Source organism: Drosophila santomea, chromosome 2L (assembly GCF_016746245.2).
Source record: "Drosophila santomea strain STO CAGO 1482 chromosome 2L, Prin_Dsan_1.1, whole genome shotgun sequence".
NCBI classification, from domain to species: Eukaryota; Metazoa; Arthropoda; class Insecta; order Diptera; family Drosophilidae; genus Drosophila; species Drosophila santomea.
Window position 1 is genome coordinate 10,336,964 of NC_053016.2, and position 131,738 is coordinate 10,468,701.

The following is a 131,738-nucleotide window of genomic DNA, read 5'->3' on the forward strand; positions in this document are numbered from 1 at the left end:
GGAAAGTTAGCCAAATATCAAAATTAGTCATCACTTAATGGCTGTGGGAGAGTTACACCGGCACTTGGGCTCTTCTTGTTTTATTGAGATCTCAAATACAATTTATGGATATTAAATAAATATAATCTAATTGAAAAAAATATAGAGAAATATTGCTATAAGATTTTTCTCTCATACAAAGTTGAGCTTGGGGTATTTAAATGATATAGTTTTAATAATACATATATTTCGTTATTATCCATGATGGAGAGAAATATTGCTATTAGATTTTTCTCTCACACAAAGTTGAGCTTGGGGTATTTAAATGATGTAGTTTTAATAATACATATATTTCGTTAATATCCATGATGGATTTTAAATAACGCCATTCATTGCTTTGGTAATGACTTAATTTAAATAATTTTCACGTCATTCTACGCAAACTATTTAAGCACACTTTGGCCGTTCATTATTGTTTGCATTTCATTTGCAATCTCCGGCCGCTTTGCGCCAATTAAAAATTCCGACAAACCGCAAATTCCAAACGGCAAAGACAGAAGTCACTTGGAATTGCATAAATTCCTCAAATAGCCAATGCTCATGGCACTCCATATAATCCAAGCCCTATCCACTATCCACTCGAACAGCTGTCGCCACGGAAATCGGAAACTTTGCCCCAGAACTTTGGATGGAGTATGGGAGGGCAGTATTTTTCCAGGGGGCAGACGAGAGCTGACACAAATGTCAATAATTCAAACCAAAAGCTGACCACACAAGTGCTCCGCCTGACCCATTGCTCATTTGTGCGGCTCATTGAACTCAGGGCGCTTTTCATTTCACCCACCGCTCTACCGCTCTGTTTTGAGTTTCCAGTTTCTTAAAAAACTTTTTGCGAAAATTGCCTGTCACGCGTTTTACTCGCACCCCCAAAAGACGCCAACGAAAATTAAGACATTTAACGCTTTTTTCATTTCATCTCCAGTTTTGGCTGCTTGCCTCGCAATTTGCGGTTTGCGTGTCCTTTTGACGAGAAGACAGCGGCAAAAGTTTTTCGGGAATTGCTATGTTGCAAGACCATTAGAAATGGCTCCATGAAATTGGCTAGAAGTTTGCGACGCCTCGAGGAATCTTTGTAAGTATTCTTTTAATTGTTTGTTAACAGCAAGTTTATTTTTAAATGCTGCGAAAGAAGAAACTGAGCAGTAAACGGATCCATTTACTGAATAAGAACTTCACACGATGTATATTTATTAACTGTGATGTAAAAAATGTATAAAATTTGGGAAAACTTAAGAAATGTTTTATAATATATTCATGCTAGCACTTATATACAGTATCTTTATTTTAGTAATATATATAGTAATATATAGTAATATATAAGTATAAGTAATATATATGGTATATTTCTACATTGGTAAGTAGTCTTTGGATTACTTCCAATGCTTCGAGGGTATTAAAAAATCGCCTTTGGCCTTTTCTTCTTATTTTCCAATGTTTATTTGGTCAGGAAACTGGCGACGACACACGATGCGTAATCGTCAGAAGCTTTTGTTGTTTGTTTTGTGGCAACAGGGAGACATCATCTCAGAAAACCACCCCCTGCCCAGGAAATTCCACCCCTCGGTGAGATTTGATAAACTGCTTTTCGACTTTATTGCTGGTTTGGCCGAAAAAATTAATTTTTTGTATTTTTGGCAATGCCCAATATTTTCATCATCTCCACTTCGGGTTGTCCACTTTCAGTTCGTTAGATATTTTGTATTCTTCTTGTTTTTATTGCGATTTTATTTACTTTTATGTGTTTATTATATGGTCTGCTTTTTGAGTTTTGTCGAGCGCAAAATTGAGACATTTTATGGGTTGGCCTGGATGCCTTTGATAGGTTGTAAGCGTTGTCCACTTGGTAACAGCACGCAACTTCTTATGACACTCCATGCTGGGAATTGCTTTTTAATTTGGTTTGTTCTTTGATTGTTTTTATTATTCTTTGACTTTGAGTGAATTGTTTTCGAATTGACGCAGTGGGAATATTAGGGGAGTTAAAGGTGGTATTAAAGTGAAACAGGACTCCTGTTTTTTGGCTTAAACTTGAAACCATTTAGAAAAAATTATTATTAACTTAATGGGGCCAATACAGTACTCTCAGTTAAAAAGAAAACGAGCCTTTCATATATTTTAATATATTTTCCAGCAATATTATAAAACTAGTTTTACTATAAAAGTTGTATCTTAATTGCAAAACTTTTCTATCTACATTTCCGAGTATCTGCCCAAAATGCTCCAAAACTAAAAACGTTCTTCCGTGAATCTTGCAAACTTTTCTACATGAAATCGACTGAAAATAAGGCTCTGCTCGTATCAACGTTTTTTGCCCTTCGCCCCAGACTTTGCACACCACGCCAACACTTAAAATGCACGCATTACTGCAGACACGCCCCCCTGGCCCGCCCCCTCCTGCTGCATCTAATTATGCGAATGCATTTAAGCGCACAATTTTGAATTTTTTTCTACGCTGCAAAATTAGGTCAGATTTAACATATTCATTAGAACTTGAGCAGCTGCAGTTCGGCGATTAGAGGGGCGATTTGGCGGGAAGCTGTCCTGGGTTGCATAAGTAAATATGTGTGGGTGGTGCAGGGTGGTGGTGTGAGTGGTACAGGGTGGTGCAGAGTGGTGCAGGGTGGTGCTGAGTGGTGCATGGTGGTTCAGGGGGCAGCAGCTAGAGCTCAAAGGAAGCGAGCAGAAAGTTTCAAGCGCGTTTAATGGTGATTACAAGTGCACACATATATGGCAAAAAAAAAACAACGCAAAATGAAAAAAAGCGAAATTATTAGAAAATTGCACTCTACAGCAGCAACAACGACGGCCTCGTTTTGGCTTTGCTTTTGCCCTCACGATAAGCATTCGTTACAAGAGCGCAGAAAAATGGGCGGAAAAGAGGTTAAAAGGGGGCGAAAGGCGTGAAAAACTGAAGCAGCCGACAGAAATACCCTAATTTGTTAGAGTCTTAGCGACTACTGTACACTATTGTAAAAAGTATTCATCATAGACGTCTTGTTACTGTGTATGAAAAATTTCTTGCTTGCCAAGAAAAAAACAAAGAAAAAAATTAAATATTATTAATATTGTATATTAAAATATTCTGTATACAAATATTTAGGTATTTCCCAGATAGTTTTATATTCATTCATAAAAATGACTAATGTTAAGTGAGAATTTTAATGTTTTTTGAGAATTTATGAATTAATTAATAAATATTTCAGATGAAAGCCTTAGCTAAACACTGTAAATACCTAATTATACCATTAGCTTTAATGAAATGTACATATATATATAAGGGATAAAGCACAAATAAATAAAAAAAAAAAAATAAATAGAATTTATGAATCATTTATAAAAGGGAATCATTTTCACGGTGCGTTCCAGTGGCAGACATTCCCTCGTTCTTGAAGGAATTTCGAGCAACAGATAAGAGCGAGCCAGCAGCAACATATACGGCGGCAACATCAGCAGTAGCAGCAGTAGCAGCAGCAGCAGTCGCATCAGCAGCAGTCGCATCAGCAGCAACATCGATGGCGTCGAATGTCTCAATACGAGGAGCAGAGCGAACACTTGAGCACGCATATGTGTGTGTGTGCTGAATGGGGCGTGGCTCTGTCATTGAGCTGCTCTTTTTCGACCGATGTCTCAGCTTTTTAGACACTATTCAGGCACCTCCAGATCCACTTCCTCCCTCCCCCCTTTCGACCAAGATTTATAGTTCCAAATCTTTACTCCAGCACTACGTACTAGGTATGCTGATGCTTTGTCCCATTGCCGATGACCTGTTTTCACTGTGAAGATTCTCTAAGCTTTCTACAGCCGATGCTAAAGTTAGGTGTATAGTTAAAGACGTACTTTTTTAATAAATATATGAAAAAAAAAGACTCCTAATCATGATATTGTAAGACTACCTCGCATTCAGTGGCAAGATAAGTAGCAGTTCGCTATACTGTAGCTTGACTGTAGTGCTTCCTCTGCGTTGCTGCTTCCTCTTTCATTTTCACGAGCACTTCAATTACAAAAGCACGCAAGTCGCCATCATTTAATGGAATTAGTACAATGACAATTGTGGCCAAAGACCAAGGAGATGTTAAAGAAGACGACTTGGCTCAACCCAACTCAACTCAACTCAACTCAACGCAACTCGGCACGAAACTCGACACGAAAACTGGCGATATGAGTGCGGCGGCAATAGAAATAAATTGAATAAATGCGAAGCCAGTCGCAGCAGCAGAAGAACCAAATAAAAGAAAAGAAGACGCGCGGCGAGGTCACTCAGTCGACGACTGATAATTTTCGGCAGATAGGCAATTGCCATGGAATGGAGATCATCAGCAGTAGGAACTTCAACAACAGCAGAAGAGAAAAAAATGGAAAGAAATATTAGTTGGCTGCATATTTTAAAACTCACCTAGTGAGAAAATGATTCCAACACAGCACCAAAACTGGGCTATTGCATATCCCAATAGGATATGGATATACGTTTTACATAGTAATGCATAGGGAATTTGTTTCTCGATCGCTATTTCTTGCAGTGCATCGGCCACAGCAGCAGAAGCACCCGGTGGCCCATCCCCAATTTCCAACCATTCATTTCAGTCAGCTGCAGAACAACAAAGACCCGTGTCGATGACAATTAGCGATTGGACGGGATGGGATGGGATGGGATGGGATGGCATCGAACCGCGTGGAATGGGCGCATGATGTTTGTCTCTGACCCAAACATTTTCGGTTTCGGTGGGGTGGCACACCTTTAACCAACTGGTAGCCGGAATATCGGAATATGTAGAGCATGGAGCGTTTGTGTTGCGCCATAAATTAAATCTAACACCAGGCACACAGAAAGACAGGAAAGCCAGCGAGATCGGTTGGCGGCGATAGATCACTCTACAAACTCACCCTACAAACTCATTTCAAATGGCAAGTGAAACAATGCGAAAAATTACACGCTTCAATGGGCTGTCAAACAATTTATCAAGCCTGAATTTCAACTTACATAAGCTGGGCGCTTTTGGCGAACCTTAAATTGAAAGCTAGCTGAATTTCAATGCAGCTCCAAGTTATCCATCAGTCCAAGGAAACTCCAAACTCCAAAGTGGCCCCTCGAGTGCCATTTCATACGGTATCGGTTAGTCTGCTATCGTGTAGTACCAAACGACTTTAAATAAGCCAATAAAATGGAACATAAAACACCAGCTAGTGGCAATCGCAGAATTACAAGTGCTCTTTCAGTCATTATGAAAACTAAGTTTTGGAACATATAAAATAGAGGTTTCAAATTTTATTTGAAATGACTTAATTATGCATCGTAATAGTTTAATAATGTGCAATGCTTGTTCAACAAACAACATGTGTTTTTCAAATAAAGTGATTAATGAAAATGAATTGTTGATAAGCAAATTAAAGCCATTTCTAATAAGCATCATAATAAAATTCCCTCTTCGAATATCAGCATCATTTGCAGATCCATGGAGCATTAAAACCCCCGCATTACTCGCTTAACACTCTCAACTCCATCCACACACACACACACATACTTGTACATGACTGTTTACTTTTGATAACATCACAGTCGTGGTCAATCGTCGTCGTCATCGGTAATGTATCGCATCGAGGTTTGAACGACGCGTATCATTGGCAATTAAATTAAAATTTACACAACCATAAATACTTATAAATAAAAGTACGGCTACAGCGAAACTGGAAGCAGAAGTTCGCGTAGACAAACATGTGTGTGCTTAGTCGGACATACAAACATTTTGCAATGCCAGATACAAATGTATCTGTATCTGTATCTGTATCTATGGGTTCGTGCGAGCGGAGGAGCGACTGCAGTTGCTTGTGATTTTTCGCCAGTGACATTTTAATTGCTGTTATGTTTTATTGATATACAAAAACTACTAAAGCTAATTGTTTTATTGTTAAATGCGCTTTATTTGCTCTCTGAGTGGCAGCTTAATAATCAACTTTAAATATCATACAATTAGCGCTATTATGGGAAGTTTATACTTATCTGCTTTGCCCCCTCTCCATTTCCAAGCGATCTCTACTGTTTCTTCAGTTTGCTCGCATTGAATCTTTCGATTTGATGGATTGCAGCCAAGTCTCGCGTTGACATTGCGAATGTTTTCAGCGCGTTAATTGCGCTGGTGGAAGTGAATTATTGAATTGCCTTTATCTGTTCTTGAGTGCTCCGAGATTTGGCATTGAGTGAACTGTTAGTACGTATTTTGCTCATTAAATATTCGATATATTCAAATATTATCATTCCATCGGAATACAACCTTTACAACCTTTTGTTTTGTTATTAAATAACTAAGTTTGCTCTCTATATGGCTACTACCTACTTGTTACTCTTTATCATCAAAAGTCCGTCGCTTTAATTACATAATTTCATTAACTCTTCGTACTCGTATCTCAAAATTTGTTTGCATTAGTTACTGCTGCTGCTGCTGCTGCTTCTTCCACCTCCATTGTTCTGCTTCTGGAAAAACACTTGAACTGCTAACTAACTGGTGGGTGACTGTGCTCCTCCTCATGGATTTTGTTCTCTTCGTACTTTTGCACTATGGAAAGTTCGTATGTGTAATGGTTGGAACTCGCAACGATGGAACGTGCACAACAAGAGCTCGTGGATGGACGTAGTTCGTCATCGTCTTCATCATCATCATCATCATCCATATCATTACCACCATCCATACCGTCATCGAATCGAATGGCTCAAATGACATTTCCGCACCTGACGCCCCGTAGCCCCGCCTCCTTGAGAGCAAACCGCCCAAGTCATTCATCAGCAAGCAGCTATAAAATAGCCTGTGCCTTGTCTATATCTCTTTGATACCCTTTTCCAAATGGGGTACAGTAGGTTAAATGTCATTTTGAGGAATGCCTAAATATATACAAAAAAAAAACATATATGAATTCCAAGAAAATGTTGTGAGAGTATATTAATCATAATTACATTCATTATGATTATGATACATGGTTTTAACCGTCAACGAAAACAGTTCAAGTTATTTGTAAATTTCCGGACTTTTTTGTAAATTTCCGGAGTTATTTGTAAATAATGTAACTATCTTACGGATGTCTCAGAAGATGTCTCACCAGAAGAGTATCCGAAGTTGGGCCGCTGTCCGTCCGCGCTGTCCGTCCGTTTGGCACTCCGTCCGTCTCTTTTGCGTCTGAAGTGCGTGCTTGAGTGTTGTGCCTTTGCCTTCCATCCTCTTCTTGTTCTGCTTGTGCTTGTGCTTCTGCTTTGGATTCTTTTAGCTCTTGCTATTGCTTTTTTGGTATCTTGCGTTTGCATTGCGTTCTTTTCATTTGGCTCTTGTGCAATCCCCACACTCACACACACACACCCACCCACCCACAGACAATCGCAATTTCTATGGCACTTGTCCATGCCGCCACTTGTCTTCCACTTTATGCGGCCGCCGCTGGCGGTAACTAACCACACCGAGCCACAGCAGAACCACCGAGCCACCGAGCCACCAAGAGCACCACCAAACCACCCCCCCACCTCCCATTAACGCCCCGAAAAAATAAAACCCAAGACAGACACTCCAATTGATTATTGGCGCTGGCTTTTTTGTTGGTGCTGCTGGCTTGTCTTCACATTTTGCACACGATGATATACATTTTGCTGTGCTACCCTGTACAAGTGGAGGGTTCTGTAAGGGTTCTTAAAATTGCAGAATATTTTTATTTATAAGTAAATCTACTAACAATACCTTATCAACCAATTTTGGTTTATAAGAACTGTCGGATGTATTTGAGCGAAAAACGTGTTTAAAGAAACGATCTTCAGTTGTTCAAATAAACTGAATTTCGAACAAAAGCTGTCTTAAGTTGCTACCTTTAAAATCCAAACTGTTTATTTATTATACCCGTTACTCGTAGAGTAAAAGGGTATACTAGATTCGTTGAAAAGTATGTAACAGGCAGAAGGAAGCGTTTCCGACCATATAAAGTATATATATTCTTGATCAGGATCAATAGCCGAGTCGATTTGGCCATGTCCGTCTGTCCGTCCGTCTGTCCGTCTGTCCGTCTGTCCGTCTGTCCGTCCGTCCGTCTGTCCGTCTGTCCGTCTGTCCGTCTGTCTGTCCGTATGAACGTCGAGATCTCAGGAACTACAAAAGCTAGAAAGTTGAGACTAGGCATACAGACTCCAGGGACATAGACGCAGCGCAAGTTTGTCGAATCATGCTGCCACGCCCACTCTAACGCCCACAAACCGCACAAAACTGCCACGCCCACACTTTTGAAAAATGTTTAAATATTTTTTCATTTCTGTATTGGTCTTGTAAATTTCTATCGATTTGTTAAAAAACTTTTTGCCACGCCCACTCTAACGCCCACAAACCGCCCAAAGCTGCCACGCCCACAGTTTTGAAAAATGTTTTGATATTTTTTCATTTTTGTATCAGTTTTGTAAATTTCTATCGACTTGCAAGAAAACTTTTTGCCACGCCCACTCTAACGCCCACAATCCGCCAAAAACTGTCAGTGTTGAAGACTCTCCTTCGCACTTTCACTAGCTGAGTAACGGGTATCAGATAGTCGAGGAACTCGACTATAGCGTTCTTTCTTGTTTGTCTTCTATTGTTTTGTTAAAAAAAAACTTTAACTTTTATATTCTTCCTTATGTAACTGAAAACCAATCATTGCTATTTACCAAGCAAAATGGTGGAGTGCTGGTCTGAAAAAAGGAAATGTCAGAACTGGAGTATATTTCAGTCGAATCCTATCCAATCAACATTCGCCATATGCTAATCAATAAGTATCGTCCAGTGCCACCTCGAAAATGATTTTCTCCGCTGTTTCCTCTGCGCCGTGGTATTGTACTTGTATCTGAGTTTTTTTTGCTGGCTCTCATTAACCAGCCGCCTGCCCTTCCCTCTGTGCTTCAATCTTCTTCAGACTCGGCCTGCCCGTAAACCTGAGTCCCCCCATTCCTGCCTTTTGTTGTCATTTGCACTTTTGATTTCATTTGAAGTCCGAATACGAGTCTGGTTCTGAATCCGAGTCCGAGTTCGAGCTCGAGCTCGAGTCCGAGATACTCGCAGACATTTCGCTGTCTGATGTTCCTTTGTTGGGTGCTCAACTTTTTGTTTGACTTGTCGCTTCTTTCGTTTCGTTTCGTTTGGTTATGCTTCGTTTTGTTTTGGGTCGTTTTATTATCATATTTTTTGGCATACAAATTAAGTTGCATTCTTTTGGCTGTCGCGTCGTTTATTAGTATATATATGCGCACTTTTGTTGTTTTGTCATAAGTCAAAAGAAGGTGGCATCTAATAAGCTCGGTACCTTTTGTGGTAAGCCCACACAATGATGAGTTCAGCTGAGTTGAGCTGAGCTGAGATCTTGATTTTGATGTTGATGTTGATTTTGATGTTAATGCTGATGATGATGATCAGCGAGCCATAATCGCTGGGACTATTCAAAGCACGTCAAAAACCGCAGATAGATTAATTACGGAACGGACTTGTTCGCCGCCGGAGGTAGTTTTTTTTTTCTAGTACGAGTATATAGTATTCGTTTTATATTTTTCTTCTTCTTTTTTTGTGTGTGTAGCCATGAAGTGCATTTCATTTATTCTATAAATTATCGCCACGAATTGTTCATGTGAAACGGGCGTCGAGCTTTTCCATGCCACGCCCCCTCCCACGATGCCGCCCACAATTTGAGCAGAGGTTCGCCATCTTTTCGCTTCCGCCGTTTGCCTCGTGCATCTTAATTACTAGTTTTTTCCCTCTTCTCTCACTCTGAAAATTTCCACAACGAAACGAAATTCAATGAAAAATACTTATTCAAATAGCAGCCAACTATTGAGGCTGTAAAGCCACCAGCAGTAGCAGATACTTTTCCCTATCTGTAGTTGTATCTCTATCTGCGTCTGTGTTTGTCTCTCAGTATCTGTGTATCTGTGTTTCGTTTCGTTTTTTTTTTTGTCGAACGCTTCGCTGGCTGCTTTGCACTTGAGATTCTTATCGCCGGTTGGGGCCACAGCGTTGATTTCCAGATCTTTACAATGCACATTCCCACTACTATATCTCCCTCGATCCGCACTTCTGCTTTCTGTCACCCGCCTGGGAAATGCTTTATGTCTTAGGTAATATTCTGTAGAGAGGAGGCTTTCTAGAGGAGTAGCGCTGGCACACCTAAAATCATTCGGTTACATAAATTGTCCACAATGTGACGTTTTCCTGGGCCAAGCCAACAAGCCAAGGGCCACAATCAGAAGTAAAGCGGTACAAGAAACTATTAGTTCTTGATTAGGTACTTGTAATACCCTTGAATGAAGAATGATAAGCCCTAATAAAACTAATCTTTCTATAGTTCTCTAGAGAAAGAACTAAATTAATTTTATAGGTTTTGAATGAGTTGCTCTTTTTAATAATCATTTTTGTCAACACAATTTCCACCTTTTCCTATTTTAGTGGAAATAAGGAATTTAATTAAAATTTGTAATAACAAATTTATTGAATGGACCAACCGAAGAATGCAAAGATATTAGGTTAATTAATATGAACGGAGTATAGGAAGTCTAATTCCCTTTATAAAAGGTGCATTCCACCAATTTTTAACACAGTACAAATCTATTAGTATTATTTACTTACCTTAGCTTGTCAATTTAACGAAAGTGCCTTCTTGGATAAACGAGAAAGCTTAAGCAGATTTTAAGGTATATTTATCTACAAAGAATAGCCTTATACGTAGGGTATTAAGAATGGAGAGGAGAGTGCCCCCTGAACTCGAGAACTCGAGAATCCGAGAGAGATGTCCAACTAAGTTGGGCACTGAAGTGCTCTGCGCTTATGTCTCATTAGAGATACTTTGCCGGCGAATCATCGTCGTTGTCGTGGATGCTTTGCTACTTTGCTACTTTGCTACTTGTGCTGCTGCTGGTGTCTTCTTCTGGGGCCTGACCTCGCAGTGGCGTGGCTTTATAAAAAGACACAGATTAGTAATGCTCTCAAGTGTGGTCCCATTCCAGCCCCCTCCGCCACATCTGTATGTGGGGGCACACAACGCACAACACACAGCACACAAGTGCGAGTGTAATGTGTGTGTAAGTAGCAGCGCAAAGTGTCAGCTTTGGAGGCAGACTTAAGCATAAGAAAGCTTTGCGCCAAGAGGGAAAATGAAAGAAAAACCAACGTTAAATTAGTGGCAATTGTGCGCGACATGTGTAGAGTGCCCGTGGCCCCCGCCGATCCCCGAAATCCCCGCACTTGCTCGTAACTATTTATTTAGTCGACTTTCGCAGCTTCAGATACATATGTATCTTCTGAGGCTCAAGACCAAATGGCCAGCGATTTGTCGGATGTTTCTAAACTGGCGCTGCCCGTAAATATCGCAGATTTCAGAAACTCTATTTATGGCTCTGGTAGCCACTGATGAAGGCACTTCTTCTAAGGTCGAGCCATAAATTGCCAACGGATTTGAGGTTGCCTTCTTGTTACTCCAGTAAACTTATTTTGGAACTTTATATGCTTTCTAACCTCTTGGTTAAAAAAAATATATATTTGAGAAAAGAGTAATTGATTATAGGAGTGATAACTAGTAAGGGTAAGTTCCAAATAAAATAGAAAAGATGATTAATAGCCAAAAACTACATTAGCGATAATTGAATGACTTTGTGAGTACGATTCTTATGTAAATGAGCAATCGCCTGACTGTAGTTGCATACATTTGTCATCATCTTTGCTTAGCAATATTTTTTAGAACTAGATAAGCAGCGGGATTAGCGGATCTAACTAAATCTTAGCCTAGTGCACACATTGTCTTGGGTTGATTGGCCTACTCTTTCCGCTTATCATGGCACTCGGACCTCTCGTGATGTGGGCCCTTATTGTGGGCTCTTTTCTTTTGGATATTTTTTTGTGGCTCTCGTCGAGCTATCTAAACATACATTTGGTGGCCGGGACTTGTCGCTAAATTCGCTGATTTGCTTATCGCTTGACGTGTGCAGATACACTTGGCAAATAATCACTCACCGGCCAGCGCAGACTTAAAATGTTTACGGGCCATTTCGCCGCCCTCCCTTTTCTATGGGCAGAGGTCTGAGCATTCAGCATTAAGCAGAAGCGAAGAAATAAATTCTATATTTTTTTTCGCAAAACTGAAAAACTGAAAAGCTGAAAACTGACCCAAAAAGCGACGGGGAAATAAAGGAAAATCCCAAGGCAGACAGATTAAACAAACATTGGGCCGACAGCAGCAGCAGCAGCAGCAGTCGAGCTGAGTCAGTCAGCGCCTTGAAGTGGCTTCTATTTTTGTGGTCACCAGCGGACGAACTGCATAAATTTCAGATTGTGATTCTGTTTCTGCTTCTGCTTCTGTTTCTGTTTCAGTTTCGCCTTCTGTAAATCTCGAGGCAAGTCGGAATGTTCGCTCTGCGTGTGCAATTTGTGCCAAAGTTCTTGTTTAAAGACCGCGCCAAAAGGAGGCCAAACTAATAAAGATGAAATGGAAATTCATTGCGAGAAAACGAGAACAGACGAACTACTATGTGCGATCAGTGGACTGAAGGCGGTGAGGGTTCAAGGCTGTTGGCGCGAGGGAAATGTGGGAAAATATGCCGAGTTGGGTGGGGAAATTGAAAGCTTAAGTGGGCAGGGAATTGTGTGGAGCTGCTGGATACAAATAATCGAGTTAAAAGCATTTACACTCCGTTTCATAGTTCATTACATACACTAATATACTTCTTAACGGCATTTTAAATATTTTGCTTCCATTAAAATATAATTTTAAAACATTATGAGTAGAGTAGAAATTTACTTCATAACGACTTCTTTCAAGTGCCGTCTAAATTACGTGCCATACTTACACATATAATAAATAGGCACACATTTACATTTGATCTGATATCGCATTACCTATTCCCTCAAAATCAATTAGAATAATCCAATTGAAATCACCTGTAAACCACACCAGACTAAGCCCCACAATCATTTCGGTAATTGTCGAATTATAAGCCAAATAAGCAGCAATGTTGATCCTTGGATCATTGACGGCCTTCCCCAATTAATCTTACAGAGCTGGGTAAACCGTTTCTAGGGGCAAATCCCCCGAATTAAATTCTAGGAAAAATCCTTTAAAGCGTGCGGCACAGCAACAACATGTTGCACGACCCACCACCCCTGGGCAGCAACCGTTTTGTCACAAGTCCTGCCGCAAAGCCCCACTAAAGAGGAGCGCAGGCTGCCACTTTCAGGTTCTGCCGCCCGCAAATAAAAACATTAAATGCTTTGTTGGCCATGTTTGCCCCGTTCTCTCCCCTATTAAGCCACGCCCCCTACCCACCGCCCACCGCGTGGCAACGTGTTGGCCATTCATTCAGTCATTAAGTGGCAGCTGACGCCACAGGGGGTGGCCACCGACCCCCGACAAGGGGGGGAATGGGATCTGGATCTGGATCTGGGGCACAGCAACTGCCGCAATTTGTGGCCAGCTAAATAATTTTTATTACAATTCGGTTTCGGCTTAATGCTGTTTTAGTCAATTTATTATTAATATCCTCGCTTCGCACTGGCGTCACTATGCGCTTTCGAAATTTTGTGGTTGGATGGTTAGGTCACAGATGGATTTCTATACAAGCTTATTTTGGGATCGATGCAAGTTTGGGGCAGACTTGTGTCATATGTGTTATAAATCAATAAAAATCATATATATTTTCATTTAAAATCACTGAGCTATATGCATGTGTAAATGGTACACTTTTGAATCTCTGTGATTAAATACCTTTATATTTTGCTAAATTATTATAACTTTTACAAAGTGTTTGTCGTTTATATAATTAGTAATAAGCTAAATTAAATCGTTAAATGCAACAATAAATGCTGATATCTTTTAATGGATGCATATATTGTACAAAACATCCCCTAGAATCGCAGCCTTCGATGCCGGGGACTTTTTGCCATCGGCAATTAAAAACTTTTCCATTCTGTACTTGAGCTCGCTTAGCCGTCAACTAAGTCAACTAAGCACATAAACTACATCCAATGTTGCGGAACCAAGTGAACGATTGAACTTTGCAGTTGGTCCAAGCACACACAAATCAAGCCGAAAACCGCTGTAAAGTTTGGCACTTCTTCAAAGCGCTTTGGAGGCGGCACATCAAATTAACCTTGAAATGTGAATAACATTTCGTCGAAGACTCGCAGCGCATTTTAATTGAATTTAATTAACATTTTACTACGCCCGATACTTTGGATATGGGAAAAGCGACGACGACGACGGCGAAACTGAAACCGGCGGACAAACAAATGGACGGACGTGCGGACGGATGGCAATTGGCGGACAAGCCAAAAAGCCAAGTTGACAATGAAGCTGGCGACGCATGCGCGCAGACTAATTGTCTGGCAAAAGGTTAGCGGTTAGCGGCAGGGGGGGTGGATTTGGCCCTGAGGGTGGCCAATAAAAAAAGGTAGCAACAACTATATGGGCAACGTGACCCAGACAACAACAAAGCTCATGGTGGGAAACAAACGAACGCTTGTGGGTGGTTCGCCGGCGGAGGAGGCGGTGGCCAGACATTGCACTTGAAATTCAAGACAATGGAAAATTTGTAATGATGGATGTTGTCGGCGATTGGATTGCAAGGTGAGGGACAGCGAAGATGCAGCGGAAATAGCAGTAGAATTTAAATAGATCCTAATGATTAAGTATATATTCGTTGTACTTTAGAGGGTTGGAAAAGCCAGCCGCCTTCCACCTGTCACATTATAAGCCATTTTGCCCTGCGATTTACTGGTATACAAATACTGTAAAGCAGGTAATCGAAGATTGGTGCAATAAAATTGTAAAAGGTGTACTTCAGTGCAAGATCTCATCTTACCAACAGCTTTGCTGCAATCTGTAAATGCGGAAAAAAATGTTTGTGCAGGGCGTTGAATGTCCAACTGAAAACGGACAGAAAAACTCACAGATTCAAATGCAGCCAGAGCTGCAGGCACATTTACAAGAGGCAGGAGTCGTTTGTTGGAGGTACGATTATATATGTATGTGTTGGAGTCTCGCTGGGATCATATTAAACGCTTAGCTGGACTTAACCACCACCCCCTCCGGAGGCACTTTTGGGACAGAGCTCGTCTGTCAACGGGAATCCAAGAGGGAGCAAGTCAAATGTGTGCATTAAATGTCAATAACCATAACTTAATTCGTTTGGACTTTCATTTGGTTTTCGGTTTTGGGTTTTGGGTTTTGGGTTATGTGCTTTCGGTTTGTCTTTCACATCGTTCATTGTCATTGTTTGCTTTTGAAACAAAGGTCAACTTACGCCCGTCACCCATCACCCTCCCCACCTTAAATCCCACAATTCGGAGCTGGAGCTCTGAAATCGAATAGGTCTGCTCACTGCAGAAATATTGACTCAACTGCAGCATTTTTGCAGGGGGCGGAGTAGGTGCACCATAAATCACAATGATGGCCAGACTTGGTCAGTGGCCAATATTGATTTAGGTCGCCCGGGGAACAGTTTAAGCTAATTGTCAGCCAGAAGAGTTCCAGTGAGATGCTTGACCCGTAAGTAGGTATATATGGAAGAAAGGAAGCCAACTGTTGAATCGAATATATGGTAGGTTATGTTCAAGAAGAATAATCTTTATGAAATAAAAATATCTCTTAAGTGCATGAATAGGTTATCTTTATATAAATTAAATACTATATATAATACGTTTTTGTCCTAGGCTTTAAAATTTTTAAAGTCATAACGACCCTTAAGAAAATTTTCCATTCAACTGTAACTAAGATTCCCAGCCTGGCCATCAGCCAAATGGAAATGGAATACGTCTCAAATCGAAATTCCTTGGGGATTTGGCATCAGCTCAGCTCCAAAACTATCTGCCAGACCAATAAAAACGGGAGCATTCAGCACGGAAAAAGTGAGATACTCAGGTGACTTACGCATGGCCCAAACACACGAACACACGAAGCTATAATTTACATATTTTTTGGCCAAAAGAAGAGTGGAAATAAAAAGGAGCAGAAAGCAACCCAAAAGTAAACAGGAGTTTTTTTCGGTCCAGCGGAAGGGGAAAGCCCATTTTTTTGGTGTGCGGCCCAGGAAGGTTGGTTGAAATTGAAAACGGCGTTGATTATAATGTCAATACTCATAAAAACAACAGAAATGCTCGTACAACAAAAAGCCGTTTGCAAAAAAAAAGATATGAATAACTCCAAACTTGTGACACACAGAAAAGTGCGATATATATATACATATATAGCCTAGGGCGGGGGGATGCGCCGTAGCGAGGGGGCGTGGCTGATTGGTCCGCTTCTGCTGATGGGTGCGGTCCAAAACATTTGGCTCGCTTTACCCCTTTTTATTATCGTTGGGCTCTTATTTATTTTGCGGTCAGTGCTTTTGCTTTTGCCTTTTTGCGTTTGGCTTTTTTTTCTGTTTTATCGCCGTGTCTTTTTGGAGTTAAAAAATCAAAATGTATGTTTCATGTTCTCCATTGGCACTTTCATGGGCATTCCTAATACTCGGCGGATATACGGGGTATTTAAGTTTTGCAACTTAAGATGAATACAATAAATATATATATAGACAAATAAAAATGGTTTACATCTAAAAATATTTTATTAAAAAAAATAATGTTCAAAAAAAATCAGATATCTATGACTATGCTTGACTATGCTTCCTTTTACAAAAAATGTGTTTACTTTAGAGAGTATCCCGCTCCTCGAGACCCTCTAATGCTCAATTGATATCTTGTTGCTGGCTTGTCCTTTGGCTACCTGCCTGATCCGCTCACCCCCCCGCCCCGAGGAATCCCCCTCGCCACCACAGCTCCTCGATGTCATTGTCACCCCTCGACTTTAATGCGCTTTGGCATGCTTTTAGGCAATAATTCATGGATTAACGCCATTTGGCTTAAGCTCGTTTCTTTGGCTGCTTTTAGCGCAGAGTTTTTGATATTTGGAGCCTCGCCTTCACCTTTTGCGGCGGTGCCATCGCCATCGCCATCGCCACTCGGGATTTGGGACTCGCATTCCTTGGAAGTGACTAATAAACCTTTGTCCCCATCCCCATCATCCGACTTTATTGCAAACAGAGTTTCGTGTGTAGCGATTTGTTGACCACAACAAATTGCATTCGCCCATAGTCCCATAAATAACATTTGCAAAGGTCCCCGTCTACATATATGTATGTACATATGTGTCCTTGTGCCTGGTCAAAGTGAGTGACTGACTCCCAGGACTGACTGAGAGCACGTGCTAAGTGCCGAGGCAGTCATTTGTCAAATTGGAAGGAGCGGGACGTATTAGACCGCCTTGATTTATGCCTTGGAATATTGTTTTTGATTTTTAGAATTCCTTCGATTGCAGTCCGTTCCTGCTGATTCCCTGCCACATTTCGTGTGGCATCTTGTATCCTTTATCCTTGCGCCTGCTACGAAAGCATTTCGCATGAAATTCAATCGGGCCGGAGAGCATCCTCTTCTGTGTCCTGTCCTCCACTTGTCTTAGCCATTTCAATTCCCAGGCGGCAGAACATTTTGCGCTCGCTTTGTTTCTGCCAAGGCATGCAAAATTTTCGGATGGCGGATGAGTTCGAGGAAAACTCGAGGGAGGAATGGTACAGCGAGCAAAAAGATACTTGAAACGGGTTGAGTCTGGATATAGAGCGAACGGATGTGAAAGCAAAAACGAAAGACTAGCCGGAAAGAAAGGCGAATGAAAGTTTTAAGAAGGGACGCATATTTAAGGACCAACTTCTTTTTTTCACAATATTATCAACACAGTGCCTAATAATATAATTTAAGCTAGCTGTATAATACGCATTGCTGTCTTATATTATTAGTATGTCTTGTTTTTATTTCTATGGTTATGGATTGTAAAACTTGCAGTAAATTAAGTTGTTAGGCATAACAAATAGGATTTCCCTTAAAACTACAAAGTTTTAAGCTGGCAATTCGAAACAAATGGAGCAGGAAGAGAGTCTGCATAAGGAAACCTCATTGAGTAGCAGCTGGCCATCATTGTTTGGGGAGAAGGGGCAAAGCACCGAGGGGGTGGCGACTGGAAGCTGTCTTGCGGGTGACTGAAGCTCCCAAGTGGCATTGGCAGCATCCCCATCTTGCGCAACTTCTTCTTCTTTTCTTCAACTTCCGTTGCATGAATTTCCGGCCATGGCATTTTCATTGTTTTTACCGCTACTTTGCCCGCGTCCTCGACTGGCACTTTCCATTTAGCTGAAAGTTGATTCGCATTCAGGGCATTTAATAAGCGCTTATTGTGCTTAAGCCTCATTGTTGTCCGTTCATAGTTATTTGTGTTGTTCGGTTAATACTTTCAGTGACTTTAATGACCGGGAAGAAACAATCGAGCCCAAGCAAATGGCAAACTTTGCCAGGATTTGGTAAGACCAAGACCAACAGTACTTATCCGTAAATTAGACTTGGAGAACAACCGAGTTTTGATTGCACGGTGGGAAGCTTTCTTTAATAAGTATCAATCCTCTTCGTCCTGCTTAAGTGCCATAAAAACATAATATTTTGACTGGAATATGTTTGGTTAAACGTAAAATACTGTCCGTAATGTTAAAAACAAGTTACTATTGCTAATAACGGAAAAAACATTGTTAAGGGAGTCCTTACACAATAAAGGTATACAATTTCTGCTTAGACTTGACGTTAGTTACCATCTTGGAAATCGAAAAATCGAAATAAGTCTTATTGAAAAATGCAAGTACTGAAAGAAATAGGCCAATTTGGCGAGTATGCAGTGCTGTTTCATCCCCGATAAAGGGCTAAGTGGGTGGCCTGTGAGATGCCATTCTGTGGCTTCTTTGGGCAATTAGATTGGGCATTTAGCCATGAAATTTGCGAACATATGGCTTCTATCAGCCAAAAACAACAAACGGCCGGTGCTAACAGAGCGGCTAACAGTGGGCGGTTAGCAGAGCGGTGAGCTGTTCGATGTGTGGTTCGGTGGGTGGAGGGGGTGTTTGGAAACTGCACTGTGGGGCTTGGCTTGGCGCTCTTTCGTGCGCCCTCGCTCGCTTGCTCTCGCGCTCTCGGGCTGACTCTTTCGCATGCCCCCCACCAACCAGTTGTTCGTGTGACTTCGGCTGGCGTTCGGCATTCGCTTCGGCAGTGTTACAGCAGAGCATCTGCGTTCTTCAACATTCTTCAACACAACAGCACCAGCAGCAGCACCGCGGATGCTCCTGCTCCCCTTCGCTTCTTCTTCGCTCTCTTAAGCGTGGAGCTCTCTTGTGCCGTTCAGTTCCGTTCCGCTCCGCTCGGCTCTCTGGTTCGGTTCTTTTGGTTTGTGCCACCGACTGGTTGGCGTTGGCTGGTTGGTTGGCTGTCGCTCTGCAGCTGCGTTCGTGCGCTTTTTGAAAATAGTTACAAGATGTTCATCGAAGTGAGTGGAACGCCGCAGCGGTTAAACGTGGACTCTTGAGCAGCCGAAGAAGCTCGCTTCCGAAATCGCCAAACAACTGAAGCACAATCGCGTTCTTCGAGTGGAAACGCCAGCACAAATAGGAAACAGCTCCAATCAAAGTCAAATCAAAACAACGCCAATTCATCTCTGCGTCTGGAAACTGGAAATCAATTCCAATTCTTCGAGCCAAAAAAATAAAAAACAAAACGCCAGTGAAACAAGAAGTGCATTCAGTTTTCCTGCTCGTGGAGCTATTGTTATTTTTAAATCTCTGACCGCAGAATATTTCTACTGCTTAAAATAGACGGCAACACACAAAAAAGTGATGCCGCCGAAACAGAAATAAACCGAAAACCAAAAGGGTAGAAACTCGAAAGTGCCAAAAAAAAAATGTAAAAAACAAGAATTTCACTTCGAAAAAGTGCGTGTTCTAAAAATAAAGCAACAAATACAAAACCGCAACACAGAAGAAGCAATTGGGATTATTTTGCTGCCCATCTCAACACAAAACTGCATTTTGTTGAATTGTATATTCAATCTGGAAAAGCAAAGTGTCAAAGTGTAGTGCAAAAATATTTATAAATCTCTGCCAAAACATAAACAACCAACGAAACGAGAGAAGCGAAGAGAATTCTACTCACATTTCGTGCATTTTATAAAGATTTTCGTTTTTTATTTGGAATACAAACTAAACACAAGTACAAGAGTCGGAATCCATTAGTTCCGCATTAAAGTGTTAAAATAAATTAAGTCTTGGATACTCCGTAAACTTTGCATTTTGGAATACTTCAGCAGCATTTTGGATATCCGTGCTAGTGAATTTTATATATATAATATATATACACATTCGTATAATACGTTGCCAATCGAACTGGAGGGCAGAAGGAAATAATTTCACAAAAGGTTGGTACACAACGAATGTTTGTGATCTCTGTGATTGTTGAGTAATAGATTGTAACTGACATAAAGAAATCCGTTTATTGCCGTCGCAAAATATTTATATTATGCACACGTCATTAAGCATACGACAGGTTGGCCAATGTAAGAATCTGCTTGTGAACAAGCAAAAGGCCATGGGAAAGTGTAAACAAGAAATATTGGCGTTTGTTTCTTTACACAATATTAAAATTAAAATATTGAACAGAAATTAAAACTGTGAAATTGAATATTTAAAGTGGCTGCAGGCAGATGTGTAATGTTCAAAATGATCAAAAATGATTATTCAAAAAAACAATTTTTTTAAATTTAAGTGTGCGTATAGTTAAAAAATTAATTAAATTTACGAGTTTTGCTGCTAGTCATACATAAAATCATGAAAAAGTTCAGACAAGCAAATATATAAAAGTTACAGAATTATTTGTAAGTCAACTGGAATAAAAGCCAAAAGGGTTTAAGATCAGACGTGTTTAATAAATTCGACCAACTGATTTTAATTGGAATAAGCATGGCCAGCTGGTGGTTAGGTAATTGAAAAAGCCTGACAGACTTTCTCGGGAAAACGAATCCATTGCGAACAGAGCCCAAACACCTGGCCACAGCCCAGTGCGAGATCTTTACAAAGAATAATACTTGAGCCCCTTTACACACAAATAAGACGAAGCGCTGTAAACAAAAGTCACCGAGTGCATATCTCATTACCAGACCAAGGATCATCGTGAAAACAAAAGAAAGAATTGCAAGAAAGAACAACAAGTGTAGGCAGAACAAAAAGACGAAACTTTTCTCATTATCAACGCAAGTGTTTTCTGCACTCCCACATTTTTTCTTTATTTTTTTTCAATTTCCCTATAAGTGAAAGTGTCAGTCAGGGCCATGAATATGGCCACCGGCAGCTGGTCAGTCTCAGTTCTCTAGTTCTCGAGTTCTCGGATGGCAAATCGCACTTCTGCCACCGGAATCAACGTCATACATGAAACCGTGCAAGGAAAGATATTATAGAACGAGGGACATTTTTTACATCTGTCATAAATTTTGCTGCACACGGGCATAAATCTATTTTCTGCATTTTATTTGTTTATTTAAAAATTCTTGTGCACAACGAGAAGAGAAGAAAAGAAAAGAAAGACGAGAGCCATAATTTGCAGCCTGATTGATGTGACAATTCCTTAATTAATTTTTGTTGGAATTACGCCTTATATATGGCTGCCATTTAATTAGCAAATCTGTTTTTGGGAGAGGTAATACATCAGGGCAAATGATGTGATGCGAGTGCAGCAGAGAAATGAGTTTATTCACATCGCCGAATCTATTATCTGGCTCGTTTACCTTCCCGTTGCCAGGTAATTGAACCCCGGTCTTGTCCTGCGATGCCCTTCCTCCTTAGATACACATCTCAGTATCGTTCCCACGACTTGTCAATCATTCAGCATTCACTTTAACCATCGTGTTTTGGCAATTATTTTAGAGACAGCGCCCCGAAAATATTGGGTAAAGTAAATAATACGCGCTCTTGATAAGAACCGTGGGTTGTGTGCTTCTGTGGAGATCGAGTTCAGTGACTTAACTTATCACTGCTTGCTGAAACTTTTTGGCTCAACATTCTTCGGTCTTCGTTCTTCGGGCTTCTTGTTTCTTTTCTGCTGATAAGAATTGCTGAGGCTGAGACGCCGAAGAAACCGAAGCCGCTGCTAATGTGATTGCATTGCATTTTCAGTTGTCCAGCAACACGAGAGATTTCTAGATTCAATGGTGACGAATGCATGGTTCGTATAAGAAATTCTTTCAGGTTTATTTTACATCAAACATTTGAATACATTAAATCGTGGCACACAATATTTCCGAGCCTTAAACAACACCAAATCAATATACCAATTATTTATATTTAATTGGTAAAGTTAGCGGATTTAGTGGCGAAAATTACGGACTGAAGGACTGCTTTGAAGGACTGCCTCTCCATGTCAGCAATACGAGTAGCGAACAAATATTTTCCATCCATAAACATTGTTAAGAATGCAGAATGCATTATACTCAGGCAGCGCGCCACCCCCTCAATGGCCACCCAATTAGCTTTGGCTACTTGTGCAGTAAATAAGCCAGAAAAAAATATACAAGATGCTGCTGCTGCTGCTGCAAATAAAAAAAAATGCAAAATGAAAAGCTGGCAATAGAGGAAAATATTTTCTGCGCCATATTTTGCAGCCAACGCACATAAATAAGCTCTAGACCAAGAAGCCAAAAAGGCAACAGAATGGGCGTAGCAAAACTTGGTCGCATTGTTGCTGCTGCCACTGCCGCTCTGTTATGGTTGGCAATTGGCCAAAAAGACATGGCCAAATGTGCGCCAGTTCTCGCTGCCCAGCCCATCGTCCAAAATTCAGCCTCCCAATCAACTCATCCCTTCTCTCGGCCAATTTCTGTTGTCGGCTGGCTAATAAATAATTTTAATTGTATTTCTTTTAGCCTTACTCTTCTATTTGGCTGGCCCACTTCTTTGGTAATAAAAAGATTTCCATTGTTGCACTAGTTGGTCTGCGGGAAATGGCTAAAAAGGAACGTGATCAACAGCAAATTGAGTTCGCCTTTATGACTTGGCCAATTTGCACAGTACGAGTATGTGTGTCTTATCAGGCTGCAGCGACAGCATTGAGGTTGGCCAGGTTTTCACTTATTTTCCATCTTTTTTTTTTATATTTTTTGTTTGCACTTTTTCTGTGCCGTCTACTGCTGGCTGGTGGTGCCTCCTCCAATCTTTGGTCGACAAATATGTCGAGTGCTTGGCTTGGGCAAACTTTGTCACTGATAAGACTGTTGAACACCCCTGATCAACCGTCCTTGTGCTCGTGTTCGAAACTCTTCAGTTTTATGCTCGCCACACGGAAAAAAGATTCACGAGCTTTAAAATGTTTGAAAACTGTATGACCAACTTCTAAATGCAATATATTAGTCCCCTTTAAATGAGTTATGTATAAACTTATTACGTAATTCTCCATGTCTTCTTCAAATATATAATTTCCAAGCCAAAGATGGCCAAACTGTATGCCAGTTGCTCGCAGTGTAATAAACAGAACCATAATAACCATACGCCACGTTGCACTGAAACTTAAATGAAATGAAACGAAAGTTGACTTGGTTGTGTTTTTTTTGGCGACTTGGTCACGTCTTCAATGCACTTTGCTACGTGGATTGGGGAAGGGGAAAGCGGGGTATTTCGATGGTGTGCAACGACATTTATTCTGACTGGTTATTGGTGTTGTTGCTGCCGCAGAAGCAGAGTCAGAATCAGAATCAGTTGGTTCCTGCACGAGTATCTGTATCTGCTATATGCACGGATATAGTAACATATATAGTATCGCATAAGACACACCCACACACAGGGGCGATGAGTTTTATAGGCGCTTTCAATACTGGGCCAAGGTAGTTTTTATCTTTTTACTTTGCCATTTCATTGTTGATGTGATGGCTGTTGTTGTTGTTGTTGTTGGGTCGTCTGGCGGCTTTAGCTGATTTTTGTTGCTGCCTTTTGTAATTGCAATTTGCATTCCTTGAACAATTTGTTTTTTTTCTCTTTTCTTTGCCCATTTGCTCTCATTGCCGGCTGTCTCTTTTATTTTGCATTACTCATCTGCTTAATTTTATTTATTTATTTTTCCTTTGCCAGATGCGAAGAAAATGTGCAGAAATAGCACGTGCTGGTGGCTAAAATTTTCCGAAAATATAACCACAATTACCCACACACACAGAAATTAAGGAAAAATCCTTGAAATCCAAGCTTTGTTTTACAATTAAGCTATCTGGTTTCTTATAAAAAATTTGATTTCAAATCGAGAGAAGCTCTTTTGCATTCGAATTTCGATTTTCTATCCATTTGGTTTGTTAGTTTTATGTGTGTTTTCGATTCTTCAATGACGTCTGGCAGAAATTTTCCATTGCAACGAGACAATTGGCAGCCAAGTCAAGTCAAATGAATGCAATTGGCACACACACACTCACACACACACACACACACACACACAGGGGCAGCACGCTCACTCACCCCCTTGGAAAAGGCCGTCACCACGCCCCTGCACTTGTGTATCTCTTATTCGATCAACCTTCCTTTCTTGGCTTGACTCTTTCGGTTCGTTTTTCAAACAATGCCAAGCTGTCAAAGCTATTGATTTGAGTGTGCGACTTATGTTTGCCATGTGAACGCCTTTGAACGCCCACTCCCGCCCCCATTTGGCCGCACACACCCCCCCCCCCCCCCCCCCCCCCCCCTCCACCATTTGCCCCATCATCTCGGTGTCCTTCTCTCTTGTCTGCGTGTTGCAATCAATGAGTTTTCCTTGGCAAGCGCTTTTCTTCTGCGCTTTTGTCCTTCTGGCTTTTTACTCGTTTTGATCCTTCCTTTCGCTCCTGTTACCGCCTCTTTTCACACTCCGCGCCCCATTTTCCTGGCTTTTCCACCCTTTCTTCATCCCCAGTTCTCCCTTTACCTCCCTCCACACATGTAACTGCATCTGAGGGCAAAAATGCAGAGCGAGCACAAAAATGGTAGAAAAAAGTAAAGTAAAATAAGAGTAAAGGGAAGCGAACATTTTCCACTGCTCCAACTTTGTTGCCAAGCTTGTTTTACTTAAATTGTATTTGTACAAGGCTTCAACACTGCCACTTTTCACCCAAGCTCCCCGGAATATTGCCTTTTTGAACGTCTAAAAAAAGTGCCAGCATGTAGTTTGTGCCTGCCGGTTAGTTGGTTGGTCTTAACTTTTCTCTTTTTGCCCAAACCAATTTGGAGCGAAGGAAAAACATTGCAAAAATCAGGGATTTCTTAGTCATATATACCAAAATCCAGCAGCTCCATATGTACGGAGTGCTATATACTCGTATGTTGCCTCAGCAGGCCATGAACCAAAAATCTGGAGCCAATTCATTGGCCTTTGGTCTCCGTTTTACCAGAGGGAAACTAACAACGGGATGGGGTAAAGGTGGTCATAAACAAGACTTTCTAGCTGCTGAATACATGGCCGTAATCTATGACCACGTCCTTGCTGGCCTCCCATATCATTCGCTTTGGCCCGGTGGGCCTTTTGTTTAGATTTATTGCTTTTTCTGTTTGTGCTCTTGATGGGAGGGAGGACTCCCTCTGGTTGCGTCCTTCTTAGTTGATAATTGATGAACATTGTGAATGCTGCTCTAGAGGACACACAACTGGCCAGAGATCATCTCTGAGCACACACATTCTGCACAATTCGAAGCCAGTCCATACATATCCATACATATATGTATGCAGAGCAGACATGTCAATCACACTGATTCAATTAAGTGAAGTGCAAGCCAACCAAACAAACAAAGGAACACCAATACAAACAGACTCTGGTGGCTTAGCCAGGCAATTGAAAGTCGACCTCCAAGCAATTGTTTGCCTTTGTACCCCAATTGCGCTCACAAGTAGGCAACACAAATACTCAGGCGGCACATTTGAAATCGATTGAGATGATGAATAATACAAATGTGGTCAATACATCTTTTTGGTTCTATCATAAGTTAGTAATTTAAATTAACACTCACAGCCGACGATCTATCCATAAAATGGCTCATATGATAATAAGCAGCTCGTTTCCTAATTCCCTCCTTGGCTTCAGCCTTCAACCCACTCAGCTGTCAACAAAGTCATTGCAGGTGTTAAGGCGTGAACGTGCACACAGAAATATATTGGTGGGGGAATGAGTGTTAAGGACTGCTGTTAACTGCTCGCAGGACCAAAATCATGTGCCAAATGCCTTCGAGCGGCAACTAAAAGTCGTAAGCAACAGGAGCAACAAAAGGCAACGCTGCGATGGGGGATGCTTTAATGATGACAGCCCTGGAAAAGCAGAAAAACTGCTCAGCTCAAAGCCAAGGACTAAAGAAATCATCTCGCTCGAACTCATAGGCACACAGAAGTGAACAATCATACCGTACTAGGTATTCATAGTGGGGAAGTGAATGTGGAATAAAGTTCTTGCACCCAAAAAAGGATTGCATTACTAAAATTTATGAAAAAATAGAAAATGCTCTTTTTTTAACATAGTATTTCCCATAATCGTAATATTGATGGGTGTATTTTTTTCGGTGCAGTTCATTGTTTTCCCCGGTTGTGTGTTCATGTTGAATGATTGCCGACGCCTGCTGCTGACAAGTGTTGCGTGTTTTGAATATGGTTCCACATCTATTCAGAAAGTACGCCCATACTCGTTCAAGTATGTCCTTTCGACTTGTCGCCTAATGACAAAGCCAAGCGAATTTCGAGCCCTTCAAGTGCTTTGTTTGCTGGCTCATAGCGATGTTGATTGGCGCTGTCGAGGGGTTTTAGCTTGTATTGAAAGTGCTCTTCAATGAGAACATATGTATGTTTGATCTGCATATAGTAAAAGTACCCTTGAGTTCTTGGTCCAAATTTCTTAATAAGTTACAAAGAGGTTTCTTATTCTAGCATCCGTATTATAAAATTTATGAAACTCACCAATAAACTGCAAAGGGTGTTGATTCAGTTCTTATATTTAAACATCTAAAGGGACAGTAAATAAACCGCCAAAAAATGCCGTGAATAAAAACAGCTTCAGATGGGTGAAATCCTTTTGTTGATTGACTCACCTTGAGTGCTGGCAACTTTGCCTTTTAACTGACCTGAAAGTTTGTTAATGCCATTCCCGAATGGCGATAGAATCCCGGCTATGCAAACTGCTGCAGCTGCTGCTTAGCTTCATTTTAATTTTTAGCTGCTGTTGAAAAGAGAGCAACGAATAAAAACTTTGCCGTCAGGGCTTTTGTGCCACTTTTCATGCTGCATTGCAAATTTTTTCAATGTTGCGAAAAGAGATTAAGGGGTGGCACAAAACTTTACAACACTCATTTCATTCAAAGTTTTCCGGCACGAAACAAAGTCGTGGACAAGTGGAGGGATTTACTGCAGTACTCTGGGGGTCATTCAATGGTTCATCAATCATGCCACGCCCTCTAATCAAAGCTTGAAGTGCCGCACAGAGGCAGAGTTCAGCTGAGGTTAGCCAGCCATATGCTGGCCATCTAAAAGGCAGCAGCCATTTCGTTGATTAGCCTTGTGACTGCAGGACTTTCCAGCTTACCTTTTTCTCTACCATTTCGGTGTTTGTTATGGTTAAACATAAAAACTAAACGCTAACGCACACACACGTATGTTATGTAATTGATACTGAATGGTGCCGGGAAAGGAAGTGGGAAGTTGAGGACATGCCTCAGCAGTTTGCCAAATTTTCACCCATATGACCAAGTTTCCTTCAGTCAGGGTATGAAATATATCGGTGGTCTACAGGCTATAAGAAATAATTTAAGTGGAAACTAAATAATAAAAGTTATAATGTATATTGGTATAAATATGTTTATTTAACAGTTTAATATTTTATAAAATTTCATATGCACTCTAAAAACTAAATAAGGAAATATAAAGTTATTAATGGCATTTTCACATATATTTTAATGGCCAATAGTGCATTTTCATGTCGACTTTTAACAGGTTTTCTTTATCTCCGCCTCTTTGCTTTTTTATGTGTGACGCTTGGTTTTTATTACGACTTGGTCCGCCTCAAGGTAACAGGCGATGCATGAATGTGGATATTCACACCGCAGAACACTCCCACCCACTGTGCCACTTACTCCACCACCCACTTTTCTACGCCCACCACACCAGACATAAAACCTCAGCCATTCCTCAGATGGCGGCCAACACCCAAGGCAGCATCATTTGGGCCTGGCTTTATTCCCATTGCCCCGCAGCCCCTTTTGGCACAGGTGCACGTTGATATATGGGCTTGAGGTTGGCCCAAAAGCAGAGGGGGTGGCTGCGAAGCGGGCCAAAGTCGTTTTAGGCTTAGGTCGGTGCTGATATATGTATATGGCCACGTGGCAATCGCCAGATCCCCATGGCACACATATCTCCCTTTTCCCGGGTTTATTCGGCATGAGCCACATTTGAGTTTCTAATCAAGGTAATTTTATGTTTGCCAAGCTCGCCTAATGCCAAAATTACATTTTTAGTCGCACCGCCACCATTTCCTTAGCACTTTCCGTCTCTACCCACACAAAGTGGTTTTTTGGCCAACACGGCGTATGCGTGATAAATGCAAGCCAACATTTGGCTTATCCTTAATGCTCATGTGAGCGGTGGTTGTCTGGTGTGTATGAGTGTGACTGTGACTGCGGCAAATGGCCGTTCTCTTTGAGCTGCTAATTAGGCCAACATTGTGGGAGGGAAACCAACAAAACAACAGCGGCCAATTGTATGCCAAGACAAGCCATTAACATTAGAGCGGAGGATGGAACGTCGCGTCGGCTCAAGAGAACGAGTGTGAGGATAATACTTTGTGGCGGCGAGCCAAACAAAAGGTCACATTTGAGGCCGCGTTTGTTGCCTTGAATTGCAGACCGAAACCAGCTAGAAACAGTACTAGAAAATGTTACTTATAAATGTTATTTTCAAGTTAGGATAGGACGTTATCCAAACACATACAACCAAATGCAGAAATATAACATCCAATCAAGTGCAAGTTACTCATAGCCCAGAAATGTATGCTATTTACGAAGAAGAAGTCCGGCATCATAATGTGTCAATGCGGGAGTGCACGACCCAATTGACAACTAAATCTGAATTCGAATTGATGCATCCAATCAACCATTTCGCCCACCATCCATCAGTCAATCAATCAATCAGTCAAGCGACCAATCGCGCCTGCGTTTAGGGTCAAAAGGGAAGCGCTTGTCAACGATGAAAGTTCCAATAAGAGGGCGTCGGAAAATTCGCGCGTTTGTGTGTGTGAGTGTTTGAGAAGCTTGTGTGAATGTGCGAATGTGGTGTGAAGTGCATCACTTAATGCATCAGTGAGCAAACGATATCTGGGCCATTGGCACTAAGTGTTTAGAACATTTTCATTTCAAGCCTGTGCTCTCACATGGCACAAACATGATGGGTGTCGGAATGGAAGAAAATATAAATATGCAAGCTACAAAATGTTATGGATCTATTTGAATATCATGGATGGTATATCCTAACCCTTACATACCATGAAAGAACCCAAATATATACTAATCACATACTCCTTTGCTCTCTTTGCAGTTGACATGTTCAAAGGCGAGGAACACTCCGTTATACATATCGGTAAGTGGAAATTTCCGTGCCCCAAATAAATGTGGCGTATGCTCTGCATTAGGGATCATTAAAAATTTATTGCATATGCAAATTCAAAGTTTTTATTCGGGTTCGCTGGGTGGCTGCCAAGAGGCGTGACCCAAAAACGCATGAAATTGAAGCTAATCAAAAATACATATTGACACCGCAAGGACGCAAAATGGAAAGGAAAATAAAGAGAACGCAGCCGTTACTAAAGCAAGAAAATGGAGTCCCATTTAAATGCAGATGCTGGCAATTTTCAAAGCAAATAAAACAAACATGTTTGTCTGTGCTTTTCCACATATGAAAGTGTTGGTTAAACAATTTCACAGTTTTTCTTTTGAATATTTGACAAAAGTTCATCTAATTGACAGGCTCAACTTTCTGGGATCCCCTTTTTTCTGGTCTATCCTGCCACATTAATCATACGCCATGTGTTACAGGATTGGATTATTATGGGTTGGAAGGAAACTCTAGCCAGCACATGAAAATTTCATTAAATTTTAAGCTTGTTATTGTCAGTCTGTCTCTCAGTCCGTGATGGGTCGAAATGTGGTTTGGGTTCCGACTTTCCATTGCTGCTGCTGTTGTTGTTGCGATGACAAACGCCCCGAAAAGCTGTCATTAGTTGAAATCACATGTCATTGGCAGGGCGAAAGTGACCCGAGCGTGCTCGTCATAGGAACCCCAAAGAGGAGCGTCGCTAAGGGGGGTCAGAACGATTCATTGGGATGAGAAAAGCTGACCCTTTAGGGGCGAAAGAAGTGAATGTTTAATGTGGCACCTGGGTTGCGCAACTCTTTGGGACTTTCTCTCTGATTTGCTTTTTGGGAGTTTTCTAAGAAAATATTTATTTACATTACATTATTTACCACACTTCATTTTATTTTGTCACTGAAAGGCAACATCCCCCCTTTAAATGCCCTGCCCTACGCCCATGGCCCCATGTCAAGTGTAAATCTTATGTGTCTGTGAGTCGTCGCCTGTGTGTGTTTGAGCTTGTTGTGTTTGTGTGTGTGCTTGCCTGCATCTGTTGTTGTGTTTGGGTGCTTAAATGTTTGCCTACGTGTCAGTCCTGTCATTGCCAGTTGCTCTCTCGCTTGCACAGGATGCTGCTTTTATGACGGTTCATTGATATTCATTTGTGTGTGCGCCGTTGGGATATAGAAATATCCTTGGCATGCCAAATGTCCCTTTAACCCGTTAAGTAACTGAAGCTTCAGTTCACATTTTGGTTACGGGCAAATCCAGAGCAGGTCGGAATAAAAATTCAATTAAAATCGTGGAAAGCAGCTGAAAGAAAGGCAAAGTTCCAAAGGGACCGCAAATCGGCTTATGGTTACGAGCGAGTTCCAAACGAAACTCAATCAAAAGTGAAGTTTGATTTCCTGCATGCGACTGTCGTTTATTTCCTTTTCCTTGCATACTCTGCTGCGCCCGGGAGAAATGTTGGAGAAATGCTGGAGAAATGCTGGCAATTCCCAAGTGCTCCGTCAACTCTGTCTCAGTTTTCCCCGTCCACTTTCCCCTTCACTCGGTCCCTTTCTCACTGCATGTCGCTTTATTTTCCAGCCTCAATCAATATGGCTTAGGCAGTCTCGTTATAGATTCATGTCCAGAATTTTTATTTATTTTGTTTTCTTGCCTGAAGCTCCTGCATGAATATGAATGAATGTGAGCATATACATTTGCAATACACATAATAGCTCTATTGGGACCTTCCCCTAAATTATTATCCTATATCAAAAATGCTCTTTCCTTTAATTTTTATAACCATAATCAAAGGAAGGAGCAATTCATGTTATTGCTGTGATAAACTTTAAACCACTATCCTTTAAAAGTGTATTTTATACATCTATTATCTACCACTAGCCGTTAATTTTGTATTTTCTACTTTTATTATCTATTATCTTGGCTCTTACTGTACCTAACCCAGGCACCATTCTTATGACAGTTTTTCTTTTCCGGCTTTTCCTTTTAGACTGCTTTTTTCCTGTTCGGCTCTTGCCACGCCAATTGAACTATCTAAATAGAAAACTCTTTTCCTATTCCTCTGCTCACCTTGCCCTTTGAGCGGAAATTCCTTTTCAAAATCCTCTCCAACAGCGGGATGGAAAAGTTCAAGTGTCGACAAACTTTAGCTTCAAAACCAAAGCAAAGAAAATCTCATCAATTTTTCAACGCTCACCTTGAGGAGAAGGAAAACCAAAACAACAGCAACAAAAATTAGCAAATTTAAGGGCGAAGCGGAAATTTCGTGTGGTTAAAGAAGAGGAAAAACTGGGGATGTATTTTCCACCACGCCCCCTCTCGAAAGCCCAATGATATACATCTTCTAGGCCGGGAGCAGACACTGAGACACTTAATCCGCACGTTTACACCTCAACGCACACAACAAACACTCGTCGAGGGGCGGGAGGGGGGCGTGGCTGGGGGCTATGTTACCTTCAACTCGGTGCTCACCATAAATTTGTGTATTCTACTTAATAATTAACTGGAGTTGGGGCGTGAAAACTTTGAGGCTTTCTCAACAAAAGACTCAGATACAGCTTAATAAGCATGTGGCAACTGAAGGTCATGGGGGGTAGCATCAAAAGGGGTTTCCATGAATGGAAAACGTGGAAATCAGAAGTAAGATTAGCCTCAATGTGATACCAAGATCGGCCTAAGGCCTGCGGCAAGAACTGAAACTTAGGTGGTTCTCCTTCAATCGATTTTCTCTGCAGATTAATTGCGATTCATCGAAGCGGTATAATAAACCATTCCTGGAATCGAATTAGATGGCTTAAGACTATTCATGTATGCATTTAATTAAACTCTGATGGGCAAGGTGATGCGATTTAATTAAGAAGTTCGAGTAAACAGTATTCCTAGGCCTTCGAAGTTATGAGGTTATTAATTTGAATCCATTCTTGTGGTAATAAAATCTGTTTAATTGCAAAATGAACTCGAAATAATCTTAGATCATATTGCATCTTAACTTCATTGATTGGCTGAACTATGCCAATCAATTCAGCAGCAGCGAATTCTCCTTGGAATGCCTTGAAACCTAACAAGTTTTCGCAAGGGAAAAGTGGACTTTTCCCCATTCAATCCTGAGAAATTCTTCTGTTTACTCTATATTCACTTTCGTGCGGTTTCCGCTTTCTTTTGCCCGCGTCAGCAATGGAAAAAGGAAGGGGGGAAAAATTAGATGATTACAAGACAAAATGCGGCGTTGCTTTAATTGCACTTGAACCCCCAACCTTCGACCCCCATCCAACCCCCCTTATTCATCCCTTTACTCACCTGGGCCGCCAGTTCAAGTTAATTTGCTCGACGCCTGGCTCAACGATGTTCCACTTGCTCATTAATTACAGCTTAGTCCGACCCGCAGTTGGAGCCTTAATGATTTACCTGCAGATGCTGTTGGTGCTCCCGCAAATATTGCTGGTTGTTAGCGTGCCTACACTGCTAGAAAATACCCTAAAATATAGCTAAGCAAAAAATTATGAAACTGGGCGTAAAATAACTACATTGTCTGCATTCAAAATGGAAATATATAGTCTTTTCCTTATTCTGAGATATTTTTGTATTTTTTGAACAAAACATAGCCATAGGCAATTTATATTTACATAAATTATGGGTAAAGTCCATTTTAAAGTTAAATTAAAGTTATTTATTAAGAAAGCCTTAATGTTCTGCATAGCTGATCATTTTTTTTACTTACATTTTTTGCGCCTTATTATTTCTTGATTTCTGGCACTTCGCTTTCCACCTTTTGCACCTTTCCCTTTTGCGGCATTTTCCGCTGCGGCTGCGACTGCTTGCAAAAGGACTTTTCTTTGGCGTGGCTTTTCCGGCGTTATCCTTGATGGTTTTTTACCTTTCGCCGGCTGCCGCTTCGTATTAATGTATTGTAATCAAATACACTCTTACTTATCTGCTCTCGTTCCCATTCCCTGGAATTTTTCGTTGATTATTTTGAGCTTTGCGTTCTATCTGATGACCGCCTGCCCTTTTCCCTTTCCATTTCCCCTCACGTTGCGCATTTAATTAAGCAAATAGCAGGAAAAGATTGTTTGTTTTTTTTTTCTCTGCGGGATTTCCCTTTTGCTCTTTTCGGGGTTTTTAAGGGTGGCCATTGATGTTCACTTGTTGCTTCCTTTGTGGGGTTTTTTACGTTTATTTTTGGCCAGCGGTCGCTTTGATCGAATAATTAAGCAAAGAGTTCAGGTAAATTGTTGAATAGGCAAAAATATTTGGCATTAAAGTATAAACCCCTTTTTAGAGTTAAAGATTCAATGCATTTGGTGCTTTTTATTGTACCAGTATTTTTTCACCAAGGTTCTGCTTCCATGATTCCCTTGACAACTTTCCAAAGACAAAGAGTTTCTTTGTAAGTTTGCGTTTCTAGAAACCAGAATATTTCATTAAATAAACTCTGAAACCCATTTTTGTAGCATACGTTTATTCTCATTTTTAGATTTATATGCACAATTCTTGTGATTCGTTAACTTTGCGTTGCCAAATTAAAATAAATACTGGGAACCCAAACTTTGTCCTTAAATTCCACTTGAAGTGCATTTCGTACTTGGTGCCATGGCATTGATTGCTTTTGTGCACACGTGTGTATAGGGACCTTCAGCAGCAACTTGACGCCTTTCAACTGCACTCACTTTACCAATTTGTGACTAAATTTGCACGGCTTTCGTTCAGGGAGCAAAAAGGGGGAAGGACATCTCTCTCACTCACGTTTGCGCGTTGGAATTTAATAAGAAAATATGCTGGCAGCAACGTGATAGAAGTGGAAATGAGGAAAATCAAGAAAATCGGAAGGGAATGCCCCTTGAAGCAACTTGCCAACTGGCGAAGAGCCGCAAATGCAGTTTAATTTTAATCAAATTGCAGAGCAATTAACCAGCAAAATGCGTTCGGAGCAGAGGCATGAAGGAAATGCAGGTAAATGCTTGGTAAAACGCAAGGAGATGACACAATTATTAATGAATTACACGCAGAGAGGGGCGACTGGTTCGGGCCAAAATGTCAAGACTGCAACTGCGAACAAACAAGGTTGCCACTGGCAAAGACAACTTAATTAACCTCGACCTTCTCCTTACCACAACTGCAGCAACAACACGCTGCTGACAACTGGATGACGTCACTCGTTGCTTTTTAGCCAGCCACTCAATGCCGAACGGTGGACATTGTGGGCAAGTCGCGAATCGCAAGTCGCCAGTGGCCGCTTCAATTTCAATTCCAGTTGACCATCGCCGATTGCCACATCAAGACATCAATAATAAGCCAAAGCAGCGAAATTTCAAAGGCAATATTTCGTTTGTAGATTTTCTTACTAAAAAGTTTATATATTCCCTTACATATTTTAAAGTATAGATCATTTTAAAGTATTTTTATAATTATAAAAATATGATTCTTAGTATGATAGTTTTGTACTGTTTATTTTTTCTTGTAGATTTTATATGAGCATTTATTGCTAGTAAATCTGTCATTAATTTTTTGTATATTTTTTTGTTCAATGCTTATGTTTTCTGACACTTTTTTTCGGTGCACGTACAACTAGCGAGCTAACAAATGCGTGTTGACGCATTGCGAATTGTGCGCATGCGCGCGGTTCCAAAACCGAAAAAAAGCGCTGCATTTGCCGGCACAACGCGAAACCAGTTTGTCAGCCTCTCTCAATGTTGCACCAGTGCTGCTGCAGCTGATGTTTGTTGCGGCTTGATGCGGCTGCTGCTGCTGCTGCCATTGCAGTTTCAAGAACCGGGTCAAGGTTGCTGCTGCTGCTGCTGCAGCGCCTCGTTGATCGCAGTCGACGGCGGCAGAGCGGCAGAGCAGCGCAGCTTTCGCCTTGTGCGCCTCGCATTGAAAGTCAAGTTCGCGCACACATGTGTTTGATTGACATTGGCCAACAACCATCTGGTGATCATGAGGGGATCGGCAGTTAAGACTGCACCGACTGGCAACATGCAACTTGCAACTTGTTGCTTGCGATTCGCTCTGCTTGAGCCATCGAAAGGTGGGAAGAGTTACGCAACCTTCAGGTTTGCGCGGCACTCAAAGCGGGCCTAAAAAGGATCTTCAGAAATGTAGTTGATTTATGCCACAAAATTGGGAAATCACATATGACCTACAAAGCAACGTTAAAGTTGAATTAAAGTTTAAAGATTTTATTTCTTTTAGTCTTACACGCTTACATTTCACACATATGCATTTATTAAATCATTGTAATAAAAACCATTTTAATTTGTTTCAACATTTTATTTTTTCTTATTTCCATAATAATATACATTTTAATTCAATATATTTTCAATTTCATATTTACGTACAATATTACGTACAATGGGCTCAACAGAAATTCCACTTAATATTTTAAAATTTTGTGAAAATCCTTTCACTCTTTCGCTCTCTTTAATATTCGTATTACCAATTAAACTCTCTGCCAAGTCCAAAAAGCAATCAAATTGTATATTTATGACTGCAATTCGATATTGGGCAGAATTATATTAAATGCGAGATGCAATAATTAATAATGTTTTAATGAAATTGTCAAGCCAAGAGCGGATAATTAAAAAAAAGGGAAATTTTGCATAAAAGTGGCAATAAAATAAAGAAAATTCAGCTTGTGGATGGGTAAGGGGCAGAGGGCGGAGGGGTAGACGGTTTCCATCAGCTGCAGACAGCAATTTAATTTTGTTTGTGGCAACATTCTCTCTCACTGATTAATGGCTAGCCACGCACAGGAGCCGCCCACTCCACCCACTCCACCCACTTCTCACACCCCTTTTGAGGCCGCTCAATCTGCTCCTGGCTGGGAAAACTGGAGCGCAAGTTAAGCGAAATGCTATTAATTTTCATAAGTAAATGAAAATTGATGTTCGTGTGCCCTCCTGCCATTGCCCACTTTATCAAGCCAATGGATAGAGGGCCTATATATGTATGAACGAGTATAAAAGCCTTGGCAAGTCGAACTTTTCAGTGTGCGCCACTCGAAGTGCAAGTGTTTGGCCACCCATCGGTGGGCGGTGGGCGGTGGGCGGTGGGCGTTCTACTATGCAGTAATTTCAGATATTGTTCGCATAATCTATATAGGTTCCAATGGTATCAACGAGCGAGCGCTGTCATTCGGCAAACACAGTTCTCAAAGTCGTCGAATGCCAGGCCATAACACACTAAAACAGAATTTGTATATATATGTATACTCGTAATATACGGACTCTGTTTATTTAGATGAACCAGAGACCCTGAAAGCTGCAGCAACTGAGATAGCAACACGATGCCAGAGCGAGACGGCAGGCGAGCGGGCAAGGAGACACACTGCGATGAGATAGCATTGAGCAACTTGGCAGCCTCGATTGTGCACTCATCATCTGTAGTTGCTGCTGCTGCTGCTGCTTCTGCTTCTCTGCTGCTGCTGTTGCTGTTGCGATTTTCTGCTGCGGCTGCTGCTGTTGCTGCTGCTGCTCCAACGGCAACCGCAATGTCAAACTGCGACTCAAATGACTCAAGAAGTCAGCTCTGATAATAACTGGAACATTGCCATGGATCTTCGATGCCCTTTATCGAAGAACCTACTGTATAATGCAGTATAATCCCGCAATTAGTTAAAATAGTTTCAAATCTGTCCATTTATATATTCATAGGGATTATTAAGATGTTAAGTTGTAGTGATGCTACTCCATTACGCACATTTGTAAGAAACTCTTTTAAGTGTTCGTTTTAAATGTTATTGTTGAAGCGCATTTTAAGTGCTTGTTTGGCTTTAAATGCTGTTTTCATTTTGAGTCATTAATGTTATTGTTATTTTCCACCGCTAAGAATAAATTATGAATCAGGCTTCAACCACAAGAGTGGATGCCAAAGTGGTTCACTCTGGTGTTGGTTTTATAATCATTGCAGCAGCAATGTTGTTGCTGCCGTTGTCGCTCTTTGTGGCTGCGAAAATCAATTGTCACAAGGCCAAACTTTGGTTTAACCACCACCGCGTCCCCTGAATTTCCTTCTGTCCCCCGTGCGTTCTGCACGCAATGCTGCTGCAGAGCCAAAACGATTTTTGCTGCTGATCTTGAACCAATTGCAAATTGCTAAAACGCAGCCAAAGCAACAACAATTGTTGTCACGGCCGGCTACAGATACAGATACACTCACAGATACAGACACACTCACAGGTACAGATACAAACTGTTTGAGTTACATTTATAGGCATGCCATGGCATTGACTGGCATCAATAAATTAGAATTAGAATTGTGCTCTCTGCGCTCTTCTCGATTCGACCATTCGACCATTCGGCACCGGTGCGTATGCGTAATAAACTTGAACTTGTGCGTTCTCATTGCGATTACAGTGCAATGCAGTGCAGTGATCATGTGAACCGCATATTCTTTGCGCCATATCACACTTCTCCATGCCATATTTGCACATTGCGCATACGCAGCGTTGACCTCGTCTCGGACAATGCAACTAATTAGCGATTGCAGGCAGATAAACAGGCGAACAGACGAACAGGCGAGAGTGTGTGTGTCTGTGGACAATTGTTTGATTATCAATTAGTTTCGTACTGGCCCAAGTGGCTGACCTTAGCAGGCAGATAGTAGTAGATAGCCGAGGTGTCGGAGTCTCAGCCGACACCGTAAACACCGCACACACTCCTTATCTGTCTCTATCGCTCCTCAATCCCTGGCTGAAACAAATATACCAATGTCAAATGCTAAATATCTCACAACAGAAGGCCGCTGAAATTTGCATTTGCCTTTTTATCTCTTCCACTCAGTGTTTGTTTCTCTTCATATCTGGGAAAAAAAAACTGTGGCTCATCACTTTCAATAAGTCATCGGTTAATCGTCATATGTGTTTCATTTAAAATGCACAAATAATAAATTGTTTTCGCGTTTAAGGGATAGAAAATGGTGTAAGTGCTAAACAAAATTCTCAACTATTTAATCACCAGTAAAGTTTCACACACCACACAACTTTACTTTTATCTAAGCAAACCTTTTTGATTTATAAGAATTTAGCATCAAAATGAAAGCGACTGTGACATTTTCAGAATAAAACCACGTTGATCAAAGTGTGCAAAATTCCCAGAATAAGGGGAAAATTGGGCATTTATTGCCTTACTCTTCTGAGGACATAAAACAAGAACAGCGCCACATATTTTGAAGCATTCGGCCCAACATTTCGTATACGACTGTGTAGAGAAATGCAATAATGTTCTCCAAAATATGCAAATTTCATTGCCACGCCCTTCGTCTGCGACATAATTAAAGAGTGAACCATAAATTTGCTTAAAGCAACAGCGATGCATAAATTGTTGTTTCTCCTTTTGTGAAAATAATTGCAATTTATGACAGTTTTGTGGCATATCGACGCGTGGCATCGGCGACGTTGTCGCTGTTGCTCCATAAATTTTAACCACACTCGCCACTCGACTGTCTCGAAGAATATTTAATAAACAAAACTTGCGCTAATCGTTAAATTATGATTAATGTGCCGACAACAAACAATAAACTTGGCCGCCCAAGAACAGCAAAAACGTGCATATGAACCGTGGGCGACAGCATCGGACGTGCCTAACAAAATCCCAGACAAAAGGCCAAAATACTAAAGACCAAAAACCAAAAACCAAAGACCAAGATGGAACGCCATATAGAAGCCAAAACACGAGTCCTTGAAGGCGAGTCGTGTGTGCTAAAATATCCGCCGCCATGAACTCAGCCGGCCAACAAACATGGAAACTTGGCAGGCATTACGTGATAATATGTGACGAAGTGAATAATTAGGGGTGATGTGCTAAATAGCAAGACGTCTCTGTTGATGATTAAAGTCGGCTAGAAGTGCTGGTAGGGTATTCCACATTTCGGAACAAAAATTGAAAAAAATATACAAACAAATTTAATTCTGGTTTAAGTTTTCGTACCCCGGATTATACTAAGTAACCAGACCACCAACTTCTTGCTACCTTTTGCCACAGAATAAAACCTTTTGCAATCTGCCACACCACTGCATAATTTTCATCCGGCCTTGGTCTTGTTTTTCCCCCAATTCATTGGCCATGTCACCGTCTGGGCCAACTTGCCTTTACGCCACGCCTCTTTTGCATAATTGAAGACGGCTTTCGCTGCTGCTGCTGCTGCTGCCATTCGGTTTTTTTTTTCCTTTTGTGAGCCAATGGGGTATTTTAGCTTAGCTCTGCTCTGAACTTGCCTAGACCGAAGTCAGCTTATTAAATATTAAAGCCCCGACTGGGGACCGCTAAATCCTGCGGCTGTCAAGGTGCCGCAAAAAGTCGACTCAAAAGCCTGTCACACATCCTGCAGAGCTGGGCGGCAAAGGAGGTGGGTGGGGAGAAGGTGTTACCCGCCACCTGCCACATGCCACATGCCACCTGCAGCCCAATTCAATTTCTTGTCGTTCGCTTAGTGCCTCTGCCATCTTCTGTGCCATCAAAGCCAAAACTCAGTTGCAAGTCCGTGAGGAAAAACTGCGAAAAAAAATGAAAAATGCGGAGCAAAACCATGGCAGAAAAGCGGAAAGTGAAGGAAAAAAATCAACTACTAAAAGTATTATTATTGTTGGTTGCACCTGGAGGTGGTTTACTTTGTCACGGATATGTTTTCTTTAGACTTACCATGTCAGACCCGACTCTATATATCCCTATGGCTTTATATGTGTGTGCTGAAACATGCCGGAAGTTAAATAGGAAATTTTATATGCTTTTATAACTGTGCACGTGTCTACAAGTGGCGAGCTCCCAGTTTGTGGCTGCAGCCAAAGCAAAGAGTTCTTAACTACATGGTGTACATACACGCACAGCAACGGACAAGGTGATAGCACTCAAGATGACAGTTAGCAAATGAATTTATGGTAAATACACAAATATGTTAGGATTTTTAGAGCGCTAAAAGTCTGTGACTTCAGAATATTAATCACAGCATATTCTTTAAATGAAGTTCATGCTTATGTTCTGAATTTATGGTTTTTCCTTCAACTGTTTTGCATTTGAGTGTGTGGGTGTGTTACCTTGCGGCAAGTTGCTCGTTTGATGAAGTACCGCTCTCGGTTGCGGCTGCGGCTTTGACTGCAACTTGCTGCAACTTCGAGGCGAGCGTGTGCATCCTGCCTCCTTGCCACACATGCCACAGAAAAAGGTTGCAAAAAATGAAATACACGTGTATGCGTGTTTCACTCCTTTGAGAACCAATCGTATTTGCGTGTGAAGCCATGAAGCCGCCTGCAGCATGGCAATAGCAAATTTAAATCCCTAAAAAATAGGCAATGAAATATAAATGAAATACTGCCAATTCGATTTTTGACAACAGGCATCGACTAAAAAAGCTTTTGACATATTGATGGTGATGATTTGCCCTTAACATAAAGAATTTATTTGCTTACCATTTTCTTTGTTTACGACTGATATTTCATTTCAGCCCTTTCTTTCGCTTATCCCTGAAAAAGTTTGCCTTTTGTGGGTTATGATAAAGTACATCAATATCGTTTTTTTTCAAATAACTGTATTAAGTTTCGCTGATCTGTTTCAAAATAAAATGACACGTGTCATAATTTACGAATTTAACTCGGCACTTGTTGAAAATCTGAACCAATTGGAATAACGCAACTTTTCCACAGTACGACTTTAATTTTCCCATGCCAGTCTCGGGTCAAGCAAACAAACTGCAACAAATTACTTTTCATTTTTCCTCTTTTTGATTACTGCGAAAAACCCCCGAACAATGTTGTGTGCATTTGTGCGGCTTCATTACATCTCCTTGGCAAAAGCCCCCGCCCACACCGCCTCATTCACTGACCAAGCAACACTTTTTGCAACCACATCGCCATGGATGGTGGTCTCTGTGTGCCCATAGGATTGCAGATGGAAAAACTTCAAGCTCCACATGCTGCACTCCAGGAACTTTCTCTTCACTCTGTGGGCGAAATTGAGCTGCTTCATTTGGCTGGGGAAGGAGTCGAGCAGCATGATACAAGTGCAGCTCCATTGGGGCAACAGGCAAGCAAACATGTCGAGTTTTCGGCTAGACACGGACTTTAACACACCCATCTGCCCACATATCCGGGAACACTCTTCAACGCTTCCGTGGCCGAGTGTTTGATTAGAAAAGTTTACAGAGAAGTTGCTTAAAAGATTTGCGTCAGTACTGCAGCTGCAGTTTAACTACTCCGCCCTTCTGGTCAATATTTGCCGTAGAAACGTGAGCTTGTTCAGCATGTCCTGTTCATAAATGCAGTAAAAATCTGAGGAATTAACTGAAGGCACAAAAGTGTCCCACATTTATCACAAGCCTATGGTGAGTGCATCATGGTTAGGAAAACCATACAGGACCCGTCTCAATGGCAGGCTTAAATGTCAAGTGTCCGTGTCTGATGCTGGCCATGGATGCTTCCTGTCCTTCCGGGCTTGCATGTCCTTCTAACCCGCTGCTCTGACCTCTCTCCTTTCCTTTTTTGTGTGTGCACATGGAAAAATAGTACAAATATTTGGCATAGAAGAAACCCTGGTTGCGAACACTAAAAGTTTTCTTTTTTTATATTATTTATACATTGTGGGGTTGTAACAAATTTTGTTTCTACTTAGTAGTACCCAAAGCCTCTCCTCCTAATCTTGAATATTTTGCAGTGCAGAACGAATAAAAATGCATGACCGCAACACATTTCTCAACTGAAGCACCCCGCCTCCATGTTTTATCCTTTTGCCTTAAAAGTGTTAAAATGTTGATTGTCCTTTTTTGTCGGCGCCTCATGCGTCTCTGTGTGTGTGTGTGTGTATCTGCGGGTGCGTGTGACTGTGTTGTGTGTCTGGCTGCCACAGTGTGCGTGTTAAGTGTTTGTGCTTTGCAACGCCTTCACTTGGATTCTCTTTCCGCCCGCCCATCACCCGCTCCCTTTGTGTCTGCGTCTCGTGCGTGTCACAAATAAATTTTTAAGTAGCATTTGTGTTGATTGCCTTGAAAAAGGACACGGAACAGTGCCGCAGCCCTCAGTCCAAGGACCAAAACGAAGCCATCCCAAAAACCGAACCCCAGCTCAACTGGAACCCGCATCGCAGCTCGTCTCATTTTACGGTTTCGGCTTAGCCTCTCGACAACTGCCGCCCGTCTGAAGTGCGCTTGATTTCCACATTATTTTCCCCCGATGGCTTTCCTTTTTGTCCGTCAGCTTTTCTTTTCAAGTGGATCTCGTTCTTCTGCCTGGTTAACAAATTAAGTGCGGTAAAATGTCATTCGGACTGCCACAAATTAAAATGGTGTAAATGGAGATGTTGTCTTGCCTTTTAACAGGCTTTGTGGTTTACACCGATTGGCTTTGCTTGCGGAACTGCTGAACAGTTAAATAAGTTATGTATTAACTAAGATGTTTAGGCATAGATAGGAAATTCAGGTTTAGCTATTTTTGTGATAATATTAATATTTTATTATATCTCTTCATTCTAACTAACTAAAATAAATTTAAAAGCACAAAGGAAAATATCTTTTAAAAGTTCAGCCATCCTGCTAAAAGCCAAAAGATTTTTTTAACTAACATCCTTCTAACTTAACATCCTGCTATGTTTGATATTGCCTTACATGTGCAAAGAGAGTAGACACATTCCCGTTCTCTTAAGGCTTCTCTTCCCAAAAAGTCCAACTGTAAGGCAGCCTTTAACAGTCTTGTATCTGCAGAACAAGAGAGGACAACTTACCAACAGCAGCCGCAGTTGAGGCAGCACCAACAGCAGCATCCTTTTCACAGGATTTTCGCTGTGAAAATCCAACCACGGCGGTCACTTCTTCAGTTGTTGTTGGACCACTAGACCGACGCGTTGTGTGACTGCTGCGAAATAATCGCGAAAAAGACATTGGCAAAGAGAGAGAGAGAGAGAGAAAGAAACGAGCGCTAAAAAGAGAGACGTTTTTTTGTTGTTACTGTTTTGTTAAAAAAAGGAAATCCTTCTGTTAAATCCGACGACAGGCGAACCAAGTAAGTGTGTGTGTGTGTGTGTAGCTGTGTGCGAGCAGACAATGCAAACGGGGCGCATTAGTAACGTTGTCCTGCCATTTTTGTGCTGCCTATTAATTTGCATGTGCGCGGTTTCATAGATATCTCTCAGATTTTTACCACAATGTGGTTTTTCTAAACACCGATTTTCATATGCACTTCTTGGGCAGTTTTTTTTTACCATTTTAAATTACTAACTGATGCTCTTGAAGCATATGTTTGTATTTATTTTGATTACGGCTCCTACTTTTTCCGCCCAAATATTTCCTAGTTGTGGGAGGAGCGTATATATGTAGCTAGAAAAAAGAGTACGGGTTGCGGATGGACAACATGGCGTATGAGTGTCAAGAGGTGAAACTGACAACTTCGCGTCATGTTTATGTATGAAGGGACAGGGCGTTTTGTGGGTGGGTCTCATCAAATCGAGCGACCACGGAAATATATTCACACACTCGTAGCCAGAGGGCGCAGCAGGTGACTGTCAACATATGCTAACATATGCTTGTACCAACGCCCCTAGTAAAACCGAAATGAGGAAAAAAGCCAACGAAAATGCCGACTTTTCGTAGCACTTTGATAAATTCTTAATTTAGATTTTACAGCTCATTCAGGCCACTCAACTTTAATCTAAAACGGAAACGGAAACTCTGCCCACTTCCGGTCAACTTTTTTTCGCGACAAAAAATGGAAATGCCAAAGTGCTCGAATATCTTAGCAGGCAAAGTTTCGACCTTGGTATTTGTCTAGCAGAATAAAGAAAAGAGAGCAGGAAATAAGGATATACAGTCTTACTTTATGCCGTCTCATCAGTGTGCGTGTGCTTGGGACAACTCAATATGTGTGGGTGACTTTCAGCAAATGGATTTCTACGTGACAAATCTTTATTTAATTTCAAAAATGCGAAATAAACTTTGACGTCTGTTGAGATTTATGTGAAGGCAATATAAATGCGTTTCCTAAGGATGCCGAGGAAGTGGAGTGGCTGAATGTTTTGTAAAAGTTTTGACTGCCTCGACGATTTAGTTTTAGCAACAGAATCTTTAAGTAATAACACCCAGGCCAAGAATGGCAAAAACTTTTCAGCCCCTCATCAACTTAAGCGTAGTCAATTTGAATACCAATTTTAAAGTAGAAAATTGTGCTAAAAAAAAACATTTTGCAAACGCTCTTAATTATAAACATTGCTATTACGCTCAGCTACATCGCACTTTTACGATGGCTGTTCATACGTTTTCAATGGCAATTCGCACAGCAGTAAACAAGGCGATAACTTCCTCTCGAAAGGATCATGAAATTAAAACGAAATGGCCAGCATGAAGAGCATCGAAAGCGTTAGTTGCCATCGAATAAACAAATTGATGATGAATAAACATTTTGTCGACCGTCCGTGGAGACCTTTTTCCTCTGGCACATTTCTTATTTACTTGACTGCAGTTTGCTGTTAATTTGTAGCAACAACACAGCTTCCGTTCTCCCATTTCCAGTAGCTCCACTTCCCTTTCCGGTGCCTCGCCCCCCTCCTCCTCCTCCTCCTCCAGCTGCTCCACAAGCAAATGACCAAACAAGGAAATTGGCTACCCGAACGCCACTTGGTCCACAGAAACTTAACGATTGCAGTGCCAATTAAGCTGCGAAAATTCGAACCGAACATTCAGGACATTTAAGTCGCTGTAATGAACAAATTATGCAACTTTCACATTTCACCCAGCTGTGCAATGAAGTAATTAGGGAAATGGAATTTGTTTAAAGTAGTAATTTTTTTAAAGATGGAATACAAAGGTTTTTATCTAAAATAAGAAGCTTTTTTATCAAAAAAAAAAAACCTTTTTAGTTGAAATATCCCAAAAACACATTTTTGGAGCATACTGAGAGTGAAAAAAAAACCTTTTTACGTTATTGTAAATTTTTGAAAGTAACAGAAGCACCAAGTCTGCGCACTTGTTAATTAAAGTGACAAAAAGCTAAAACGCTAAAAAAAACCATCAATCAAACCGCCGACGCTCAACAGTGTTTAATGCAGCCGCGGATAAAAAGGCGTAGCACTGTCGCCTCATTATCACCAAAAACAGAGCACAAACAGACCGAAATGGCAGAAAAGAAGTCTTAGAGCGTCAAACCGGTTGGTGAGGGGGACATGGGTTGCGGGAAGGGGTGGAGGATAAGCGGGATAACCGAGCGCTGCCAGGACAACGGGCTAAGCCCACAGCAAGATTAATTAAGTCCGCGTAGGCTGCAACAGCAGCAGGAAAAACAACAACAACAAGGGGGGGCAAACAATGGCAACAGCTTGGAAACACCAAGTGCGTACGCCAGCGCCTTTCACCCAACACATCCTTGCCTCATCCTTTGTAGCATACTTTTTGGCGTCGCGTGAGAAATTAAAATTTCAAAGCAAAACGTGTTGCCGCATAAGCAGGTTGTGTGTCTGTGTGCCTGTGTGCTTGTGTGTGTCTGTGTGTGTATAAGCGTATTTACACAGCCAAGAACAACAATAACAATAGGCCAACAACTGAAAACTGAGTGGAAAAAAGAAAACATCAAAAATAAGAAAAACAAAACGTAAACAAAGGCAAATAAGCAGGAAGCAGCTCGTCGACGTACTTTCTCCAGTGCCTTCCGTAATAAGCGCGGTGTCAACAAATGCATAAGGATGAGGCGATCCTGTCCAGAACCAGGGCTACCAGAAACCGTGCTTTAGACCTTAAATGGTGGTCTACTTGTTAATAACAAGCTTAAAAATGCATTAAGCAAAAGGGAATAACATATATCCCAAACTTTAAAAAATATCATATTTTGAAATGAATCCTTATACCGTGGAAGAAGGACATACACCATGCATGCTAAGCTGAATTGTGAAGTTCCAATGCACATATTCCGAAGTACAAGTGCATCAATTACAGCTCACCTGGCCGACCCCAGGTTAAATTAATATGGGGTGTGTCCTTCCGTCCAGAGATCGCTAACAGTGACTACCGAGCATGCTGTCCTGCCAGCCCTGCAGCCATCCAACCACCCACACGAACGCACTTACACACACGCACACCCACTTGGAGGCCTCTCTCCCTTTCGCTCGTGTTGTTAATGAGTTCCGCCTTGACGCTGATGAGGATGTAGGATGAAGGATGCTGGGAGGATGATGAGCTTGTTGCTCTGCGACAATAAACGTGTTGAATGTCAAGAGTACACAGCCGACACGAGGGTGTGTGTGCAGGATATACACACATACATATGTATATGTTTATCTTAATGTATTTTTCGCGCCATCTCTTTTTATAATTAAATATGTTACTTAAATGATGGCACCAGAGAGATGCTCCATCAAATTGTTTCCTCTTTTTTCGATGGTCCTCCTCTAAGTGAAAACACAATTGCGGTTTCTGTGCGGAAAAGACTTGCGCACACACACACACACACACACACCCATGTGTGTTGCGGGTGGGCAATAAAAAACGCTTAAAAAGCAAAATTACTGCATTTGATAAAAACGACACCCCAAGGATTAGCCGCAAGTGGGAAAAGCCCCCACGAATTTTCTCCCCTCCTGTGCACTCATGCAAACGGTGGCTCCACTAGAAAAAAAAAGGTTGACCTTCACCGCATCCCGACCCTTTATGAGTGTGTGTGTGTGTGTTTGTGTGGGAGCATTGAAATGTTCCAGCTCTCTTACTCGAACTCATCCTACGTTTCCCTTTTTCAACTTGGCCAACTCCAATTAGCCCCAAAATGGATTTGTGTTACGCACAAACTACAATACGTTTACCTCCGAGATTTGAGGCGGCTCTTAGGGTTCGTTTTCCCTGTCAAAACTCTCGAATGATTTCCCATTTTCCGTTGCCCAATTTCGCCGGCTTTCTGTTGATTTTACGCTACTTTGTCGCATTTTCGGCGGACAGAAAACATTTCATTTTAATATCCTGCCCAGCAAGTTCGCAAAAGCGAACCAACTTTTGCTGATAAAGGTTGGCTGGAGTCGGGGATGTCGGCGTTTCGAGGGGAAAATGCTGAAATATTTATGAGACTGACACACACAGAAACAGGCGATTCGTGTGTGCTTCTGTTAATGTATGTGTAATGAGTTGGGCAAGTGTTGAAATCTGCATTTAAGACATCCTTTGTATCGCATATGGGATTTCATTTCCTCTTTCCTTTCCCCAACTTGATAGCCACAAATGCGATAGTAGTAGTGTTAATAAATAACACTTTAAATAAAACTTTAAATAAAACCCAAATGATATATACATAAATTAAATCAATATTTAAGCTGGGTCATCTCAACTAAAAAAGTAAAATGTAAAATGTTTCACCATATTGAATAAAGAGAGCAAACATTTCATCATGGTGTAGCTGCCATGTGGCTTAAATGAGATTATTTCCAACCACATTTAACTGGATTACATTTCCTCCACTTGCAGCACACCACTAGCCAGTCTTGAGGGAGTTGCCAGGACAGAAATACAGACCATACAGACCGGGAGAAAAATGGACCTGCCTTCAATGGTGCAGCGTTCAGGAGACACGCTCATCGTGCGCAGCGTGGTCAGCGGCAATCAGCTGTACACGGAGCAGGGTGGCCACCAGCCCACCAGCGGGAACACGGGAGGACTCATCACAAGCAACTCGACCGGCACAACGCCAGCCACACAGGCGGGCTCATCCCTACTGGAGCGACATGTGGAGCGCTTCCGGCTGCAGCAGTTGCTGCAACAGCAGCGGCAAGCGGCAGCTGCAGTTGCAGTTGTGAACAGCGTGCAGCAGCAGCAGCAACAGCAGCCACAACAGGTCGGCATCGGCATGGATGCCAAGGAGGAGGGCCTGCCGCAGTGCAAGATCAAGCGGAACTACAGCTGCAACCACTGTGCGTACTTCACACAGAATCCGCGCTACCACTTGACCCACCTGCGCGACGTGCACGGCGAGAAGATAGTGATCAACAAGTGCAAGCTGTGCCTGTACGCCTCGCGACATTTCCAGAAGCTGGTGCGGCACATGAAGATGGTGCACGGCTGCACGGACGGCATTCCCAGTGGTCATGGTCAGGCCAGGGGCAAGAGGGGCATGAGCAGGGAGGCACGCAAGCGGCGGCTGGAGGAGAGCGTGGGTGTAATGGGTGGCCAATCGCTGACAGTCACCGTGCCGGATGTGCCCACGCTGGAGCAAGTGAAGCGGGAGCTGCTTCTGCAGGAGGAGAAGCTGCAGCGGGACATTCAGGCCTTTAATCAGCGGCAACGCGAGGAGCAGCAGCGCGAACAGCAGCGAGAACTGGAGCTGGTGGCCACCAGTGCGTATGAGCGACAAATGCAGGTCCTTCGCGACTACGAGCGCCAGTCGCCCGCAGAGCCACCCACGCCCTCGCCCACCAGTGGCTCGGCAACGCCACCCTCCAACGGGGAGGAGCCCCAGAACCGGCTGCTCAAGTGCAGCGCCTGCGAGTTCACCACCCTCTACCGAACCCAACTGCGAGCCCACGAGCTGGCCGAGCACGGCAAGACCAAGTTCTTCCGCTGCGACAAGTGCAGCTATGTGACCCACATCAAGGCGCGCTTCAGCAAGCACGTCAAGTACCACTCGATGCCGATGATCAAGTGCGTCACCTGCGACTTCCGCACGCCCTACAAATGGAATCTGGACAGGCACATGAAGAATCACGGCGGTGCGGGCGCCTTCAAATGCGCCGCCTGCGACTTTACCGCCGACATCAAGCAATCGCTGACGGTGCACGAGATGAACCACCATGTGCCGCCGGTGGGCAATGCCGGCTCCATTTGGCCGAGACGCCAGAATAAGGTGGGAGCGAGCGAGATGTGCGAGGATTTCCTCAGCGATTCGGCCGAGCTGGAGGATCAATATAACAACAACAATGTCGACGACGAACTGGACGGCGTCGAGGATGCCGACGAGGCAATGAGCGGCGGGGAGGAGCAACCGATGCACCTCCATCACTACGGCAAGCGGAGCAAGTACGACGAGGAGGAGGAGCCCACAGATCTCTCGCAGAAGGGCGGATGCTCCTCGGACACCTCCAGTGTGGGCACACCCACTCCGAGGGCACAGCGAACTATGCCCAATCTCATCCCGATCAGCAAGGGGCCCAAAGAGTACGTATCCTTAGACCACCAATCCAAATTTTACATTTAGCGGAAAGATTAATTAAATTTGTATTATCCTTCTCAGTGTATTAAACCTTTCAAAGGAGACGAATGCCTCGCGCAGTTCCCTCACGGAGATCGGCTCCATGTTCTTCAATGAGAAACAGATCTCGGAGATGCTTGACAAGTCGCATGTGCCACAATTGTCGCCGGCAACGACGGTGGCCTCCCAGAACTCGACGCGCAGCCAGATGACCAAGAGGTCCAGCTTCATGGACAAACTGAAGACGGGGGCGCAGCACGAGAATCTGGTGTGCCAGTGCGGTCATGTGGCCAAGTGCCTTTCGGAGTCGATCATTCACGGCAAGAGCTGCCACGCCTCCGCGGTGATCATCGACGAGGATGATGCAGGACTACACGAGGACGATGCCGACGATCGGCTGGAAATCGATGAGGACGACGAGGATCACCACTCCCATTCGGCCCTGAATCTCAGCGTAACGGGTTCGACGCGTTGCCAGCACTGTCGGCACCGTTGCAAGTCCTCCACGGATCTGATGCACCACCTGAAGCAGTGCGTCGAGGCGATCCGTTGCGCCAACGAGATGTACGACTCGAATTCCGGCGAGAGTGGCGATCGGCGCCCGGACTCGCAGAGTCTCCAGCAGCAGGCGGCTGTCCAGCAGCAGCGTGTGTGCATCTGGAACAAGGCCACCAAGGAGATCGTCGCCGCAGCAGCCGCATCCCTGCAGCAGGAGAAGCACAACCACAGCCTGATCAAGTCGCCGACCGGAAGTCAGGCGGCCAGCAACGAGGAGAACAGCTACTATGGCGTGGAAACGGCACCCGGATACGGCGAGGTAAGTCCGGAGTTCACTTAGCACAGATCCCTCGGCTCCCCGTTAAGTTTCTATGTGTGTTTATTGGAAAATAAAAAATGATTTAAATTTATAGTTTCACTTAGTTTTTTAAAAGAAAAGAGTATATTTTTATAAAACTTGTTTCTTTTGGGATAAATTCAAATATAACAAGTTTAGATATTATCTCAATTGATTTGGTTCCTTAGTTTATAAGTTATCATTTAGTTGGTTCCAATTGATTTGGTTCCTTGGTTTCTTAGGGTATCATTTAGTTGAATCCCAATTTATTTGGTTCCTTGGTTTCGTTAGGGTATCATTTAGTTGAATCCTAATTTATTTGGTTCCTTGGATTCGTTAGGGTATCATTTAGTTGAATCCCAATTGATTTGGTTCCTTGGTTTATTAGTGTATCATTTAGTTGAATCCCAATTTATTTGGTTCCTTGGATTCGTTAGGGTATCATTTAGTTGAATCCCAATTGATTTGGTCCTTGGTTTCGTTAGGGTATCATTTAGTTGAATTCCTGACCCAGCACGAGCATATGCCACGTCAAAATGAAATTTGACTCTTTCACGCACTGCAGGTAACAAAAAAGATGACACCGGAGGAAGAGGCAGCCAACTCCTCGCTGAAGAAGGTGTACAAGTGTCCGCACTGCAGCTTCTGGGCATCCACGGCGTCCCGCTTCCACGTCCACATCGTGGGCCATCTGAACAAGAAGCCCTTTGAGTGCTCCCTCTGCTCGTACCGCTCCAACTGGCGCTGGGACATCACCAAGCACATCCGATTGAAGACCATCCGCGATCCCTCGCACAAGACGGCCAAGGTCCTGATGAACGACGAGACGGGCCGCCGCAACTACACCAAGTACAACAAGTACATCACCCTGATGAAGGTAACCGAGGAGGATGGCGATCCCAAGCTGATGAAGTCCGGCGAGATGACCCCAAACCAGGTGGCCTCGCTGGCATTCCTCAAGGACTATGCCAAGGTGGGCTCGGTGACCGGCCAGGATATCACACTGGAGCCAGTGCTGCCCAACAAACCGAACGTACTGGACGATGCCCATTTGGCGGACAACCTCATACGGATTCCCCTGTTGGCCACCATGATGAATGCCGCCATGGCGCAGCAGCAACACCAGCAGCAGCAGCAGAAGGAGCACCAGTCCACGATGATCACGCCCTCGGTGACCATTTCCCCGGTGAAGCGCTCCAATCAGGCTGCCGTAATGCAGGGCAAGCCCAGCGACGACCTCATCACTGAGGTGCACCAGGAGGGCAATGAGAAGAAGACGGTCTACAGGTGCCGCAAGTGTAACTTCGGGTGAGTTTCGGAGAGGGGAACACCACCATTTTATTGTACTAATGTTGTACTTCCAACAATAGGCACCAGAATCGCGACGCTGTGCTGGCGCACGTGAAGATTCACTACCAGGACGCCAGCTATCCCAAGTCCAACTCGGGCAACTCCAGCACATCGCCGCTGCAGGTATCGGTGGGCGGTAGTCCACAGTTCTACATGAACAAGGTCTTCGCCGCCATGTGCCTGTCGCAGACGCAGTCACAGTCGTCGCCCAATTCCGGGTCCGCCGGAACGAGTCCGGCCATCTCGGCCGGACTGCTGCAGCGTGCAATCCAGGAGGCCCAGCACTCGCCCACTCCGAACGCCAGCGCTCTGAGCGGACTTGCTTTGGCGTTGGCGGGCGGAAAGCCACAAGCCAATACGACAAAAGCCAGTGCCGCCTCCATTTTAGAGCACGGTGAGCAGAAAGCGAGTCAAAACGAGGCAAGTGCCGACAGTCTGACGTCGCCGAACACCACCACCACCACCACCACCACAACCACTAGTAGAACCACCAAAGACACCACCGCCAGATCGCTGCAGGATCTGCTCACCTCACCGCGCAGTGCCAGAAATGGAATTCATCCTTCTAACGCTAACAGTAACTCGGTTGTGGGAAATGGACTCCGGCTGGATGCCGTCTACGTCGCCTCATCCATCAACAATACCACAACAACACCACCACCACCACCACCACCAACTTCCACCAACTCAGTCAGCAAGCCCAATGCATCGCCTTTGCCAGTAACTACCACTCCTACTCCTATTTCTACTGCCACACCGCTGGCTCATCAACTGGGTGCGGGTAACCACAGCTCATCCTCATCCCACCACAATGACCAAAATCATGCTCCACCTTCACACATGGCCGGTGATGGTTGCCACCTGGCGTCGGGTCTAACCCATGCCCACACCATAAACACTAACACAAAAGCCCATCCCAGCTCCAATTCCTTTCCCTCGTCATCGTCGTCGTCGTCGTCGTCGACGTCATCATCGTCATCAGTGGCCTCCACTTCATCGGCCGCCGGCTCTGCGTCCACATCGTCGCCACCGCCACCGCCGCCGGCAGCCTCATCCTCCGCCTACCTGGCTGCCATGGCGCCGCAGAAGCAGGCGCCAACCGTTGCGCAGATGTCGCATCCGCAGACGAGATTCCATAGCCATAGTCCAGGTAGTCCCAGCCTCCTGACCATGGCCGATGGCGATCGACGCGACCCGTCGCCGTATCGCTGCGGCCACTGCCACCAGGTCTCGAATTGGAAACATGTCATCCAGGTATGGCCCAGTGCACTTTAATGGATTTGTGTTTTGTCCCATTGAAAAACCGCAACGAGCCGCCAATCCCCCAAAGTTTCCTTTTGACCCGAAGTCTGTCAGAAATCCTTTACTTCTAGGGGTATAGTATAGAGATTCACGGATATCTTTGGGAAAGCTTGAGTCCGCAATATTTTAAAGTTCATATCTAGATAACATTGTTTATGTAGGATTTTCTTGTTTTTGTGATTAAAAATTCAGTTTTAAAAGTATTATTAAATAAAGTGGGTAATTTTATAAGTATTTATCTACTTGAAGAACTTGCGAATGATTTTTAGGAGAGGAATAAATGTAGTGTAAATCAGCCATACTAAAACTTTTTGGGGAATCTTGAATCCGGAATTCCAAAAGTTAAAAAAAGCCACTGAGATTCTTAGGAAACCCGAATTAGCCCCTTGCTAGCTTAGCACTCAACTTAGACAGCTTGCAGTCCCCGATCCGACACCTTCTGCCACCCATCTCACCACTCCATCTGTGTCCGTAGTCCTTGCGCTGCGCTGGTAAATATGCAAAGTCTATTTCGTAAACCCCCCTTTTATAATTATACCGATTTTGACTGTTTAAATGTGTGGTGTCTGGTCTTGCTTTTGTTGTACTCTATATGATAAACGATAATTAACTATAAGAAAATCATTGGTGAAAGTCTTGCTTGCGCTCTATTTACCTCTCGAACTAAATGTAATCCATATATCCAAAATCATAAACAAAAAAAAAACAAACCCATGACACCATAAAAATATAAAGCTAACCTTAAAGGGATTCCCATTACGGTGCGAGGGTTTTCGATTGGGCTAAACTCATGGTTTATTATCCCTGAATAAGGGCACACACACTACATACATACACACTCACACACACATATACACTCATACATATACATGAAAACAGAAGGACACTCAATGAACAGCATTTACTCATACAAAGTTGTACTAATTGCTGACTTATTTCAATTGTTTTTTCCCAAACAGCGGCACTGTCGCTTAAAGCATTCCGGGGATATTCGGATCGAGACCCTTGAGCGAGGAGCCAGTGTCTCGGCGAACGCACCACCCATCTACCGACCCTTGGGCGCAGGTGCCAGCAACGAATCCCAGTCCCACATCCACAATCCGTCGAATCCCATTACCAGCAACATCCTGAAGCCAGGCAGCAACACGAATGCCAACGGCAACAGCAGCACTAGTGCCCAGCCCCTGCTGCTGACCACCAAGCAGCTGGAGCAGATCTTCCACACCCCACTCTCCGCCAGCGCCGCAGCGGTGGTGAATGCGGCCAATACGCAGCAGGATATCCAGGCGGCGGCGGCCTATTGGGCGGCAGCCTGCAAGGCAGTGGTGGCCAGCAGCAGCGCCGAGGAGTTGCTGCAGTTGCAGCAGAATGACCAGATCGAGATCACCCGCCTGCCAACGACGGCGGAGCACGCCATCGGATCCAGCGGCGGCGGCAACAATACCAAGAGCAAGCAGCAGAAGTGCCCGGTGTGTCCGTACATCTCGGAGAGCAAATCCCAGATGAACTACCATGTGTCGCTGCACAAGCCCACGCAGTACGAGTGCCGCCTGTGCACATTTGTCTGTGCCAAGAAGCAGCATCTGAGCAGCCACATGCGGACGGTCCACCAGCAGCAGATGGTTGCAGCGGGAGCTGGTGCAGCCGGAGGAGCAGTTGGGGGGGGAGTAGGACTGGGTCTGGACTTCAGTGTGGCCCTCCAGTTGGCCGCTGCTGCCAAGCAGGTGCAGCAACTGCCCGCCTCCACACCGCTCTCCATTGATTTATCGCAGATCCAGATGGATGCTGCCTCGGATGCGGAGCTTAATCCGCAGCAACTGCCGCCGGAGTACCAGTACAAGCTGATCAGCTACTGTCCCAGGTGTCCGGCACGCTTTGCCCAGAAGCACAATGACGAGCGCAATGCCAAGCAGGAGCTGGAGCAGCATTTGCTGGCCCACAGCGATCAGGAGCCCGAGGATCAGGATCAGACCTATGTCTGCGCCTACTGTGAGTATCGCACGTCGGAGGAGACCCTGCTGCAACTGCACCGGGCGGTGCACATGTCCCACTACCAGGAGAAGTGCCAGCAGCTGTACCGGAACTGCAAGGAGGATGTCGAGTATCCGGCACCCAAGTTGCTGCAGCTCACTGGTCCCGAGACCATTTGGGTGGTGGACAACGAGCTGAGCCTGCAGCTGCTGCAGCAGACTACCGAAGTCGGAGTTAGTACCTCGACCGGCGGGTTTGACAACCAGAACTCTCTGCTCAAGAAGCAGCTGGAATCGGGCGGTGGCCAGATGGTCGCACTTCCCCGGGAGTCGTCAGTGACCAAAAACGAGGCGGAAACCCCCGAGGAGGAAGAGGAGCGTCGTAGCACTTCCACTCCCTCGACCAGCGCTTCGGTGGCTACCAGTGACTTGGCGGCAGATGGCAGTAGTGATGCTGGCTCCGTGGACATGCCCCAGTCCGTTCCGGCACCGGAACGCTGCCTCCACTGTCCATTTGAGACGCAGCAGCACGAGGAGCTGATGCAGCATCTCCAAAAGCACGCCTGCGTGAATCCTCCGCCTCCCAACTACCACAAATGTGACCACTGTGATTACAATGCCAATGAGGAGGCGGAATTGGAGGAGCACACGGCGCTGCATTTCAATGCCACTGAGAAGCTCAAGTCCGTGGAGTTCTTCACCTGCTACGATCAGCTGGAGATCAGCGTGGAGCGGGAACCGGAGGAAGGCGGCATCTCAAAGGTGGAGCAGACCGAGCACAACAACAACCAGGACAATGTGCTGAACGCCAATGTGCAGCCGCAGCAGCCAAGCAGCAGCAGCCCAGATGAGCAACCAGCTGGCGATGCGATGGAGGAGACGTCGTCCAAGAAGCCCAGCACCAAGTTGATTCTGTACAAGAACGATGGCGGTTTGAGTGTGAAGCTCTCCCAGGATGAGGGCACCCATTCGGAGTCGCAGAAGAGCGAGAACATCAGCGATCGCCTGCGCAGAAGGATCCTCCGCGGAAGTGCCAACCAGCAGGAGGACGCCACTTCCATCTCCGGCCAGGAGCGACCCGCTACACCGGACAAAATGATACTGGTCAATGCCCAGACGGGCAAAGTCATTTCCAGAAAGTAGGCCACATCCAGGGGTCGATTCTTTTCTTTAATTTAATTTAATCACGTTGTCGATCTAAGCTTATTTTGTATTTCGATTTAAGTGAGTTTTGGTTTTGTTAATATTTTGTTGTTGCTTATGCTTTTTCCTTTTTTTTGGGGTATGCGTTAGTGGAGTTGGGGATTCGTTTTAGGCACCTGTTTTAGGATTTCTATTGTCACTAACAAACACACCCACTTATACACACCTAGTTGGAACATGTTCCTGCACTTTTACGTTTTTTAGAACCTAAGTTAGAGTTACGTATCCATAATTTATAAACAAAAAGAAAAGAGAACCCATAATTCGAATACTTTGCAAATGGGATAACCCGGAATTCTTAATGTAATTACATGCTAGAACGGTGCAAAATGTAATTTTAACTAATCGTATTGTAACTTATCAAAGAGATAACTATAGAAACATTATAACATAGAACCTATATTTACCATCCGGATTAATCTGAAATGGAAAAATCAACCCAATCCGAGCAAGATCCAAAAGCGTTTCAAGGAAATCAACTTTGTACAGGAGAAAAAGAGATAAATTCAAAATTATGTCTTGCTACAAATAATTCGTTTAATTTTTCGAATGGGAACTGTGATTATTGATAATTGTAAATGCAAAAAAAAAAAAGAAAGTGAAAGCGTATATCATGCAATGAATATGGTACTATATACATACTATATAAATCTAAAATATATATATTTACACACAGCTGCTGCAAAAATAAAAACTAAAAAAAACACATTTAAAATGCAATTCAAAAATCAACAGTAAATAGGGAAATTTTTGCAATATTTGCAATATTATTTTGTACAAGTGCAGTACTCGGTTAAAATTAGTTGATAGAATTTAGTTTCTACTACGGAATAGTTATGTTCTCATCATTTATGCGAATATTTTCCAACAAAAGGCGTCTTTGTAGCACAGTGTAGGCGTAACACTACAAATAAAATGTTATCATTAAACTCTAAGCAAACAAAAAGAACACATGTGGAATAGCGGGGCCATATTTAAATAGTTTAAACTTAATGCAAGGAAACATTTAAAAACAAAGCAAATCAAAACAAAACAAAACCAGAAGATATAGCGCAAAAACGCGATATGTATACAGAATCTTACTTGGATATAACTGCAACCGCCTTTGATATGCATATATACATCTTATATCGATACGAATATCTATACACACAATATATTATATATTAAATAGTCCTTAACTTTGAACTACAATTAAACTTAAAGCTAGTGTAAATAACTTAGTTTTGTTTACTGCGCACACAGACACACAACACTTACACACACACACACACACCCCACAAAAACACAATAAGATTTACGGCATTGAATTACAAAAGAGAAAATGTACAAAAACAATTGTTAATAAAGAAATCAAATAAAAAGAACACAAGTTGCATTTACAATTGAGCGCCTATCTGTATGTTTAAACTTTATCTTAACGCCAATACTCCTTTACTGTAATGGAAATAAAGCTGCAAATCATTTCATTGACAGTGTGAAGTTGAAGACACGTCCATAACTATATTATTTACCTTTAGTTTACATAAATCACACAAATAAAATTTCAATAACTCTTTTAGCGGATATAGAACTTGTAACGGTATAGGTAACGGTATTCCGACTTTACCGGGACTTTTAAAATACGGCAACTCTGGTTCGCTGGATGAAACGATGGAATGTGGAAAAGTTAATACTTTTTCCGTTTCTTTTGAAGAATGAATAGAGAAAGGGAACTAAAGAATCTAAATGTGGTATACTTAAATGGTCTATATATGTGGAATCTAAATCATATTGCTTATTACACACACAAAGATCTTTGCGTAAGGTGATTTTCGATCTAAAATAAATTCTAACATATTAAATATATTATGCTAACGACCTCAAGATGCCACAAAAAAAAAATAATTTTATAAATATATTTAAAATAGCTCCGTTATGCCGATTCCACCGTTTCACAATCGTTGCCAAGTCAGCTACCTGATTTTCATTGCCATATGCGATCGAAGGTATTTTTCATAGTTTGCGGTACGGTAACACTGAGAAAGCCGTTTTGATGAAAGATTACAATTGAATTGCGATGCATTTAGCCAAAATTGAACTGTAGCAGCCCCGCAAAACGAGAGAGAGCCAACGCAGATCACCCGGAGCCACCCAACCACATGGATACCAAGTCCAATGATGACTCGGCTGGCAGTGACTCGCTGGACAAATCTATGCAAATTAAGTGTGTGATGGTGGAGACAACGGCGACGGGCGACGGAGACTCCACAGTCGGAGATCTAGACAACTGCAGCAGGGATTCCGCTGCGGAATCGATGGGCAAGGGATCGGGATCGATGGAGGAAGCCGGGAAGCAGGCGGATCACAAGACTGAAGCTGCAACGGGGACGCGGGGCGAGGGCGACAGTCCGCAGAGCAGCCAATCCCCACCAGAACATCCGGCCAGCAAATCGCCCACGTCCCCATGCACTGCCTTCGAGACGAAAGTCAAGCTTATCTCACAGAACCTCAAGGAAACCACTCTGGCCGAGAGTACCGGCGCCTCAGTATCAGCATCCACATCCACATCTACACCCACACCCAAGTCCGCCTCCAGCAGCAGCAGCATGCTGGAGTCGCAGCAGACACCCAACAATTCCACCCCCGATACAACAGACTCCGCCTCATCGTCCGTCCGCGTGAAGAAGGTACGCTTCCATCCGGATGTCAAGGAGAACGACGGCGGCAACTGGATGAAAAGAAAGCGGCGCTCCATGCAGACCAAACGTACCTCCTCGCCCAGCGGCGCCAACTGTGATGGCATGGAGCTGGACGGCGAGGCCGAGGAGGAGTACGAGGACAATGATGACGAGGAGCAGGAGGAGACGGAGGAGGAGTTCGATCTGGCCAAGACAATCGCCGAGGCGGAGGATTACCTCAAGCAGCACCCGTTGACGTTCGTGCAGCGCGTCGAACAGAACGGCGAGCGGCTGCAGGATGGACTGCTCAGCATCGAGGACATGCTAAACGAAGTCGGCGAGGAGGTGGTCACCGAGTACAACGACGAGGACTTTTTCAGACGCATCAAGCCCGAGAACGGCATTGAACGCATTCTGGGCAAGGAGACCAAGGCGGGAAAGGTATCCAAATGCGATAGTTCCTTACGATGAACTTTTAGTTTGGTTCAGGGTTTAAATATTTTCTGGGAATTCCATTTGATAACATTGCCACTTTGTTTGTATTATTATAACAATTGTATAGAATGTAGGAAACCTCTTTGAAACATTTTGAATTCTACTTTGTGAAATATAGGTCAGGGCATTCATCTTAATTGTAAGCCTCGTTCAATAACCTAAATATCCTTGCAGGTTGAATTCCTCTTGCGCTACGAAAACCAAGGCGGGCTCTTCTGGGAATCGGAGGAGTTCATCAAGCGTACGTGCCCCTCGCTGCTAAAGGCCTACGAAAAGAATCGGGAACGACGTCAGCAGCGTTTGGTTAGTTCTTATCTTAATTAAGACCATATAATGACAGTTTGTAATTGTAATACTTTTGTTTTGCAGATGCATCACGTTGCCAAACGGCAGAGTCTGCGACAGCGATACACGGATTTCTAGTAGCGGTTACTTAGGTATTAGGTTCATAACTAGGTTCCACGTAATTGTAACATTTTTGTAAAATGAAGTAAATGATTTTCTTTTGTTGAACAAAAATAACTAAACAAATCGGATCTTTTATTCTATGTTGTAAGATAAAAATATATATATTAATTGTCTAATTTTCTATTGTCTTTATAAGTTAAGTTTTTGGAGTATTTAGATATTTTCAAAAGATAAATTTTAAAAACCCACATAGCAAATTTTTAGTTCCTAAATATGTTTCGCAATGGTTAAATCCTTAGCCCTGCTAAGGGTTAAATCAACTATCGCCGAGCATTCCGTCTCTAAGTGTGACCACGCTGCGGCCAGTGTGACCGTCGGCCAGCAGACCAAACTGAAACTCAGTTCGACGACGGACGCGAAACCAAAAATTAAAAGTAATTCGATTGGAGGTTGCTCTGTTAAGAAGGCTGTGAGATTTGCTGAGCACATCGCCTGGCCAGAGAAGCAGTAGTGTCGATATCCGGTTCGCAATCGGGCGATCCCAATAGATATAGCCAGCCGAGGGCCGATAACCAATCCCCTCGAAAGTCGCGGAACAAAAGAGAAATTTTTTGCGTGGTCACCAGACGTGGAATTGATCGGGTGAATTGCTAAACCAGACAGAATTCCGTAAAATGCAATAGTTACGGGCTGGAGCACAAGCAATTCGTTTCGCAGCAGGTGAAAGTCGGTCCGTAGAGTCAGGTAAGTGCGCATATATGGCCCCGCAACCCCCGATTTTCCGCATTTCTCTCACCCTCACATCGGCCCGATGTCCGATTATATATCCCACGATTTTGTGTACTTTATCCGCTTCCTCAAATGCGCAGATGAGCACCTACATATGGTGGCCATATAACGCGCCGATCTGATCGGCTATCCCTAACCATTATATAAGGTTTCGCCATCCGATTCCGCATATGTTATGATATTGTTTACTGCACTTGTTTCGGGTGCAGTGCGCCCAGCGCTCGAGAAATCCCCTTCTAAAAATAGTTGCAGCCGTGCATTTTTTGTCAACCTCGGTCGATCTGCGGCCGATTTTGATTTGCATGCTGCCTGCGTGCGGCAGGTCAGTTGTCCTGCCCCCCAGATATGCTGCACACCATCCGTCTAGTGCGTAGTTGAGCACAAAGAGAAACGGCCAATCCATCTGTTTTTGGCGATGCATCGCGATGGCGGCATTGTCTTCTCGTGAACTTGACGTTGACCGCTGGACTTTGTTTTAATTTTCTTACTGTTTGTTATTTTATTTATTTGTGGACTGCGTGTGCTTTTGTTTGGTTCATTAACCCACATCTTCGCCTATTTTCTTGCAGGAGAAGAAGCGGCGGAAAAACTACGCCACAAACAAACAAAAACAGAGAGAGGCGAAAACAGATTTGGTCGCACAACTGCGCATCGTTTCCCAGCAGATCCGAGAAATGCCGGAAGAAGAGCCGCCACAAAAGCCCATGGAGGAGGAGGAGGATGATGATCAGGAGCAGGACCAGGACCAGGACCAGGACCACGAACAGGAGCAGGATCTGCAGCCCCAGAGGGCGCAGAACGAGGTGCCCAGTCAGCAACAGCCCGAGGAGCACAATCCCGAAGAGCAGCCACCACAGCCGGCGGAGGCTGTTGTGGTCACCGAATTGTCCGCCGAAGAGGCAAGTATCTTAATGAAGCAAAAGAAGAATATATACAATTGATATTGTTCGTATCGCATTGCTATTGCGAATGAAAATATTACTCTACCTACAAAAATGCTTTAAAATAACAAAAAAAAAAAGGAAATTTGTCACTGATTTTTGGAAATTCCATTTTGTTAATACCTAAAGGTATATTTAAAGTTACAAACGCTGTAACGCATATACATACATATGTATTTCAATTGGTTACAACTAAATTTTTAAACTTACCTCTTGGATTCTTTCAGATGCGCGCCCGTCGTCTTCGGACTTTGGCCGCCCGAAGTGGCATCCAGAGTGTCCTGGCGCCCCTGACTCCCAGTCCGGAGAAGGAACCACGGAAGCCGACCAATGTCTCTGGCGAGTCTCGACTGGTACGCGAAGCCACGCCCAGCGACAAGGATGTGTCACTGCCCACCCCGGCGCCCACCTGGTCGGTACTGAGCGGAAAACCGGACATGGATGTGGAGATGAAGTCGGTGGCCTCGACACCAGTGCAAGATGTGGATATGACGCCAGCGCTCAGCCTGCCAACCACCGAGGCCACCAAGAGGAGTGTGCTGCAGAGTTGCACGATATCCGCTGGAAATGCTGAGTTGTCCATCGAAACAGTAGGCAGTCCAAACAAAAGTGCGGAGGAGCAGAACGAACAGCTGCTCTCCCGCCTGCTGAATGCCACGTGGAATGAGTACGGTAGCGGGTCCATCATTTGTGCCCAGAGTGCCAGCTTCCTGGAACAGCAGCCCCACCGCAGATTCGACTTTGAGTGCATTGTGTCCAATGTGCTAATGGAGGCTGCATTAAAGATCTACAACGATGAGCTTAACGAAGGAGAGGGCGTTTCCGTTAAAGCGGACGATAAAGAGTTCTCCTCGGCCAAGAAAATAAAATCAGATGATACGGAAGTACAGGAAATCCTTGCCAACGCGGTAGCCACCGGAGGACCAACAGCCACCGAGGAAACAGTTGCTGCTGGCGCATCTGGACCAGTTGAAGCGACTAGTGCCGAGGCAGCCGGTACTTGCGTAGCTCCATCGGTGCTTAGCATCGTGACCACCACCAAGCACCACGTACTGCTTTATTTAATCCGGTGCTACCAGAACTATCAGACAGAGTGCTCCCGAAAGACGCCCCTAACCCAGCCTGCTCTGCAGCTGGCCTTTGAACAGGTGATGCGAATGACCGTTCTGGTGCTCACCGATCGCATTTACCAGAATCTCAACGGCCACATGGATCAGTCTGCTCTGTTGGAGCTGATGTACACGGACAAGGTGAGCGAGTCTTTCCTCATCGACTTGATAGCTCACACACACCAGGATCGCGACGCATTCGACACAATTTTCAGTCAGGTGCTTCGTGGCCTCTTCGCCGGAATGCAGCGCAATATCTGCACTTCCAAGATCAGTGTGCAGCAAATCGAGTGGCTGGCCAAACTGGTGGTCATCAAGGTGGGCAATGTGCGGCCCATCGCAGATCTCGTGTCCAGGCAGCCCAACTTCCTGCCACCGCTCTGCACAAAGATCTCCGGTCGTGAAATAGTAAAATGCAGCTTTCTGGGACCCTTTCTTTCCGTGTCGCTTTTCGCAGAGGAGAACGTCAAGTTTGCAGAATTTACCACTAAGAACAAGCTCGAAGATGCTGCCAGCTCTCGTTTGCGATGGGTGAGTAATTAATGTAATAGTTTGATTTCGTAAATGTACTGATTGAAATCATGTTACCTTCTAGGAGCTGCACTCTATGCGGACTCATATGCACGTAGTGTTCCATTCGCTGTGCGTAAATGCTAGCAGTCGTCCCAAGACGCTAGAATACATCGGCAATATTCTTCGCCACAACGACCGTCGTGTGCAGTTCGCCAGCGACGAGAAGCTACTGGCCAGGGACGGCTTTGTGATTAACCTGATGAGCGTGCTGCAGCAGCTGTCGGTTAAGATCAAGTTGGACCGCATTGAGCCAAACTTCCACTACTACAAGAACTCCCTCGTTAATATCGAGCAGGACACGAAGATTAGGTACAGCGAGGAGGAGTACCGCAGCTTTTTGGCCCGCGATTTTAGCCAGCCCGTGGAGAACACAAATTTCCAGACGCAGTGTTGGTTCCTCACCCTACAGGCCCATCATCTGGGCTACCTGCCTGCCATCCAGCGCTACCGCCAGAAGGTGCGCGCCATTAAAGAGCTGCAGAAACTAATCGACGAACTGGACCGTACCAAGCCCCATTGGGTGAACTCCCGCTACGCCAACCGTAATAATCAGTTTAAGGAACGCTGGGAAAAGCAGCTGCGAAAGCTAAATCGGTAGGTTTTTTGAAAATCATTGTATACTTTTAGTTATTTAAGGTTATTGTACTCACGCATTTTGCGTTATGAGTCACTTCCACCTAAGTATGGCGTTTCTTTGGATCTTATTTCAAATCCCGGCCAAATTTCAGATCAAAAACCTGCTGCGAGATCACCCTTTTGGATCCGGCCCTGCTCCAGCGCTGCACGGAATTCTACTCTACTGTCTGCGAGTTTATGCTGTACCAGTTCGAGGGACGCCCGATCGAGGGACCCTTTATCTCCAAGCTGCCCGTGCAGCAGCTGGTACCAACGGATGCATTTTCCGCACTGCCCGAGTGGTACATCGACGACATCGCCGAGTTCATCCTGTTCACTATGCAGCATGCCAACGTGGACATCCGTCAGGGCATCGACCACTCAATCATCACCTGGTTGCTGACCTGCGTCTGTGCCTCGCACCTCATCAAGAATCCATACGTGACTGCCAAGCTGGTTGAGGTGATGTTTGTGTTCTCCTTGAAGCCAGCCAACTCGGTTAACACGGCGGTAGGTTCCGGTTGCAATCGCTTAATGACACTTCTAAAGCTTTGTTTGTGTGCTCCAAACAGATGTGGAATCATGAGTTGGCCCAAAACGCCCTGGTCAGCGCACTGATGAGGTTCTATGTGGACGTAGAGACAACGGGCCAAAGCACTGAGTTTTACGATAAGTTTACCATAAGGTGAGCGAGCATGCCAATGAACCCAACCGAACAACCGAGCTACCTTCACAATTTAGAATGAGTCATAATGACGTTAACGAACTCTCATATTGGTGACCTATTCTGGAAAATTCTAAAAATTATTTGGGGTGTAGATATTAATACAGTAAATGAGAGCTAATTGTTTTTTAATGATTTATATTCGCAATACAAATATGCTTATATGCATATTTGTAATCTTATCCCATAAATGCACAGCACTCTCCCAATTTGTTTAATGACCGATTTACAAACAAACGTAATTAATCAAATATTATCCCTGTGCAGATACCATATTAGCCATCTGTTCAAATCCATGTGGGAGAATCCCATCCATCGGCAGGCCGTCATTTGTGAATCGCGAGTGGGAAATCAGTTCGTGAAGTTTGTCAATATGCTGATGAACGACACCACCTTTTTGCTGGACGAGTGCTTGGAGAACCTGAAGCGCATCCACCAGACCCAGCAGCTGCTATCGGATAAGGCAAATCTCACCAAGATGAGCGCGGAGCAGCAACAGAGCCGACTCACTCAGCTGGCGACGGACGAGCGCCAGTGCCGCTCCTACTTGACCTTGGCTCGCGAGACAGTCGATCTGTTTCACTATCTGACAGTGAGTGGGGATGGAAAATGCCAATGCTACATAAATGTAATCCTGTTATCAATTTTAGAGCGACATTAAGGAGCCGTTCATGCGCGCCGAGCTTGTAGATCGGCTTAGCTCCATGCTAAACTTCAATCTGAAGCAACTGGCCGGGCCCAAGTGCAACGACCTGAAGGTCAAGAACCCGGCCAAATACGGCTGGGAGCCACGCAGTCTGCTGGCCCAGATCTTCGACATATATCTCCACCTGGACTGTGATAGATTCGCTGAGGCCCTGGCTGCCGACGAGCGCTCTTTCGACGTTCAAATCTGCAATGAGGCAGCATCGAGGATTAAGCGACTGGCCCTCCGATCGGCGGTTGAAGTAGAGCGATTCAAGGCGCTCACACAGAGAGCCCACGAAATCTACGGTAAGAACGATGAGAAACAACGAAAGAAAAAATAATACAACTCAAATGTTTCCTTTACAGTTACCAATCAACAGACTGAAGATGAATGCGCCGACGCACCCGATGAGTTCAAGGATCCGCTGATGGACACTCTCATGTCGGACCCAGTGGTGCTTCCCTCCGGCACGGTGATGGACCGGGCGATTATCACCCGCCACCTGCTCAACAGCTGCACCGACCCGTTCAACCGACAGCCCCTCACCGAGGACATGCTGGTGCCCAACATTGAGCTGAAGCAGCGCATCGACGCCTGGCGCAAGGAGCAGCGCGGCAAGCGGAACAACAGCTAAGCCTCGTTCCAATGCCTCTTCAACCGATACTGCTATACTTAGGACTAGTTTAATGTGCAGTTTTAGTGTCTACCTATCGTCTACATATAAATATAAATATTCTTTGTGCAGGATTTAGTTTATTTGTGGCGCCCCCGATTTTTGGCTGGCCTGCATGTATCAGTTATCAGTAATCGCCGCTCCCGATAGGAGTCTTAATAATTTAGATGTTTTGAAAAATATTGAAAATTTTTGCAAATGTTTCGTTGTTTTTCTATTTGGTTGCGAAAGTACGACACAATATCGAATTGTTCGTTTGCCCTTAACGTTGTGCGGGCTTGGTGATTTGAAAAATTGAATTTATTTGCAATTGGATTTCCAAATAAAAAATAATGAATACCACAAATGGTTCGATTGATTTGCGGTTGTTCAGATGGTAAACCAATGGTATATCAAACACTTTCAAAACGTTGATTGTTTCAAGGGTTTTAATGATTTATACAAAGTTGGAATCTATTTTCCAATCTGATTTACAAATAATAGATAATTAAGCGTATCACTAACATAAATTATAAAAATATTTTATACTTAATTCCTAGTTGCAGTCACCTCGGACTTGCACCCAATTCAGTTAGTAGTAGTAATCGTAAGTTCGTAATCTCGCTCAGTCAATTGCCGGTTGTCGCACGGGATCTCCGACGGATCTCTTGACCTACCAAAACGGACACCAGCCAATGTAGCACTGGCAGAGGTTCTCGTTGTTGGTCGCCTGCTGGATGAGCAGCTCCACTTGCTGCTGCTCGTTTACGCTCTTTTGCGTCTGGAAGTCGGTGCCAGTTAGCTTGCACTTGACCCGCTTGATTACCTGGCTGGCTTTGCTGTTCGTCTCGTCGGCCACGTTGTTGTGCAGGCCGCCCTGCTGCAGCGTGGGATCGTAGGGCTTGGACTTGGCCATGGGCAGGGAGTCCTCCACGGAGTTGCTGAGGCTGTCCTGCATTCCGGAACCGCCCCTTCCGCCTGGAGCACCCGCCCCAGCCACCGCATCGTTACCCTTCTTGTCCACATCCAACAGTCTCCAGTTGAGCAGCGGATCATAGACAAACGCCTCCAGCACCGCCATGAGGGAGTCCTTGTTGCGCCGGAGCACCAGCATCACGCTTTCGCAAGTGCGCCTGTAGGTACCCTCGATGCCAGTGACCTCCATCGCCTTGATTAGCATCCGGGTGAGACGGAAGGGTATCTTTTCGGGAAACTTTTCGCGCGTCATGGCCACCTCGAAGCAGTCGCCAAAGTCTATGTGTAGTATCTTGCCGCTCATGCGATCCAGCATAAGATTCGATGGATGGCGATCGCCCAGACCCAGGATGTATCCAACCATAGACATGACTGCCAATGAGCGGGTGTAGTTGTTTCTCCGCTCAAACCATAATTCGGAGGACGGGGACTTAAGCCACAGCAACTTGGCCAAGTCGTCGCCTTGCGTCTGACCCAACGCATGCTCGAACACTTCAACCTTCTGCATCAGCGTGAGGTGATCATAGTCTGGCGCAAAATTGAGCATTGTGCGATGCTCCTGATTTAGTGGCACCTTCTTCTTGTCGCGGTAGTCGCGGATAAGCGTATGCAGGGTGTCACAATGTGGCACCCAACCAATAAGGCCCGAGTTGGTACTGAGCGGGATAACCGCATACCGCTGGATAGCCAGGTTACGTCGGAACGTGTCCGGGTCATCCAATAGCAATGTATTCACCAAGGAAAATAGCTGCATCACGCGTTCGTCCTGACGAAGATCCTCGTGTCCCTTTAGAAGGTACATATAGTCCTTGCCGTTGGAGCCACGAATGCACAGTTTTCGTGGGCGCTGCTTGGATGTAATCACCTGAAAAGTAAGGATAGAAACTTAAATTAAGCTTACGAAATTTCAAAGAAAATGTCATTCTTACCTGAAGGTTTGTTTTAATGATACTAATCCGGATGAGCTCCTGGCCAGGATTGTAGGACCCGGGTACGGCCAGCTCGAGATCTTTGCACGTCATCAGTTTGGGCGAGACATACGGCAGCTCTAGCGAGGTAAGCTGTGGCAGCTGGCGCGAGATCTTTTGGAAGACGTGATAGTAGATGTCCCAGGCTCGATCTAGATCCATCACCACCGCCGATGTCTTGTACCGCTGCGACCACTCGTAGGCTTCCGTCAGCTCGCGTCCATAGGCCTGCGAGAAGGATGTCTCCTTGAGCGTTTGCGGTCCCCTCTCGAGCATAGCATGCAGTGGCTCCAAAATCTCAAACATGCCCTTAACGTTGCGATCTCCAAAGTAAAGTCGCGACGCTTCCTCCAAACCCTCGTGCCACTGTTCGTGCCACAGGATCGCCACACGGATGAGCTCCTCACTGCACATGACCGCCTGCTCCACCAAAGTGGGCGAGTGTTTTCTCATCGAGTCGAGGATCTTAAATGCGGCATTCCTCCGCGCCAATGACGCCGACTTGGAAGCGACTGTTAGAGGATAGACCAAAGCTTGCGGGTGATTCTTTCCTATGTCCATAAGGAGCTGGTGGATCAGTTGACCCACCAACTGACGGTGGGTATCGATGCGGGCAATTAGCTGCGGGATAACCTGAAGCCAGGTGTTGATCTCGATCAGCTTCATTCCAGAGAGCAGCGCCTCGTACACCTCCGCATGGTTGCCATAGTCAAACCAAAGGGTTAAGAGACGTAGCGTATCCTGCAGCGAATTGCCCTTTATAAGGCTGATTGAACGGAAGAATCCCTGAACTGCCGGAACGGCATATTGCTGTATGATCATTAGATCACTGTCGAGGCCCAAGCCCATTGTCATTCCCATACTGGCCCCCGGAGGCTGTTGTTTGTCCAGCGCCGATTTTTGGGCCTGCACAACCTTAAAGTTCATGTACGCCCACAGGTGCCAGGCCTTGTACCAGTTGGGATCGTAGCTAGTGGCCTTTTCGAAGCACTCGAGGGCGCCTGGTATGGCCTCCGGTCCGATGCTGTCCTGCAGCTTGTTCTGCCAGGTGGCCAAGCGCAGATAGCAGCGTGCCATGAGTCGCTGATCTTGCTGTTTCAGTGCTTCCGGAGGCAGGCAGCTTAGCTCCTGACTATAGGTGTTTACGAAGTGTCTCAACTGTTCGTAGGCATCTTGCAGCTGATTATTGGCAGCCATGTACTTGGTGTACGCATAAGTCACCTGGGGTTGATTGCACGGCAGTGGCTGGTGCGGATTCAGCTTGGGATCGGTGCCAAGTAGCATCACCAGAGTTTTATGGGACAAGTGGAGAGAACCGCTCTTTCTGCACAAACTAGCGTACTTCAGCCAGGTGTGTATGTCGTCGTGCGGTTTTACCACCAGCGAGTGCACCTGAATGATTCTTCGCCAGTCCTCTACCAGTCGCTGCCCTCCTTGAAGACGCTTCCACCACATGGTCTTGAGGGGCTCTCGCCTCTCTGGGATCAGCTTGTACTGGATGACCTCCTCCAGCTCCGCCAGCATTTGTACGCATACCATGGCGCCGTAGGCTCTTTCATAGGACTCGCCCGCCATCGATGTGAGCTCCGTGTCCAGGAGGTCTCTCGTTTCGTCAATAAGGCGCTGTGCGGTCTCAAAGTCGTCATGATGCACCGCGAGCACAGCTCGATAGTAGCTTCCATCTTGGGTATCCTCTGGTATACACCTCACGTACTCCCGCATCGCTTCCCAGTCCTGCAGACCCCAGGCAGCTACCGCAGCCAAGGGTCCTGCTCTTGATTTGGCCTCCGTACCGAAGGTTTCCCACTCGTGCTTGGTCACGTTGCTCAGCTCCGACCAATCTCCGAGGGCCTCCAAGCAGCGCATGTGACCAAGGCGGGCCTCCAAGTCCGAGGAATCCGTCTTTAGATTCCTTTCATAGTGTTCCAGCGCCTGATCCCAGTTGTGAAGCTTTTCATACCATCTTCCTTGAACATTTAGTTCGTTGGCTGCATTCCGATAGGTTGTAAGCAGACCTTCCGCTGCTTCTCTTTGCTGCAGCTTGTTGTTGATTAGAATCAAGGACTCGAAAACTTGGGAGTCCTCCCGCAGCAGAAACTCCTCCTCCTTGTAACGCAATGCTTTGGCATAGGCTCTGCAAGCCATCGCTCGAGTACCCAATAGCTTAGTCTCTATTGGTATTGGATCGCGGTCACAATGCTCCATGAACTCAGCAAGGTTGAGGATTGTCTGAGTGATTTCCGGCATGTCGGTAACTTGCAGGGCTTGAATCAGCGACTGAGTAAGCTCGTTCTTCAGATCTGGCGAAAGTTCCGTCCAGCATGAGATAAATGCGGCATTAAAAAGATCTCGCAACAGCGTATCGTACTCTTGGGCCAACGAACGACAGGCTCTCAGTGCGTGCGAGGGCGATTCCTTTAGCAGGCCAATGGACAACCTCTTTAGCCACTCCACCCAGTCATCTTTGGACACCCGACGCGTCACCTGCCACGCCGTTCGTAGTTCGTTTGTGGTAACCTACAAGGAAATAAACAGTTTCAGAGCTTGAACGAAACTATAACATAAACTATCATCAACGAACCTGCAGATTTTTATTATTACTATTCCGGTCAGTCACGAATGGCTCGTTGTTTTTGAACTTGGCCGTGCGCAGATCTGACTCTCCGGCCCCAGAGGAATCCGCCAGTGTGCTGTTGGACTGAATCTTACTCAGTTGCTTCTCGTATTCGGGATCCGAAATGCGATGCTTGTTGAGAGTGCGCTGGACCATTGGCACGAACACCAGGTACTTCTTGCCCAGTTGCTTTACCAGTGAGCGGAGGGTAATCATGGCTTGGTCCCGAAGCTCTGGTTCAGTGTCCAGCACTCGAACCAACGGATGTATGATGCGCGAGGAGAAGTCGGTGAAGTCCAGCTGGCAGGCAAGATTGTTGATCGTTTCCAGGGCAACCATTGACACCTGCTGTGGTACATACGGAGAATCGAAGAGTTTCACAATTGGAGGCACAATCAGCGGCAGATAGTACCCCAAGGTGCTGCCAAACTTTTGGAGTGCTTGGAGCAGCCTTCTGGTGACCATTCTATCCTTGGAGTTATCGTGCTGCAACACTCGCAGAATTTGTGGGATCAGCTCCGCCAAATAATCCCTAAACTCGCATCCCAAAGCCACGGCGATCTGTTCAATCAAATTGATTAAAGTGTTTTGCAGTGGCGTGTTAATTGTCCAAAACTCTTTGATCAACTTGAAAATATCTCCCATGTAGCTAATGATGTGCAGCTTCACAAAAGCGACCAAAATGGCCAGCTGCTGGAAGAGGAACTCCCTTAAATTGTTATCCGCAGTGCGTACGTTGTCCAGCAAATTTGGAAGCACTTGGGCCAAGTACGGCACACATTTGATGCCCAGGCTCTGAAAGATAAAAGTCACCGCCTGCACCACACTGGTGTGGCGAGTACTTAGCGTGGGATCGCGTAGGATCCTCATCAAGGCAGCTATGGCAACAGCGGGATAGTACTCATCCAACGCGTTACCCATATTAACCAGCAGCTCAGCGGTGGATATGTCCTGACTTTCATCTACCTTGCCATCGGAGTATGCTATTAAAACATTATCCTTTTGGCTATCAATCAAGCCTTTGTTCATTTTGTGCTTGTAGGGATCCATGGCTCCCAATAAGCCCAGCACTCGTATTGTTTCCCTTCGTATGGAACGACGTTGCTCCGTTTTAAGGAAATTAATCAAAATGTCTATGAGCACGGGGTACTTGTGATATGGGCTAACCACCCTGCCCGTTGCACTGATTAACTGTCCCAAGGTCCACAGAGCCACGCCTCGCTTATCCGGACTGCCAGCGTCCCCCAGCATTTCGAGTAAAATAGATAGAAGCTCGTCTGCCCACAGTTCCATTTCATCGGAGCCTCCATTTACCTCTGCTAGATCACCAATGGTGCGCAGCACATTCAAAATAACTCCTGGATTAGATTCCGGCTCATGCAACTTGGGCACTAAGGCCTTAAGGATCGGATTCATGTATGAGGATATTAGCCTGGGCGTGCTTATCACCAGATGGTCAAGCATCTTGGCGCTCTGCTCCTTGTTTCGACTCATTCCCGAGTACTTCAGATCCGTGATTAACTCAATCATGGTGGTTCTTAATTTGGGCATCACATAAGCCGGGTTCATGGACGACAGTCTTCCAATGGTAACCATTGCCAGTTCGCGGATCTCGAAGATTTCGTCATGCAGCGTAATAAATAATGAATTTAGAGACTCTGGCTGAGCAAGCTTCGCATCAAAGGTCTCGTCCAGCGAACGTAAAATACGTATTCGCACATTGCAGTCCATATCAGTAATTGCCACTATTAGCAGGCGCTCAATCACGTGGGAAACGGTGTCGCTGAGAGTCTTGGAGTTCCCCATACTTTCAGAGGACTGCACTGCCAGTTTGAGGAGTCGTGTGCAGGTTTGCACTGCTTCCAGACGAATCTCCTGCTGCTCGTGTACAATGAAGAAGTCGGCACATCTGAAAATAAGTTCATACCTTGTAATGTGACTAAAATGTAAAAAATATGGCTTACCGTTGCACGAAGTCCAGCATGTTTTGCTCTTCAAAGTTGAAGGTACCCAGTGTTTTGAGTGCCAGCACTGTGGTGGCACCGTCAGCATTCTGCATCAGCGAGCCATCAATGGCGATGGATGGCATAGCAGTGTATGGTACAACAGTCGCCTTGTTCATCAGTACTTGGGACAGGATTCCGATCAATCCTTCTGTAATGGCCGACTTAAGTTGCGGCACATTCTCGGAGAGTTCTCTTAGGCAAACAGTCAGAGCTGGCGAAAGACCCGTGTAGAACATCTGCTCAAGGATATCCTTAACATCGTCGGCTATCTCCGACTTAACGGCATGCGCAAGAAGCGTAATGCAGGCAAACACCGCAGGATCCACTGGTACCTTTCGTTTGCTGGTCAAATCCTTTGCCGGCAAAGCGACCTTCACGCTGGTCATTATACTGGATAGATGAACTTCGATCGCACTCTGCACTGCCACAGCCATGTAACCAATAGTAATGTAGGCCACCGTGCGATCCTTCTCCTTGCCCCGCAGGATCTGCATTAAATGCGACACGCATGTCTGCAGGTATTTTTCCACAAAAACAGCGCGGTTAAAAGCAGCCAATCGGGGCAGTATTTGAAGGAGTGCCTGCTGTACATACGGGGACTTGGAAGTTCGCTGCTCCAAAACATTGTCGCAAATGGTGGTGTAGTGCTCCTGGAGGATCTCCTGAGCATAGGCGGACTCCAGAACGTTGTGCTGTGGAATGTCGATATAATGAGTTATTTGTGTTTTAAAGTTGCTAAATTTATCTAAATAGTTTGTATTTTAAATTGACCAAAAATATTCAAAGTTCTTTTTTAAATTAAAAAAATCAAAAAATTTACTTTTCACTATTAGCACGGTTATCTAAATGATTTGCCGCCCACAAATATTTGTGCTAAGCTATCACACTCTACCGCTAAATTTGAATACTTCGACATTTTACACGATTTTTAAACTATAATTAGGTCAGCTGATTTCTTCCCGTCAGACATCTGTTTGTTTTTAGATACATGTAAAGCACTACGTAAACCAATAGGCAAATAAATGAAAATAACAAATACATTTGTGTGTGGAGGTAATGGATCGTTAGACTCACGCTCGCGAACTTGGCCACTCCTTTGTGATGCTCTCCCTCGCCCAAATGTGTTTGGGTGCTGCCGAGCTTGTCAATGAAGGGCACCTTTAGCCGCGGCACTAGAGTGTTCAGATGGGAACCCATACCCGACGAACTGCTGGCCTCCAGGAACTTGTTGTGTTGGGTTTTGGGAAACAGCGTCTTCAGCGACGAGTAGCGCCGCTCCCATGTGGCATTGGCACAGCGAAAGAGCTCGTTGAAGACGATGAGGCCACCGTGAATGCGATCGTCTCGGGTCACGCCCTTCTGATCCTTGCCAGCGGCCAAGTCTGCATTGAAGCTCCCATTAGCCTCGTCAAAGCAGATTCTGTACCACTGTGGTTCACTGGACTGTTTGGTGCTTTCTCGCTGCGCGGTTACAATTAAAGCCGCCCTCAAAGCCTCGCCAGCAGACTCTCGTATGGCAGGTTTGGGATCGAAGATGGCGTTAAAGATAACCTCAAAGAAGGTCAGGATGTGCTGGTAGAAGTATGTCGGCAAGGCGATCGCCAGCTCACGGAGGATAAAGACGGCTGCATGGCGGCGGTACTGAAAAACACACATTTTAAATCACCATTAGCATTTTGCTTTTAAATATTAATACTAATATTTTATAATGATAACTAGTTTTTTTATTATATTATAATATTTCGAGTAATGTTCTTCAACATTAAAACAGACTTTTTATTTGTAATTCACCTCTTGTCTCTCGCCTCTGAGCACCTCAAAAGCCTTCTTAATATCGAAGTCGAATGAGTCGGCTCCCTTGGACGTGGGCATGTTGGCCAATTTGACCAGGGAGCGGGCGGCAATCTCCATGACGGACACATCGTTGATCAGAAGAAGATCGCGCAGGCGGTTGAGATAGGGCGAAATTCCCTTCCTGGCAGTTAGACTGCCCTCGCAGTTAATCAGGCACTCTGAAAGGATAGACGTTAGATCCTCTAAAGAACTACCGGCGATCCAGGAACTCACTCATGGCCAGGGCACCACCCTTCTTCTCGTTGATGTCCGTCGCATTCACCATCGTGAAGATGTGGTGGTCGAACTCGTCGAAGAATTGCGCCAGCTCCTCCTGGGACATCTCGCGCAGTTCTGTCTTAACATAGAAGACTAGATCCTGGGTGGCCTTGTTCTGAACATTTCGGTTGCGGGACTTAAGCCCGTTGACGAACTGCTGCACCACCGACGTCGTCGACATGGCTGGGCCGGGTTTATTCACGTTTAAAGGCGATTTTCACTTGCATTTGGGAGGGGGAAAGGGTGGAGCAGGTGCATCTGCCTGCTGTCTCCGGACTTTGGAGGTTATCTTTTCGGTTGCCCCGGGGCGCTACACGCACTGTTCCTGTGGTCACTCGATGGGATCTCATGTGCCGGCACCGGTGTTGAACGATCTCACTCTGATGCAGGTCGTTTGCTGCCTTTAATTCCGGATTTCTTCGGTTTTTACGGAAATTTATTGCAGCCGCTGCCGATTAGTGATGTAAAACAGACTTCGATGAATTTGTAATCGATGTTTTCTTTTCGATATGTCTTAATGCTTATGTCGATATCAAAGATATGCCCTCAATAACCCTAGATACTATATAGATAATATAAACTTCAAAAAATAAATTTAAAAAAAATGTTTATAAATTTATTACCGTTATAAAATAAGTGTTGTATTATAAGAAAAAACAAAAAATTGCCTAAAGTTATTTTAAGGCAATAAAAATTATGAATGAACAAGTTACATTGAAGTCTTTAAAAATCTATACATAAATGCCAACTAAATATTAACTAAGTACATTTAGTACCAACAGGTACTTTTTTATTTTAAAGCAGATTGTGTTAGTGGAATCCGCCTATTAATTCATTGTGACGTGAGTGCGAGCAAGTGTTCGTCGTGAGCTCATCTCTATCGACAACCAGGACCCCTCGCCGATAACCGATAGATCAATACTAGAGTGAAATCAAAAAAGCAAGAGAATTTTCATAAGAGCTGGTGAAACAAATGTGAGCTAATTTAATTTTAGAGCAGCTAAAAAAAACGTTTTTACGCATCAAAACAATTGCTACACTATCCCCAAAGTGTGTAATAAAAAAGAAGTGTGGAAATTGCTACTGTGATGCGTAAAAGGTGGAAATTTCAGCTGGCCGTTAGTGGCATGTGTGAAAATTGTATTGGAAAATCGATGCTGGGCTGCGGGGGTGTGAAGCTTTTCACTGGGGGCTGCTGCCGCACATCAGCGCCACCTATGATTTTCCTCGCGGAAAACTCTTCCGTTCGGGGGCATGGAAAATGCGTGTTTTTGTTTATAAGAAAAAACGGTTACTTTTCCCACAGCCAACGAACGATTTGACCGTTACCGAAGCAGAAGAAGAAGAGCAGTAACCGCGACCATGTCCAACTTGAGGAAATTCAAAGACGAGGAGCGCGAGTCGGAGTATGGCCGTGTCTACGCGGTATCCGGACCAGGTGAGCGACGTCACCAGCGCGTCCTTCATGCGCTGACCCCCAAGACCTGGCTAATCCCTATATTTCCTGCATTTCTTTCTCTTGTTCTTGAATTTACTCTCCTACATCCTTCTCCTTCATTCATTCTTCTTCATACTCATGCTTCTTGTTATTATCCATCGTCCTGATTTCTTGTTCCTTCTTCTCCTGCTCCGCATAAACCTCCTGTTCATCTTCATTGCCCTCACTATGATCTCTTTTTTGTTCCTTCCACTCCGTCTGCTAATTGTTTGCTCCTGTTTCTCCTGTTTCTCCTCCTCCAACTACCCACACAACTCAGTGGTCACCGCGGAGGCCATGTCTGGATCCGCTATGTACGAGCTGGTGCGCGTGGGCTACTACGAGCTGGTGGGCGAGATCATCCGTCTGGAGGGCGACATGGCCACCATCCAGGTGTACGAGGAGACCTCAGGCGTAACCGTGGGTGACCCTGTTCTGCGTACTGGAAAGCCCCTATCCGTGGAACTGGGACCCGGTATCATGGGCAGCATCTTTGACGGCATCCAACGTCCTTTGAGGGACATCGGTGTGATGACCAACTCCATCTATATACCCAAAGGTGTCAACACAACTGCTTTGTCGCGCTCGGAGATGTGGGAATTTAATCCGCTGAATGTGCGGGTGGGATCCCACATCACCGGAGGAGATCTGTATGGAGTTGTCCACGAGAACACGCTGGTGAAGCAGCGCATGATTGTGGCACCCAGGGCTAAGGGAACCGTTCGATACATTGCCCCCGCGGGCAACTACAATCTGGAGGACATTGTCCTGGAGACGGAGTTCGACGGCGAAATAACCAAGCACACCATGTTGCAGGTCTGGCCGGTGCGGCAGCCACGTCCCGTCACAGAGAAGCTGCCAGCCAACCATCCGCTTTTCACGGGCCAACGCGTGCTCGACTCGCTCTTCCCCTGCGTCCAGGGCGGCACCACTGCCATCCCCGGAGCCTTTGGATGCGGCAAGACTGTCATTTCGCAGGCAAGTTATTTATTTAATCCACAGCTTACATATTTTTAAAAACCAATCTCTTCTAAATAATGTAATCTAATATTTCTACCATCCGCAGGCTCTATCCAAGTACTCCAACTCTGATGTTATTATTTACGTCGGTTGTGGCGAGCGTGGTAACGAAATGTCTGAGGTACTTCGTGACTTCCCCGAACTGACCTGCGAGATCGATGGTGTCACCGAGTCCATCATGAAGCGTACTGCCCTGGTAGCCAACACCTCCAACATGCCTGTGGCAGCTCGAGAGGCCTCCATCTACACTGGTATAACTCTGTCCGAGTACTTCCGTGATATGGGCTACAACGTAGCCATGATGGCCGATTCCACCTCCCGTTGGGCCGAGGCTCTTCGTGAGATTTCGGGTCGTCTGGCTGAGATGCCTGCCGATTCCGGCTATCCGGCTTATCTGGGAGCTCGTCTGGCCACATTCTACGAACGTGCTGGACGCGTCAAGTGCTTGGGTAACCCTGAGCGCGAGGGATCCGTGTCCATTGTCGGAGCTGTGTCTCCTCCTGGTGGTGACTTCTCCGATCCCGTGACATCCGCCACTCTGGGTATCGTACAGGTGTTCTGGGGTCTCGACAAGAAACTGGCCCAACGCAAGCACTTCCCCTCGATCAACTGGCTCATCTCCTACTCGAAGTACATGCGTGCTTTGGATGAATACTATGACAAGAACTACCCCGAATTCGTGCCACTCCGCACCAAGGTTAAGGAGATCCTGCAGGAGGAGGAGGATCTGTCTGAGATCGTGCAGCTGGTGGGCAAGGCATCGCTGGCCGAGACCGACAAGGTGACCCTGGAAGTGGCCAAGCTGCTGAAGGACGACTTTCTGCAACAGAACTCCTACTCACCATACGATCGCGTTTGTCCCTTCTACAAGACTGTGGGCATGCTGAGAAACATCATGGCCTTCTATGAGACCGCCCGGCATGCCGTTGAGTCCACAGCCCAGTCGGACAACAAAATTACATGGAACACCATCAGGGAATCGATGGGCGGCATTATGTATCAGCTGTCGTCGATGAAGTTCAAGGTGAGTTGGTTTATTTGTTCGCCTGGCTATCATACATACTAACAATGCACTCTTCCAGGACCCTGTGAAAGATGGCGAGCAAAAGATCAAGGCGGACTACGATCAGCTGTACGAGGATCTGCAGCAGGCCTTCCGAAATCTGGAGGACTAAGCGGGTAGGGCCTTAAACAACTACGGGCTTTCCTAGAAAGAGGAATGGAAAAAGAAGCAAACCAAACGAAATAAGAAACCAAAGCTAGGTTATTTTTCGAATTCCCCATTCAATCTAGTCATATTTACATAATGCATAATAAGATATTTGAATCCAAGTTTACTTATAAGTTTAACAACAGTTTGGCCCGCTTCAGGTCTAGTCAGGTCAGAATCGAATCATCAGAAGATACGCAAAACAAAAAACAACACGATGACAGCGAGTTAGGAAAGACGAACAATAATTAGTCGGTAGCGCAAATGGAACGCAGTTAAACCAGCCATATACATAAATACCATACATATACGACACATATGTATAATTATCTATGTTGATATATAAATATAATTCACAGCTATGTATTGTTAGTAAATTTTCATATAGTTATCGATTGTGTTCGTTACCCTATTATGTGAAACTAAACCAACTAAACGAGTCTAAAGGGCGTTTGAAACTTTACGAAATTACAAAATATTATATTCCTACATATTATAGACCTTTAAAAAACGCAATAACAACGTAGCCCCAAAAGCATGTACCTCTACTACCAAAGGATAGCTATTTCAGTAACTTGTGTGTGTTGCAAATGGAGCTATGGAAATAAAATGTATTATGAATGTTACAAAATAATCGGGTTTTAATTTATTTATACAAGTGGCGCAATATTTTGAATACAAAAACTCGACTTCCGATAAATTATCGATGATGCTGGGTTCAGATAGCATTGATATCAGCCGTCGACATCTTAAGCGATAGTCACAAATCATCGGATACATTTAGCTATTTGCCATCTCTAGTTGACGTGTTGTTAAATTAAATATCAGTTTGTAAATATATGAATTGCGCTTAAATTAAAGTAATTATGTCTCAGTTCGGCGGACCCAATGACTTTTACGGCTCCGCGCCCTCGGGCGATGCCAGCTACAACTTCGATATGCCTGAATTTGGCCAGGAACTGTGAGTACCTTCCCGGAATTCCACTTTACACCATTCACAATTGTTGCTCCACTTGCTTGCAGGAATTTCCAAACCTTCGACAACACACAGGCTTCAGTGCCGCCCAACTATGATGCGGCCTATGCCCCGCCCGCAAGCCAAGGATTGGGTGGGTTCTACGATCCCACGGCGTACACCGACACGAGTTACGGACAGGACAAGAGTGGAAAGTCAGCTGCCCCCGGAGGAGCCGGCAACGAGTTCGACGACGAGCCTCCACTTTTGGAAGGTGAGATTGGCTTTCCAATGGGCACACACAGCCGATATGTCTTTATGAACTTTAGCCTATCAGAATTCCGTAGCTACTTAATGTATAAGTCAGTTGCTTAAAGAACTTAGGTCCAACTATTAATAATATATATGAACATCTCTGCGGTTATTATAACTTGTACAGATCTATATATTTAAATACCACCACGTTATAGTTTTCTTTTGAAGTTTTCGATCGCTATGATATCGTTTTAAAATTTAAATTTAAAATTAATATTTATAGTAGTACTAAGAAGTGTTTTTGTCTTTGTGCAACTACTTCATTCAAGATTCTAATCGTATTTGTTTTGCTTTCAACTCGCGAAAACATTTAAGTTCTGTTTACAAAATAAAAATGATCATTTTCATCAGGTTACAAGTATACTGATATATTATATATATATGTATATCGTTGAGTAGAATCAGTTTTCACATTTCAGACAGCATATTTTATCGCATAATAAATTTCCCCTTTCTTTCCCTTTCTGTTGCAGAGCTGGGCATCAATCCGAATCACATCTTCCAAAAGGTAAGTAAGGAAAGCAGAACAAAGGAGGCTCCGCCGCTGCTTTTCGTAATTTGCGTACTCCACCTTTAGAGCTGCCTGGTGGTGAAGGACACCTTCTTCCGTAGCCCGCTGCTCTTGAACGCATTTCTAAATGGAGATCTCGAGAGGGGCCAGGCAAATTGCATATTTTATGCGGCCGATTCCACCGACACACGCCACAAAGGAGCTGCGAGTTTTGAGTTGCCCACTTTGTTTGCCCAGACAATTACTCCACCCGCCGCGTAATTCCTCCTTTGCCTTTACGCATTTTCCCCGGACCCTGTTCCGTTTGTGGCCCAGTGCCATTTTCTAATTTGTGCAACGCAACGGGTGGCTTTCCTTCTGGGCGGCCACTTTAGGCCGCGCAGTTCTGGCGCGGCCAACTCCGTTTTAATTGAAATTTAAATGTTTTTGCATTTCGCTTTTGTATTTATTGCAAGCATCTCCTCATGCCGCAATAATTCTATTGTTTTTCGCTTCTATGCCATTTTTTTTATGCATTTTATATTGTGCGCCATGTTGTCGTTGCACTTGCGGGTTTGTGTCGTTAATGAAGACATATTTTTTCATTGCACTCGCCACCGGCCTGGCCGTAGTTGTTTTTAAATAAATAAAGCAACTTTTGTGTTTTTAATTAAAGTTTTTCTCGCTCACTTTTTACCCCCTCGCTCTCGCTGCCGTTTGCTGTGTAACTTTCTGCATTTTTGTCCATTTTGTAAAAAATTTGCGTGCGCCTGATTCTCATTTCTTTCGCTCCGGCACGGAATTTATTACGCTTGTGTTAATTGAAAAATGAAAATGTTAATGTTAATGAGTCCGTGTGCCATCATAAAACTGAAATGAAATGAAATGAAATGCTAATTAAATTGTTCATCAGCTAGCTGGGGGAATTATGGTTAGATTTGTGTGTGACTCTGGTCCTGTTTGTTAAAGTAATGGAACGGAACGTTTGCAAATGGCAAAGTCAACAGAGGTATTTTCAAGGCTTTTATGTACTCACGGGAAATATCCGCATAAAAAAAAAACTAACAAACACTCAGCTGTATTACAAAATGTATAGTATGCTCGTATAGTATGCATAACGAATTCGTTCTATTTCCATTCAATATGACTATTGCACTTACAACCAACTCCAATTTGATCCTGTTTTGGCTATCGAAAAAGTGCCATAGAAAACTAATTTGCAACCACAATCAATGTACGGGTTGCATTTTTCCACTTCAAACTATTTTCCGTCTCAATTAATGTTGGTAGCCCCACAAAGAGACACTCGGAATTTCATCGACAATTTTCAGTGGGTCCTTGTCGGCTATAATATCAAATTTCATAGCCCTTGTCCCTGGCCCACATTCGCATGCATCAAATGCGTTGACAGCTTTTGGCCGAGTTTCAAAGCTCCGGCTCACTTGGTAGCTGGCTGGCTGGCTGGCTGGCTGGCTGGTCAGCAATATCATTTATCATCAATTTCCATTTTTCAAATTTCTCTGCCACTGCACACGCTGCAAAAACAAGGCGCAAAACCAAAACGCATAGAGAACAAATGTTTGGAAAACGGGAGTTGGGCTTCGTTTTATGACCGCTGTGCGAACAAATGAATTGTGTTGTGTAGTTTCCAGTGTCCAAAGTCCCGTGTTCCGAATTCCGTGTCCTGCCGCCAGCTCCATGAGTGATGATGGCCTGTTGCCGGACGGACTTCGCTCGACCCAACCCCTATTCCTGTCGTTGTGTAATCCTTCACGTGCTCTAATTTTAATCGTATTACTCTCGCGCTCCCTCTTCCATTTTAGACGCTCGCCGTGCTGAATCCGTTGCGCAGCACCGACCAGCAAATCCTCCAGGATACGGACATGGCGGGTCCACTGGTGTTTTGCCTCACACTTGGCGGCTTCCTGCTGCTGGTAAGTTTTACAGATAACTTTAAATGCGTGCGAAATTAATTGCAATTAATATTTTTAGTGAGGGTTATCGTTTTAAAGTCTATATGGTGCCTACATTTCATCACTGATTCTATTTATGCTTATATTTCCTATAAAATACATTATGTAGCAATCTTTAAGTTAACCAAATCCTCTCTTTTCACAGAGCGGCAAGGTGACGTTCTCGTACATCTACGGCATCGGAGTGATGGGCTGCATCTTCTTCTACTGCCTGCTGTCCCTGATGGTCAGCCGGTCGCAGGTTACCTTCGGAGCAGTGGCCTCCGTGCTGGGCTATTGTCTGCTGCCCATGGTGGTGCTGTCGGGCATCAACATTTTAATCACCATTCAGTAAGTAATTGTTGACACAAGTCGCTGGCTTTTCATCTGGCCTCCATTCATTTCGCTGGGCAGTGAAGCAACAACCATTCATGCCATCAGTCGCTGTGCTTTATATTTATGTTTTTAATTGAAAAGTTGCCAATGCATTGGCGTCGAATCCTCATTGTTTGTGGCCTGTAATTACAAACTTTTGCCTAAGCTCGTCCAGCTGCGACTGCAGCACGTTTTCGATCCGCTCCAAACGCTGAAATTTGTTCTATTGATGCTTCGACTCCGGCTGCTGCTCCTCGCCCATTCAAGTTGATCACTTCTGGCTGTTATTACTATTGTTATTGCGGGCGTTGTTTTTCGATTGTTTGATTTGAGTCTGCAGTTCTGTTTGATATGGTCATGTAACTGCAATGAAATGGTTGCACTTGCAAAGACGAAAATCCACCAGTGGGCTGTAGTTATTGGCGCAAATGAAATGAGAATATTTTATTGTATTTGCTAGTTCTATTGTTGTCATACAACGATATATTCAATGCTGAATTTGCATCTATTACTATGTGTGATGGAAGCAGGATTCTTAATTTCTCGTATGCAACTACTATTCCTCCACGGCCAGCGTTTAATTTTTCTTTATCTGCGCATCCTTTGGGCTTGATTTCCCCTTGGCTCTTTTCGCACAATTTAGGTTTTTAATTTTGTTGCAGTTTTGGGCCAGCGATGCATACACACGGATGCGAATAAAAACGAGTAGCCAACTTAATTTGCGCTTTTAGTGCACTCCAGGGCCACAACTGCCAAACTACAGACTACGGACTGCAGACCGTGGACCGTGGACCGTGGACGGAGGACGGAGGACTACCAACTACGGACAAAACGGACGGAGAGGCTTGGACTTCATTGAAGCCAAGGCAAGACAGGCAAAAAGCGGAGCCGAATAACGCCAACTATGCGCCGTTTAATTTTCGCGCTGAGAACGCTTGGAGTGGGTGGTTTTGGTGGTGGGAACGCTGCTGCCCGGCGGTCCAGTGTCCATCTGTCTAACGTTCCATGTCCTGTTTTGCCACCCGTTGAGTTTCGTTCACGTAGTTTCCTTTTCAAATATGTGTCCAGCACTTGCTCGTCCAGGCTTTCTGCCCACTTTTCCCTGCCGTTTTCCGCTCCCGTTGCCCGCACCGCACTATTCCCCGCCTTTCTTGTCCGGCATTTTTTGTGTTCTTATTTCCGTTTTTGTTTTTTTTTTACTGACTCCACTCACTCGCCACGCTTTTTATGATGGCCATGCGAGGAGCAACACGCAAATGCTGCGTGAGTTTTTAGCGCTTTCTCTGCTGGTGGATGCACCTCCTCCTGCCCAGCAGCCACCACCCCGTCGGCACGTCATAATTTCAGAGCAGCGCGGGGAAACTAAGTGCTGTGCTGGGTGGGTGGGCATGGGTGGAAATGAGCGTGTGTGTGGAAAACAACTATTGCCCGAGCTTACTCGACACCAAGCGCGTTTTGTTTGCCCCATCCTGCCATCCAATCCACACCCACACCACCGATTTCCCACCCACAACACAACCCTATCACCAAACTGTCCAACCCAACCAACCGCCCAGTGCAATTGCCATTTTGGTTGCCTGTTTGCCTGCATTTTTTATTTGTTGGCTTTAAGCGCTTGCACTTTTGTGGGTGGTGGTATGTGTGTTAGTGTGTGTGTGTGTGTGTGCCAGCTTTGATGTTCATATAGTCCTGCGAGTCCTGCGAGTGTCGGCCAAGTTTACAGTAAATATTTTTGCGATTCCCCGCTGTCCATTTCCCTTTTGCTCCTTTTTTTCGACAGACTTTTTAATTGAGTTTGTTTGGTGATGCAAAAGTGCGCAAAAATTACACAGACAGTCGAGTTATCCGGCCCTACATAGTATTGTTTTGATTGGTTTTTAGGCTAGTGCCGGACCATTTAAGCTGCCCAGTTTGGGGCCAAAAAATCACTTGGCACCAGCACTGTTGGACACTGTGACCAGCAGGCAACAACACAGTTCTGGGCAAGATTGCAGGGACCATGAAAAAACGGGTGCCCGTTTGAGTGGCTAAAAACGGAGGGCGTTGGAGGTGGAGGTGACAGCGGAGGAGAGCAGCCGAGCCGCCGAGACCACAGAAAGGCAATCCATTAAACGGGTGCGTGTAGCTGAAAATTGGAACTCTGGAATATGGGGATTTATGTTTTGGTTTCCTAAATTGATTTCTTTGTCGGATTTTATGGGTTTACAGAATGAGATTCCGGGATCACAACTTTTTCTCCGCTTTTCAAGTGTTCAATCTTATATCTCACTCAAGTATTCATAACATTGATATTGTTTACTTTTTTTGGTTTATTGATCGTAAGATATTGGGATTCGAGATGTTTGCCTAACATTCTGAGTTCAAAGTAAATAAGTAATCGCTTTGGAAGGATAATGTGGAAAATATTTCTTCAAACCGGTAAAACCAAAGTAATTATTCGGATGCTATCTCAAAGCTCGCCTTTAATCTTTCGCCGACTTGTGCGTTAGGGAATAAAGGTAACATTTTCCGTATATCGCTTTGAAATCAATTTTTCATTTTCCGCTGGGCTTTCCCCGTGTGTGGGCGTTGTGTGTGTGTGTTGGTTATGTGTGCGCTTTGTAGTTGGACTGTGTTTGCACATCCTTTTGCCGGCACATCGCCTGCTGTCTTTGTTTGCCCTGCCCATTCATTCGCACACACGCTCAGACTTACCCACACCCACATGCTCACTCATCCTTTTTTATGAACACTCAGCCGAATAGAGTGTATCCCAAGTCGATAAACTGAGAAAAAATGTGTCAAAAGCAATAATTATTTCAATTATCTGGGGTTTACAAAATAACATTTTATCTGATCGCGATTGAAGGCCTATCTAAAGTTAAATTAAAGATCTAAACTATATTTAATGTATTATGTTTAACTACATCTTATCGCAAGTATTAGTAATTAAGATCAATATAAGATTCCAATTGAAGGTAAATACATTTCCTGTTCTTAGATGTCGATCACATTAATCTATGCCTTAAAATCGGAGGTTAAGAGCGTTAGGATTAGGATTTTCTTGCTCTGTAGGGCTGGTGCTTCATGCATATGCATTGTTTATTGATTTCACCGACGTCTATATCTATCCGGACTGAGTTGGTATCTCGTTTCACTCTTGCAGGGGCACACTCGGCCTAATTGTGAGCGGCATCTCCATATTCTGGTGCGCCATATCGGCCTCGAAACTGTTCGCCACCGCCTACTCCATGGACCATCAACAGCTGCTGATTGCCTATCCGTGTGCGGTGCTCTATGGAGGATTTGCGTTGATTACCATTTACTAGGGCTACGAGATCCCTGCTGCTATTCCACAACCAGCACCACCACCACGCCCTCTGTTGTTGTGTTTGCCTGGTTTTAATTGTCCTGCAAACACACACTCTTGCAGCACAATAAATACACACACATACACACACACACACACAGAGGCAGATGTCAGGAGGAGAAGCAACAAGAGGAGCCAACCCACACCACATACTACGGATATGTATATTTATAAGAAAATAAGCGCCGATTGCGAATTTGTTTTCCATATTCTTCTTTTTCGCTGGCCAAGCTCCACGTTTACTCAATACTTTTGTTGTCAGCCGATGTAATAAATTTGATTGCGAATAAAAAAATGGTTAACAAATTGAAATTGGTTTTTTGCCATGCACAATTGTAGTCGTGGTAAGCAGCATATTGAAATTTCGCGCTCTCGTTTCCGTTTCCGTCGCACTGAACACTTTTTGGGGCATGCAAAATTAACGCGACTCAGGCAATATGCTGCCCCCCTTTTTTTTCGGAATACTCTTCGTGTTCACCCTATATTTGTGCAATTATTGTTTTTTGTTTTAAGAACTCTGGCATTGCGTTGTGGGTATTTATACGGGTATTATGCCACGAATCGCCAGGCGAAAACTCACCTGGTTGGTTAATCGATTGCATGAGCTTTAGAAAACATGCGAAACCAGATGGGGTAAGTGAATTAATATAAATGTTTATGTTTAAGTATAATCAAAATGAAGATTAAAAAACAGTAATCTTCGTGTTTTGTATTTTTCAACAAAAATTACACATCTCTTTATTATGAAATGTTTCAGATTAAAGAACGAAATATTTTAAGAAGCTTTTATAACTTTTCACATGTACTGTTGCATTGGAATTAAATATATATACGATAACATTCATTTCCTGTTTGGCAATCGGCTTTGTTCACATTCATGAATCGATGCAAGAAATGTTTACATATTCCGGTGAATCACTCTTTGCACTTTTCTGCAATTTCCAGCACGTTTACCTTGCCGAACTGAACCTAGAATGAAAATTGGATTTTCCACCTCCGATTGTTGAAATTTATGAAGGCTTCTGCCTTCCGCTCGTTCGTTGCACTTTGCGGCACTAATCTACATCCAGTGTTCGAAGCTTTGCAGGTTTTTGAATCCATTCAGTTGTGAATTCGTTGGCCTAATTGAAATTTCAAGTGCAGCAGATGCAGGCCAAATATAAATAAATATTCGATTTGGGTGTGGTTTTCGCTTCGCCACGGCAATGCAATGCTCTTGTAAAGGTAACAAAAAATTCCTGACCGCGTGCGGAGTGTTAATTTAATTTGATAATGATTGAAAAAACAAATCAGCATAAAAAATGACTCAAAAGGATCGGGCAAAGAAAAGGGTTCCAAGTTGTCCTCTTCTGCTGCCTTACCATATGCAAATAATTCAACGTTGTCCTCGCATTTTCATATTACATAATTAGCGCTTTCTCTAACAGCGCTCTTTTGTATTTTTTCGGAATTCCTGGGGTTGGGTTGTCCTTTTCCCGTTTGGCTGCCTGAATAAATTGCAAAATGCGTAGCATACTTCTGTGAGCTTGGCGCGGCGCTTTGCGCTTTTTGATTTCCGCCCCCACCACTTTGCCCCTTTTGCTCTTATGCAAATTGTTGTAATTACTACAATTCGGTTGAGCATTTTTATGGCCAAAACGGAAAGGCAGCGGGAATACAACAACACAAAAAAAAGAGGAGAAGAAATATATATATAGACGAGGAAATATTTGTGCGCTAATTGCGTGGCCCGAATGAAGAAGGAGGAGCAAAAAGCCCGGCCAGGATCTGTGTGCTTAAGCATTTTGCGCTCATCAAAGGCGTCGCTTGCCATTAGCGCTATTAATAAACACTCGTTAGCTGCCAGACAGGACGTGGGCGGGAACGGGAGCGGGAGCGGGGCGTGGTGGGGTCGTGGATTGGTGAAGTCCTGGTGGTGCCGGAACCAGGACCACATCGAGAGCCAGTGCCTCTCGAATGTGTTGCTGATAATTAGAATTAGCTCACAATTAGCTGGAACCGACTACCACGGTGTTGATGATGGCTGGCTCTTCGGCTGGTTGCATGGCCATAAGCTTATTAGTTGCCGCTCATTTTTGTTTTTTACCATTTTCGCCTTTTTCGCGATAATAAGCAGCTTGGTCTTGAAAAATCCTTGCCAACGAAATGAACGCTCACTCAGAACACTGATGAAAACTCTTGCACCTGGCTTGCCTTATTTGAATAGAATATAAATGTAGAAAAATATTTAATATTAATTTAATTAAACTTGACATGAATTGATATTTTTGACAAACTTCTTTGGTTTCTTAGGTATATTAATTTTAAGGTCTCTAAAAATTTTTTGTACCACTTAATCCTATTGCTACAATTACATGGTCTTAAAAAATTAAGTTTTTGATATCCTTTAAGTCTTCAAATAAATATTTTGAAACCATATTAAAATGTATAATTGTTTCAAGTGCCTGTCCCTTAACGCATCGCTTTCCATCGAGCGTTAAGCGTTGAGCCAACACAATAGCAAACACCTGCGGACAAAAGCTGCTTACGGAAATGCATAGCCCAGGAAAAACGGAAAGCGGTGGTGGCAGGGGAGAAGCGGCGAGGGGTGGGAAGGGAATTTTCCCAACAAGAGTTATTACATTTTAGCTTTTCCTCGGCGCGTTCGTCTTGCGTTTGTGCTTTCATGTGCTGCAACTTTGGCTGCATTTTAATAAATATGCAATCTAAAACGCTTTCCACACAAACAAAGCCGCAATAACCACAGGGGCTTTTGGGTGGGCGTAAGAAAAGGGTTGCGGGGGTGGGGGTGTAGGGTTTGAGGGTTTTCCTGCGGTTTTTCTTAGTTTTTCCAGGGCTGCCAATGCCAAGAGTAAAGGCGTTAATTGCGCACTCCCCGAAACGCAAAACGCTCAACGGCAGCCAATAGAAACGGAGACGACAGCCACATTATGTGGCATCCTTTCGGGCCAGGCCTTAATGGCATGAAAGGCGGTGGGAGAAGGGGGAGGAGGGGGGATGGAGAGGGGACGTCTGCATTGGTTACACTTGCCACATTTTTAATTAGCGCTCTTAAAAGCTCATTGAATGGTCGAAAAAAAACGTAAACGAAGCAGGAGGTAAAGCGAAACAAGTTTCATTCATTACGTGTTCAGCAGTGAATCACCACACAGTATTCATCTTGAGCGTATAGTCAGCGCTCACTTTGTATGAAAACTGCGGATGATTTTTGCATTGGAATTATCGCTTTGACAATTTTAAGCATCACCTTCATCACCTCTTCCACCAACTTATGATAAGAAATTAGAGATATAATTTCTTGAATAATAAATTTAATAATTCGATTAAAAGAAGACAGGGAACGAGAGCTTAGATTCAACTTTGCCTTAAAGGAACCATGTTTGTAAATTCCGATTAAAGTCTTTTTGTTTCAATATATCTTTGTATTTGTAATGTCATTGTAAATAAATAAATTAAGGAATCTTAGTCTACGCAGTAAAAGTAATTACTAACCAAAGTATGCCGATGGCCAACTGAGCACCAACAAGTGGAGGATTCAAATAGACCACATCTCCGGCCAAAGGGATTCGCCAGGGAGGAGGTGGCCATAATGGCAGGTGGATTCTTCCTGAACTGCGGCACTGAAATGCATAGAGAATTAGCCGGAGATGAGCGGTTGGCTGAAGGACGCGCCGCAGCCGAGGCACGTGTAAAAAGGTGGGCAGATGATGCCTGGTTACCAGCTCGCAACCCATTTGACTGGCAAAAGCCAACCCAAATTGCTGGTAAGCCTCATCCCCGACCTCCGCCATTCCTGACCCGCCACGCCCCGCACCGCCCAGAGCTGTTCGATCCCCCTGCATCGGCTGCCACACACACACATCGTTAGGTTGCAGCTTAAAAGCGAAATGCAACATTTATGGTTAAGCTCCCAAAATGGCCGCCAGTGCAGCACAAAGGGGATGAGCTGCCTGCAAGTTGGCGCGTTGATTGCTGCGGCCACACTTCCGTTGCGCCAGTTGCAGACAGAGATTGAGCATGCTGGCGAGATGATGGGTGGGTGGGTGGCCGAGGGGCCAGGTAAATATTCTAGGACACTCGACCATTGCAGAACCAATTAGCTGCAGAGTGGTTTGGTTTCCATGCAGTGGGAGATTTGGGAGTTTCGAATTCATAAACACTATAGGTATACCTCGTTCTTTAGGTACATTTGCATTTGCGATCAAAATAATGGGATTTCATTAGGCTGCTAGAAACATCTTAAAATTTATGCGAAATGTGCGAAGTTAAAGACATTCCCTCGAAGTTTCGAAGCGAGAAGTTAAGTGCTCAGTGTACCAATTAAAATGATATTGCACAAGGGATAAATGGGCAAAGCCTTAGACACCAAGTATTCTATCGAATTCCGTTTTAAATTAAATTATCAGCCCACTCAACTCAGTGGTGGTGGTGGTGGTGCAGGCACTGGACAAAGTAGCCACCCCATGATGTTTATTGTTTTTCACTTCTTATGCACTTGACTGAACTTTGACTTGTAGCTTGTACCTAGGGACCTACGGATGTGTGTGGAGCAGTCGATTTCAAGTGAACTGTAGATAATCCCCTGACAACAGCAGTTAACAGGCAACGATTACTTGGCAACAAGTCAATTACGGTGCGAGTCGATCCGAGAATGGTTCCCTCTATCCATCCACCCATCCAGCAGCCTGGTTACAGCGATAACCGACTTGGACTTGGGAGCACAATAAATTCCTTGACCGACCGACCAGGCGCACTCCTACCAACTCGCTGCCTCGAAAGCTCTGCAATCCCCTTTAATGCGCTAACTAATTGACCGGGGCCATACGGGTTGGATGGGGGGGCCAATCCGAAGGATGGGCTCCTCTGCTCCTCGGTCGAGCTGTTGGCAGCGCTATCGCCAAGTGGCAATCGCTTGTAATCCGCCGGGTGGATTTCCTCCAAAAACTAAGGCTGCAAAAGGGGTGCAAAACTATCGACGGGGCATATCATGCATATATACAATGGATTTCTCTCTCCCAAAAGTAAATATTTAAAACAGAATTTTTTTTTTTAAATAGTATATACCCTTTTACGCATATTTTCTTGATAGTGATTTTTTATTGTACCCTATAGAGGGTAATAAGGCTTCGATGCCAGTCCGCTTGAAGGAAGCGACTTGCTTAGCGCAAATTACTCTTGGCGAAATTTTTACAACACTTTTATTGCCTGTCGAATGGAAGTGGGAAATCGGGGCGGAGGTCAAGATTTGGCTGCTGGCTGGCGATTTCAGTTATGCGGTTTCAAAATTCAATTAAAAGCCAACATAACAGTTCTCTTGTCCTTCAGAGCTGGCTCCTTACTTTACTTTCCTTACTTTCCCCCCGACTCTCCACAGCTGAACTCACTGAGATAAGGCAGGAACAATTGAAAGAAAAGGGGAAAATGGTGGATCGAGTGAGCGGGTGCCAAAAATGTGGTTTCAATGGGTTTTATCAGCACGACAAGTTGGCCAAAATATATAGGAACTTTGGGAGCAATTGGTTTTACTTCAACTCGAGCACTTACACATAGTGTGAAAGTTGAGTTTACGACTCAAGGATTCTGAATATTAATAGGCTTAATATGCTTTGATTTGCTGTGCTAGCTGGTAGCTTGCAGATAAGAGTTGTAAGCTCCGCAACTACTTATATAATGCTTAAAATTGATTATTATTATTTATTTCATTGGAAAATCAAAGAACGTACAACAATACATTTTCAGGTGATTAAAAATTTGTGGCATGTCCTCAGCAGTTTCACTTTGGCCTAACACTCCTCGCTTTGACGGAGTTATTTAATATTGTTATTTGAAGCATCACGTGCTGCAAATTTGTCTGGCAAATGTTCGGCTAGAAACCATTCAGGCGACAACAAACAAACACACAGAAAAACAATGCGGCAAATACCGAACAAAGACACATTTGAGGGAACCCAAAAAAGGGGCGTCAAAGGGATCGGGATGGCAGGGGAGTTGGGCTCACTCGCTTGGCTGCATTTGCATATTTTGTTGCGAATTGCTCGACTGCTTGCTAATAGGAAAATGCGACACATAGGCCAGCGAAATGTGCAGCGAGCAGTAAAGGGGATTTCGGGGGCTTAAACTCCCCTTAAGTTAAGTGCTAGTTTATAGAAAGCCTTTCGGATCAAACATTTAGTATTTTATTACTACCATCTAGCACTCTATTAAACAGTAAAAACCCCCTTACAACACGCCCCTGGCTTAGTGTGTGTCTGAGAGAGATGCAGATAGAGAGTGTGTGTGTGTGTGTGTGTCGGCACGTGTTTGCTTTGCATGCCTAATGCGCCTTGAACTCGTCGTTGCAGCAGGAAAATATGTATGTCAAATGCTTAATCAGCCGCACACACACTTGCGCCTGCACTCTCACTCACACACTCGCCGCCCTCTCTAACACAGAGAGCGAGACACACACAGACACAAGAATGCAAAGTAGACGGACGCAAACAAAGAAAACGAGCAAGGCGAGCATGCATAAATATTTCAATAGCATACTTTTCGGCTACGTGCTCCAAGTCTAACTCCAGATGCAGATGCCAGTTAGCAGGGAACTCCCAGAAATCTCTGCCTGCTTGTGTGTGTGGGTGTGTTTGTGTAGCATAAGGCAGCGGTGAAAATAACGGTAGCCAACTTAAATACCACCCTTAAATTATATATAAATATATGAATATGTATTAAATATGTATTTCTGTAAAAGAGTTTTGAATATACTAAACGTAGCTAGGTTATCTTTATAAATTTATAGGCTTACACTGTTCGTTGAAAATACTTAATATGCATAAAACTTAATACTAGTAATGTTACATTTATTTACAAATTAAAACCTTATTCTATTGAATTATACAACTTACCAAATAGGTATTTTCTAAGCCTGGAAATGTTTAAAATGCATTTTTTTTAATGTTATATTTTATATTTGTTCACAATGCTAAAGTTGAAATAACACCATCTGCACCTACACTACTTGCAACACAAAAGTTGCTTCGGAACTGTGCGAATGAGTGCGTGTGTGTGCGCTCTGATGCGTTTTATTCAACGTGAATAATTGAAACTCTTTTGCCTTTTAACCCACAGCCTGCCAATGAAAGGCACAAAACTTTCCGGATTTCGCAGTTCATTGAGCCCATGAAGTGCAAGCAGCAGGAAATACCTATTCGATTTGCTCAGAAATTTGGAAACAAGCGATAAGCTGTGCAGACTATAATCAAAAAAAAAAACAGAAAGTCTAGGAATCGAGAATATTGATTTTGATTAAGTGAAATAAGTGCATTTATGGTTGCATTTTTTAAGAGAGTCATAACTAACTTAAAATGGGTGATAAGCTTTCACCGTAAAAAAAATGTTGCCTGAAGTTTAGTGGAAATTTACCAAAATCTATAATATATATGCTGTTCCGATTAAGCGCACATATTCTCCTTGAAGCTGAGCCAAGTTTTCGCGCATTTAATTCCCCGACCAATTTAATTATCCCGACTTCAGCTTCAGTTCTATCTGTCTAGCAGCCGTTGGCGAAAGTTTTGCAATCAGTTTCAGCACCGAGTTAATCTTAAAGAAGATTTCAGCCTTGATTCGATTACTTAAACATTCTGGGAAATCTATGGCCACGACAAACAATTAAAACGCTTTGCTAGCATGACAGGCCAGCTGAGTGTTTGGGGAAAAGGCGGGCCGGAAAAGCGGTCGGGAAAAGCGGACACCCACCCACACACACACACTCTATTAAAAATAGCAGCTTGGGGAAAATGGCGGGAAATTGTTGTATTTTGGGGCGCTCTATGCGCTCTATGCGTGGCGGAGACAAAGTTTCGGTCCCAAAGTATTTGGAAACTCATTTTGTTTAGCAGCGATTGTTGTTGCCTTTCCCTCGGCTTGGCTTTTGGTGTAATTTCGTTGTCATTAAGCTGGCATTATAACAAAATGCCTTTTCAATCACTTTTGACTAAATGCACTGACTGCGAGCTGGAGAGCTTCCTTTCATTCCTTCCTTCATTCAGTCAGTCTCCCACGCTCTCCCCCCCCTCTCCATTTTCACCCCCTCAAGGACGCGCTCCACCAAGTTTCGGCAATTTTTCGACAGGGATAAGTAAGCACAACAATGCCGGCAAGCAGAAACAGAATCAGGACAAGAGCCAGGACCAGGATGCGAGGAAACCACAAAGTTTAAAAAAGGACATAAAATGTGGTTCGCTTACACTCAGCAAAATGCTTTTCATCTTTAAAGTATTCATAGCAACAGCTAAGGAAACCATTCCTTACCTAAATAACCAATAAATGGGTTTTAATATTTGGTTTAATTGTTTGATTATCTGTGATTTAAGCATTATTAAATGCATTTATTGCCTAGATTACTTTTGTAGATATTTGTTTCAGTGCGCTTTACTTTATTTTAAAGAGAAACAAGGCGTGGAGGAGGTCGTAGCGCAGTAAATTTCAAGCGTTTCATCAATGTCACTGTAAAGGGACTCCTCGTCCTGGCCCACGCATATCCTTTTGTATTTAAAATGTTTGCCTGCCTTCGCCTGATGAACACTGAACACAGCGAAAAGTTTCTTTTTCTCTCTGCGCTCGCAACAATTTCATTATCTGCGGAGCAGCGGTGAGGGAAAGTGGGGGAAAGTGAGTGATAGGGCAGTTGTTGTGTGACAGGCGACACGCCGCAGCAAGTGGCAGAGGACTTTCCCCATTCCCATTCCCAGTCCCAGGTCCCCTTTCCATTTCCCCCGTCTTCTGCCCCTTCCTACGACGCTTCAAGAAGCGAGCAAATTTTTATGGCAAAAACTTTTTCATAGCATTTTTCAGAGCATACATTAAGGCGCTGATTCATGTGTGCACAGTGGAAACCCAATAAACTGGCCTTGGTTAAGGGAGAATTGACAAACTTTCAACATCCAAATGCTTCAAACGGAAAATGGTTCGTAGGGTTAAGTTAAAATTCATTTTTGTACGTTATACATTGCTCTTAGAGTTTTGGTTCAGAGCTGGTTAGTGCTTATTAACTATCATTATTTATAAGATTTATTTCCCATACACATTTTAAATATACGTATTTGATCCTGAACCTCATTTTACCAACAATCTTATGCTTTTGTACTGTACTGTACTGTAAGGAATGGGAGAGTCCAAAAAAGGGCGTGACTGCAGCCATAATGCGGCGTTAATACAGCCAGCAGTTGGCGGTTCAATCTCCCTTAAAAATCAAGAAAAACAGGCGCTGAAGAAAGGAAAGCATCCTGAGGCGAATTTGCATAGGCTTAATTTAAATTCCCTTAAACAGCAGCCCGATATGTCTTCGCCTATGTGTGTGTGCGTGTGTGTGTATGTATGGTTAGGGCCAAAAAGGACAATGATCAGCGGACCTTTTTTCCACCGAAAATGAAAACTTGGCCAAGCCGAAACCGAAGAACAACCGAAAAGAACTTGGAAAATCGGGGGAAACCAGGCGAAAAGGTTGCACCCTTAAGTTTGGTAAATAACTGCAGGCTAGCCGTGGAGACTCATACACACACACACACACATACACACACACATACACACACACACACAAGCAGAGGAAAAGGATATGCCAGGGGACACTGAAGACCTTTAAGCAGCGACATAACAAAATCAAAAGGATTTTGCGTATAAGTTGCAAATTAAGTTGCCCTCATCCGTGTTCCCACGCCCCCTTTTTTGCCATTTGTTCATGTCCTTGTTGCGCCCTGCCTTTCCTCGCAGCCCGGGTTTTCCACAGCATTTCCAACTTCATCATCTTATGTGCTTATGATATCCTTTTGGCCCTGCGGCCAAGGAACAGCAACCAGAAACAACAATAACCAGCAGTGAGACATGTCCTTGGCCTCGGCACACGCTTCCCATTCGGGTTAAACTTGTCAGCGTTTGCGGTGAGTTGGGGGCATGGGTTAAGGATTGGGTGCTGAGACCTTAAATTAACAGATAGGATATCAAGAAAAAACTGCCAGGAGTTGAACGATCCTGCGATTAGGCGTATTTTTCTGAATTTTAATTGTTCAGTGAACATGTAAATTGCGATTGTTGAGAAATGTATAATCTGTTAAAAGCCCACTGGATCTATCTATTAGCTTGTTTATTTTGGCTAATGGGAATCAAGAGCTGTTGATTAGATTAGTTACGTAAGCAATTTTAATCGCAATTGCAACGCCATTAGGTAATTACGCTCGTATCTATTAATAACACGATAAGACTGTGTCCAATTAAGCTCATATAAATGTTTTTTGTTTATAGAAAATTGCGATAAATCAATTAATTGATATATTATATTTTACTTGCACAGATACATTTTGATAGATACATTTTGATAGATACATTTTGATACGGTTTCCTAAATGCTTATGCCATTTTCAGCTTTGGCGCTTCACGGTTTAATTTCAAGCAATCTGTAGCTCAAATCTCAAAGGCGCATCGAATAAGTCCATATTTAGATGTTCTTATTTATGGCATTCACTTGGATTTCCAAGCCCGCTTATATTTTGTATTTGCCCAGTCCGATGCTGCACAGATCGGCTTAAAAATGCCGAGAGGGGCAAATATCTGGCAAAGGGTAACGAGTGGCGCAGGGCTTATCTAACCATTCCAATATTGTGTGGCCGTTAGCCGCAGTCCCGAAAAAATCCTTTAATTGAGTGCACACTTAGGCCAAGCAGCAGACGGAAGAGCAAAAAAGACACTCACCCACACACACACACACACACAGCGCACCAGCACAACCACACACTCTCATACTAACACCAACCAGGCTTTTAGAAGTCCTTGCCGCCTGACTGCCGCCTTTTTATGCGCTCTTAGCGCCATTATCCTTTTACGATTATCGCCGCTAAAGCAAAATTGACTGTTTGACGTTCAATTGAAATTTTGCATTAAAGCTCAATGGCTTAACCCCTTCAAATTATGCAATAAGTCCCCATACCCCCAAAACCCCCATCATCGTCTGTACTTTCGTCCTGTGAAACTCCGCCACCAGCAACGCAATCCCAAGCTGAGCCCAAGCAGCTTTTAGCTCCCAACTCGCAGTTCGCAGTTCGCAAATGGCAAATGGTTCAGGGACAAGGGGTGGGCAGGGGGAGGAGGGGGCAGGATGTCGGGATGTGGAGCAAGGATACTCGTCTTCTCTGAGATCCAGAGCGATGCCAACGAAACGGAACGGAACGGAGCGAGCATCGAATGGCAGCCAATTAGCGCGCATTGCTCATACGCCACGTTTGTCATGGCAGCCAGACTCCCACACATACACTTGCACTCTTCCGCACTCTCTCTCGCACACACACACACACACACACACACACACGTCTGCAAGAGGCAGACACACTCCAAAAAGTGAATTCCATTTAGTTTACATAGTTGAGGTACCCTATTTGTAAAAATTATACACGGTTTTTGGTATTAGAGTTTCAGTGCTAGAATATCTGATTAAAATAAAGAAAATGTGAATTTTCTTTTATTTTTTAATGATTGTGTTACAATTAATGTTTCCATATCACGCCTCTTTCAAGACTTTCTCTTACAATTTACACAGAAATGAATCAGTTCACCAATTGTCATACTACCCATTTTATGCGAGTGCACTCGCTTTTCTCTCAGTGAGAGCCCCTCGCATAGCGGAAACGGAAGTTGTAGGGGGATTTTCAATTTGCAATTGAACTGATTCTGATTTTTTGGCTTGCTTCTTTTGCTGGGCGCTCATTTTATGGCTGACTTGGTTTGCCATAGTGGGCGGGGTGGGGAAGTGGGCGGTAGCAGGCGGGCTGCGGAAATGTAATCATCGCAATCCCCCGGGTGGGTGGCAAGGGGGCGGGGGGCGCTGCAGCGAGCGTGGTGGCGACTTCTACATACATATATACTTACATTTAATTTCCACTAATTGAATCGAAATCGATCTCTCGCTCCCTTGCTGCGGAAAAAAGCCCTTCACAGGGCCTTGACGTTTGCTTTTCCGATTGCGGCCGCCAGAGGTGTGAGCTGGGAAATTCGGTTCGTACTCGCCGTTTTCCCGTTTTGTTGGGGCGTGGCCGCTTTTGGCGCATTAACAAACTTTTCCTATAAATCAACCAAATTTTTTAAAATCTCCTTTGCGTTCCCACCGACGTTCGGCAAAGGATTAACTGCGGCTGGCATCCGCAGGGAAGCTGGTGTGGAGGTGGAACATTTCAGAGCAGCCAGACGATGCACCATTATGGCTTCTAATGAGCAAAACGCGTTGGCGGGTAAATGACTTTTCACCGACTGGAAAATGATTGCGATAAGTTGGGTGCAATTACTACTCGATAATCGCTGTTCGGTGGCGCTTCGGTTCAAAGTGGATTTCTTCTTCGTTTGCAGGCAAATGTAAGTACTATTTTGATTATAATTATCTAATGGGCGCTTTTCTCTTTGAATTCAATAAAATCTGGGTTTTAATAAACAGCTTGTAATATCCTAATAAAATAATGGTATATGCCTAAATATTTGTTATACCATTTACTATCGGGGTACAACAATATGGAAATATTTTAAAGATACCGCTAAAATAATATTAAACATCTGCGCGAAGCAAAAATATTTCATTCTTTATATAGGGTGTTTTTTTTAGAGGTATAGAACTTTAAATTGCAATAAAACAACGATGGATTATTCGATTGACATGAATTTTATTGACATGAAAGATAATCTTGTGGCATTACATTTTAAATATGATTTCTGGCATATGACCGCCACGGCTGGCTCGGATGTAGTCCAATCTGGACGTCCAATTTGCAATGACTTTTTCCAACATTTGGCCGTATATCGGCAATAACACGGCGAATGTTGTCTTCCAAATGGTTTAGCGTTTGTGGCTTATCCGCATAGACCAATGACTTTACATAGCCCCACAAAAAGTAGTCTAGCGGTGTTAAATCACAAGATCTTGGAGGCTTATGAAAAATCGGGAACAACAGCAATCTCGTTTTGGGCCCATTCGACGAATCTACGCCTTGCTTGATGATCGTTTGGTTTCAATTCTTGCACGAGTTGGATTTTGTAAGCACGCATGACGAATTGCCAAACCAAACTGAGAATAAATCACTTGACAGCTGTTAAATCGGTCGCCATCTTGAACAGTAATGCCAACTTAAAGTTCTATACCTCTAAAAAAAACACCCGTTATAAAATGATATGACAGGCAACTAGATTAGAAACACTTGCATTTGTAAAATGCCTCGTACATGCAATTTTTGATTTAGTCAGTGTCAGTAATAATACCCTTATAAAATGCTTCAATACATGTAATTTTTGATTTAGCCAGTACTTATCCCTTATAACCTCTAATAGTCCTCGACATTCTCCTCTATATCCCGAAAAGTGGCAAGGATATTGTCATGCAGCTTGTCCATGCTCTCCAGAATAGACGCTTCGCCCACCTTGGGATCAAGGAACTTCATGGTGGACAGCTCGTAGAGAATGTGAGCGCCTTTTGTCCGGATTAATCCCCAGGTTACCCGCGCCTCATTGTCCGCCGTATTCTGCACCGAGAGGATCGCCGCATCATAAAAGGCCATCATGTTCTTCAGCATGCCAACTGTCTTGTAAAAGGGACAGAAGGCATCGTACGAGGAGTAGGAGTTTTGCTGCAGGAAGTCGTCCTTCAGCATCTTGGCCACCTCGAGGGTAATCTTGTCCTCCTCGTTCAACGACGACTTTCCCACCAGTTGGACGATTTCCGCCAAGTCATCCTCCTCCTGCAGCACCTTCTTGGCCTTGGCACGCAGAAGGCTGAACTCCGGATTGGACTCCTCGTAGAAGGTGTCCAGAGTGCGCATGTACTTGGAGTAGGATTGCAGCCAGTTTACCGATGGAAAGTGCTTTCTCTGTGCCAGCTTCTTGTCCAGACCCCAGAAGACCTGAACGATGCTCAGGGTGGCGGATGTCACGGGATCGGAGAAGTCGCCACCAGGAGGCGACACAGCTCCCACAATGGACACGGAACCCTCACGTTCGGGACTGCCTAGGCACTGCACCAGTCCGGCTCTCTCGTAGAAGGAGGCCAGGCGGGCTCCCAGGTAAGCCGGATAGCCAGCATCGGCAGGCATCTCGGCCAGACGTCCGGAGATCTCTCGCAGCGCCTCCGCCCACCGAGATGTGGAGTCCGCCATCATGGACACATGGTAGCCCATGTCGCGGAAGTATTCCGAGAGGGTGATGCCCGTGTAGATGGAGGCTTCTCGGGCAGCCACCGGCATGTTGGAGGTGTTGGCCACCAGGGAGGTGCGCTTCATAATCGACTCCATGGTGCCGTTGACCTCCACCTCCAGCTGTGGAAAGTCCCGCAGCACCTCGGACATCTCGTTGCCGCGCTCGCCGCAGCCCACGTAGATGATGACATCGGAGTTGGAGTATTTGGACAGGGACTAGGGTAATAAGTTCATATAATAATAATAATTTTTAAGGCCATGAATCCTTGCCATCAAGGACAAGGAAAACGCCATTCAGAAAAGGTTAAATCTCACCTGTGAGATGACGGTCTTTCCACACCCAAACGCGCCCGGAATGGCGGTGGTGCCGCCCTGGACACATGGAAAGAAGGCGTCCAGAACGCGCTGGCCAGTGAGGAGTGGCGAAGTGCTGGGGAGCTTATCCTCCACCGGACGACACTTGCGTACCGGCCACACCTGGAGCATGGAGTGCTTGGTGATCTCGTCGTTGAACTCCGTCTCCACGATCACCTCGTCCACGCAGTAGTTTCCAGGCGGGGCCAACCACTTGATGCGCCCCTTGCAGCGGGGCGGCAGCATCAGGCGGTGATCGTGCATCATGCTGTTTTCGAAAACAGATCCGTAGATATCCCCGCCGTTGATCAGTGCATCGACCTTCAATTTTCCAGGTGTGAACTGGTACGAAATGTTCCTGGGCAGCGAGGGCGTATCGATGCCCTTGGGCACGTATATGGAGTTGGTCAGTTCACTGATCGATCTCAGGGGACGCTGGATGCCATCGAAGATGCTGCCCATGATGCCGGGTCCCAGTTCCACGGAGAGCGGTTTTCCCGTCTGGTAGACAGGATCTCCCACACTCACACCGGAAGTATCCTCGTACACCTGGATGGTGGCCATGTCGCCCTCCAGGCGAATGATCTCACCCACAAGCTGGGAGTGTCCCACGCGGACCAGCTCGTACATGGCTGCCCCGGCCATCTCCTCGGCATTCACCACCGGACCGGAAACTCCGAAAATGCGACCCGTTGGCGCCTCGTCTTCGTCCTCATCCGACGAATACTTGTGCGTTTCAACTACCTGCTCGATCGCAAAGCCCGAGTCCTCATTCCTGTCTTCCATGGTGATGTGAAGGCTTTTGTGGGATTGGTCAGACCCTCTCGTCGATGGTTTCGAGGGTCTATCTTCGTCAACGTTTTTATCGGCTGGGCTTTCCGGCTCGGCAACAGGTTGGCGAAGCTGGGTGGCAGGGACTACCGGATGGACTTTTCGGTCAGGTCGTGGACATGCGCAGGAGATACAGGTGCACTTCCTGACTGGCTTTGGCATGGACCTTGGCTCCGCATCTTGGTTTGACGATCCCGAGCTGCGGGCTGCGGAGTCGTCTTGACTTGTATTACTTTGAGTGAACGAGGTAAGCGGTGCAACCCAGGACTTCTTTTCCATTTCGTTTAAATATATACACAATTTTTCACTTTTTACAATTTTTGCTAATATTGTCAAATAAATAGAATAAAAGGGGCAGAAGTGTATGGAACGACTAGGATGATTACTGCTATTAATATAGGATTTTAGCATATTTGACCTTTTTATATTATAGTAACTTTTTTAAAGAAAACATATTTTCTTTGCTTTTGTGCGTTTATGTAGTCAAGTGACTATAGTAAGTTTATCACCTTTTAACTTTAAATCAATTTCCAAAATAAGTTCATAATGAAAAACAGAAATATTTGAAGTTACAAAATTATTGTCTTTTTATCGATGACACAGTTTTTTAATCCTTTTTTGCTGCCAGTGAAATGCACTTTCAATTACATTAAATGTATTTGTTGTTGCACTTTATTCGTACATTTAATATTTCATACTTTAAATATTTACATAAATTTAACAAACAAACAGGAGAAAACATGACTTTTTCACAAATAAACAAGAATTTCCATTCATTAAACAATAATACTATTTATGCATGCATTTGTATTTGTGTCTTTTATGTATGTGTTGTGTGTGTGCGCCAGTGTCCGTGTACTTTAATTCAAGTGTGCGTTGTCGTTGTTGTTGTAAATGGAAGTACATAGCAGGACGTTGTAGTTGTTGTTGCCTTGAGTTGCCCTTCAGCGGGCGGAGGGGGCGTGGTTAGGGGAAGTATTAACCGCAGGCCGGAATGTTTACATCTCTCGCAGGCACCAAGAAGTTGTGGTATTGGTTGGACTTTTGTTTTTCATCGAATGCAGCACGGAATTGTTGGTGTTTGATTAGGCTTTTCGGGTGGTTTTTGACTGCTTTCATTTTTAAACGTTAACTATATAACAAATATAAGATTAGAGTGTAAAAGTAGGGCCAACGCGGTCTCTAGTCCTCCAGATTCCTGAAGGCCTGCTGCAGGTCCTCGTGCAGCTGCTCGAAGTCAGCCTTGATCTTGGCCTCACCATCCTTAACAGGGTCCTGAAATGGATTGGAAAATGTGATTACACAGTGTCTACGAAATGACCACATCTGTTTGTTGACCCACCTTGAACTTCATGGACGACAGCTGGTACATAATGTTGCCCATAGCCTCACGAATCACGTTCCAGGTGATCTTGTTCTCGGACTGAGCCGTCGACTCCACGGAGTGACGGGCCAGGTCGTAGAAGTCGATGATGTTCCTCAGCATGCCCACGGTCTTGTAGAAGGGGCAGAAACGATCGTACGAGGAGTAGGAGTTCTGCTGCAGGAAATCGTCCTTCAGCAGCTTGGCCACCTCCAGCGTGATCTTGTCGGTCTCGGCCAGAGAGGCCTTGCCGACCAGTTGCACGATCTCAGACAGATCCTCTTCCTCCTGCAGGATCTCCTTGACCTTGGTACGCAGTGGCACGAATTCGGGGAAGTTCTTGTCATAGAAGTCATCCAGGGCACGCATGTACTTGGAGTACGAAATCAGCCAGTTGATCGAGGGGAAGTGCTTGCGCTGGGCCAGTTTCTTGTCGAGACCCCAGAACACCTGTACGATACCCAGAGTGGCGGATGTCACGGGATCGGAGAAGTCACCACCAGGAGGAGACACAGCTCCGACAATGGACACGGATCCCTCGCGCTCAGGGTTACCCAAGCACTTGACGCGACCGGCACGCTCGTAGAAGGAGGCCAGACGAGCTCCCAAGTAGGCTGGGTAGCCGGAATCGGCAGGCATCTCAGCCAGACGACCCGAAATCTCACGAAGAGCCTCAGCCCAACGGGAGGTGGAATCAGCCATCATGGACACGTTGTAACCCATATCACGGAAGTACTCGGACAAGGTGATACCAGTGTAGATGGAGGCCTCACGAGCAGCCACAGGCATGTTGGAGGTGTTGGCCACCAGGGCAGTACGCTTCATGATGGACTCAGTCACACCGTCGATCTCCACAGACAACTCGGGGAAGTCACGCAGTACCTCAGACATCTCGTTACCACGCTCACCGCAACCGACGTAGATGATCACATCGGAGTTGGAGTACTTGGACAGAGCCTGCGGGCAAATAAAGGATTTGTCAGTGATTATATTTTTATGACACTTGAGTGCATGGAGGCTACACGGGGCGTCGCTCCTTAAACTCTCAATTCAAGTGACTCCTCTCACCTGCGAGATCACAGTCTTGCCGCAACCGAAGGCTCCGGGAATGGCGGTGGTACCGCCCTGGACACAGGGGAAGAGCGAGTCGAGGACACGCTGTCCGGTGAGCAGGGGGTGGTTGGCGGGCAGCTTTTCGGTCACGGGACGGGGCTGACGCACAGGCCACACCTGCAACATGGTGTGCTTGGTGATCTCTCCATCGAATTCCGTCTCCAGGACGACATCGTCGACCTTGTAGTTGCCGGAGGGGGCAATGTAACGCACTGTTCCCTTGGCGCGGGGGTTCACAATCATCTTGTGCTTGACCAGGGTGTTCTCATGCACCAGACCGTACAGGTCACCTCCGGTAATGTGGGAGCCGACCTTGACATTCAGGGGGTTGAACTCCCAGCTGGCCACGCGCGACAAACTGGGCACGTTCACACCCTTAGGGATGTAGATGGATTCGGTCAGCTCGTTAATGTCCTTCAGGGGACGCTGGATACCGTCAAAGATGCTGCCCATGATACCGGGTCCCAGCTCCACGGAGAGGGGCTTGCCGGTACGCAGCACCGGATCGCCGACAGTCACGCCGGAGGTCTCCTCGTACACCTGGATGGTGGCCATGTCGCCCTCCAGACGGATGATCTCGCCCACCAGCTCGTAGTAGCCGACGCGGACCAACTCGTACATAGCTGATCCAGACATGGCCTCGGCAGTGACGACTGGAATAAAGCGGTTATTTCCGTTAGAGAGGCTACATGATTCTCATAAAGTTTTCATAACTCAGCCAAGGAAGACGGAACCTATTTCAGCCATGATATTTTTCTTTTACAACAACTTTTTACTGTTAATGATATTTAATTGTATTTATTTATAAATAATAAATTTTGAAAAATTATTATTGTTTCAACTTGTTGAATAATAATAAATAGTTGGCTCGTTTTCTAAGACGCCATTATTAAATATAAGTGTAGATGTGAATTCATAGAATTAAGGTTTTTAGTTTACTTGTATAGCTTGTACTAACTTTAAGATGGCATGAGTTATGGTTAGTCAGTGTAGTTGGGTGCTTACCAGGACCGGAGACAGCGAAGACACGTCCATATTTGGACTCACGCTCCTCATCATCGAAACGCTTAAGGTTGGACATTTTGCTTTATTCTGTTTTAACGACTGCAATGGAGGGAAAATAGAGGAGGAAAATTGTAAAATGCTGGCTGCAAAAGGGCAAAGATAAAGGTGACCACATTCTTATCACTAATTTCTGGCTTGGCCCTCTGTCAGCTGACAATGGGCAGGTGTATCTGCTGCATTTACAGGTTAAGTCCACAGCTCCCTATTTTTCGATTATAGGTTATAAAGTGGTAAGTGAGCAGCTACTAATTTCGATTGATTTAATTATTTTTTAACTCCCCCTCTTTGGTTATGCTGCGTAAAACTTTAAAAGAAGAGCTTTCGCTTCACGTGACAGAGCTTTGCAAGTTCGAACAGGGCAATTTATCAAACTAATCGCAAAATAAATAAAATAATTACTGTGAAAATACACACACAGGTTGACAAATTCAACGGAGGAATGTAACTTGTTTTTTAAAATATGCGGGTTTTCATATTCATCAGCGAAGAAAAACAAGAGAGAGTGGAGTGGGAGAGTAACTCTCCGCTCTGGCTCTCTCGCTCTCCATTCGAGTTCGAATATTTGACAATTGCTTTTGACGTTGATCACAAGACTACTGTCATTGCCGTCAGCTGACAAATGAAAAAAAAGTGGGTAAGGGAAATGGTAAAAATCTTGGGGCCTCCTTTTCAGCTCGCTTGTTCTCCATATTGGTTTTTCATTATCGGAATACGAAAAACTCCCACTTGTATTTCGAGTTTTTAAACGGGAGAGCAAGCGAGCGCCAGAGAGGCGGCGATCACAAGACCCGCGGTGCGACAGAGACGGAGCGAACACGGGGAAGGGGGTCAGCTGACAAGGCAAAATAATTTTCCACGCGCAAATTTTCACGTTTTCATACCGCACTTTTTCAAGCTCCTTCGAAAACTAATTTATAGTCGGCTTTTTCTGGGATTATTTTACTCAAGTTTTGGGCTTGCGCTGCACTTATTATCTAACACACTTGCAGTCTGTGTGCGTGTTTTCGCTCTGCGCTTTGATCGCTGCTTCGTCACTTTTTCGGGGCGAATTCAAGACGGATTTCAATGCCGCTTTCTTTTGCTAATTGCTTAAATCGCCCAGAACTGTTTTGCAACCATTATTTATGATCACTTATTTGCTTTGGGCGGGTGTGTGTGGTGGTGGGGGGTCTTACTTTGCTGTGTCTTCGCGTTCACCTTGCGAACGTGTGATTGCTGCTTTTCTCCAACAGAACGAACTAAAACCGACTGAGCCGCAGAAATAAAACGTCGACGCTCGCACTTCGAAAAGCTCCCTACCGCGATTCGATTTCGATTTCGACCCGTGTGATCGCGAGCTTTCCGCGGCGAGCTTGCAAGCGAAGTTGTGAGCTGATATCGAGTGCGAGCGGAGCTTTCGCCAATCGATGTGCGGGAGCGAGACGGAGCGAAAGAGAGCTGAAGAGCGGGTGGGGTCACACTGGCCTAAAGAAGTTCGTGGGCTGTTATTGAAGTTTTGGGACTTAACGATTTCATTTATAGGTTATTAATATACAATTAATGAAATCAAGTATTAATCGGACTAAATCAACTGCATGTAAGTACCGTAAAAGAAATGTGCAATTCGTGGGTAACTTTCAAAATCGTGTATCTTAGGTTTAACTAAGAAAACATTAACCACATTAACATTATGTTTATGTTTCCATTTAAATCAATACTTAAGTTACCTTCGTATGTTATAGGGAAAATCATGCAAAACAATTCATTTGTATTTTGCATGATGTAAAATGCCATCAGTAAAAATGGCAATCAATTAATTACACACTTTATTAGTTCCCTACTTAAATGCCCTAAAAGGCAATTTTAAATTAATTAATTGGCGATAATGTGCGAGGGTCGCCTAATAAGTTAACCATTAGTGCAATAACACGGTGTTTTCTATTATTTCACAACGTTTCTTTAGTTTTGTTTAATACAATGTTAAGCAAAAAATGAAAATTACTGCGGTGGCAAAAACGTTGATTAAAATCCGCATCGTAAACAGATATTTGCCAATGATTTAAGTTTTTGCTGCCCTTCTATTTACCCCATTTATCCATTCTTCTATCTCCTGTTCTTCTAGTTAGGATTCCATTTTTGCCCCACTTTGTTTTTTTGTGCGGCAGTAATCAATGAGAATGGAGCGGCAAAAAAGTTAAGATTTAACCGTGCAGATAATTTGTGTGCTATTTCAAAGATACTTTGTTAACGTTATCAATACTACAAAATGCACTAGTTATGTAATTTCTTTAACAGCGTTCTTCTGTGTAAAGCTAAATTCGCATAGCCAAATTCATTTTTAATTGAAACTTTAAACATTTCCAGTATGTTGATATATGTACGTATGTATGTATATATATTCTCCATTGGTAATTGTTCTTTTTCCACCTTTAAATATAAATTAATATTCATTTCAATTATATTACGTGCAATTCGATAACTGTGTAAATGTATATAAATCATTATTTTTGTATGAAATCATTACGTGAAATATTTGATAGTGAAGATAGCAATTGAAGTGCACTTTAGTTACCTTCCCTTAAATCGCGAAGGGGTTTGAACTTATTCAAAGCGTTGTGCCCCTTACATATGTATAATTAAGTGCATATATTATTTGATGAGTGCCGCTAAGTTTCTTTCAGTGTCGCTGCACTCAGCTTGATTTAGTTAAACTTTCGGATTGCAGTCAGCAAAAGTGGCAACTACAACGTAAAGCCATGCTAACATAGAAGTCGAACAGCGAAAGCCTCGATGTTTCCCAGCTGTGAAGGATACGAAGGACATGCCAGTGGGTAGGTATGTGAGTTCTGGCTCCCGCTCTTTGCATAACTTATAAATCGATGACGTTGGCAGGCGAGAGCGCATCTCGAGTCGCAGCATTTGCATAATAAGGCAGCAGTGAATGTGGCATGAGGATCTCTGCCTGCGATTCATTGCAAATTTCTATCAGCTCTGCGAGCGGGGATTCCCCGCACTGCAGATGTGTGTGTGTGTGTGTGAGTAAGTGAGTGAGTGTTAGTGTGAGTGAGTGACTGAGTGTGTCGGATTCTGATTCGGTGTCAAAATGGCGCAGAAAAGTGCTCGACTGACTCTGCTGACTGCAGAGCGCCAAAGTGGAATGAATTTGACACATCGAAGCTGGGATGTGCACACCCTCATCCACTCGATTCCTGTGCCACTTTCCAGTGTTTTTCGGTGTGTGTCAGTGTCCTGCATGAGATCCTTGTCGTGTTTATCAAAAATATGCATTGAAATCACCATTTGCGTCAAGTTTTTAGTGTGAAAACCTTCTAGGATGTATTCTTGTAGCATCGAAAACTTCGTTTGTTACTAAGATACATGTTCTTGAATATCAGACACATTTCATTTAACAGAAACTCATTTTATTTCTAGCCGTATATTTTCGAAACTGATTTGTTCTGTTAGTCAGAAAAAAAAATGCTCATAATTTTGCGTATTACTGCTTTCTATTCGCTGATGTTGATTCATTTTGAGCTCTAGGCTGTGCTAACTTTTGCTCCAAATCTGCATATTATACGAGTGCGAGTATGTATTTATATTCCGTATAACAGAGAGATATTTCGACTGCTATCTGCCCGTTTTCCCCGACCTCCATATTCATACATATATGGATAACTGTATACATTAAGTCATAACTTCATTTGGCGGCCATGGGCATTCATTTAGTTTATGTCTGTGCAACTCGCGTCCCGCAGCCCCATCCCCATCTCCACCATCTCCACACATCTCCATCTCTCGATAAATTCATTTGGGTCTTGTTAGGAAGGCTCGGAACCGCCAGCACCACCAGCACCACCAGCAGCCATTGGCCATTGGCTAATCTTGTTGCGCATTGCCATAATTTTCAATTTACATGCACCCAGTGCACCCCACCCCCTCCCATTTGCCACCCCCCTCCCTGTGGCCTCCGCCAAACGGAAGCTATCCGGCGAGTCAGTCCGGCGTAATATTGGTCACAATAAATTGACTGCGATGGCACTACCACGTGTGTGTGTGTGTGTGTATCTTTCGCCGCATGTGGGTGTGTGCACTAGAAAATATTCAATGTTCAGACTCTTCTTATTCATATTTTATACTGGAAAGTGGATAGTTGCATTAAAAGTTTCTCTGCATGTTTGCCATGCATTATGAATACGATTGGAAATGGCTCACATGTTCACCACTTTTGTTATTTTCTTATCTGAAAGATAACACGAGTTGCTTATCAGCTCAATGATACTTAAAAAAATGTGTAGATGTCATTTGGGTGTATAATGTAGACTACCCATTTATGAATGCATCTTATTTACAATATATTTTAAATGGAATTTCTATTTATCATTAGGAAACTTAAATATCTCAAGTTTTTTAATTTTTATTAAATACTTTTCAGATAGAAATAGAAATAGAAATTTATCTCATTTATTAGAAAACTTAAATATCTCAATTAAGGTATATTTTTATTAAATACATTTAATGGATTTCAGATGGAACTACTACTATTAGGAAACTTAAAAATCTCAATTTATTGAATATTTTTATTAAACACATACATTAAATACTTGGAAACTGAAATATCTCAATTAAATACTTTTCAGATGGAACTACTTAAATTTAAATATCTCAATTTATTGAATATTTTTATAAAATTTCTCCCAGTGCACTGGATATTGTGGCAGCCGTTGTCCTTTGTTCCCATTCGCATGATTATGGCCTTCCCGTCGGCGATCGGACCCCTCACTCCCCTTGCCCTACTCCATTTCACTGCAGTTGCATTAGGCGATGAGGTCTCCCCTTCCCCGCACTGCTCCTCCTCACCCCCCGAAGCGACCAGCGAACGTGGAGTGCAACATTGCGATTTGCGCCATCATCGTGGGCATCGTGTCCTTTGTCCCGGCGTGCCTAATCATTGACACATTCATTGATGCATCCGAGCGCATTCTGGCATATTTACGAGCTGTACTAATTGTTCCCAAGCAGATGCATTGCCCCATCGCTCCCTGTTTTAGGCTCAAAGGCTGCCAGCTCATTTGGGGCTCGGTTCTAATGGTTGCACTCCTGCCGTTCGGGGGCCTTAATATTTAAATGATGAGCCAATTTACATAACCCAACGGAGTTTTGTACATTTTTGAATCAAACAATATTGTATTTTTTTTTATAAAACTACAGTTTTACAAAACTACAGCAACAACTAAGGAAACAACAAAATGATTGTACCTTTTAAAGAGTGCGCGATTTAAGGTATTGTGGCGGCCTTTCGTATTTTTGGCTGTAATTTCATACTTTATTAAGTCAGCAAAATTAGTTTCAGTAAAGTCTTTTGGGCGAAGGAAAAGGATGCACTTTACCATAGCAAACAGAGCTAATACTTGGCCAGCGCAACGAGCCAAACAACAACATGGCCGAAACTCGGGCTTCATTCAGGACCAACGGGGAGGTCGAGCAGTTGGTCCTTATAAGCAATAAACTTTTCCACACAAATTCGACCACGTGGGAGACTGAAACTAATTTGCAAGAACATTGAAATTGAACATTAAAATGGATGGTATAACTAAAAAGCTGGTAAAAACCACACTAATTCACATGTAGTGCTTGAGCTCAGAAAAATAATTGTAAATTTGCTCATGCTACTCTTACTAAGTTGAGGAATATAAACTATACTTCTAAGATCGTAAGATTTATTGTAAGATTCTATTACATATCATATATATATTATAATAAAATTAATTGAAATCGTTAAGTGTTGCAATTCGCTATCTCGAACTTCGGTTTCAAATACTTTATACATTTAAATGGCATATCTAAATATTAATTTATGGATCATTTCGAACCGCAACTGATAGTTCCTCCATAACGAGTTCTCAAACAAAGGCCATAAACCCAAATTGGAGAGCTACTCGCCATGCCCCTCCGCTCCTCCAAATGGCTCCCAAGCGTACGAGTATGTGTGTGTGGTGGCACTTATCCTTCGACCCCCTTCCACCCCCTTCTGCCCCCTGACCCCTGCCCCCCGTTTGTGCCCAACTTCATCAGCGTTCGCTTTCCCTGCCCCCCCCCTTGCCGTTGAAGCTGTGCAACTTGTGTGTTGCGCATTTCAACTTAACTGAATTATTAGCCGACTTGTGTGAATTATGATCTCTTAGTGCTGGTACACCAGGCCACACGGCAGCGCCAGGTTAGCTCCCCTCCTTGCCAACACCCCCGCGCACCCCCTTTGTGAGTAGCACCCCCCTTAAAGCCGGCGCCACTGTTGCACTCTCAGCCACTTTCCTTAATGCATTTGCACTGGCCATGTGGGATTCTCGTTGCTGCTGCCATATTTGTCGTTGCAGCTCAGGCAATTTTCCAAAAACAATAACAGATACCACAAATACGCACCATTTGCACAGAGAGAAAATGCATTTTAATTGAAAATGTACTGTTTTTACTTGAGAAGTACGCATTTCAATAAGCTATCACACTTTTACTAAAAGGTGTTATATTATCTAAATGGCTGACTACATTTCAAACTAGTTCTAGACCTGTTTTGCCTTGTTTTAAAAGTTTGGCATTTTTAGCAGTCGCTTTTATTTCAGTGTAGTTGTGCTTATGCGAATTTCAACTGTTGACTGTTCACCTTGCAGTTGCAACTCACTCAAAATCCAAAAAGACAGAGGCTGAGTCACACAATAACTCGCTTCTTGAGCCCCAGTTGAAGCTTCTTTTTGGCTGCTTATGGGACTGCAGCTTTTGTTATATTCATGCCATTGTTATGGGTCCTTGCAATTGTTGTGGGGCATTGCAGCATCCAGATCCCTATGGATCTGGCATACTTTTGTTTATACCCTGCTTCCCACAGATTGCAGCATAACTCATCCCCGGAAAGAAGGAAAACCCCGTGAAGAATGCGCACGTTTGCTTACATGAACTGGAATTTGGCTTCTAAAAATACTGTTCCTTTAATGCTTTAAAAAATTATGAAAGGATGTGCATTGCTGATAATTTGAATTGATCGTTTTCGGTTTTATATACATTTTGTATGATTTTCTGCATTTCATAAATACAAATTGTTCACATGCAATTGATTCAATCTACAAAACACCAAACGTTTTATGCAAAATCAAAATATGTTCTTAACTTTAATAAAAACATGCCATAAATTGTATAGACAAAATCAAGATGCGCTTTGGATGTGTGCTTGAACTCACATGCTGAGAGGGCATCCTCAAATGCTTTTAGGCCCAGACGAACTTTACTTAACCCCGACCTCCATTGTCCCTTGGCCACCGGCCACCATCCATTCTCCAGTTGGTTGAAAATGATTTATGACGCTGTTCGTAGGGATTAGCATATGAGACCAAACAGAGCCGCTCGCCAAGAGTCCCCAACGGCTCCAACTGCTCCAACTAAGCCAGTTTCCGTTTGTTTGCTTAGGCTAGAAAATGGACAAGATTTGGGCTAAAATCGAACCGGAAATGGCTAAGCAAACTTGCTACATGCACACTACTCGTATATGTGGGCTGGAGCTGGAGTGCCTAGCTGAGTGTGTGTGTGTGTGTTGCGACAGGAAGGCGGAGGGAGTAAGGGGTAAGGGAATGACATGCAGTATGCGTAATTAACCTTTGACACGAACGGGTTAGTCCGCCCTGCTCCGTCTCACTCTTTAGTCCTGGCACATTCATATTTCACTTAGCCATTTTACTTGGCCATCGCTTGGTTGCAGGTGTGCAAGGACGAAAGGCGAAGGACCCAGCATCGCCAATTGAACTGTGAGCCCTTGGCCAAAGATGACTACGATTTGCCTCCTAATTATGTTTTCTTTAATCAGCATGATGAGCTTGTGGGTCCTGCGTAATCTCTTTCTAAGCAGCTGCGTACATGAGTAGTGGCTGCTTTCGGGTCGTAATTTAAAGATAACTATGCCAAATCCCCAAATGACATTTTGTATTCATTATACTCGTACACACATGTACATACATGCTGGGCTATATGGGGCATGAACGTCATTTCTAGTGACCCGAATGGTCCTTGTGCCTCTTGAATCATTTATCTGCATGACGAAGGGCTTATGAATTGCACTTCCAATTAAATATCCTGCATTGGAACAGATTCTGCGAAGAAAATTCTATTATGGAGGTGACTTACAGTATGCTAAACTCTTTTGTTGGTTGATTTGGAAACTAGCTCTAACTACTTGTATAAAGCTAGAACTACAATGCTGAACCGCTGAGTAAAAAAGTTACTTCTTAACTGGGTCTGAGTTATCTGTTTTTAATGCTTATAAAATAAAACAAAAATTATGAAAGGTCGCCTTCAGATTTAGTGATGTCCATGGTCGTGTTCGCTGCTCTGTTTGTGGGATTTGTGCCACTTCTTCTTGTGCTCCTCGCCACCTTTCTTGCCGTGCTCCTTCTTGTGGCCCCACTTCTTGGACTCCTCGTGCTTCTTCTTGTGCCCCTTGTGGCCCTTCTTCTTGTGGCCCTTCTTGCTGTGCCCCTTCTTGCCGTAGTGCTCCTCGTGGCCGCCCTTCTTGTGGTGCCCTTTCTTGAAGCTGCTGCCCTTCTTGTGCTTTTTGGACTCCTCGAAGCCGCCGTGCTTCTCCTCGCCGCCCTCGTTGTGATCCTCGTCGTAGAACTTCTTCTCCTTCTTGTTCTCGTCCAGCTTGTGCACGTTGTGCTTGCCCTTGATGGAGTGTCCTTTCTTGTAGGAGCCGTGATCCTCGAACTCGCTGCCCTTCTCGCCCTTGGAGCCCTTCTTCTTCTTCTTGTGATGCGACTCGGTGTGCTTGTGCTTCTTCTCGTGACCCTCCTCCTCGCCGTGCTCCCCCTTCTTGCCCTCCTTGTCGTGGTGACCCTTCTCCCCCTTCTCGGAGTGCTCGCCATGCTTGTGGCCCTTCTTGCTCTTTCCCCCCTTCTTGTGGAAGTGCTCGCTGTGGTGCTCCTCCCCAGACTCCTCCTCGCCGCCCTCGGAGTGCTCCTCGTGCTTTGTGGCGGCCACTAGCTGATCCTCTTCCTAAATGGTAAATGGTAAATGGTAAATGGTAATATGGATAAATGAGTTATTGAATTGAAATGCGACTTTGACATGGCGTAGGGCTTATGAGGCGTATACTTAATATTCATACCTATTAAAATCTATTAATTACTCTATTCAAAATCAACTTGCTAAAGAACACAATGCAGTAAAGATTTTGAAATTGAATTAAAATTAATTTATAGCACATTTCTAACATTCTTTCCTAACGACAGCTTAATCTCATAAAATACAGAATTCCTTACCTGCTCCTGTTTATGTCCAAAGTATGGCTGAAAATCCTCAAAGTCCTGGCCGAGAAGCGCCGCGCTTATGGCCATTGCCCCATCTGGCGTCGAGTGGAGGGCCAAAGCCCCGGCCAGAAGCCCCAGCAGCGTTATCACTTGCCAAGCCGGCCACATTGCCACTGCCACTGATGTCACTGATGCCACTGCTGCTCCCTGTTATCCTGGCTGGCTGCTGTTGGCCGCTTATTTTGCCCCTGCTCCTGGTGCGGCTGCCACGCCCGCTTATCGCAGTCTACTGGACTCGCCTCGAGCCGCCGAAGCTTTTTATCCAAACCCTTCTCGCCCTGCCGCAGTTTGCGGCTGATTTGCCAACTTTGCTGCCAGCTTTTTGCACCCCTTTTTATTTGGGTTTCGTTTCGGTGTTTTGCGTTTAGCAGTAGGTATTCCAAAGGTATGTATTGCGCTAAATAATTCGATTCAATATTCCTTCTAAACGTTTTAGCTCGTCCTGGGTACTGTTCTATATTAGTATCAGTATCAACAAAGATACTGATTAGGATAAATTCAATACGCGTCATATTGCATTGCATAAATTGATTTTGAGTACCTCAAATTTCACCAATTGGATTTGATATATGCTTAAATTTATAAATAATAATACACACATTGTAAGAGGTGTCAAACATTCGAAATGTTTGTAAATACAGCACCCTTTTTACTCTGTTATTTGTTTTTTATTTTTCGGTGGCTTGTTTGCCGTATTTCTTTTGTCTTTAAGTGCATAACGTTGTTCCCGACAAAAAACCCTTCGATCGGGCCAACTTCTTGCGGTTTGGGAGCTTTTTCTTGCCTCTGTTGCTGCCGTTGGCCAAAACACAAGCGACTTTGTTACGCTGCACATTGCAAAACCGATCCAATTGCACTGGCCCCCTTGTTGTTTTCATTGGAAATCATGGGACCAGAAGACCGAAACCGAATGCCCAAGTGGCACAATGGGCATTATTGCCTTTCGATTGGTTAAGTTCGCTCCACCACTCTGCAAATGCCCATCAATCATGGACATTGCTGTCTTGATTTTCAACCTAATTAATAATTTATTAACCACTTGTGAGTGTCCTGTATGCGGCTGATTGATAACGACAAAGGGCTCTTGACCACAAAATTTGGGCTAATTTAAGAAGCGATGGGACTGCGTTTTAGTGGCGATACTGTTAACCAGATGTGTAGGCAAATTACATAATTTGACAAATGTGAGACGTAAGTGACGGCTATGTGGCAAGTGGTCGAAGTCGTGTTAAACTCCATACCGAAACAATTACTCCTTTATGTGTCTGAAACTATTATTATACTCAGGATTTAATATCGTTTTTGGTACTTAGCTTATATTAATTAGCTATGCCAAAACATGGGAACTAATTATTTTTATCAAAAATCGGCATGAGTAAGAACACATAAAGCACATTTAAAAGTTGTTCAAAGTTAAATTTAACTTTTAGTTGACCCACTTCTTGGCGTTCTCAACTACTCCCGGAGGCATTTTGGGGACTACGTCACCGGCTATTTCCGGAGTCACGTCGACACCTTGCCGTATTTATGCGCCCGATGCGTCGCCATAAAGTTGCCCGGTTGCGTTATAAATACACGTCTTAAAGTTATTTCTTCGTGCAGCGCGTCTTAATCCTCTTTTTTGCCAGCTCTGTTTATCCATCGCTTTTTGGCCATTTCTCTTGGCCAGCTGCTTTCATCTGAGGACCAGCGGGGCCAACCTGGTCGCAGGAAATGCATTTTAAATGTCGGCGGCGGCATAAATAAACCGTTAATGTTAACATGGAGTGCAGGGAAGGACATGGAAGGACATGGGCGGCGGCGCGGCGGCTAAGGGGGATGCGTTGGCTTAATTTATGAGCCGCGGCGGCAAGGACAAACGAGAAATTCCATTCGATTTCGCATTTTCATTCCATTCGATTCGATTCGATTCGATTTGGGCGAGGAGAATTCCAACAACTCGCCTGGCTGGCAAAAGTTTGACAGCCACTTGGCACCTTCGGAACTTTTTTCTAGCCCAACCATCGAATCTAGCCACCAGCATCCGCATCTGCATCCGCATCCGGTTTTTGTGCCGCTGCTGCTCCAAACTGTCCCCAGTTCCCCGGCTGCTTTCGCATTCACACAAAGTTCAGTAGTTGGCCAAAAGTCACTTGGCATGCATATAAATTGTCAGCCATTAAATTTGCATTGACATTTTGGCCGTGTTTTTTAACCCACCGCCACCCGCAACCCCGCCACCCCGCCACCCCGCCACCCGGCACAGGCATCCAGAACCCCCTCCCAAATACCCACCCATGTCCCAGGCCCTCTTGGCCGGGTGATTTATCTATGCACTCTTTGATTGCACGGAGCTGCGAGCATTGAGGGCAAATTCTCGACGACTCGACGAGTTTTGTTTGCCATGTTTTGGTGCTTGTTTTTATTGAATTTCCTGAATTAATTTGCCGACATCAAGCTGCACATATACAAAAAAAGATAAACAACGAGGCTACAATGCGAATACTCTTACGAAAAAAATCTTACGAAAAAAATGAAAATAATATGGTCACAAGTCAACTTTATTGTAAGCTGTTATTTGTTCAATGCTTAACAGAATTTAATTATTTCATAATTGATAAAAAATTCCTCTTGCATTTAAATAAATCATAATAAGTAGTACGAAATTGCGTGCATACATACATATATTTATGAATTATTTATTCAATACATTTCCTCAAAACTATTTGCTTCAAAGGAAGTTCAATAAATATATATTTAGAGTATCCGTTTTACATTTGCCCTAAAAGGCAACTTACAGAAAGAGTATGCGAAACTATAGGACTTAAAAAATGCCGGCAAAAACTAAGTGAGGGAGAAAAAGTCTGTGGAACGTTGATTAAACTGGGCTTGGCATTGACATGAGTCAAGGAGTTTCATCCACTCCACAGATTCAATCCGCATCCGGGGATATCTTTTCAGGTTGGTTCAGCAATTAGCCTAATACCCAAGGACCTGCTGGCTTTCTCGCTTGGCTTTTAGCCATATTGAGTTGACCAGCAGTCATTTCGCCATGTGTCCCAATCATAATCAAAAAAGGTTCGCCCACGACCTCCACGACCTCCGCAGCCCGTATTTCTTTTTTGCTTGGGATTTATGTAATCACGTCGCAAAGGGGAAAGATCAAGAGGCATTGACTAAAGGCTTAATTGTGGCTCTATGTGTGGCATTTGCCATGAAAAGAAATCTCGGAATCCTCTTCAGGTAATCATTCCATTGGCCAGGTCATTTCTGAGTAATTCCTTCGATTTGGTCCAACAACTTTTGCCCTAATTTGATAGACCGTTTTTGTAGTGCGTTCCTTAATCAAAATAGTGATTATCCATGGAAGGCCATCGAAATATCTGGGCAAAAGTAAGTTAGTTTTATTAAAGATAAACCGCTTTTCTTTTAATCAATAACAGCAAGGGATTCAAAAGCCATTTCAATTTTCTTTGAGCTGCGAATTTTAATGCAGATGCTATACAAGATACATTTTTGTATGCATTTAATTCTTCGTGTGAATTAAATGCTCTTCGCTCCAGTTGGCTTCCTTTCACCTGGCTACTTTAAATACTGACAGGTGCCTGGGGGCAACTAGCCGAAGGTGCAAGCATGTCCGTTAAGCGTTATTTACCCACAAGCGCTTTCAAATGCCTTTGCCACCTTTTTCCAGCCACCTTTTGCCCCAAGACGTTTAAGGGCGGGGTCTTTAGCTCGCCACGTTTATTTATTGCAACCTTTTTTGACAAGCTTTAAAATTTCCCCGCTAAACTTTGATCGCACTGGCGATGTGGAAAATCTGCCACCGCGTCGGTAGAGATGGCGATGCAGTAAGGAAAACCATTTATAAAACAGCGAAGCACGGAAAATGTGGCATTGAAGTTCATGTGAAAATGTGGTGGCGCATCACCGTATTAGTTCCTTAGGGTTGCACCTTTGCTTTACGAGAAGTACTTCAGATATGCTAACCATATATATTAGTTAAATATCTGTTAGTATTTGGTAAGAGGATTTCTATACTCTAGAGGGATTTAGAGATTTCTCTGACCTTTGAAACTTTTTTAAAGTAATACATATGACCCCTTAAGGAACAAAACATGCCATGGTGTATTCTCGAAGTGTAAGCCCCCCTCTGGCACGTGCTGGCTTTGCTTGAGCCCAAGTCGCACCTGGCTGAGGTATTCTTCTGGCTGATGCTGCTGCAGCTTGCAGCTTGCAGCAAATGCAGCGTGACAGTCGCGGCTTTTTCACTAAGCGCGCATATACACCTGTACACCAGCGGTATTGAAATGTGGGTCGAAGGGTTGACGGAAGTGCAATAGGGAGTGGGTGGTGGGTAGTTTTGTGGTTGGAGATGTAACAGAAGGAACTTCACCAACCAGCGCAGCATTTCAAAATTCAATAAAAAACCTTTTGTTTTCGGTACGCGCGCATTGAAAACTTTGAGCCAGGGTTTGTTGGCTTTCCATGGGGCAACATGACTTACTACCCCCTTTCAGCTGCGCCCCTGCTTGCGGTACATTTTGCACGTACGCTGCACTTTTACGCTCCGCATTTTTATCAACAATTTCACCTTCAGTCTCTGCGGCTGCTGCTTCTTTTTCCAGTCCCAAGCGCGTTTCTTTGTGTGTGTGTGTATAAGGGCGGCAAGGGCGTGGCATGTGTCTGTACAATTTTAAATGATGTGCTGGGGGCGTGGATCCGATGTGTGGTTGTTGTTAAAGCGCGAGTTTTCATTAAGGCCAAACGCCGAGTCTTTGCCCCGGGAGAACAGAGATTCTGTGGCTTGACTTTAAGCCGAGGTGGAAAGGGAAATGGGAAATCGATAAGTAAAGTTGAAAGCAGCTAAATTTGCGGAATAAAGCTAATTAACTCAGATTGGCGAGAGTGGGAATGCGACCACCGTGGCGTATGAGCAATATGTCTGTCTGCTGGCGGTTTCCATGCCCAGGTGTTAACTTTTTGGAACTTTTTCCTGGAATTACATTGTTATTTTACAGCTTAAAAGGTGGGCTGATCCGGCATATTAAAGTGGTTTTCGTGGTATGAATTTCACGGCAAAACCTTTATTGACATATAGCAGATTAACAGATTTTCCAGGAGGTTGTTTGGCAGTCAGATTTAGTAAGTATACTTAAATTTCCTGAGTGTATTTTCCTTTGCAGTTAAGTTACAGATTTATGTATGTGCTCAATATGAGTAAGAGTTTTATTTCCAACCCATCAAACGACTAACCTTAATTCAGGGAATTACTTGGAGTCTCTGGTGATCTGAGCCCTATATATGATTCCCCTGGAATAATCGAAGTTTATGACAGCTTTCCAGGCACACGGCAAATATCTCACATTGTTTCGACACCTGAGATAGATTCCCAAATTGAATGCAGAATTTCGCAGGATGGCGTTGGCATCGAATTGGTCGGCTTCATTGACAGACGTTGTCTAAATTATGGGATGCCCTGCGAAGGCACTCACACCGACATCAGCTTATTTCGATTCAGCTTTTCCATTTTCCCAGCTACCCACCATTCAGCCCCATTCCGATTTTCCTATCGTGTGCTCAGTGGTTCAGTGGTTTTGCTACCTTTATTCTTTATGTGTATTGATTTGAAATGAATCTCCGTGTAAGCGAGGCCAAGCGCAGAATCGGAGTCAGCCAACACAATAACTGCAGTAACACCACCTTCTGCACCAAACTCGTAACTACGAATTGCAATATTTCAAAGTCCTGGGTATTTTGGGAGTCTTGGTCTGAAGAAATATACCAATCGAATATTCCTTTGAGAAAACTTAACAAAATACTATAACTGCGATTAAAAATAACTGCATTTTTTAAATAATTTAATTCAAACAATGCATAATATATGCTCCTATTAAGTTAATATTTATCATAGCTTTGTTTCCTCAACATTTTTTCAATATACCTAGTTATTTATATTTCGATTTTTTTTTATCTTCTTGTTAGCTTTCAAATTTGTTATTATTTCATTTTATGACAGACCATAATAATTCAATATTTTACAACAATGCGCAGCTAAACGCAGTTATTAAGCTAAAATAATTCCAATTACGAACGAGGTTTTTTGTTTATTACTTATTCAATTATTAAAGCACCGCTTAAATTTGCAAAGACCATTTGCGATGCGGTGCTCGGCAGTTTGTCGATACTACTGCTTCTGTAACTGCTACCATTTCCGCTCCTTTTCCTGTTTTGGCTTTGGCATATAACTTACTGTCATATTTTCATCTAGTCATGGCTCCCAGTTTTTCCCCCCGGAAAATCCATCCCCTCCACTGCTCCCTTTGTTATTATTGTGCTTGCCCTTCTATTGAATGCTTCTTTCGTATTAAAACTTTCATTCTTTTCTGCACACTGCTTTTTGTTCTTCAGGGATCTATGTTTCATGAAGTTTTTAGGGGGCAGATATGCTCTTCTGGATTTTGTTAACTTTGTTATTTCTGTTGCTGTCTGACGAGGAGCTGGTGGCTTCTGCTTCTGCTTCTGCTGCTTGGCGCTATTCAATTTTCAATAAAATATGTAAATTTATACCGCATTCTGTTGTCCTCCTTCCGCTCAGCCCAATATTTTCCCACTTCTCTGCCTATTTTGTCTGTGGCCCCTGTTTTTGGTCCTGGTCCAGAACTTGACTCTGTTTGCACCGCATCAAAATATGTGTTATTTTGGAACAAAGCCAGCTGAATACTACTGCCCTAGATTTTCTAAATAAAGTCATAGGATATAATGGTATAATAATGTTATTTTCGAGGTAATTAGAGGGGAGATCATGAACTATAACATTTACTAATATCCAAGCTGTAATGTTTTAAAAAATGTTTAAAATACCTTTGTTCGTCTAATGAATGGACTTTTCTCCGAGTGTGGTTCCTATCCCGGCTGTTTCTCATCGGCAACATTTGATAGCTCCAAGTTATGGCCAAAGCTTTTTTCTCTCCTTCCGCACACACACAGACACACACACACACACACACAGACACAATGTCCCTGTCTGCCACTAAGCAGTGAAGTATGTTATTAATTTGTAATTTGTTTATGGTTATTTGTGCACAAATCAAAGGCCAGAGATTGTTACTTTGAAGTAGTCGATGAAAAGAGCTTAGCCAGAGGAGAACTTTATGCAGGAGAGGGGAGAGTTATTGGAGAGGGGTTAAGGGGTGGACGCAAAATCATCTTGAATATTTAAGGAGAATTATCCCATGATAAACTGGCTGAAATTGAGTCGAAAATTGACTTGGTATGTCGCTTGCAAAACGGTTTTTGCTTGTTTAGCTTACTTCAGCTTACTTGAATATTTTTGCTAGGCGTAAACATTATTACTAGGGTTTGGTAGGTCCCAATTGGACTGAAATATAAAATTAACTCAATCGAAAAAAACGTTGTATGACATTTTGTATTTGAAAGTAATTATAAAATTCGCTATTTTCATTTGCATACAGTCATCAGTCAAATAACAAAGAATTATTTGAACAGTTTATTAAAATCAAATAAAACACCTCTAAGGAGGTTACAACTAGTGACGATCGCACCTCTGCACACAAAAGTTCTGATATGTGACGAAAAATTACTTTTTTCAAACAAAAGTAATCCAATATCTTAAATTTAATATATGTAAATGTGTAGACATAAACATTTGCTATATTCTATATAAGTTATACTATATGAACAGTAAATTATGTTAAAAATGTTAACCAACGAAACAACAGATGAAATAGTAATACAGCAATGGTCCTTTGTATCCAAAAACGACAACTTTATACATTTATTTAAAGTGTATTTTTGAGTTAACATTTTCGCTTTAGATTTTGCACCCATTTTCTGTTAACTGGACTGCAACAATATAATCAATCATTAAACTCCAATAGTCATTCTTCCGTTTTTCCCTCCGGCTAAGCAATCAAATCAAATCAAATCAAATCAGAGGAAATAAAACGTCGGCCAGTGTTTTGTTTGACTTTAGCATTTTTCATAGAAAAACCAACAATAAAAGCGGTCATATGAACAGCAACAATTCACTCATTCGCATTCATTGTCATTTGTTTCATCTCGTGTGTATTTATTCATGCATTTGTTTGCTTTCTGACGCTTGTTTCCGAAAAATTATGTGCAAACAAAGTTGAATTAAAAAAGGAAAATGCACAAAAAGGCGAATAAAATTGTCAAATAAGCGCAAAGACAAACACAAGCGGAAAGCGACGGGGGAGTGCCAAAAAAAAAAAAAAAAATTACAAAAAACAAAAAATCTACCGAAAAGCAATAAACCCAGCACACAAAGCGAATTTAATTGCCTGTCCCCAGTAAAAATGAAAAGGAAGAGGCACAAGGATCCTTCGTGTTGGTCTTGTTGCTTTGTCAATGTTAATTTTACTGCAAGGGCACAAGTTCATAAATGAGTGGGAGTAGGAGTACGAGTATATGCTACCCAGTCATTGTTGTATCCACTAGACACAAGACCATTGCCTGACTTGCAAAAGGCAGCAGCACGGCACTCCACTCAAGTTTGTGCTAAAACAAAAGTTAATTAGAATGTTCCTCCATTATAATGCGTGGCCCCATAGACTTGTATGCCATCTCATATTCCGCCCGCCAGAACAAAAACAGAAACCCAAAAAAAAAAGAAAAAAAGAAAATAAATAAATAAATAAAAGCAAAAACAGAAGCTGAGGAGACAAAGTTGCAGGCAGTAAATTAGATTAACAACAACAACAAGCGTTGACAAAACAAACGCAACGAGCAATTAAAAATGTAAAATTTTGTGCTCTTAGCATCAAATCATTTTGGTCTTCCTTTAAAATGATTTGCGCAAATTTATGAGCGTCGAGTTAAATGAAGCATTGCAATTGGGATTTTGAGCTCAAATTTGGGTAAGTGTTCTAGGAATAGAATGGAAAAATGTTTCAAAATGAATGACAGAAATCCCAGAATTCCATGTGCTCAAAAGTATGATATGAATTATGGCCGTCCATCGAAATCATTTATTGCATACTTCTTGACAGCTTTAACCGTCGTTTTACTTTGGGTTGCATCTTAGTTGTTTGAAAGGAATTTCATTTTGAGAACATTTTGGAAGTAATTCTAATAGAATTATAATGTCATTCTAAAGTTGCCACTAACTTGGAACCCTGGGAAAGTTATCCCCGAATCTATTTTCATTTTAGGCAAAGGAAATCCCAAAGTCAACTGTTAATTAGGGAGCGCGACTGTACCGTCAATGGTTGAGCATGTTTTTCTTTCGGCTATATCAACTTTTAACTTACCATAATTTATGGTACTTGTAGCTGAAAGTTTGCCGAGGGACTGGCCCTCCATGTCCATGTCTTAAGCTATTTTTAAATGGGCTTCGGACAGAAACTTTTCAGAAGCAAACAAACAACATTTTTGGCGAGTTTTTCCGCAGACCCCCCGCCTCTCCTGGAAAACTGTTGAAAACTGTAAAACCGTAACAGTTGACAGATCCTTCTAATGATAAACGAAACTTGCAAGTGGCAATGAGTTTTTAATGAAGCCCGGCATGTCCGGCAAAAAGCCTAAGAGCCACCACTAAGAAAAATAATTAGACCATCTTAAGAGGTTTGCTTAAAATGCTTTAAACTTGTGTTCTCCATTCTCTGCATCATTTATTTGGCTGTCAAGGCGAGTTTTCGATACTTATGTTCCATATGGCTTAGTAATTTAGAAAGTCTATGCAGCCAACGATATTTTCAGTTAAAGTAGTTCAAATCTGTGTAAACTTTGGTATACATTTTTGTTTGGCTTAAGTGCGATTACCTACCTGAATGCCCAATGGTTTGTTGTATCATTTTTTTTTTAGTGTGAGAGGCAAGATATGAAGAGCTTCTGGTTTAGTTTCTGTTTTCAGTTTTCGGTTCCATCTGCAAGTCAAACAAAGTGAAATGGGGCAAAAATGGGGCTTTAAGCCAGTTGAGCGGCCCAACCGTGTTTGGTCATATTTTCAACATGGCTAGCAAATAAATAACAGGACAAACTTTTCAATAAATAAAATTAAAAACTTTTGCTCAGCGTTCGCCCCGGTCAAAAGTTCATCGCCAGGCGGCTCGCACACACAAATCCCTTTTGGGTTTTTCTTGTTTTATTTTTTTTTTTTATTTCTCGTTTTCGTGGAATCAAATTCGAGTTGGGCAAACAAACAAACAAATAGAGTAACAGGAGAGCAGGGTTAAAGGGTATGTGGTTGGGGTTGGGGTTGAAGTCCACAGGACAGACAAACGGCAATTGACCGTAAAAATGTATATGTATATGCCAGTTAAGTCGAACGCCTACCAATGCCTTCCAGGACCTACAGAAAAGAGGATGTGAGGGGCTTGTCGACCAGCTTCACAACTGTTGTAAACTTGGCCCTCTAAGTAAACCAACTGAAGCGCTTGAGGTTTGAAAACAATCACCTTGACGGCCGAATTTCATTTCGAGCATCCTTGGCTGGAACTGCCCCCCAAACAGTGGGCTTGCAAAGTGTGCAGCCAAATTAAAGTGAAACCACATGCTGGCAATATTAAGCTGGTTGGTTTTGTCACCTGCATACTTTTTTAGCTTTAATTAACAAAATAAACCTTGGCTTGGCTACGGAAATAAAAGTGTCTGAAGAGTTTGGTTTGAAAAGTCTAAGGCTAACAGCATTCGTTTCTCGCCGACAAATATAAAGTATAAGTCTACCTTCTTTGCGGAATTCAATTGGTAATTGAATGTATCCTTTCAGCTTTTGACCGCTTTGCAAAAAAGTGCAACAAAAATGGCGAAATCTCGATGTAGTTCTGGGATCTCCAGCCACTGATTGCCCTGAACCAATCAGAATACTGTTTGCACTCACTGTAAGCAATCAGTTGAGCAGAGCAAGCGAGTTCAATTCGCGTCGCGGGGCAGCTAAATCAACTAAAAGTTGGTGCGAAGAAAAAACAAAATCAAATTTAGGTGGGTGGACTGAGCAGCGGGTGGACCCCACTGTGTGGGATGGGAGTTGGCCAAAAATGAATTGGTCAAGTGGAAAAATTGGCAGTGCTCTTGGTGGTGAGTTCAAGGGTGTGGTCCGAAAAGTATTGAAATACATTTAATGAAAAAGTTAGACAAAGTCGCGTGGGAAGGCAAAAAATCGGAAAACGTGGAATCCAACTTGCCTTCGTGATTGTGGCGGAAAATGGGAAAAATCCCTGACCCCCCACACATAGTACTTACTCATTCAGAAAGAATCTGAAGTGGTTTTAGTGTAAGCAAGAGAAACAAGCACGAAGATAGGAACTGGACATGCTAAACAATGATTGCGTTTTAATGCCGGTTATGGATGAATTGAAGTGGATTAAGGAATGCGGAAAAGTTGATTAGAAAATGGAACAAGTTCCAGATAAAATTATATATTCTTCCCCTTAATCAGGGGTATCTAAGAATGGCGTATTTTTAATTGCAGATTGGTTCTACCTTACCTCAATTGTCGATACTTCTTTAAAAACTTATTTTAATGAATAATTTTCATGAATAAACTTATCAATCGACTTACGTCACTTTCATCTAAATGCTTAAAGGATATAAATGAAATTAGAGCACTAAATAATTCGTTGCCAAATTCGTATTTTCCCACACCATCAAATATACAAAGAGTTTTTCCATTCGAATCTGGAATAATTTGCTCATTTATCTGGCTGTCTCCCTGCCGCATCGTCCATCATCTTAACGCTTTTTCCCATCTCCTCATTGTCCAGGATCAAGCCACTGCGACGGGCGGCTAACTGATGATTCCCTGACCACGGTCCACGACTTTTCCGCAGATAACAAATTGGGCTGCCTCCAGTGCTCCATCTCTAGCACCTCCCTCTCTCCTAAGTGGCATTCCTTTCCTTTCGGTCCCTTGGAGCTGCTCCTCCTGTTGCTCCTTCCAGTGGTCTTGGTTCGCGTCCTGCTGCTTGGTGCTGCTGCTTCTGCTTCCCCGCATCCTGTCCAATCAGCTGCCCCTGCTCCTGGCACTGCAAATCCTCCGACTCCTTATACAGATATCCCCATTTTTAACGGCTTGGCATTTGCAAACTGCAGCGTCATTTAAACTTTTCTCATTTGATGGCAGCGGCGGCAGCAGCGACGCCAGCGCAAAACTTAGTCCTGCTGCCGCTTTTGCAATCGAGTGCTCAATGAGGGGGAGGGGGAGGGGGCGGGTAAGCGGAGGGTTGCACCGGCTTCTCGATAAGCAGGGCACTTGGAGAAAATATGAGTCAACATTCGATCAAATCTTTAAATAGTTAACGCTTTTGTCAAACTGTAATAGTGTTATATTGATGTTGAATAACATAAATAGTTTTACATTTGTACAATATCATTAAACAAGGATAACTCCCAGTAGTCGATAAATAAATATTTTTCAAGTGTTCCTAACCAGGTTCTTGGCTCTATAGTACTTCTAAGAAATTTCGGCTTCGACTTCACCCAAGGCACTCGTCATTGTTTGGCCAACGCATTTTTAATATGCAACTAATTTGCAGGACACGACAGCGACGCAATGCGGCAGAGTCGATGGATGGGATGTGCGGGATGGTGCGGGGATTTCGGGTGGGGCAGGCGGAGAAGGAGCAGGTGCTGCTGAGGTGCAGGCGATGGTGCAACTCGGCTGTGTCCCATGACGGCTATTGTTTGAATTCAATTCCCGCCTTTGTCGCCTCTACTACTTTGGCGAAAGTTGCGCACAGCCCCCCATATTTGGAGTCCCTCCTCGATTTCTCGTGGACTCCCTTGGCTGCTGTTTAACTTTCAGTCTCGAATGATTTACCTTACAAGATAAACAGACCGACGCAGGCTTTGTCTGAGCAGCCAAGTTTGACTTTTGTCTTTTGTGCCTCTGGAGCGCCGGGCGAATACTGCTCCTCCTCCTCGGCTGCTCCTTCTTAAGCTGCTATGACACTACTCCTTGGATTTTCATTTAGGTACTTCATATTTTGCGTATTTATATTACACTGCTTGCATTACTTCTCCGAAACGGCGCTGCTTATTAAAGTTCTTCGAACGAATAAATGTGAAACATGGTTTTAGCATTTTAAAATGTCAAATTATCACAGTTTTAAATTCTTGCTAACTGCTGTTTAAAAAAATTACTTTATTAGGGAAATTAGGGATGTGAAATCAACTTAACCATTTTTTTAGGACTTGAAAGGGTGCCTTGTCTTAATAGCATATTCTTTCCCAATACTGATTAGACTAGCTTACTTAACTAAATACTCACTTAGTATCAATTTGTGTTTTAAAAAAAAGTGACCATAGTTCTATCATTGAAAATGTCCAGTGTCATAGGGGCATATTCCTGCTTACAGCTGCATTCTCTGCTCACTTCCTTTCAGAGCTTTTTGGATAATGCGCTTGAAATTGTTGCTAAAAGTGGCGCCTTCCTCTTTTCCTCGACTGGCGACGCATTGGGCCCGGGCAATGCAATTTCTACTCTTTGATAACTCGGCTAAAGTGCATTTGGCTGACAACGATATGCGCCGACTTCACCACGCCCCAACTTCCCGCCTCCGCCGTTTTATCTGTGAAAAGAAAGTAAGACACATGAAAATGCAATAGCCAAAGTTTGATATGAAAACGCACCGAGCTGAGTCCTCATTTTCCCCGCCAAGTGGAAAGCCCGCTCTTCGCTCTTCTTCTTTCGCTCAGCCGCGTATTGCAAAAGTTTTCAATTGTATTTTTTCCTGCTCAGCCGCCGCTGCGTCCGCCTTTTCTTTTAGTTTTCCACCATTCCCGATTCTGGTTCGCACTTTTGGGTTTTTGTATGCGATTGCGTTTAATTTTGAATGTTGCCGCCAAGCTGATAAATTGCCTTGGCATTTGCATTTTCCTTTAACCACAGGCGCAGTCTTACCTCCGAAAAAGCCATCTGGATGGCCCAAAAAAGCGAAGGAAGAGAGATGAATTGTCAGCTGAGCAAATGCAGCTGAATTCCAAAGGAGGGAGTGCGAAAATTGCGGATTTCAGTCAAGGAAGTTCTTGGGGACTTGAGGTGCGAGTTTTGCGAAGAAACTTGCCCTTTTATTGATTTTGGTTTACCTTTGGTTTATTTATAAATTACCTAAAGATTTGTATGCTCGCTTTCAGTTCAGCTTTTTTCTTTTACACCAAAAGAAACCAAAAATTGTTAACACTTTTCCGAACATCATGCTGTTCTCAGTTCTGGCCCTTCATCACACCTCATTCCATGGCCAAATGGAAACCACGCAATATGTCAACACATTGGCCCATTAGGTTTTCCTCCTCCTACATTTTTTCCTTACGCAACCTTGTCTTAAGTTTAAGCCAAAATCCGCAAATAGAGAGAAAAGAAAACACATTTATGTTGCAAAATATGTCACGTGCTGAAAAGTCCGAGTGCCAATAAGTGAAGGAACTGAAAGTGGGGCCGGATGAAATCCTGGCTAGCAGGAAAACTGGCGAACAGCGGACAGCGGACACATGTTCCTTTTAGTTGAGAACTGTCCTCGTCCGCTCAAAACTTGTCACTTTTTACGCGCAGCTGCAGTTTATTTTAAGATTGGCCGAGTGGCAACATCACCTCCCCCTCACCCTCCCACTTTCACCACCCTGCTTGGTTGGTTGGTTGGTTGCCTTGTTTCGGTGGCATCGCTAACGCTTTTCGCTTACTTTTCGCTGGCCGAAAAGTTTTCCACTCTCGTCACACTTTCCTCCTCTTTCCTTCCGCACTCCCCCTAACACTTGTCGCTACTTTTTAGCTATTTTGATTTTTAAGAAACAAAAAGAGAGTTGAAGTGTCGCACTGAGGAGGGGAATGAAAATTAAACGAAGTTCAAAGCCCCGAAAACGGAAATGCTCTACTATAACTTTAGAAAAGATAAAAATAAAAAAGGGAATTAAGATTAAAAGGGGGTAATATAGTTCTCTTATCAGTGGCATTTAAAGTAGATGTTTATGTTACATATTCAGTATGGAATAACTTTAATATCTCCAAATTATGATCAGCCCGCCCTTATTTATAGGGTATAAGTAAAAAAAGTGGACTAGGAGGTCGCGGCATCAACGGAAAGTAAACTTTTGTTGCTGATTTCTTTTGCGATTTTCGGCAGCTGCCCCCGCAGTCGCCCCCTGAAGCACCACCCCCACTTCGACCTCCTCCAACCCATCTCCATACAAATTTCACCTCCATTGAAGCGGCGTCATGTGCGAAATAAGTTTCACACTTAACGACATAACAAGTTTTCGCCGAGCAATGTCCGCGCTGGCCCATTCCCCCCGGCGACCGAGCCATCGGCGAGGCGACATTGTCCAGGGTTTTCCGGATTTTCCGGGCTCTCAGGGTTGTCAGCGACAACGCGTTGATTTTTGAGTGCAGGTCATTGCATAAAGGAGCGGAGCAAAGTGTCTGCTTCTGGGGGGGCAAAGCGCATTGTTAGCTGCAAATGAAACAATCTTCAAGAACGTTTGAAGAGCTTAATTCGAGAGAGTTATGGCTGAAACGGAAACTGTCGAGTGCTGCAAATGCGATGAGAGATGTCCTTGTGCAGATGGAGGCAACGGATAATAGATGCTCAGCTCAAGATCTTAAAGACTTTAGGTATTAATACTTGCTAAAATTACTTTAGAATCTATCAAATGGAATTTATTGGCCTTAATTGTGTTTGGGAATATTGTTTAATACTTTCTAATGCGTGTTAATTTCCTTTCCTAACTAGTCAGTTAGTTTATCACTAATGTCGGGTTATGCCTTCCAGATTTTTAATCAGAAAACCCTCGCTTTTCTTGCCCTTCGGTGCTGGTCTGTCATGTTTCGCCGAAGACGCCGCGATGTGTAATTTAATTTCATGCATTGTCTGGCTAATGCGCTTTGGCGCTTAAAAGTATGCTATAAGTAAGGAAAATGCGCAAATGTGCTTAACAAAAAATAAAGTTTAAAAAACTTTGGCCACTGGCGTCGTTGGTGGGGGCGGGAGCGGGGGCGGGGTAATTTCCCCTCAGTTGGAATGGGAATGGGGCGTTACTCTTCAGTTTTGGTAGTGTCAGAGGCAGCGGCCTGGAAACAATACGCGACATTCAGGCGACATTGTTGCCAAAGCTTTTTACAACTCGCATGAGTTTTCCAGCCACCCCCTTTTAGCCCCCCGCCGCCCCTCGTGTTGTCATTTGCGCCACAGCAGTTGTAGCATATTATCTAAATGTGTTGCTCCACATATGCGAGTGTGTGCGAGTGTGTGTCAGTGTGTGCGCGTGTGTGTTTGTGTGCGTTTGTTTGTTTTGTTTGCTCTATGATTTGTTGTTGTAATGTGCTTTAATGTGAAAAGTTTTTAATGCTTAAGCTGTGCCCCCTTCATTACGCCCCTGCCCTTCCCCCCTTCCCCCTTCAAACTTCACAATCCCCACGAACTTGGAGAGTCACTCAGTGCCACAGCCAGTCTCGCTCAGCAGCAGCCTACACCGAGAGAAAAGTTGGTTTTCGACTGAAAAAAAAGTGTCAATGGTTTCGAATGCCTAAACTACTATTTTAGTTGGTACAATTTTAAAAATACTACATAAGTAATCTTAGGTAAACCTTTTTTTTCCATACTTATGAACTACATTTTTTGTATGCTTTAAGTTTTATTTTCAGTGCACAAAACGCAATTGTGATTGCGCTCCTATTTCTTTAGCTCTTCTTCTGATTCCGATTCAGATGCTGATGGAGATGGTGATGCTGGTGGCGCTGCTGCTTCCTTGGCTCCTTGGTGCTGCGTTAGTTGGCAACTTTTATTTGTGGTTTTTTTATGTAAATGCGCCCAAGTGATAAGGCAACTTTTCGGCTACTGCAGCGGCGGCAGTGCGAGAGCGAGAGCGAGAGGGGAGAACGCTGTCGCTACATGACAACAGCAGCAACATGAACATGCTGCCAAGTGCTCTCCATCTCTTTCTTTATCTCGCTCGCTCGCTCGCACCCGCTGCTCAGTCAGGATCCTTCGGCTTTTTTGTTCTTCCTGCTGATGCTTGGAAATTAAATTTCAGTGACTTTGTTGTTTATTTGACGGCGTGCAAGGGTAGGGCGGGTAGTCGGGGGTCGGGGGGCGTGGCTTGTTGCAGGAGGAGCATAATGACTCGGGGAATACGTTTGCGAGTGGTAATAAAAACTGGTTAAATCATACTACATTTTATTAGCATAGTCCTTAGCCAATTTTTTATTAAAGGGTTTAATTTGGCAACCCGTTCGTGCGTTTCAACAGCAGTCTATAAGATACTAGCAGATTTTGTAGATATAGAAATGCAAAAAGTTGCTGAATAATTTTGGATTAAAAAAGATTTTTTTTAAATATTTTTTTAGCATTTCATTTTTTTAAGCAATTTGCAAAGATAATTGCAAAAAGCGATGAGTCAAATGGACGTTTTTCAATAAAATGATGATTTTATTACATTTATTTTTTTCTATGATATATTCGAAGAGTACTCGTAGTTCGTTTTTAAGGGGTTCCTTATATCGGGGTATCTCTGTAGGGCATTGTGTCAGTGTGTCTGTCATGAGCGCCTTTCTTTTTGCGAGTGTGTGTGTGTGCCTGTTTGCGGTGCTCCCTTTTGTCCTGTGCATACGAGTGTGTGTGTAAATTAGAGAAATTTACGTTTATTATTATTTTTAGTGGCAGTCGCTCATCAGAGTCCCGGACAGGCAGCGCACTTACAATTCCACTCGCAGCCGGAGTCCATTGTGCGAGGAGGAGGCTCGACTGACGGGTCTCGAAATCCACACCCA

General features: G+C 43.7%; 9 protein-coding genes across 14 annotated transcripts; 5 read left to right on the forward strand and 4 right to left on the reverse strand.

The window, feature by feature from the left end:
• Positions 1-19,338: 19,338 nt before the first annotated feature.
• LOC120443960 lies at positions 19,339-57,688 on the forward strand. Of its 6 annotated transcripts, none has more exons than XM_039623422.2 (7): positions 19,339-20,328; positions 29,474-29,515; positions 47,927-49,609; positions 49,686-50,460; positions 51,044-51,786; positions 51,849-52,222; positions 54,090-54,270. In XM_039623422.2, exons 3-7 carry the CDS (start codon positions 47,994-47,996, stop codon positions 54,137-54,139), a joined length of 3,558 nt encoding a protein of 1,185 aa, XP_039479356.1. In that variant the 5' UTR covers positions 19,339-20,328; positions 29,474-29,515; positions 47,927-47,993; the 3' UTR covers positions 54,140-54,270. The 6 variants fall into 6 exon arrangements, with proteins under 6 accessions (XP_039479356.1, XP_039479351.1, XP_039479352.1 ...); XM_039623417.2 differs by having other exon boundaries at positions 19,349-20,328; positions 51,849-53,082; positions 54,090-57,688; XM_039623418.2 differs by having other exon boundaries at positions 19,349-20,328; positions 51,056-51,786; positions 51,849-53,082; positions 54,090-57,688.
• Positions 57,689-58,306: 618 nt separating this feature from the next.
• On the forward strand, positions 58,307-59,989 carry LOC120458477. Its single transcript, XM_039646137.1, has 3 exons — positions 58,307-59,404; positions 59,633-59,761; positions 59,828-59,989. Exons 1-3 carry the CDS (start codon positions 58,445-58,447, stop codon positions 59,879-59,881), a joined length of 1,143 nt encoding a protein of 380 aa, XP_039502071.1. The 5' UTR covers positions 58,307-58,444; the 3' UTR covers positions 59,882-59,989.
• A 256-nt stretch (positions 59,990-60,245) lies between these two features.
• Positions 60,246-66,052, forward strand: LOC120448020 (ubiquitin conjugation factor E4 B). Its single transcript, XM_039629761.2, has 9 exons — positions 60,246-60,610; positions 61,225-61,554; positions 61,824-63,236; positions 63,301-63,872; positions 64,007-64,403; positions 64,466-64,578; positions 64,885-65,209; positions 65,268-65,610; positions 65,671-66,052. The coding sequence occupies exons 2-9, from the start codon at positions 61,330-61,332 to the stop codon at positions 65,937-65,939; spliced, it is 3,657 nt and encodes a 1,218-aa protein (XP_039485695.1). The 5' UTR covers positions 60,246-60,610; positions 61,225-61,329; the 3' UTR covers positions 65,940-66,052.
• Positions 66,053-66,388: 336 nt separating this feature from the next.
• LOC120443722 (serine/threonine-protein kinase Tor) lies at positions 66,389-75,104 on the reverse strand. The gene is made up of 7 exons (XM_039622971.1): positions 74,588-75,104; positions 74,312-74,532; positions 73,595-74,161; positions 72,479-73,212; positions 70,482-72,423; positions 67,862-70,417; positions 66,389-67,797 (listed from the first exon to the last, which is right to left on the reverse strand). The coding sequence occupies exons 1-7, from the start codon at positions 74,811-74,813 to the stop codon at positions 66,631-66,633; spliced, it is 7,413 nt and encodes a 2,470-aa protein (XP_039478905.1). The 5' UTR covers positions 74,814-75,104; the 3' UTR covers positions 66,389-66,630.
• Positions 75,105-75,529: 425 nt separating this feature from the next.
• LOC120443723 (V-type proton ATPase catalytic subunit A) lies at positions 75,530-78,785 on the forward strand. The gene is made up of 5 exons (XM_039622972.1): positions 75,530-75,607; positions 75,939-76,070; positions 76,390-77,087; positions 77,176-78,153; positions 78,212-78,785. Exons 2-5 carry the CDS (start codon positions 75,995-75,997, stop codon positions 78,302-78,304), a joined length of 1,845 nt encoding a protein of 614 aa, XP_039478906.1. The 5' UTR covers positions 75,530-75,607; positions 75,939-75,994; the 3' UTR covers positions 78,305-78,785.
• A 336-nt stretch (positions 78,786-79,121) lies between these two features.
• On the forward strand, positions 79,122-86,087 carry LOC120458177 (protein YIPF5). The gene is made up of 6 exons (XM_039645741.1): positions 79,122-79,300; positions 79,363-79,568; positions 80,083-80,117; positions 81,923-82,033; positions 82,218-82,402; positions 85,572-86,087. The coding sequence occupies exons 1-6, from the start codon at positions 79,206-79,208 to the stop codon at positions 85,732-85,734; spliced, it is 795 nt and encodes a 264-aa protein (XP_039501675.1). The 5' UTR covers positions 79,122-79,205; the 3' UTR covers positions 85,735-86,087.
• A 12,879-nt stretch (positions 86,088-98,966) lies between these two features.
• LOC120445389 (V-type proton ATPase catalytic subunit A) lies at positions 98,967-101,537 on the reverse strand. Its single transcript, XM_039625798.2, has 2 exons — positions 100,286-101,537; positions 98,967-100,186 (listed from the first exon to the last, which is right to left on the reverse strand). The coding sequence occupies exons 1-2, from the start codon at positions 101,432-101,434 to the stop codon at positions 99,104-99,106; spliced, it is 2,232 nt and encodes a 743-aa protein (XP_039481732.1). The 5' UTR covers positions 101,435-101,537; the 3' UTR covers positions 98,967-99,103.
• Positions 101,538-101,799: 262 nt separating this feature from the next.
• On the reverse strand, positions 101,800-106,005 carry LOC120445398 (V-type proton ATPase catalytic subunit A). The gene is made up of 5 exons (XM_039625812.2): positions 105,872-106,005; positions 104,637-104,735; positions 103,587-104,284; positions 102,498-103,475; positions 101,800-102,430 (listed from the first exon to the last, which is right to left on the reverse strand). Exons 2-5 carry the CDS (start codon positions 104,710-104,712, stop codon positions 102,338-102,340), a joined length of 1,845 nt encoding a protein of 614 aa, XP_039481746.1. The 5' UTR covers positions 104,713-104,735; positions 105,872-106,005; the 3' UTR covers positions 101,800-102,337.
• Positions 106,006-113,012: 7,007 nt separating this feature from the next.
• On the reverse strand, positions 113,013-114,127 carry LOC120443730 (high mobility group nucleosome-binding domain-containing protein 5). The gene is made up of 2 exons (XM_039622984.1): positions 113,972-114,127; positions 113,013-113,705 (listed from the first exon to the last, which is right to left on the reverse strand). The coding sequence occupies exons 1-2, from the start codon at positions 114,125-114,127 to the stop codon at positions 113,013-113,015; spliced, it is 849 nt and encodes a 282-aa protein (XP_039478918.1).
• Positions 114,128-131,738: the final 17,611 nt, after the last annotated feature.

Bases quoted from the DNA above. Each gene is read 5' to 3' on its own strand.
- LOC120443960 (XM_039623417.2), top strand. From the start codon at position 47,994: ATGGACCTGCCTTCAATGGTGCAGCGTTCAGGAGACACGCTCATCGTG. The intron at 50,461-51,043 runs GTAAGTCCGGAG...CACGCACTGCAG, and splicing joins CGGCACCCGGATACGGCGAG to GTAACAAAAAAGATGACACC. The intron at 51,787-51,848 runs GTGAGTTTCGGA...TTCCAACAATAG, and splicing joins TGCCGCAAGTGTAACTTCGG to GCACCAGAATCGCGACGCTG.
- LOC120458477 (XM_039646137.1), top strand. From the start codon at position 58,445: ATGGATACCAAGTCCAATGATGACTCGGCTGGCAGTGACTCGCTGGAC. The intron at 59,405-59,632 runs GTATCCAAATGC...ATATCCTTGCAG, and splicing joins AGGAGACCAAGGCGGGAAAG to GTTGAATTCCTCTTGCGCTA. The intron at 59,762-59,827 runs GTTAGTTCTTAT...TTTGTTTTGCAG, and splicing joins AACGACGTCAGCAGCGTTTG to ATGCATCACGTTGCCAAACG.
- LOC120448020 (XM_039629761.2), top strand. From the start codon at position 61,330: ATGCCGGAAGAAGAGCCGCCACAAAAGCCCATGGAGGAGGAGGAGGAT. The intron at 64,404-64,465 runs GTAGGTTCCGGT...TGCTCCAAACAG, and splicing joins CCAACTCGGTTAACACGGCG to ATGTGGAATCATGAGTTGGC. The intron at 64,579-64,884 runs GTGAGCGAGCAT...ATCCCTGTGCAG, and splicing joins TACGATAAGTTTACCATAAG to ATACCATATTAGCCATCTGT.
- LOC120443722 (XM_039622971.1), bottom strand. From the start codon at position 74,813: ATGTCGACGACGTCGGTGGTGCAGCAGTTCGTCAACGGGCTTAAGTCC. The intron at 74,533-74,587 runs GTGAGTTCCTGG...CTATCCTTTCAG, and splicing joins GGGTGGTGCCCTGGCCATGA to AGTGCCTGATTAACTGCGAG. The intron at 73,213-73,594 runs GTGAGTCTAACG...GACATTCCACAG, and splicing joins GAGTGGCCAAGTTCGCGAGC to CACAACGTTCTGGAGTCCGC.
- LOC120443723 (XM_039622972.1), top strand. From the start codon at position 75,995: ATGTCCAACTTGAGGAAATTCAAAGACGAGGAGCGCGAGTCGGAGTAT. The intron at 77,088-77,175 runs GCAAGTTATTTA...TACCATCCGCAG, and splicing joins GCAAGACTGTCATTTCGCAG to GCTCTATCCAAGTACTCCAA. The intron at 78,154-78,211 runs GTGAGTTGGTTT...GCACTCTTCCAG, and splicing joins TGTCGTCGATGAAGTTCAAG to GACCCTGTGAAAGATGGCGA.
- LOC120458177 (XM_039645741.1), top strand. From the start codon at position 79,206: ATGTCTCAGTTCGGCGGACCCAATGACTTTTACGGCTCCGCGCCCTCG. The intron at 79,569-80,082 runs GTGAGATTGGCT...TTTCTGTTGCAG, and splicing joins CGAGCCTCCACTTTTGGAAG to AGCTGGGCATCAATCCGAAT. The intron at 82,034-82,217 runs GTAAGTTTTACA...CTCTTTTCACAG, and splicing joins TTGGCGGCTTCCTGCTGCTG to AGCGGCAAGGTGACGTTCTC.
- LOC120445389 (XM_039625798.2), bottom strand. From the start codon at position 101,434: ATGGAAAAGAAGTCCTGGGTTGCACCGCTTACCTCGTTCACTCAAAGT. The intron at 100,187-100,285 runs GTGAGATTTAAC...TTATTACCCTAG, and splicing joins GAAAGACCGTCATCTCACAG to TCCCTGTCCAAATACTCCAA.
- LOC120445398 (XM_039625812.2), bottom strand. From the start codon at position 104,712: ATGTCCAACCTTAAGCGTTTCGATGATGAGGAGCGTGAGTCCAAATAT. The intron at 103,476-103,586 runs GTGAGAGGAGTC...ATTTGCCCGCAG, and splicing joins GCAAGACTGTGATCTCGCAG to GCTCTGTCCAAGTACTCCAA. The intron at 102,431-102,497 runs GTGGGTCAACAA...AATCCATTTCAG, and splicing joins TGTCGTCCATGAAGTTCAAG to GACCCTGTTAAGGATGGTGA.
- LOC120443730 (XM_039622984.1), bottom strand. From the start codon at position 114,127: ATGTGGCCGGCTTGGCAAGTGATAACGCTGCTGGGGCTTCTGGCCGGG. The intron at 113,706-113,971 runs GTAAGGAATTCT...TTTACCATTTAG, and splicing joins TTGGACATAAACAGGAGCAG to GAAGAGGATCAGCTAGTGGC.